The sequence below is a fragment of the Liolophura sinensis genome, chromosome 4, assembly GCF_032854445.1.
Source record: "Liolophura sinensis isolate JHLJ2023 chromosome 4, CUHK_Ljap_v2, whole genome shotgun sequence".
Lineage (NCBI taxonomy): Eukaryota > Metazoa > Mollusca > Polyplacophora > Chitonida > Chitonidae > Liolophura > Liolophura sinensis.
Genome location: NC_088298.1, coordinates 11100051 through 11244229, shown reverse-complemented (window position 1 = coordinate 11244229; position 144179 = coordinate 11100051). Strand labels below are relative to the sequence as shown.

General features: G+C 38.4%; 4 protein-coding genes across 5 annotated transcripts in view; 1 reads left to right on the top strand and 3 right to left on the bottom strand.

Annotated features, from left to right (window-relative positions):
- Window positions 1-10930, bottom strand: part of LOC135464415 (LETM1 domain-containing protein 1-like) — a 16444-nt gene extending 5514 nt beyond the window's left edge. The window contains 8 exon segments of the mRNA XM_064741842.1: window positions 1703-1804; window positions 3216-3402; window positions 4507-4588; window positions 6851-6881; window positions 7883-7974; window positions 7977-7994; window positions 9145-9323; window positions 10824-10930. Of these exon segments, the coding sequence (XP_064597912.1) occupies window positions 1703-1804; window positions 3216-3402; window positions 4507-4588; window positions 6851-6881; window positions 7883-7974; window positions 7977-7994; window positions 9145-9323; window positions 10824-10930 (798 nt within the window).
- Window positions 10931-24422: 13492 nt separating this feature from the next.
- On the bottom strand, window positions 24423-68768 carry LOC135464414 (transmembrane protein 163a-like). Its single transcript, XM_064741841.1, has 9 exons — window positions 68682-68768; window positions 43926-44053; window positions 32320-32442; window positions 31199-31242; window positions 30370-30464; window positions 29453-29549; window positions 27701-27812; window positions 26238-26379; window positions 24423-24501 (listed from the first exon to the last, which is right to left on the bottom strand). Exons 1-9 carry the CDS (start codon window positions 68693-68695, stop codon window positions 24423-24425), a joined length of 834 nt encoding a protein of 277 aa, XP_064597911.1. The 5' UTR covers window positions 68696-68768.
- Window positions 68769-74746: 5978 nt separating this feature from the next.
- Window positions 74747-99540, bottom strand: LOC135464694 (uncharacterized). 2 transcript variants are annotated; one of them, XM_064742191.1, is made up of 8 exons: window positions 99474-99540; window positions 87040-87186; window positions 85985-86026; window positions 85164-85260; window positions 83977-84115; window positions 82551-82635; window positions 81901-81986; window positions 74747-80394 (listed from the first exon to the last, which is right to left on the bottom strand). In XM_064742191.1, the coding sequence occupies exons 1-8, from the start codon at window positions 99490-99492 to the stop codon at window positions 80359-80361; spliced, it is 651 nt and encodes a 216-aa protein (XP_064598261.1). In that variant the 5' UTR covers window positions 99493-99540; the 3' UTR covers window positions 74747-80358. The 2 variants fall into 2 exon arrangements, with proteins under 2 accessions (XP_064598261.1, XP_064598262.1); XM_064742192.1 differs by lacking the exon at window positions 99474-99540 and adding an exon at window positions 96254-96258.
- A 1091-nt stretch (window positions 99541-100631) lies between these two features.
- Window positions 100632-132176, top strand: LOC135464594 (ADAM 17-like protease). The gene is made up of 23 exons (XM_064742036.1): window positions 100632-100767; window positions 102544-102667; window positions 105331-105464; window positions 106139-106242; window positions 106849-106949; window positions 107996-108111; window positions 109116-109243; window positions 110272-110364; window positions 111831-111923; window positions 112888-113026; window positions 113284-113394; window positions 114324-114329; window positions 115832-115950; window positions 116940-117009; window positions 118176-118308; window positions 120557-120658; window positions 122734-122796; window positions 124379-124452; window positions 124923-125038; window positions 126005-126083; window positions 126979-127067; window positions 127824-127877; window positions 131138-132176. The coding sequence occupies exons 1-23, from the start codon at window positions 100710-100712 to the stop codon at window positions 131276-131278; spliced, it is 2247 nt and encodes a 748-aa protein (XP_064598106.1). The 5' UTR covers window positions 100632-100709; the 3' UTR covers window positions 131279-132176.
- Window positions 132177-144179: the final 12003 nt, after the last annotated feature.

Below are 144179 nucleotides of genomic sequence, written 5' to 3'. Positions count from 1 at the left end.
GTATTAAACAAGTGCTATAAAGAAGATAAATTTTCTTTATTTCTTGTCAAATCTGTGGACAATCTTTATCAGTGTCAAAGCAAAGTTTAAGATAGTTTAAACTGTTTTCCTAATTTGTGCAAATATTTTACTGTGTATTAATCTTTCCACAAGAAAATATGGTGAAAAAAAAAACCAGAATAAAAGTTCCCTTTATGCCTGTCTTTTTCCTTTAAGCCTGGTGTGACACCACACACCAACACTTGGCATCAACTGTTACTGACGCTGTACTTTCAAATGCTATTTACATCATTCCACAGCAAAATTGCCACACCTGACGTCATATCTACCTGGTTCAACATCACATAAAAAATATCATATCAAACCAGGAAAATTGTATGGAAACCGCTGAAGATTTTTTGTTTGATGACTCTTCAGTTTTAGGGTAAAATATTGTTATTCATTGACATTCCTTCGAACCATGGTGTCAGATCTGTTCCCTTGGATTTCTATCATATCTTTTTAATATTTCTATGCAGTTTCAGTTGGGACTGGAGCAATACTTTCATATATTTAAATAAATATTAATTATATATTAAATATATATTTAATTTTCTGATAGTCACCCAAGCTGGTATGGGAATGTCTTGACATGTTAACAATCTAAAGGGCCATAACTGAGCTACATTTGATATATTTGTTCATTTATTTATTTCACTGGTGTTTTACGCTGTACTCTAGAATATTTCACTTATACCATGGCAGAGCCCTGGGGGAATCGCCCGACCATCCGCAGGTTGCTAACACACCACCCAACGTGTGGCTGGACAGGAAGCCAGCATGAGCTGGACTTACAGCGAGAGTAGAGCTACATTTGTATGCACATGTGAATCTCAGCCCTTACCAAATGTGCTACGGATAGCCCCTCCAGCTGGTATGGGAATTTCTAGAACTACATTTGCATACACACATAAATCTCCGTCCTTACCAAATGTGCTATGGATAGCCGCTCCAGCCAGTAAGGGAATTTCTAGAGCTACATTTGTATACACACATAAATCTCAGCCCTTACCAAATGTGCTATGGATAGCCACTCCAGCTGGTATGGGAATTTCTAGAGCTACATTTGTATACACACATAAATCTCAGCCCTTACCAAATGTGCTATGGATAGCCGCTCCAGCTGGTAAGGGAATTTCTAGAGCTACATTTGTATACACATATAAATCTCAGCCCTTACCAAATGTGCTATGGATAGTCACTCCAGCTGGTATGGGAATTTCTAGAGCTACATTTGTATACACACATAAATCTCAGTCCTTACCAAATGTGCTATGGATAGCCGCTCCAGCTGGTAAGGGAATTTCTAGAGCTACATTTGTATACAGACATAAATCCCAGCCCTTACCAAATGTGCTATGGATAGCCGCTCCAGCTGGTAAGGGAATTTCCAGAGCTACATTTGTATACACACATAAATCTCAGTCCTTACCCAATGCTGGTAAGGGAATTTCCAGAGCTACATTTGTATACACATACAAATCTCAGCCCATACCAAATGTGCTATGGATAGCCACTCCAGCTGGTAAGGGAATTTCCAGAGCTACATTTGTATACACATATAATTTTCAGCCCTTACCAAATGTGCTATGGATAGCCGCTCCAGCTGGTAAGGGAATTTCCAGAGCTACATTTGTATACACATATAATTTTCAGCCCTTACCAAATGTGCTATGGACAGCCGCTCCAGCTGGTAAGGGAATTTCTCAAAATATGGCTTTATCCTTAGAATATCGTCCACCTTCAGGCTTTCAAATCTTTCCAGCTGAAGAAAACAAAAAACAAAAAAAACCCAAAAAGATGAACAAATCCTTACATTCCAGATTTCCAAACAAGACAACACAAGCAGTCTGGATTAAAGTATAAAAACTAAAAGTGTAAAAGTATAATAAAAATAGCATACGGCAAATCATCATTACAATGACATTCTCAACAAGAGAGAAAATACAAAATTATAATTTTTACAGGTAAAAATATTTCAGAATTCACAATAAGGTAATAGGAAAAAAGACATGACAGAGACTGCTCTGTACATGCATCATTTCAGCGCTATACTAAATATTCTCCATCTGTAAGTCCTGTAGAAATACTATTACTGCATAAATTACTGCTGACTCAACAAATCCTCAACAAATCCTCACTTAGATGTTCTAGCACATTAGAGGAATGTTATTATTGATCCAGGCATGCTACAATTCCTGAGAAGTTCATAGATGCCCCTACCGCAACCAGGGGTCAATTTTACGAATCTGTCGCAATGCTATTTGCCGTAACGACATATATCTACATAATATATTTTCATGAAAGTTAGCCAGAGTTTACAGCTACTTTGTAGAACTGGCACCAGAACAATAGCTTCTAGTCTTAAAAGTCTTACTGAGTTCTACTGATCATACAAAGGCCTTTTGATTTTATTTATTCATTTGATTGATGTTTTATGCCGTTCTCAAGAACATTTCACTTATATGACGGCAGCCAGCACTATGGTGGGTGGGAAACACGGCAGAGCCCGGAGGAAACCCACGACCATTCGCAAGTTGCTAGTAGACCTTCCCACGTACAGCCAGAGAGGAAGCCAGCATGAGCTGGGCTTGAACTCACAGCGACCGCACTGGTGAGAGACTCCTGGGTCATTACTCTGCGCTAGTGCATTAACCAACTGAGCCATGAAGGCCCCCATCAAAGGCCTTTTGATTTATTTATTTATTTATTTGATTGGTGTTTAAGCTGTACTCAAGAATATTTCACTTATACGACGGCGGCCAGCATTATGGTGGGTGGAAACAGGGCACAGCCTGGGGGAAACCCACGACCATCCGCAGGTTGCTGTCAGACCTTCTCACATACGGCCGGAGAGGAAGCCATCATGAGCTGGACTTGAACTCACAGCGACCGCATTGGTGAGAGACTCCTGGGTCATTACTCTTGGCTAGCATGCTAACCAACTGAACCATGAAGCCCTCTATCAAAGGCCTTTTGAGGTTTGTTTGGAACACTGGAAGATATTCTACACAAATGCAAGTTTCAACATGAACAGACACTTTTTATGACATTTATTTGCCACTAAAAATGCTCTTTTGGGACGAAACTGTAGGTCATATACCGTAGATTTTCAAACTGCATCTACATTTATACTTTACTGGTCAAATTTGTTTTAAGGGTTATCTGTGTCTTACTCTTCTAAGTTGTGACTTGAGCAAATCTTTATCCTTTGACCTCTCCACATAACGGCACTGGTTATGAAGATAATCTAAAATGGCAGGAAAATGCTGGATCCTTTTCTTGTGGGCTAATCGGGAAAACTCCGTCTTCTGTTCATCTGTCCAGAAATGAGACGTCAAAAAATATCTTGGGAACAAATATCTGAAATGGAAAAGCAATTTGTTTCATTTATTTTGGGTTTTGTGCTGTACTCAAGAAAACCGTACTTACACGACAGTGTTCAGCATTGTGGTTGGAAAAACAAATAATACAGTGTAAATTCATCCCGTATACTCTAGTACAATACACACTGAATATACTTTATTATTTCATGAGGTGTAATAATAATAAATCCTCATCAGGCAAATGGTTTGCCAAAAACCTGTGGATGGTCCTGGGTTAGAGTCCGGTTTCCTCTCATCATAATGCTGGTCACCGTCGTACGGCGTAAAACATCAATCAAATAAATAAATAGATAAATACATAAATAAATACATAAATACATACATAAATACATACATAAATACATACATAAATACATACATAAATAAATAAATACATAAATAAATAAATAAATAATTAAAGAATCAGGCAAGTGATATAGACCTGATACTCTACTCAATCTACTGAGGTATCATATCTTGGCTCTAGGAGACATAATTTGAGAGACCTATGTGTTTATTATTTAATTCTATAATATTTATAAATCTGATATTGTGTTTACCAAACAGACATCTCATTGTGTAGACCTGGTGTAGCTCAGCATATGCATTTGAGAGATGTGAGTGAGTGATTGGGGTTTAACGTCATACTTAACAATTTTTCAGTCACATGACGACGAAGGAATTCTTAGGATGCATGCAATATGCCTCCTTGTTGCAGGACGGATTTCCACCGCTCTTTTATTTAGTGCTGCGTCACTGAGACGCCTTACCCCCAGGCAAGTAATTTGCCACGCCTGAGCCATTATACTGATACGGGTCAACCAGTCGTTGCACTATCCCCTTCATGCTGAACGCCAAGCGAGCAAGTTACAACTTCCTCTTTTATGGTCATAGGTGTGACCTGATCCAGGATTGACCCTGGATCTCCCGCTCTCAAAGCGGACACTCTACCAACTGTGCTATCAGGGCCGGTTTGAGAGATGTCATAAGCAGACAATACGACCTGCCAATAAAATGTTCAAATTAAGTTTATCTACCTCTAACTGACGCGCTATACGTCAACAGTTTTTGCCACAGTAAAATTCATCTAAAATGTACCCACGCTATGGGAAATAAAGCATATGGGACAAGGGGCAGTGCTGTCACTAGTAACATGGGGGCCATCTTCACCAGTCTCGAGGAGCCTGAAAAGACAAATACATAGACATTTTGAAGATAAGCAACTTCCAATATACACAAGTTTTACAAAGTGCATGCATAAATATCCTTGTGAGAATTACTGCTTGAGCCAGGCTCATACATCAAACAAGTTTACTGAGTGCAACCTCACCGACCCTCAAACAGGGCCCTATTAAAAATGTTAATTTTACTTTTCTCTCAAAGTTAATTTTAAAATACCTGTTTGCTTAACCTGATCAAAAATCCTTTCCCTGTCAACCTGCATTTATTTATATGATTGGTGTCATGTGCTGTATTCAAGAATATTCTGTTGACAAAAAGCTTTACGCTTCAGGTGAAATGCACTACATGGAAAGTACTATTGTGTACATGGCTCATTGTTTTTATTTTTCTTTTCAGTTTGCTCTTGGCCACAATTTTACATAGCCCTTACAATACCCACATTGTCTGGGTTAGTGTGTATTTCCCTTAAACTGCCCACATTGTCTGGGTTAGTGTGTATTTCCCTTACAATACCCACATTGTCTGGGTTAGTGTGTATTTCCTTACAATACCCACATTGTCAGGGTTAGTGTGTATTTCCTTACAATCCCCACACGGTCTGGGTTAGTGTGTTATTTCCTTACACTGCCAACATTGTCTGGGTTAGTGTGTATTTCCTTACAATACCCACATTGTCTGGGTTAGTGTGTATTTCCCTTACAATACCCACCATTGTCTGGGTTAGTGTATATTTCCTTACAATACCCACATTGTCTGGGTTAGTGTGTAAGTTCCCTTACTATACCCACATTGTCTGGGTTAGTGTGTATTTCCTTACAATACCCACATTGTTCGGGTTAGTGTGTATTTCCTTACAATACCCACATTGTCTGGGTTAGTGTGTATTTCCCTTACAATACCCACATTGTCTGGGTTAGTGTGTATTTCCTTACAATACCCACATTGTCTGGGTTAGTGTGTATTTCCTTACAATACCCACATTGTCAGGGTTAGGGTGTATCTGCAACCATTTCTTCAGAAACAACATTTGTATTTGCTGTGCTAAAAGGGAAAACATGGACATGGAAGATCCCAACAACGTCAAACTTGTTACTTGGTTTAAAGTAATAATTAATGCATATTGTGTGCCCGATTTTCCGCAAAATTTAACATTCAGTGATAGAACTAAGCAACAACTAAACAGACAATGGTGATTTCAAAGTGAAGTACAGAGCATTAAAGGAGAAAAAAACATAAAAATGATGCCAACATCAGATGAAAGAGCCCAAAAACTTATTTGCAAATATGATCTTTAATATTTTCTTGTATTTTTTTTTTAAAGAGACAGGGTAATTTGAAAATATTTCTGTATGGTGGGTATTTGGGATCAACTTTTGGTATTTATCGGTGTTGCATAATAATGTTCTAATAAGGATGTGATGCTTGTCTAATAATTTATTTGAATGTGAATTTGTGTTTACATCGAAACAAATGAACTTAACCTAAATTATGATAATATTTATGAACATATTGAAAAATATAAATATGATCCAAATTGAGGTTTAATACATATGTTAGGCTGGTAAGAACAAATTCCAGTGCAAAAATATTTATTAAACCTGTGTTACATCCTCATTTACGACATTATTAAACAAAAAACTATAAATACCAAAAGGTGGTCCCAAATACCCACCATACAAAAATTATTTTCAAGTGTCCTTTTACTCCATAAGGAAAAATCGGAAGAAATATTGAAGACCTCATTTAGGAATAAGTTTTCGCACTCTTTCGTCTGAACTTTATGTCAGTTTTATGTTTTTTTCCACCCTTTAAAGTGAAAGACAGCACCTGACTGATGTTTATGTCCACTGAAAGACTACCATTCAAAGTAATTTAAACCGGCATTAAATATTATTTTAGACTTATTTTCTTTAGATCTTTTTAAACCAGTAAAACTTTAATAGTGAAACTTGGACTTGTCACATCTTCAGCGCATCTCCATTATCGCCAGCAAGGTGATGTCACGTTTACTCTAGCTCTCCAACATCAAAGTTATTTTATGTTTTACACAGTCAAAGCAGTAGCCTAAGGCAGATAAAAGTTGTGGACTTCAGCGATAAAGGTCTAAGTGATAAATAGCTTTCTCGGAAATTGGACATACTAGAAGCATATTTTTTCCACTGCTTGAACTGTTGATACAGTAAGCCTGCTATTTTATCATTCATCATTTATAGTTTAAGTATCCTGTAGATGCACAGCCAGGGAATTCCTGGTTCAGGTCCTACCCTCCGGAGGGGCTCTGCTGATGATTTTGACCTGTTAAATGTTTGCAAAATTACAATAGGATTGTTGAACTAGATTCACGCTCAATTCTGAAACAATTGAAAATAAATCTAGGGACCACTGACGCTGATCTAGGTATTCAGCTGTCACTGAATTTTATGCTTCAGTTTTGTGGCGGTGGCTTCTAAGATGAGAGCAGTGCTGACCTAGTTATCGCGGACATCAGATAAATCACCTCGGCTTGAACATGGCGTTTCAATAATTTTACTGTATTTTGTAAATATAAAATAAATATAAAAATATTATTCTTTGCATGCGAGAAAGAGAAAGGATAAAAATTTAAATTCTTCAATTCTAATGAATTGAGAGAAAATAAAATGATATCATAAGAATTAATTAATTTAAAGCATTGTCCGGTAAGATACCCTCTTCTCTTTCCCATAAGCCTTCGGCATCCCTAATGGATATTTCACTGACTTTGATATTTGTTATTTAGAAACTGACGACTAAACGCTAAAAGGAACAACAAAAAAATGTATTTGTATAATTTGAACAGCATATCTAATTAGGCCTTGGGTCTATGGGGGGGATGAATGCAGTTTGGGCCAAGACGGTATGGCCTGTAAATAATACGCATTTATCCATACAACACTGTGTGAAATGGCTCTTTGACTACACATAACTAAATCTTTGTAAACGATCTCAAAATGATATCTTATGCAGTGGTTCTGTGTTGACTTATGTCACTTTATGGAGTGAATGGGTAAAGGCTACGTCACAGCTTAGGCCGCGCAATCTGATAGCAACGCGTTGGATTGGATAAGATTCTCACGATGTCTGCCTCGATTCACCTCAGCCATTTGTGCAGTATTCTCATTTCGTTATTCAATGAAATCTCATTAAAATAATAAGGTATGGCACTTTTTAGAAAGCTTGAGAATCCTGCTTTCGATAGAAATATGCTTTAGCCAGTGGCTGACTTATCCTTTAACTGCGCTGAAGTATGACTGCAGGAGTAGTCTCCCTTCCCTTACCTGTCTGTATATCTCCAGTTCTTTCCGCGAGAAGGAACTCAGACTTTCTCCTGCCCAGAGTGACGTACTCGTGTTGTAATAAGAGTGGGCATAGACATAAAGTCCCTCATACCTGCATGAATGACAAAAAACTTGTACATGTAAACTGTCTCACTAATAAGAATGAGGACAGATAGGAAATCAAAATCTCTTAAATGTATGAAAGTTTCTGATGATTAAAGGAAAACACAAACTTCTGGGAAAGGATTAGCATCTATTTGGCTTATATTTATTTCACCTACATTTTCAGTTCCTTATTTTTGAAATGGGCCTTTACATGACCAGTAAAAAAAATAAACCTTCACAGTACAAGTTATGCCTCAGGATGATGAAGCTGGCGTAGAATTAAGTCTAAAGGCTTGCTGTATTTCTCTTGAACTTATGTTTGAACTAAAGCGTGTAGTTTCAATTTTGTCATGAATATCAACAAGAACTCTATGTTTAAAACTAAAAATTTCTATTAAGGTAAGTCATAATTTTAACACATTAAATTGTTTTGAAGTTAAGATAAAGCCTGACTTAAGTCTAAGGCAGATTTGTCGTTCTGGCCCCTGGATCACAAAGTCATCTTAGACTTAAGTCAAAATCTCAATATCACTTTAAAATGCAGACATGATTGTGGTGAACCAAGAAAATAGCTGAAATTTACTATCATAGCCCAAAAAGGCCGGGGTCCAGTGGCCGCCTAGGCCCCGGAAGCTAGAAAAATCTGTGGAAAACAGGTAAATTAATCGAAACTGAACAAAGAAAAAGCGGAAAAAAATCATGTCTGAAAATGGTTATTTCTTATGTAACAATGTCAAAATATACATGTTTCTTGACAATGTAAATTGTGGGTAAGCTATTGTAAAACAAATTTCAACTAAAATAACGAAAAGGATAATACCTACATGTAGTTTAATGTTTGAAATTCTGACATTTAAGTCTAAGATCACTTTGTTACCCCAGGGACAGGTGTCCAGTGTTTCCTGTTTCAAGAATGTGACAAAATCCACTTAATTTACCCAAAACTCAAACCAAGCCACAAGACCTCTCTGACTTGAATGATTCTACGATTCTTTCAACTCCATAGCACGATCACATCTACCTCTCTTATGACATCTATTACTTGGAGCTTTAAATATTGTCTTTATTTCATGAGTAAAAAATTTTAATCCTAGAGTTATCGCTAAAATTTCCTTTTAACTTTAAAATCTCTTCACTATCTGACGCACGTTACCCACCTCTAGTAAAAACCTTGTACACTTTGTAGACTTTAGGATATCTTTTACCCAGAATTGTTTCATAGCGATCAACATAACGCATGAATTTGTCCACCACATATTTCTTCAGACGCCCTGGTGGACTGACGTGGTCATGATCAATAGGTGGGCCAGGGACTGAACTCAGACATCTTGCATGTCTGAAATTAAAACAGTGAGTGAGTGAGTGAGTGAGAGATTTATTTATTTGATTGGTGTTTTACGCCGTACTCAAGAATATTTCACTTATACGACGGCGACCAACATTATAGTGGGTGGAAACCTAGTGCTGCTTCACTGAGACACCTTACCAATGGCAAGTAAGCCGCCCTGCCCAAGCCATTATACAATTATACTGATACGGGTCAACCAGTAGTTGCACAATCCCCTTCATGCTGAACGCCAAGCGAGGAAGTCTCAGGTGTGACTCTATACAGAATTGACCCTGGATCTACCGCTCCTGAAGCAGACGCTCTACCAACTGTGCTATCGGAGCCGGTTGAAACAGAAACAGAATCGGTATGGTCATGATCAACTGGTGAGTCAGGGACCGAACTCAGGAAGTCAAAGAGAATCAGTGAAAGGTTTCTTTTTTTTCAATCTTTCTTTGATCATATTTACCATAAAACATCTTCCCAGTACCTTCATGAGGCAGAAATTGTGGCCTTTCGTACTGTAGTTAATTCTACCGCTTTCTTTGGAAAAGGATTTATTATACAAATAATATTTTCACTACTGACAGGTGTATTGAGGCATGCTTTACAATGTGACATCAAAGTCCATGGCTATCTGTAGATGTGTAGGTGATATTATGGGATGGGATAGTCAGGAAACAACGGCTCTGTATCCAGTTAAATCACTAATCTACGTGCTGATGTTTTGATGAATTTTGCCCACATTATGGATATTTCTGACAAATTCACCCAGGAGTGTATACCGTGGAAACCTTCATGGCTATACTAAATCTATTCTAAATCGAGTAGGGTCATATTGTGGTGGTGAGATGGTTGCGGAACGCAGGTCTTTAGGTTAGTATCTTTTATTTGAGCGAAACTTTGTTCAATAATGAGGACAATCGGCCTGGACTTTCGTTGAGTACGAAATTAACATTGTAAGCGTCAAGACTCCAATGATGCTAGGACAGTATAAGAAAAGGAATTGGAGTCTTTCGGGGCAAGTACTAGACTTCGCCATTTCTATAATCAGTCAGCTTTGCTTCCGACCTTGTTTTTCTGTAAACATACGATACTGGTACAAATATCGTTGTATGATCAGGCCAGTTTTATCTATGCAATGGCCTGTGATGCAGTGGACAGTCTCTACTGTTTATGTAGTATGGATTTGGCACAGGTTAGGATGTTAAGTTAAACCCACCCCACCACTGATGACTGGCATGAAACTGACATGTGACATGTGAAAACCTTAATTCACTTTTCCAAAGCAATTTAAAATATATCAAAGGAAATATGACACTGCATTCAAATTTACAATTCAGTCTGACGTAACACTGCTTGAATCGACAAAACAGCGTGGCCTAGGCGTACATGCAACAACAACGAACGCAGCTGCACTGTCAAGTAGGCCTAACCGAGAAGATACACAATGACAAGCACAACTGTCACTGAAAAAATTATCTCAGAGAAGTTTTTTCCTTTCATAACCTGCATGGCCAAATGTTCACCAGGTCCACTCGGAAGACTGTTCGTTGATGGAAAGAATGTCGCACCACAATCTTCACGCCGCCAAACGCTCTCATGGGGAGCGCCATTTTGACCGTATCACTGACTCGCCCAAAGGACTACATTACTCTGAAATATGCTCGAAAACAGCCATACTTGCAAATCACACAAATGTTCATGATCGTATGTTACGTCACAAAAACAACTGAGGGTCGAAACTACAGCTGGTATTGGTCACATCATTCCGCTCACTGATCTGGGACCTCAGGTCAAGTAAAGAAAGTCCCAAACATAAAACACGTGCTCCGAGTTGTCAAACATGCAAAAGCTGCATCCATTGTACTTTTTAGCCAGAGAAATCAACATGTGCCGAACATACATTTGTCTTTCTTAAAGATCCTTCACGGCATTTAGGTCAAGTCCAAAAAAAAGAAAAAAAAAACATGGTTATGGGCTGATGATTGTCTCCACCCACCACCCCGCTCAAGAAAACATTTAGAAAGGCGGAGTGACCTATCCAGCTTGAAATTTGCTACGCAAAAAAAAAATGTTGAATAAGATGTTGAACACCATTACTGTTCTGCATCAAAATATAGGCGTTTAAAAAGCATGCACAGAAACAAAACAGATACACATTTTCAGAGTTATTAAAATACATGTATATTACTTTATTTGATTGTTATTGGAAATTATGGAATAAAGCCTCTTGAACACCTTCTACCAATATGTTATGCATATTTGTACGTCAATGTACAAATGCGAATGTTCGTCAGTAACTCCCGTCTCCTTCATCCATGCAATTGATCGCAATTGTACATTATTGAAAATTTCTTAAGTATGGGCTCCATACTATACAAAAATCACATAAATAAATAAATATTTTCTTTAATATCATATATAATTTCAATGTATTATAATTTTCATATATTCACCATTTTGCTTTTCTTCCACAGTTGTTTACTAACACTTGTCTATGTTTGTTAAGGAAGTGGAGTTTGTACACTTTAAACATGCACGTATATTTCCATTCACATGTACACTGTACTTCAATGGCGTAACCGTGAGCGAGTTACATTCCGTAGGATGGGCAAAACTTTTCATGATCATGAAACTCCTCCCGTGCAACAATTTACATTTCAACATTTTACATGTAAAAAACTTTCTTCGGGGTTGTCGTTTTTAATTTTATCATATTCAAACAAATTAAAATCCTTGTATTTCAGTCAGTCAGACCCAGTGTCGAAATTATATACTTGTTGGAACGGCATATCGAAGAAAAAATTGTGTATATTCATTCCGGAAGTGCCCATAACAATAGATCGCACAGGCTTAAACCCGGACATGACTGGGGAAAAAGCCGAAAATCTTCATGGGTATATTATAGATTGGAGGTATAGTGTCCAGTTGTCATTCAGTTTGTTTATTGGAGTTTTACCCTGGCTGTACTCAAGAATATTTTACTTATATGATTCCCGCTTTAGTAGTATTGTGGAAGGAAACCGGATATAGGGCCCGGGGGAACTGTCAGCTTTGGACGCCAAGAATATTCATGCAAATGGAAGTTATTTTATCAAAAAACGTCCCATGAATATATTAGAACTGGTGGCTCAGTTGGTTAGCGCGCTAGCGCAGCGTAATGACCCAAAAAGCCTCTCACCAATGCGGTCGCTGTGAGTTCAAGTCCAGCTCATGCTGGCTTCCTCTCCGGGGGTAAGTGGGAAGGTCTGTTAGCAACCTGCGGATGGTCGTGGCTCTGCCCGGTTTCCTCCCACCATAATGCTGCCTGTCGTCGCATAAGTGAAATATCCTTGAGTACGGCGTGAAACATCAATGAAATAAATAAATAAATAAATAAATATTAGGACTGAATTTGTTCATGGAAAGAAGTCATCTCTTGATAGAGTCTGAATAGTGTTTTTATATGATTAAGGCGAAAAGTTTTGTGAAAGTGGATCCAGACTGTATTCTTCGCTGGAATTCAGTGGGGCGCTTTTTCGCGTCGCAGTGCTCACTTGGATCGAATTGACCATTTTGGCTTTTGCAATGAGTGAGTAACAAATTACGAATCAAAAGTATCTTTATGGGATTTGTTAGACGTCACTGGTCATGAAATACTCAAAATGCTGCGCTGTCATCACATTTAACACACAATAACATGTCCCCTCCCGGCTTGAGCCGTCATAATGATAATCTATACATGTATAAATTTAGCAATGTCCAATCTCAAAACATAAACGGACATAATTTTGTTGAAAATCGTCCAAAAGACTCATAACTCGAAATTAAGTCTTCAACGTATCAATTACCAACTCCGAATTACTAACCGTTATGGCAAAGGATCCTGCATGTACCAGGTTTGATTCAGCTAAGTACGACAGATATCAGTTTGTCTCCTTTGAAGTAATTTCTTTCTTTGCCGTAACCTGACTGCACAAGAAAGCAATTATTTTCAAATGTGATGACAACGCAGCATTTTGAGTTCGGTAAATTTAGACAAGTGACGTCTAATAAATTGCAATTAACATCGCTGCACTTTGTTGTACCTGATTCTGCTTAAGCCATGGTGCTAGGGGGCGTGTAATTTCCTATTATTTGTACATTTACATGAATAAAACCCCGACTGAGCTAAATGACAAGAGGTCGTATTTCACCGGTTACGTGTGACCCAGCTATCACACTAGCAAGAGATCGTATTTCAACGCTAACGTCTGACCCAGCTACCACACTGGCAAGAGGTCGTATTTCAACGCTAACGTCTGACAATTTGCCAGCTATCACACTGTCGACACTGCTCTGGTATTTTCTCGCTATGCCGCACGTCTTAATTATGTTTACAAGAACAAATTAAGCTATGAAGAAAAAGAAGTAATTATTGCACGAAACTGTTACCTGTCTGCTGCAAAACACAACGATATATAATTATGCCCTCAAGGGCTTACCATCTTGGCTTACCATCTTGCAAGTAAGTGCGGTACTCATTCTGACTTGTGTTAGTCTGCGCACAAAAAGAACGCTTGCTCGCGATAAAAGCGAGCGCGATAAATCAAGCACTTGTAATGTCGTTCAGAATTTGCTTGTGCCGCACAAAAAGCACGCTCGCTTTATCGCGCCTGCGATGTCAAGCGACGCTTGGAAAGCGTAAAGAATCAAAAGTTAATTCTTTATCGCGAGCAAGCGTGTTTTGGTGCCCCCCACGTGTTGTCTAGTCACGATCTGGCAAGTGCAGTGTGTGTTTTCTCTTCTGAAAGTCCGACCAAAATGGATGTGGAGTCTTTGATATCAGCCGTGTTTCGAAAACCTGCAATTTGGGACAAAAGAAGGAAAGACCACGCAAACCGCAACGTTGTGAATCGTGCTTGGAAAGAAATTAGCGAAGAGCTGAAACATGATGTATGTATTTATTCATGGCTGCTTTCATTTATTTGTGCTCCATTGCCTTCTATTCTGTAGTACAAGTCCCCCCCCCCTTCTCTCTCCCTCTCTCTCTCTCTCTCCTCTCTCTCTCTCCTCTCCCTTTTTTCCTTTCATGCCCAATATCTTTCTCATTATTTCCTTGGACCCTTTCGCTCTAGCCAACTCTACTATAAGCTTATTGTAATTTACTAACAAACGAAAATCGAAGACAGATCTACTTTTATATTTACAAGAGCAGCGTCTGGTCAGTTTACAAAAGCTTTTAATGGACTTTGGCCCAGATTGTTCTTTGAAGGTTACATTTTCTTGTTGATAGGCTATTGAATATATTGCAGAGGATATCTACTGAAGTATGCTTTAAAAACATCCCTAACAGTTTTTGAATCATTACATGGCCTCCCAACACGGTCCCAAATTATGCCTTGGTTTTCAACCGAAACTTCGGTGAGGTTTTGCACCATGCCTTCTTTGTCTATTATAGTGTTATGCAGGACACAAACACATTTTACAATGCGATCGGCAAGCAGCACGTCTGTCTCAATTTCTTTGTTTAGCAAACGCCATTTTGCTACCAAAATTCCAAACGCACATTCCACGGTTTTTCTACATCTTGACAATCTCTTGTTGAAGCAGTTTTCATCAAGAGGGAGATTTGTTCCACTGTAGGGTTTCAAAACATGAGTGATTAGTGGGTATGCCTCGTCAGCAATGAACACAAATGGGGCCACGACCTTGGAGTTTGGCAGGGCTGTAGGCTCTGGTATATGCAGTTTTTCTTGTACAAGAGCACGATAAAGGCCCGAGGCTTGAAAAGTACCTCCATCGCTTTGTTTCCCATGTCCGCCAACGTTGATTGTCAGAAATTTGTAATGAGCATCAACAACAGCCTGCAACACTATTGAGAAATATCTTTTGTAGTTATAAAACATGGATCCTGATTTGCTGGGACAACGGATTCGAACATGCTTTCCGTCTATCGCTCCTAAGCAGTTTGGGAAATTCCAAAGATTGTAAAAGTCATCAGAAGCCGATAGGAATGTTTCCCTGGTTGGAGAGGGCATATGCACTGGTTTCAGCTCATCCCATATAGCAGTAACAGTTTCAGACACAACGTGTGCTACAGTGGAGGCACCCACCCGAAAGTTGGAGGCAAGGGTCTTAAAAGATGAACCGGTTGCAAGAAATCTGAAAAAAAGACGTTCATCATATTAGTTGTGTCTCTGAAAGCGACTTTTGAATTGTGATATATATATTTGACTTGCTGGAATGGGGCAATCATTATGACTAAGTTTATGTGAACTTTCATCATTGACAATAATATTGTATGCAAGCACTATATCATAAATAATAATGTACTGTTAATTTTTTTGTTTTCAGAAACTGCACTGAAGAACAAATGGAAGTCCCTTCGAGACTACTTTGCGACAGAATACAATAAAAGGTCTGTGCCAAGATCAGGAGACGCTGCAAGCAATCGCCCACAATCAAAGTGGCAGTTTTTCAATCAGCTTCTCTTTTTGAAAGATATTGTTGCGCCGAGAACTTCATTCGACTCCCTAGATCTGGATAACTTTGAAGGTAATCAACCAAGCCCGGGGATTGCGGATGAGTCTGCAACAGAAGTAGACACCCAGGGCAGCAATGTGGAAAGTCAAGGACCGGACACATTTGACAATCCTACAGCCTTTGAAGCACCAGAGCCTGGGCCGTTCCAGGAGTTTTCTCCGGGGCCTCCGTCGAGTAAACGTACAAACACAAGAGCAGGACCCCCAAAAAAACGCAGTCGAGACAGCTCGGACAGTTACAGGGAACTGATAGATATAGAAGAAAGAAAACTTCAATACTTAAGTCAAAAAAGAAAAAATGCCGAGCAAACAAATGATGCTGACTTCCAATTCCTCAAATCATTATACCCATACATGAAAATGGTCCCTGAGCACCTGAAACTCTGCGTTCGCAATCGAATACAGTCAGTTCTGCAAGAGTTTGTATACCCACCAACAGTACAACAACGTTCACAACCGTACACAAGCCAACCTCAAGATCTGGATGTACAATTGCGAGATAGCACATCGCCAGCATTGTCTTACCAAAGCTATAGCACAGGTTCAACACCTAATAGCATTGATTCCTACACCACTCAGCCAGACTCTCATCATTTCCAGTACTAATTGTTTTCATTATGATCGTTAAGATATCTGTCAACGCCTGAACAAAAGATATTAAGCAGCGTTTTTGTTAATATGTTGTAATCTTTATGTTGGTTTATTTTTTCAGCTGTTATCATTTCTACACCAGGTACATTCATTTAGAGTGCTGAAGACAAAGAGTCATCAAATGATCCTTAATGTTGTTGTACTCAAATTGTATTTTACACAAGATACTTAATATGCCAGTTAGGCGTAAATGATTTTTTTCTCTCTCGCAAGTGGAAAATCATTCTTATTCTTTACGAACAGTGATCTTTTTTAAACATCTATGTTGTTGATTTTATATAATCATTCTATAACTAAGATAGTTTCTGAGTTTGTTGGCTGTTTGCTCTGTTTGTTTATTGTCTTTTGTGAGTAACAACCTTTCTAATCCTATTCTTCTCTCCTAAAAGGTCCTCAACCATAAGTTTAAAACAAACGAGATTTACCTGTTGTAGTTCATTATGGAGACCAATAAACTTTATGATACACGTTTACACAGTCTTAGTTCATTGTGTATGCATGAATATATATTTACAGTTATTACTTCATACTTATATATATAACTGTATATACACATACGTTTTAACTAAGGGTGACTCACCTGAGCGTAATAACTAGACGCTCCTCTGGCAGAATTGGTTGTTGGTGCCAGTTGCACCAGTTCTTTGTTATCTTTGGTTCAATTTTTTCTAAGATATACTTGAATGTCTCTTGGCTCATTCTCAAGTATGACTGGAAACGAGAAGGGCTCCTTTTAAGCAAAGGAAACAAGTGATGATATTCACCTTCCATTCGCCTCCTTTTATTTATCTCATGAACGCCCATTCTTTTGCGTTTTCATAGGATAATTTTCGGCAAAACACTGTCTAGCAACAATAGTTCGTCTTCACTTGAATCCGCCATGGTGCCAAATGACAAAATTCTACCAGTCGCAAGCGCGATTTGCAATCTGTCCATATGTCCACCTCAACGACAAGCAAGCGCTTTCATTACACGTGCTTGCTTTATCGCGCTCGTTTTTATCACGAGCAAGCGTTCTTTTTGTGCGCAGACTTATACTCAACATCGCCATGAATTCTTCAGCATGACAAGTCAATATACAGACATTGTTAACAACGGGCAGGGAAACTACTAAATTTTACGAATATATAATGCTATACGTTTTAAAGTTAGACAGGGGTCTCCGTGGCCGAAGTGGTTAGCGTACACCAGCGCGGCGCAATGACCCAGGAGCCTCTCACTAATGCTGTCGCTGTGAGTTCAAGTCTAGCTCATGCTGGCTTTCTCTCCGGTCATACATGGGAAGGTCTTCTAGCAACCTGTGGATGGTTGTGGGTTTCTCCCGGGCTCTGCCCGGTTTCCACCCACCATAATCCTGGCCGCCGTCGTATAAGTGAAATATTATTGAGTACAGCGTAAAACAACAATCAAATAATTAAATAAATATCAGACAAACTGGGGGAAAAATAATTTCAAGTTACGTCTTGAATCGATTTTGCACAAGTTCGCTCGACTCAAAATTACACGTTAATACACTTGAACAAAACTGTACAAATATAAATGTACAAACATATATAAACTCAAGCGGAGAAAACTTATCTTTTATGGTATCACTTGCACACTTAACCAATTACTATTTTATACTAAACTATGAATTCAGTTGAGTTTAAACCCCATTTAATTCAGGATATTTCACTTACGACACCTGTATATAATCACATTTATAGGAACTTGGAGGAAATCACCGAGTCCTGTATTCAAGAAATTTATCACTCTTCTTATGGCCTTGGTTTCACGAAACATTCAAAGTTTAGCAAATTTGTTTCATAGCCGAGCCGGTAATTTTTTACCCACGCATATGCCCAACATGGAATGCTTCTCGAATGATTAACCACTCGGAACAATTAAGTATGAGGAAGATGTTAAGAAAACACTTTTGTTTGTGCGAGGAACATAACTTGGGAGGTTTCGTGATACAATGCAGGACCAGGTACGGGCGAAATTCATAACGGCTGAAAATGGCTGTGCAAAACTAGTCCAAGGGAATAAAAGCAATTAATTTATTTATTTGATTGGTGTTTTACGCCGTTCTCAAGAAAATTTCACTTATACGACGGCGGCCAGCATTATGGTGGGTGAAAACCGGGCACAGCCCGGGGGGAACCCACCACCATCCGCAGGTTGCTAGTAGACCTTCTCACGTACGGCCGGAGAGGAAGCCAGCATGAGCTTGACTTGAACTCACAGCGACCGCATTGGTGAGAGACTCCTGGGTCATTACGCTGCACTAGCACGCTAACGAACTGAGTAAAAGCAATTAAGGAATTACGTGTATTTTACCCCACAACCAGAGACAGAGACATGTCACCGTAATCCACAATTTCGTTCGACAGATTCACGCATGCAAGAAAGAGGAGTGACCGGAATAAAACACTACCGACCTTCGCCAATTGGCAGACAAAACCTCCAGATTTACAGCAGCATCTGGATTCAAACCTACAACCTTAATTGTTTGGAACCGATATATACCAGGTACCGTGTGGGAGAACAACCAGCTCTTAAACTATATAAACTAGACAGAGCCTTAAAAGAATAACTAACACAAGTATTTGGATAAAATATGTATTTATTTATCTTATACAATATTCGTCCCAGCCAAGAACCAACGTACATCATACTTAAATATTTCCTTTTTTTTTTTTTAACTTCGTCACCCTTAGTAACATTCGCGCTGAGTGACATTCCAACAAAAAAATACGGGAAATTCTTTTTGCGAATATATATTTTACTATGCACGTCTTTTAAAGTAGTTTTTAGTACGTTATAAACTTCCAATTTGACCATTGCATGGTAACATCATTACATTGTTAGTCTTATCATTCATTAGTCCAAACTGTTTATATAGGGCCATGGTCAGGAATTACCTGGCTGTGGGGAAGAACACTTTAGGTCACTGAGCCAACGTGGACCAGTCTCCTTAAAGGAGTTAATAAAGACTGGAAAATGGCAAATTAAATTTTCACCTGAACAATAGGTTATATATTCAAAAAATTCTTTAGCACTTAATGTAGTCATACAGTCGCTATATACACAATCCCAATGTGGGATAAGATGTGTATCTTGTGAACTCTAAAAACTATTCTCTAAAAGTAGACAATTCAAATTAGCTGTTCCAGACATCTTGCTAAAAATCGAAAAATCCAATGTGGAGTCCAAGTCGATCCTCATAATTCCATCTTCGGCCTTTTATTTCTCAGATCTAACTTCATTCTTGAAACTGATGTGTTAAAAACATTATATCAATAAAAGCACAACATGCAGTTCCAACTCCTAATTTAATTTTGATCACAAACTACTCGTTTCACCATGGTGACGTAAATGCAAACACTTTCCCTACATGTTACATTTGTGAACATTCTTAAGATACCACTCCTGTTGACAGAAGCATGCAAATTTGATTTTTATCGCATTTTTAACATAACTATATTTTCAATTTTACACTAAATATATAATTTCTAAATATGACATATCATTCTGTATCACTGTTATGTACTGTGACACATCTCAATAAACAGCTAACATGTAATAATGCACCTATCATTGTGACTTTGCATAACTGTGTCACACAACATCTACACAAAATTTCCAAATTTTTTTCATTAATTTTGTCACAAATTCTACCACAACTTGGACATGATTTTCAACATAAATCCTACACCTTCAATCGTATTCGAATTATAGCTAAAAAATAAGCAATTTTACCACATAAATTGGGGTTTATGAAATATTTTGTAATAAGATAAAAACTTCCTCCCATAAATCTTACCAATACATTGTTAAAATACTTAAATACTCACACTGTATAAAGACTGGAATTCAGGCTCCAAATATTGACTTCAAAAGTAACACGCCGTAGACTTTAACAGTAAAAAGGAGCAAGAGAATACGCAGTAAGAATATTACAATATTTTGTAGCTGAACTGTTTTTGATAACAATAAAGAAATACAAGAACAAAAACTTTAGGATTGTAGAAAACCAAATGATCAAACACCTGAACAAACACACAAAGACAATATTTGTACTGAGTTTCAAACATAAATACATGCAATTTGTGTGTCTATTATTTCTTCTAAAATGGTTTACTTTCTCTGTCTGCAAGGTTCGTTTATTTACTTCAGGATCTGTCGGCAAATAATCTAACCTCCACAGATCAATACTTCTTATACCCAAAACTAAAAGGGCTAGAAACTCAGCTAAAACAATAGACAATAGGCCTATTTATTCATATTCCAAATATTTTAACCTCACTGCATGAATTTCACTCTACACTTGCATTTTAGCTTACACGTAGGCCTGCTTAAAAAATGTTAAAGGAAGGGAGGCAATGTGATAAGTTAACTGCTTTTAAAAAACGTTCTATTTGAAAAACCAGAATAACCTCCCTTGCTTTTCACTATTCCATCTGGGAAATTCCATAAAGTTCCATTTTGCACAATTATGTTTCATTTTGGATTCCATACTGTTTACAGTTTACGCTTAAATTTGCAGCAGAATTCAACTGGTTTAATGCCGGTCAGGTGATAGAGGGTTATATCACATATCGAGCACAGTTTTTAACACCCGATTTACATCTCCAACATTCGATTTTAAGTTTGGGCTTATAATATAACTGTCTCCATATATCTATAATAAACAAGTCTACAATAAAGTTATATAATCGTATTTAAATTTCTTCCATTTTTACTGCAGACTGATATACGTCTATAATTTTTTTTTTTTTTTTTTGTTTCTTTTTTTGGAATGCTATTATAATACAGCAAAAAAAAATGTAGTAATAAACTGGAGACTGGAGAAAAAAGTGCGAAAGAAACAACCAAAAATAATCAAAACAATCTTTTCAACAAAGCAAAGCCTGAATCAACATGACCAAACAGAAACAAAGTTTACAGTTGTCCTTCAGGGAAAATGTTTTACTTTTTTTTCAAACACAAACAGCGAACACAAATATAGAACAAACTTGTCCTCAGAAATTGTAAGCTATAGGGAACTTTAACAAAATCAAACGAACAAACTCAAACCGAAAGTTCACAACATCAAAAAGAAACTTAAGTCATTGGATGAACACATTTTTCCCCATAGTCAGTGAGATGATATAACTGAAAGTTTATGGCTACAAGATTCATTTTCCTGGAAAATTCCACAGCACCCAGTTAAAGGAAACATACAAATAAAGAAAAACAGATAAAAATTTATCTGTGTAAGCTGTGAACAACTTCATTATGAAGTCAAACATTATGCAAAATCACAACAAAAAAAAAAAAAATCAAAATGGAAGTTCAAAAGACTGAATACAAAATTAAGCAACTGGTTGAACACATTTTGACAGTTAATCAGACACCTTAATTGATATTTTTCAGCTAAATATTGATTTTTATACAAAATACACTTTGACCCAGCACAATACACATGTATCTCTCATAAAAAATCTCTTTAAACAAGCACAAAAGTTACAAATTTATAACGAAATAAATAGCCATAAACACAATTTCAAGAACAAATGGCTGCAAAATACTGAAAAGAAATTTGCAAAGAGGTAGTGCTTAAACAGTCAAATGGTTTTCTTCCCTGCACATCAACCCAAGTGGATTTCACAGCCAGTATAACTACAACTGAAAGTTTTGTCGAGACATTTTCCATGTTGAACTTCCATGCATCAGAAGGATAAATAATGTAACAGAATAATATATTACATGTAGCTCAACGAACATGATTTGTCTTTTCATTTATAAAATAACAATTCTTATCTTTTTGTCAAGCCTGCCCAAAATAAGTCACCGGCAATCAATTTCTGGATCACTATTTCTTATCTTTTTGTCAAGCCTGCCCAAAATAAGTCACCGGCAATCAATTTCTGGACCACTATTTCTTATCTTTTTGTCAAGCCTGCCCAAAATAAGTCACCGGCAATCAATTTTTGGACCACTATTCAAAAGCCACGATTTCAATTTATTTTACAACAATTCCTTTTAAGTTTAGAAAATAATTAAGTTTTTTTTTTACTAAATAATTCATATACGCACATCTTTTTATAAAGGTGTCTTAATTCCTGAATCAATCCCAGAATGCACCACCCCATACCCCAGCACCCAAACTCACAACTTCTGTGCAGTATGAATGGCTTGTTGTCATCAGATGACAAATTTCTGAATTAACCAGTTTCAATAGGGGATTGATTCCACAAAGCCAATTGTAACTTAAGTCAAAATTTGGAATACGAACTCAGAGCTTATTTTGGGGTTTTAGAAATTAAAATTTTGCACCCCTCATCAATGTTATCTTAAGGCAAATCTGTCCAATTTTCAACTTCCAGTACCAAATGCTAAGCATCATATCAAGTTTTTCAAATTTGGACTCAGCCTCTGGTCTTTAAAATCCACTAAGAATTATCTACATGTAGCATTATTCCCATTTTAAATCTCATGATTTACAGAAAAGCAAAAACTTCATCAATCTAATAACAGTAACAGGCCAGCTGTATTAGAAATAGGTCTGAAATAAGACAAATGCATGGTACTCCCACCTCTACACCTTTAAAATATTTTAAATTTTGTTGTTTCATGCTCTATGTAAAAGTTCATACAAATGTATTGCTTTTAGATTATAGACCTTTAACCATATAAATGTATTGCTTTTAGATTATAGACCTTTAACCATATAAATGTATTGCTTTTAGATTATAGACCTTTAACCATATAAATGTATTGCTTTTAGATTATAGACCTTTAACCATATAAATGTATTGGCATGCATGGGTTGATGGTCAGGAATAAAGTCTGAAGGCTCTCAAGAAAGTCGGACACTTCAAAATTACGTTGACAAACACCTGTTTTGATGAAATCCGTTGCTTTCTGTTTTTTTAAATTTTAAACCAAGTCTGAAATCAATCAACCAGGGTAAACCGCTCACACAGGGGGACTGTTATAGCCTTACATGTACAGGTGTATATGATGGGGACTGTTATAGCCTGACATGTACAGGTGTATATGGATGGGGACTGATAGCCTTACATGTACAGGTGTATATGGAGGCGGACTGTGATAGCCTTACATGTACAGGTGTATATGGAGGCGGACTGTGATAGCCTTACATGTACAGGTGTATATGGAGGCGGACTGTGATAGCCTTACATGTACAGGAGTATATGGATGGGGACTGATAGCCTTACATGTACAGGTGTATATGGAGGCGGACTGTGATAGCCTTACATGTACAGGTGTATATGGAGGCGGACTGTGATAGCCTTACATGTACAGGTGTATATGGATGGGGACTGTGATAGCCTTACATGTACAGGTGTATATGGAGGCGGACTGTGATAGCCTTACATGTACAGGAGTATATGGATGGGGACTGATAGCCTTACATGTACAGGTGTATATGGAGGCGGACTGTGATAGCCTTACATGTACAGGAGTATATGGATGGGGACTGATAGCCTTACATGTACAGGTGTATATGGAGGCGGACTGTGATAGCCTTACATGTACAGGTGTATATGGAGGCGGACTGTGATAGCCTTACATGTACAGGTGTATATGGAGGCGGACTGTGATAGCCTTACATGTACAGGTGTATATGGATGGGGGACTGTGATAGCCTTACATGTACAGGTGTATATGGATGGGGACTGTGATAGCCTTACATGTACAGGTGTATATGGATGGAGCATGGCTGAGGACTGAGAATCTATAACTGGCCGTGAAGTATCAAGTCCAGGTTTGGGACAGCAATGTACAAACAACTGCTTACGCTCAAAGTATACATGTTTGCAGACGGAATTCGCCATCAGGTACTATCGTCCAGTCACACATTTGTAAATTTAGGCAAGGAGTTCTGTTTAACACAATTCATGCAGCCTATTATAAAGTACTTCAACAGGCTTGACTAGCTGAGGGCATGATGAGTGCACCGTTAATTGCAATTGTTGTCGTACGGTACTTTTAGCTGCACTTCTTCCTCTCCCATGTGTTTTCTTGAGCTGTAAATTACCCTGAAATAAAATGGAAAAGAAAAAATATTAGTCTGATTTCGAAATTTAAAAGAGGGGCCCCCGGGGTTAGTGCGGAGTGATGACCCAGGAGCCTCTCACCAATGTGGTCGCTGTGAATTTATGTCCAGCTCATGCTGGCTTCCTCTCCAGCCATATGTGGGAATGTCTGCCAGCAACCTGCGGATGGCCGTGGGTTTCCCTCGGGCTAAGCCCGGTTTTCTCCTGCCATAATGCTAGCTGCCATTGTATAAGTGAAATATTCTTGAGTACGGCATAAAACACCAATCAAATAAATCAACAAATAAATAAATTTAACTCGTATTTAACAAATTTTAGTCATATGACAACGATAAGTCTTCTTGTAGCAGGGTGAGTCTTATAGCAGGGTGTGTAGCAGGGTGAGTCTTGTAGCAGTGTGTGTAGCAGGATGAGTAGCAGGGTGACTTGTAGCAGGGTCTGTACCAGTGCAAGTTATAGCAGGGTGTGTAGCAGGGTGAGTCTTGTAGCAATGTGTGTAGCAGGGTGAGTCTTGTAGCAGGGTTTGTAGCAGGGTGAGTTTTGTAGAAGGGTGAGTTTTGTAAAAGGGTGAGTCTTGTAGCAGTGTGTGTAGCAGGGTGAGCCTTGTAGCAGGGTGAATATTGTAGCAGGGTGTGTAGCAGGGTGAGTCCATGCCGCTACTGACTTATGGATTTATTTGATTGGTGTTTTGCTCCATACTCAAGAATATTTCATTTATAGGCCAGCTGCCAACATCATGGTGGGAGGAAACCGGGCAGAACCCGGGGAAACCCATGACCATCCGTAGGTTGCTGGGAGACCTTTCCATGTATGACTAGAAAGAATCGAAACAAGCATGAGAAAGACTTAAACTCACAGCGACCACACTGAAACGATGCGGGATCATTGCGCCATGCTGGCATGCTAACCTCCTTGGCCCCGGAGGCCCCCTGATGGCTAATTAGCGGAATGATCAATGTAAACAACCATATCATCACAAGCCGTCACATGCACTTGTCAAGAGACTGTGACTGAACTTATCTGGATGGTGAATATGACAGGCCAATTCTTTGATAGTGAATATGGTGGCCAATTCTATGACGGAGATCAAGTTTTAAGGATAGAGACCGTTCACTTGTGGGCAGTCGGTGATGCCACGTATTGCTGAAGTAACAGTAGTTTTTATTTCCTTACAAATGCAAGATTCGTAAGTCGACATGCTGCCTCTATGTACATGTAAGTAATGTGGATGTTAATGAAGACACAACTCCACATTTTTCTTGTATGAAGTGTTCATTGGCTAACACATTACATCAGTTTGCTCTCTTTTCTGAAAGCCAGGCATCTTCTAACAAAGCATGGAATCCATACATACAAAAATTTATTTATTTATTTATCTGATTGGTGTTTTACGCCATACTCAAAAATATTTCACTTTTACGACAGAGGCCAGCATTATGGTGGGAAGAAACCGGGCAAAGCCTGGGGGAAACCCATGACAATCCACAGGTTACTAACAGACCTTCCCTCTTCCCACATACAGCCAAAGAGGAAGCCAGCATGAGCTGGACTTGAACTCACAGCGACCGCTTTGGTGAAAGACTTCTGGGTCATCACACTGCGCTAGCGCTAACCAAGTGAGCCATTGGGGCCCCTACATACAAATAGTCACTTGTGAAGAGAGTATCTTATACAGTGCGGAAGAAATCCACCACAGACTATTAAAACTAGATGCTCACCAGATTCCGTAGAAAAGGAGCATAGCGGAGCAGACAAGTCCACAGGCTGCATCCAGGTACCAAACCTCTGGATGTTCTGTGAAGATGAGGACACTGATGGCGGTGCTGAAGCCCAGGATGGAGTTGATCACAGAATTGAAACCTGGGATATAACAGGATATATTCATTTATCTGGCTGTTGTTTGATGCCATACTCAAACAAAATTGAAAATCATTCAACTGAGGTGAGTGTTATGGGTGGAAGAAATCTCAGCTGTACAAATAAATTAAGTGTAAAGTACACCAACCTTTGGCAAGATACTGACCAACTTCCCCACATGTGATCTACGGATATGTACAGCATATCGGTGAAAGACTAGTGGTCCTCAACAAATGTATACATCAACCACTTAAGGGCAACAAGTCCATTCAAGTACTGATCTACAATCTCCCTGATCACGGTGAAGTTTAAACCAGCACCTTTAAGAAGTAATATATGCGTCCAAGTGATTGGACAGCAACAGCCTTTAGTCAACTTCTAGTCCATGACATGCTCCTGACACATCATTCCCTGGATGACCCAGAAGCCAGAGATCACACCATCCCCTTAGTAAAAACTAAAGTTCAAGTGCAAAAAAAAAAAATTGTCCTCAATGTGTTATAGCAAAGAATATCTTTGAATAGCGTATGTGTTGGATTTGTAGTTATTCAATTACTCTCAGTATTTCTATAGAGCTTATGTAATGTTTACATAAGCTGACGCAGTGGTACACATGGACTTTCTTCAACATGCCTGAAGAAAACTTAAAAAATGACAAAAAATAAAAGTTCAGACGAAAAAGTGCAAAAAGTTATTCCTAAATGTGGCCTTCAATATTTTTTCCGATTTTTACTTAAGGAGAAAAAGACACTTGAAAATAATTTTTGTATGGTGGGTATTGGGACCACCTTTTGATATTTGTAGTCTTTGTTTAATAATGTCAGAAATGGGGATGTAACACAGGTTTAACAAATATTTTTGCCCTAGAATTTGTTCTTTTCAGCAAACAAATGTATTAAACCTCAAATTGGATCATATTTATATTTTTAACATGTTAATAAATATTATCATAATTTAGGTTAAATTCATTTGTTTCGATATAAACAACAAATCATTCCAATAAATTTAGCAGACAAGCATCACATCCTCATTTAGAACATTATTATGCAACAACGATCAATACCAAAAGTTGGTCAAAAATACAACCATTCAAAAACATTTTCAAATACACTTTTCTCTTGAAAAAACAAAATCCAAAAAAATGTTAAAGATCACATTTGCAAATAAGTTTTGACCCTCCATCTGCTTTTGGCATTATTTTTATACGTGATTTCCAACTTCTGGGACACCTTACACAGCGAAGGCTTGGCAACTTATATACGTATTTGATGTTTGTGTAATTTGTGCTCTGTAATCTCCAACCAAAAGGTTTTGCAAAACTTACCATCAGTTATTATACTGACGCTCTCTAGCTTCCAGCCCAGGTAAAACTTGATGACGGCTAAAGCCGTGCATGCTGCACCATTAACAAAAGAGATTCTCCACAAAAACCCACTCTGAAATGAAAGTAACAACATTTTCGAAATGATACATGTACCATTGACTGACTGGGAGGGAGAGAGAGACAAGTTAACCATGAATCAAAGCATTTCCAAAAATCATCAGGTAGTTCGATCTCTTCAGTTTCAGGGCCATTGGCATACATAATAATATAAATTTAAAGAATATAAATTTTAATCGTAATAAATATTTACAGATAAGAAGTTACACACATACAGATTTCTTGATATACTATTTTTAAAATATGCTGGTTTTCGAGTTTTAACTTTGGTTTTGTTTTACTTTTATCTGATTTTAAACATGTGTGAAATTTTCTGTTTCATTTTTGAGGTTTTGAGGTACCATATCGCAAATCTCAACCGTCATGCGTTTTCACCTTGTTCTCGCCACCATATGGCAGAAATATTGCCGATGTGGCGTAAAGCCATAATCATTCATTCATTCACCTGATTTTAAACATGTGTGAAATTTTCTGTTTCATTTTTGATGTTCTCAGTACCATATCGCAAACCTCAACCGTCATGCGTTTTCACCTTATTCTCGCCACGATATGGCAGAAACATTGCCGATGTGGCGTTAAGCCATAATCACTCATTCATTCATTCATTCGATCTCTTTTATAGAATACATTGGGTCTGGTGCAAAGCTCTGAATGGCACATGTATAAGGAAATGAGTGTGTATGATCTCTCAGGATTTCCAGCCAATTCCAAACCAATGAAGTAAAAAATCACATCATTCTCTTCTGTTACTTTCCAGTGCATGTGTACTGCTTTGCTCTATGATCACTACCACAGAGAAACACTGAGGTATTGCAGAACACAATAAAATCAACAAGAACCAGAAGAATATCAGAAATGAAAAGTGCACGCCTGAATACAACGAAATTTCAGCTTCAACACAATTGGAATAAATCTAGAGAACGTCCAAAGTGGTCAGGAGCTACTGCAGTGACAATTTAGTAAGGACAGACAGCTTTTGGCAGCCTGCTACTTGATCTTTTTGACAACCCTGTTTATATACACTGCTTAGCAGTATTACATGTACCAATTGTATCCATGAATACTTCTTTATCACTATATGATACTTACTATATACATATATTCAGAACTTCATCTCCTAAAATACTTCAAAATGTGCTCAGAAAAAATAATTATTAGAGACCGAGTGAGTGAGAGATTGGGGTTTAACGTCGTCCTTAACAATTTTTCAGTCATATGATGACAAAGGAGTCCTTAGAGTGCATGAAATGCGCCTCCTTGGTGCAGGACGGATTTCCACCGCTCTTTTTTTTAGTGCTGCTTCACGGAGACTCCTTACTGAAGGCAAGTAAGTTGCCCCGCCCGAGCCATTATACTGATACGGGTCAACCAATCATTGCACTATCCCCTTCATGCTGAATGCCAAGCGAGAAAGTCACAACTTCCTCTTATAAGGTCTTAGTTGTGACTAAACCCAGGATTTACCCAGGATCTACCAAAGCGGACAAAATGCTTTAGAAAATACACAGAAAAAATAATTATTAGGTAGAGGCAGTCATGTCGAGTTTCGCACACAGTGTCTTCAGCTGAATGTATTTTGCATTTATGACATTACAGTTTCTAGAAGCTTATATACAGGTATAATTTGATACTCACATCCTCTGGAAAGATACCCTGTGCTATTGACAAAGACGACCGGACAGCTATTGTGACACAGGCTATCAAAAACAACACACCTATCACTGTACAGGCTCTGGGCAAAAAAAAAACAACACAAAACAATTTTTTAAAGAAAGAGATGAAAAGTAATCCTAGCTACAGATTTTGTGTACGGCTGTATTGAGGCAGTGTTGATTTATAATAATCAAAAATATTTCACGTAAATGATGGTGTAATGTTGGCGTTCATGGGTGGAGGACACAGCAGGCCTTGTCAGGTAAAATACCACAACATGTAGTTACCATGCACAACTCAGTCTCAGATTGCTTCGTGGACAGAGAAGGACTCTGATGCAAGGCCACATCAAGCCAGTCAGATATGTCGTTCTTCACAATTTTTTTAATCATATGATGGGGAGTGTGTACATATATTGTGTCACCTTGTGGCAGGGTGAGTCCATGCTGCCTAAGTGCTGCTGCCACTAAGCAAAGGCAACAGACCCTGTCACATTATACTGACACTAGGCCATCTTCCCTTGCTCTATCCTTTTACTGCTGAGTGCCAAGCGTAGCAGCCGAAAGTGCCAAGTGTAGCAGCGGAAAGTACCATTTTTAAAGTCTTTGGTTTGATCCACAGATCTCCCGATTCTGAGACAGATGTTCTAACCATTAGGCCACTAAAGCGCTCCAGACAGATGGGTATAAATCTTAGATGTATTCAATTGTTTCAATTTACAATGGCAGTCATGTTTAATAATGGAGGAAATCAAAGAGCCCACTGTCAATTGGACAGTGGCAATTAAAGTCATGCATGCTTACGCTATTCACTGTTATGGCATCTAATCCTCATTATGTTCTAACTCTCAAAGGGTCAGACTACATGTAAGAGTTTATCTATGTATATATGACACGTACATCCTCTCTCTCCTGGCAGAATACAGAGACCCGCTATTTCCTGTGAATCTCCAGATCACCATGGCTGACGACAACGTGTCCAGGAGAGCATCCAGCTGGAACACAAAGATTATAGCCATGGGATTTAACAAAAGCACTGTTTGTGAATAAAACGGAACAAACCTATAAAGAAACTCACCACATCTTAAAAGAAGACAACAAACCTTGGTTTTGGGCAAACGCCTGAAGAAATTCAACCATGCACACCTCACTTGGTTTCTGACAAACCCCTGAAGAAAGCCAACCATGCACACCTTGCAGGGTTTCTGACATACCCCTGAAGAAAATCAACTATGCACACCCTGCTGGGTTTCTGACAAAACCCTGAAGAAAACCAACCCCACCTTGCTGGGTTTTGGGCAAACTCCTGAAGAAAATCAACATTACCCTTGCTGGGTTTCTGACAAACCCCTGAAGAAAACCAACCACACATCGCTGTGTTTCTGACAAACCCTTGTAGACAACCAACCACACCTTGCTGGGTTTCTGACAAACCCCTGAAAAAAACTGACCACACTTCGCTGGATTTCTGACAAAAGTCTGAACAAAACCAACCCCACCTTGCTGGGTTTCTGACAAGCTTTGGAATGACAAAGGTGGTAAAAACATTTGAATACAAATCTTCAAATTAGAAAGGATCCCGTTTGGGGTATTCAGAATTCTTTACCCAGGGATCATAATCAAAACATACATCACGTCCAGCCTTATTCTCGCCATTGTCGGGGAATTTCAAAAGACAGAGCATGAGATGAAATTATCATAGATTGTTACGAATAAAATAATCGCTTACCCCAAAAGCAAAGGCTGCGGAGCTCTGGTCTGATGCCGAGTAAGCTGCAAAAAGTAAATAATATATACCGAGTAGAACATTTACATATTGTTAAATGATTATGAATCACCCTCATTCTTCAATTTTCAACCGCCTCTGCAACTTATATTTGGAAACATTTTGAGAACTATGGGGAACAGAGAAATAATTCTAAAAAAAGTTTGCATATTTAATGACACAATGTAATGCTAAATGAGCAACGATGTGAACTTGCCAATTAACAACCATGTTAAACAGACAATCATTTTCTTTATTTTTCAAACAAAATTTCAAAAGCCAGAGATATGGTAATCATAAAACAACTGAAGTATGCTAATGGCAAGACTTCAGTCAGCTGGTCTCTGTATCACAAATACAGACAAAAATTCAAAGCAAGCCGTATGAAATTTTGTGACAGTATTTTATGTATTCCACTGATATACAGGTGTGCTATATTTAACTTCAATGTCACACATTTACATTACAGCTCAGGAGATATGTAAATCCTGTAAATAGTGTACAGGTGTACTTTATACCCTGCTTCATCTGTGAACCATACCAACTGATGGTTGAGAAATACAATACTTAGGACATTAGATCAAAGCAATTGTGCACCAAATATGAAGTGTATATGTATGCATATATATATATGCATGCATGTATATATGTATGTATGTATGTATATATGCATGTATGTACGTATGATTGGAGTTTTTATGTTGTACTTTTTTTAATAGTCATACATGTATGACAAGGAGTCATTCAGTGTGTGTGTAGACTGGTATATGTACTGTGTCTTTTTGTTGCGGGGAGAATCCATGCTGCCCCTGAAGTACCATGCAGAAGACACCAAAAATGACACTCCACCCAGTCACATTACACTGACACTGGGGCAATCAGTCCTGTTTCCATGCTCTAACCTCTCAGCAAGGCAGCAACAAGTACCATTTCTGAAGTCTTTGGTAAGACCGGACCTGGGATTGATCCCAGATCTCCTGACTTCAAGACTGACACTTTAACATTTAGGCCACTGAAGCAGTGTCACAAAGAGTGTCTAGGTGCTGCTAGGACAACTTTAGATTCATGTAGCACAACTGACTTACTGACAGCCAAAATGCCTAGCACGAGGGTGACGACGACAGAGATCCATGACACAACAAGGGTGGTGACCTGATAACGGGGGCCTTCTTCTAATGTGAGGCGATGTGCTTTACCCACCAGCTCCGCTAAAACGAAAATTACATCATATATTATTTCATGCCTGTTCACCAATTCTTGACACTTTCCAAGAAATGTCAGGCTAGCCATCATTAAAAGTATGCTTGTTAGACAATATCCTAGCAAGTCATTTCCACAAAGGGCCTTGTCTTTTTCAACTGTTTTGCTGGACTTGAATTCGCAGAATGCCTATTTAATGAGAGGCTCCTGGGTGCCAAGGATTCTGCTGGTGGACTAACCCCAAGGCCTGATAACTTTGCATTGTTTTAATGTGATTGTATATTAAATGTGACGACAACACAGTATTTTGAGGAATTCTAGACCAGTGACATCTAATAAATTACAATTAACATCACTGTATTTTTTTTTTTTTTTTTTTTTTTTTACCTAATTCTGCTTAAACCATAGTGCTAGTGGGTGTGTAGATTGCTACTATTTATGTATTTACATGAACAGTTAGACTAAAACCCTGACTAAGGTAAACTGACCAGTGGTAGTATCTGACCATTCGCCATCTATCACACTGTCGTGTACTGCTCTGGATTTACTGTCTATGCTGTACATCTTTTACAGTATTGTACTAGGATGCTAACTCCTAGACCATGAAAACCCCTATGGTGGGCTTTTGATATTTTCTAAATTATATGTTTTCAAACAGAAAAGGGTATGAAGTATTGTAACAATAATGATATTCTGTAAGTAGTTTTATGAATGTTGCTTTATGTTGCAACGACTGGCATATCAGTAGCACTTCAGTGTCGTAAAGCACAAACTCCACTTTGTGGTGGGATGGGGGCCTCCGTGGCTCAGTTGGTTAGCGCGCTAACGCAGCGTTATGACCCAGCAGTCTCTCACCAATGCGGTGGCTGTGAGTTCAAGTTCAGCTTATGCTGGTTTCCTCTCTGGCTGTACGTGGGAAGGTCTGCCAGCAACCTGCGGATGGTCGTGGGTTTCCCCCCGGGCTCTGCCAGGTTTCCACCCACCATAATGCTGGCCGCCGTCAAAGTGAAATATTCTTGAGTACCGCGTAAAACACCAATCAAATAAAGAAATAAATAAATAAATTGTAGTGGGATGTACACACAAGTATATGTACATCACTCTGGTAAAAGTCACATGGGACTAGTAAAGGTCTACGGACAGGAAAATAAATGAATGAATGAACAAATAAGTTCAATAACAAATAATTCATTAAGCCAAATTTAATTGTGCAAGTAAAAAAGCTACCTGCTTACTAGCCACTAAATAGCCTTACAAGCACTGTCAACTGCTTACTAACCACCAAATTGCCTTACAAGTACTGTTAACTGCTTACTATCCACTAAATGGCCTAACATGAAGTGTCAACTGCTTACTACCCACTAACTGGCCTTACAAGCACTGTTAACTGCTTACTATCCACTAAATGACCTTACAAGCACTGTCAACTGCTTACTATCCACTAAATGACCTTACAAGCAGTGTCAACTGCTTACTAGCCACTAAATGGCCTTACAAGCACTGTCAACTTCTTACTATCCACTAAATGGCCTTACAAGCACTGTCAACTGCTTACTACCCACTAAATGGCCTTACAAGCACTGTCAACTTCTTACTATCTACTAAATGACCTTACAAGCACTGTCAACTGCTTACAAACCACTAACTGGCCTTACAAGCACTGTTAACTGCTTACTATACACTAAATGACCTTACAAGTACTTTCAACTGCTTACTAACAACCAAATTGCCTTACAAGCACTGTCAACTGCTTACTAACCATAAGATGACCTTACAAGTGCTGTCACTAAACACCAGCCCACCCGCCCAGTCCCCCTCAGGAGCAATGGACGTAGACAGGCAGGAATTTCTTCCTTGTAGTTGGGATACTATCAGCATTTATTTATTTACTTATTTGATTTGTGTTTTACTCTGTACTCAAGAATATTTCACATATATGACGGCGGCCAGCATTCTGGTGGGGGGGGGGGGGGGGGAACCCACGACCATCCGCAGGTTGCTGGCAGATCAGAGAGGAAGTCAACATGACGCCAGGGTTATAAAATCAATCAGAAATATAAACTGACACATGTATGTTATCTATGTGTTAAACAAATGTGTTTTGTTACAACGTATGTATTTTAATTTGAAACCTAAGTTCACAAAGTCATTTATTAGATTGCAAACAGCAGGCTTCGTGTGCGTGTCAATTAATATGTAGTGTGGATATACACAACTACCCTATTCTTCTAATATTTAAGACACCTGGTCAGTTCATTTTAGTCAATATACATGTAATTACAGCAGGAATATTTAGTTTCTTTTTTTACCCACATGCTTAGTCCATCTAATGAACAACATATATCTTTACTTTTCCAAAAAAACTGGGAGAGAATTTGAATTCTTTGCTTTCAGCTCTCCTGATATTTGTCCTAAAAATTAGAATTATGGTGAGAACAGTACAGCCTATATCCATGGAGCTGACCATATAACTGAACGCTACCACACTTTAGTTGCCTCTCTGGCTTTCTGACTTGTCTCTCAAAACACGGATCCTTTAATCAGCTGTAGAATGGCAGACAAGACCAAAATGCATGCGCTATCTCAGCAGTGAAACTTGGGAACATGGAACACTGAAATGTTTGCGAGGTTATGATGTGACCTCACATTGAATTATCTGGCCATCTGTCTTTTTTTTTTTCATGGATTTAGCTACAAATGATTTACTTATTTCAATTATTTATTTGCGCTAGCGCAGCGTAATGACCCAGAAGCCTCTCACCAATGCGGTCGCTGTGAGTTCAAGACCAGCTCATGCTGCCTTCCTCTCCGGTCGTACGTGGGAAGGTCTGCCGGCAACCTGCGGATGGTCGTGGGTTTCCCCTGAGCTCTGCCCGGTTTCCACCCACCATAATGCTGGCTGCCGTCATATAAGTGAAATATTCTTGAGTACGGCGTAAAACACCAATCAAAAAAAAAAAAAATTACCTATTTAATTACCTATTTAATTGATATTTTACACTTTGTGTACTCAAGAATATTTCACTTCTACAATGGTGGCCCACATTTTGGTGGGGGTGGGGGTGGGGGTGGGGGGTGGGGGGGGGGGTGGGGGGGGGGGGGGGGAACCAGGCAATTATTTACCAGTTAATCATATTATTGTTTGCATGTACATATTGTTTTATAGCTGAATAAAAATTCTCTGCTCTTCATCTGTCTACAGACAAAAAAAAAACATTAAAAAAGCATAAATATCATATTTCTACATTCACTATTTTCTTTCACTTTTCTCCATGGCAACAGATCATGGTAAAAGCCTGTAAATCAGATGACTCATATTACTGATTACTGGGCTATCCAGTGTCATCAAGATTGTGTGTGTGTGTCGGGGCGGGGGGTGGGGGGGAGGGGGGGAGGTTTTTGTCGCACATTGAACAGCTGCTGAGAGCACTTTACATTTACATCAGAACAGAGGAAATATCGATTGATATGTCCATGAAAATTAAGTGCTTTTATAGAATAAGAGAAGTGACCCTCATATTTAATGAGTATACATTAGGAAATAATTTAATACACGTACACTGTTTACGCCAGATGCCTTGTGAATCTATGTCCATATGTTGTAAAACGACATGACCTGCTCATTCTAGAAGTATTACATGCAAAACTTCACATGCACATTACAAATTAAGAATTTTTTTTCTCTGTAGTGAAATAAAGGAATAATTCAGATTCTAAACAGGCTCAGTTAATTGCTGTTGGTATTTTTGCTAATCCACAGCAAGGAAAACTTTTGACAGCTAAATTTTTGATAATTCATAAATTTATACACATGCTGTAAATCGTTTTCTTGGGAGGGACATCTGGCATCACATTTTTGGTCTTGAATTCAGTGATGACAGGGTGCTGCAGGGTTCTATGCACCCTGAGCTATTATACATATATATTAAGTGCAAATTAAGAAAGCTGTTCTTATTTGATGCTAATTATATGGATACATAATTACATGGATACCAATTATATGATACTAATTTCATGGATACTAATTACATGGATACATAATTATATGGATACATAATTATATGGATACCAATTATATGGATACATAATTATATGATACTAATTACATGGATGCTAATTACATGGATACTACATATTTATCTGATTGTTGTTTAATGACATACTCAAGAATTTTTCACCTTATCTGAAGAAAACTGCAATGTTCTAAGTGAACCCCTAACCTCTGCCAGGTTACAATGCGGGCAACTTAAAATTCCACACTGTCGGATCTTACTAGTGGCAGGCAAGCAGGGAGGCAGTCTCCAATGAACTTCACTGGAAATAGCACTAGTACTGGCGCAGGAAAGCACCAGTTATCAACTTATGCTATCGTTAAGCAAGACTTCAAGAACAATGCCGGCAGTAATGGAACATCTAAATTCCACGTCCCAGGATACTCTCCAGATGTATATGCTGCATTGTGAATAACATAATACGTCACACATGTATTTATACAGTAACACTAAATTTCTATGCACAAGCTTTATTTATTTATTTATTTGATTGATGTTTTACGCTGTACTCAAGAATATTTCACTTATACGACGGCTGCAAGCATTATGGTAGGAGGAAACTGGGCAAAGCCCAAGGGAAACCACAACCATCCGCAGGCTGTTTACAGACCTTCCCATGTACTGCCCGAGCACAGGTTTTAAAACTGATCATATATTGTTGAGGGCTTTTAGCTCATATACACAGTCCATTCTACAACCATGAAACAACATTTTCTGCTTGTCTGATTATAATGTATATTTGTCTCTGCTTTTCAATTTTTGAAGCAACACCTGGTGGGTTTGAATATTGCTGAAGGCTAAGAAGATAAGGGTCCAGGAAACACATACACAGGGTTTATACACCTTACAAACCTTAACGATTTAAAATGCCCATTCCTTTTCCAGACCCCAAATTTATTTACATTATAAAATGATGTTCGTCAAACATTCTCACGAAGACAGCAATGTTTGCATTAAGTAATTTCAAAGCTGTTGGGAAACATCACTCTACCCTGCTGTCTGAAAATTGATCAGGTGATCTATACACCAGCTTCAGACGATGGGACGGACAGGTTACATGAAGTTAGGCAAATTGGGAAAACCTTAGGCCAAGTGAAAACATAATAGATTCAAGTTTTTAAACTGACAAATGATTGTACACTTTACCCCAAATACAACCCAAAAAATTGCTGCCCTTGGAATTTTTGTCCAAAAATCTCGTCTACGGCAATAATCTACTAAAAGACACAGAATGAGAAGTTCTACACACAGTCCACGAGGCAAACCATCAAAGCAAGGTCATAAATTTTACATCTACAAATTTACAGTCTGCCAAACATCATTTGCACGTTTCACTCCATCAGTCAGAATTATGTAACTTGATGGTTCTGACTGGACAAAAATCATCTCTTTCAGACAGTTCATCTGACTTGTCAAAATACAGAGCTTCCTGAATCTGGGATCAAGACAGACGTCTATCTTCACACCAGCCTGAATTAACATCAACTATATTTACCTATTTATTTATTTAATTTATGTTTTACGCCTTACTCAAGAATATTTCACTTATACGACGGCGACCAGAATCATGGTGGGAGGAAACCGAGCAGAACCTGGGGGGAAACCCACGACCATCTGCAAGTTGTTGGCAGACCTCATCTAATATCTAAAAAACCTTGATTCTTTTGTCAGAGTTTATATCCAACCTATAATACATCCAATAATTAATAAGAATGACTACTGGCATGAGTGCATGTACAACAGATACCTGGAAGGCCAGGTCATTTGAGGTCATGCTGACACCAGTACTTATCAACTTTTCCTGCATGCAGCCTATAAATTAGGATTGTTGTAGGAACTAAAGTAATTATCGCCCCGAGTGGTTTCAGCCAAAGATGACCATGATAATGCTACAAATCATTCTCATACACCTCCACTAATTCTCACAACTTGTGGATATTGGCATTTCATGATCATTTTTTGCTTGATATGCCATCCCAAATATTGACCTTTAGCCCTAGTGAAAATATTACAGAGGTTTGAGAAAGGTCGCCGATCCTACACGCATGTCCGGCAGTGACCAGTGTTATATTTCAGAGCTGTATGTGCATGTCTACATATACAGGTTAAACATGTAGTTTAAATCAATCTTAATGTGAGCAAATGAGAAGCGAATAATTTCCTGAAATGCCAAAATACTAAATGTACCCATCCCCTGAATAATTAACATCTTTAGGTATATATATTAGCTGTAATTTTTGTGCGACTGAAAAACGATCTCTCTGAAATAATTCAGACTTATCATTAGTATACCCAATAGGAAATAAGACAGCAAGATTTGAACAAGAGTTCTAAGTTCACAACAGCTGTGCCTTTTATTAACCGCTGTGAAGTACTGTCCAAACAGGTCCTAACCTTAAATCCTCCTGGCATCATGGCCTGATGGTCGGCATACGAATGATGGTCGGCGTATGAATCGGGGACCATACACCCACTGTGAGCCAGCATTGAGCAAATCTGCTGTCACCACTGATGTATCAACTGTCTACCATCTCACATGTATGATGGTCGGCGTATGAATCGGGGACCATACACCCACAGTGAGCCAGCACTGAGCAAATCTGCTGTCACCACTGATGTATCAACCGTCTATCATGGCACATGAATGATGGTCGGTGTATGAATCGGAGACCATACACCCACTGTGAGCCAGCACTGAGCAAATCTGCTGTCACCACTGATGTATCAACCATCTACCATCTCACATGAATGATGGTCGGCACATGAATCGGGGACCATACACCCACAGTGAGCCAGCATTGAGCAAATCTGCTGTCACCATTGGTGTATTTACCATCTATCATGGCACATGTATGATGGTCGGTGTATGAATCGGGGACCATACACCCACTGTGAGCCAGCATTGAGCAAATCTGCTGTCACCACTGATGTATTTACCATCTATCATGGCACATGTATGATGGTCGGTGTATGAATCGGGGACCATACACCCAATGTCTGCCAGCATTGAGCAAATCTGCTGTCACCACTGATGTATTTACCATCTATCATGGCACATGTATGATGGTCGGTGTATGAATCGGGGACCATACACCCACTGTGAGCCAGCATTGAGCAAATCTGCTGTTACCATTGATGTATCTACCGTCTACCATCTCACATGTATGATGGTCCTTATATGAATCGGGGACCATACACCCACAGTGAGCCAGCATTGAGCAAATCTGCTGTCACCACTGATGTATCTACCGTCTACCATCTCACATGAATGATGGTCGGTGTATGAATCGGGGACCATACACCCACAGTGAGCCAGCATTGAGCAAATCTGCCGTCACCATTGGTGTATCAACCATCTACCATCTCACATGTATGATGGTCCTTATATGAATCGGGGACCATACACCCACAGTGAGCCAGCATTGAGCAAATCTGCTGTCACCATTGATGTATCTACCGTCTACCATCTCACATGAATGATGGTCGGTGTATGAATTGGGGACCATACACCCACAGTGAGCCAGCACTGAGCAAATCTGCTGTCACCATTGGTGTATCAACCATCTACCATCTCACATGAATGATGGTCGGTGTATGAATCGGGGACCATACACCCACAGTGAGCCAGCACTGAGCAATTCTGCTGTCACCATTGGTGTATCAACCATCTACCATCTCACATGAATGATGGTCGGTATATGAATCGGGGACCATACACCCACTGTGAGCCAGCATTGAGCAAATCTGCTGTCACCATTGGTGTATCAACCGTCTACCATCTCACATGTATGATGGTCGGTGTATGAATCGGAGACCATACACCCACAGTGAGCCAGCATTGAGCAAATCTGCTGTCACCATTGGTGTATCAACCATCTACCATCTCACATGTATGATGGTCCTTATATGAATCGGGGACCATACACCCACAGTGAGCCAGCATTGAGCAAATCTGCCGTCACCATTGATGTATCTACCGTCTACCATCTCACATGAATGATGGTCGGTGTATGAATCGGAGACCATACACCCACAGTGAGCCAGCATTGAGCAAATCTGCTGTCACCACTGATGTATCAACTGTCTATCATGGCACATGAATGATGGTCGGTGTATGAATCGGGGACAATACACCCACTGTGAGCCAGCACTGAGCAAATCTGCTGTCACCACTGATGTATCAACCGTCTATCATGGCACATGAATGATGGTCAGCGTATGAATCGGGGACCATACACCCACTGTGAGCCAGCACTGAGCAAATCTGCTGTCACCACTGATGTATCAACTGTCTATCATGGCACATGAATGATGGTCAGCGTATGAATCGGGGACCATACACCCACTGTGAGCCAGCACTGAGCAAATCTGCTGTCACCACTGATGTATCAACTGTCTATCATGGCACATGAATGATGGTCAGCGTATGAATCGGGGACCATACACCCACTGTGAGCCAGCATTGAGCAAATCTGCTGTCACCACTGATGTATCAACCGTCTATCGTGGCACATGAATGATGGTCGGTGTATGAATCAGGGACCATACACCCACTGTGAGCCAGCATTGAGCAAATCTGCTGTCACCACTGATGTATCAACTGTCTATCATGGCACATGAATGATGGTCGGTGTATGAATCAGGGACCATACACCCACTGTGAGCCAGCATTGAGCAAATCTGCTGTCACCACTGATGTATCAACTGTCTATCATGGCACATGAATGATGGTCGGTGTATGAATCAGGGACCATACACCCACTGTGAGCCAGCATTGAGCAAATCTGCTGTCACCACTGATGTATCAACTGTCTATCATGGCACATGTATGATGGTCGGTGTATGAATCGGGGACAATACACCCACTGTGAGCCAGCATTGAGCAAATCTGCTGTCACCACTGATGTATCAACCGTCTATCATGGCACATGAATGATGGTCGGCGTATGAATGATGGTCGGTGTATGAATCGGGGACCATACACCCACTGTGAGCCAGCATTGAGCAAATCTGCTGTCACCACTGATGTATCAACTGTCTATCATGGCACATGTATGATGGTCGGTGTATGAATCAGGGACCATACACCCACTGTGAGCCAGCATTGAGCAAATCTGCTGTCACCACTGATGTATCAACTGTCTATCATGGCACATGAATGATGGTCGGTGTATGAATCGGGGACCATACACCCACTGTGAGCCAGCACTGAGCAAATTTGCTGTCACCATTGATGTATCCAATAAAAAATCCGATAAAAATGAAGGCACAATAGTCTATTCTCCAAGTCTTCTACGGACAACATTCATAATGAAATTATGTTAATGTCCCAATACTTAATCTTTACCTTATATCTCAATGAAATGATTACAGTGTTTGTTGAAAACAGGACGTTGGCCTTTTGGCTCTCACCAGTGCAAGCTGATCAGAAAAAGTTTTACATTTGATATTTCACTTCATTACAATTAACTCCATGCCTTAAGGCAAAGAAAACACTAAAATAAAGTATTTATCAGATGAAAGACCATTAAACACAGTCCAGGAAATTAGTTAGATTTATTTGTTCAGAATTTTTCTACCTGATTAAAATGCATTTAGAACATAGAATTCTACAGTGGTCTGTTGGGACCCAGAGGGTATCAGGGAAGTCACAGCAATATTTTTTGACTTTGTTGGTTTGTTTCAAGGTCCATTTGTTGAATGGATTCACAGTATATGAAGATGTATTTTGAATAATGAAATACAGTAATCAGTTTGTGTTAAGTGGTACAAGGCTGAATTGACATTCCTGGTCCCAATATGGTCAGAAAGGCCACCATCGAATCCAAAGTTTAAATGCATTTTACTAGGTCAAAAAATATTCTAAAAAAATAAATCAAACTATTTTCCCGGACAATATTCAATGGTCTTTCATCTGTTCTTTGCCTTTAAAGGGATACTGAATCGTTTCTGATTGGCTAGTGTGAGAGTTAGGCAAGTCCAGGCTATGCCCAGTCTAAGAGGAATTTTTTTGTATGGCAGATTTGTTCAAGAGTGACCATTGCTGGAGGTTTTAGCCCAGGAAACCCTCTCTCCACTGTCAGCCAATCAGCATCTATTCTGTATCCCTTTAACGATATTTGAGTACATGTACTGCATTGTTGTCGAAAACAGAATATGGCGGCCTTTTGATCCCAACCACTCAGACGGACATGTTAGAAATGGCATTTGGAATTTTTTCCTTCTTTTTTTCTTTGGAGTATACAATAATATCGTCGATCACACTTGAACTAGAATCAGAAATGCCGACAGCAAGCTCCCTACAGTGCTTAATTTACCATGGCCTGGTCACGTATAAAACTATCAGCTGAAGACTGATTTATTTATTTGTTTTTTTATTTGATTGGTGTTTTACGCCGTACTCAAGAATATTTCACCTTTATGACGGCGGCCAGCGTTATAGTGCGTGGAAACCGGGCAGAGCCCAGGGGAAATCCACCACCATCCGCAGGTTGCTGCCAGACCTACCCACGTACGGGCTGAAGATTGAGCTCGTGCATCAATCTAAGGTGTTCTACAATACTGGATTCTATCTGCATGTCTACAATAGAATGACTGGTCATGTTTTCTCGTGAGACTTTTTGGATACATGGTATACAGAGGTTAAAGACGCCAAAAATGGATATGATTTCATTCATGCACGGCAGCTAAGTTCAGAAAAGTCAACAATTTTTTAATTACAATATCACAATGAATGTGAATGAATCAATAAAATTTTTATTTAAGGACGGTAGATCTGTCAAAATGAAAAATTTGCTTTTCCCAGAGGCCCTTCATAGCAATACATGAACATTAACCATGTACAAACAGTATATACAATTCCATTTTTTAAAACCTGAAAACAGTCAATAAAGCATCACTATATACATCAGCTGAAATCATAAATAGACATGTGTTACAATGTACTAGTTTAAATTACTTTTCTAAATATTATGACCAAAAAGATGGATGTGACATATAATGGTGCTGTTTTAATTTTCCATCATTCTAAAGCTATTCCATCCGGCTGCAAGTGAGAAGGTCTGTCAACAACCTGCGGATGGTTGCGGATTTCCCCTGGGTACTGCCCGGTTTCCACCTACCATAATGCTGGCCGCCGTCGTATACATGAAATATTCTTGAATACGGCGTAAAACATCAATCAAATAAATAAATAAATAAATTAATAAAGCTGTTTCAAGGATGGCAGCCTACCACTCATTGATATTTTACACCGTACTCAAATATATTTCATTTATACGACATCAGCCAGCACTATGGTGGGAAAAAACCGGGCAGAGCCCAGGGAAACCCACGACCACAAGCAGGTTGCTGGCAAACTAACTATAAGACAAATCATACCTGATACACCCACAAATTCGCATCTAGTGCAACTCAGTTATGGATGTGCTTTGGCCTACCTTTCTCTGTGGAACCCTGTTTTAGACGGTGGAGGGGAAGGCTATTCTTTGTGGCCATGACATCGTTGTTGTTGTTATTACAAGAGTCAGAAAACCCGCAGATAGAAGTCACGTCCTTCAGGGGTACCCTGAAAATAAACCATTTTGATACAGCTTTCATGTACATGAACTGGTATTTGATTGCTGTTTTATTAAAAGTACACAGGTAATTTAATAGCCCAGCCTCAATTTTGCATTCCTGGCTCAATTAGTGATGTTAATTTTGGTAGGTAGAGGTTGTCTTATTTTTTTGTACCGTTACTTTCATGAAGAATGGATTCTATATGGGTAGTATATGTGAAAGTTATTCTAGACACTAATTCTTTCGATTGTTATCGTTTCAATGCCACATTTCAGTTGTAATAAAGGGTGGAGTGTCTGAAGCAAACCTGCCATGCGATATGTTACTAACTAGGCTTTTCCACGCGGACTTATAATGCATACGATATTGGTGAAAGACAAATACATGTTCTTCGATGACTGGGCAAATGGGCACATGAGCGTCAATGCCCACTAATATTCTAACCATGCATGCAAACAGTGACAGCGAGAGATGGATAGCTATTAGCTTCCAAAAAGAGCTGGTTTAATGTTCAATTCAATTTTCAAGTTCAAACATTTGCTGAATGGTGTTATATTGTATAGAAAGATTTAAAATGAAGAAATATATAAGAAAGTTTAAAAGCAAAAAATGCTGATTTTAGTAAAACCTGGGATTAAGACAGACGTCCATCTTAATCCCAGGTAAAACAAAACAGGCTGTATCTAACATGATGAAGCTAACAATCACAGCTGTTATGTACACAATCAAATATTTCCAATCTCTGTAAATATTACTGTCTCATTCCACAGAGGATTTCTTTATCAATGACCCAGGAGCCTCTCACCAATGCGGTCACCATGAGTTCAAGCCCAGTTCATGCTGGTTTCCTCTCTAGCCGTAAGTGGGAAGGTCTGCCAGCAACCTGCGGATGGTCGTGGGTTCCCCCCAGGCCCTGCCCGGTTTCCACCTACCATAATGCTGGTCACTGTCATATAAGTGAAATATTCTTGAGAACGGCGTAAAATACCAATCAAAATAAATAAATTTATCAATCTATTTCAACAAAGCCTGGATTTATAGTGGAAGCTTGTTAAACGGACTTCAAATCATTAAAACACACATCAATGTTTACAAGTATTCTATTTCACCTCAAGTTTGGTTTGTAAAAATGCACTTTCAGAAGCACATAAAAGGTTTTAATATAATACTACTGATTCCAACCCCTTTAGTTTTTCTGATAACAAATTAAACTTCACAAAAAAACTGGCCTAATTAGATGGATAAATCAAACAGATTCAAGCATGCTAAACTTTAGGTGAAGTGCAATATGCACTGCTGAACCATCAAGGCTTTCATAGGCAATACAATGTGTGCAACACTTTAATACATTGTGCAACACCTTAATACCTTATGCAACAACTTGATACATTGTGTGCAACAATTTGTTACATTTTGTGCAAACACTTGACACATTGTGTGCAACAATTTGTTACATTGTGTGCAAAAACTGGATACATTGTGTGCAATAACTTAATACCATGTATAACAGCAAAATGGATTTTGCAAAAATTTTATACCTTGTACATGCTAACAAATTAAACTTCAATTAATGGTTATCAATCTTCATCACACCATGAACATTATAGGCCTGCATATTTACAACCATTTCTTGGGGTTTAATTCTTTTCTATTCAGGAACATTTTCTTCATATATCCCCTCTATATAAGGGAAGAGGAAACTGCATGGGCACTCTAATGAAAATAAATGAAGTGAGTGACAAAATTTTATACTATAAAAGGAACTGATTATACAGAGAAATTGATTCCACACGAGTGTAAAATGCCAAGCTGATAAAATGTGAAAGTTTGTGGCCAATACCAATTGCAACCCTTCAGACCATATACCACCACTGTTTTTTTTTTTCTATCCTATGTCTCTATCCTTTCTGGAGTGGCAAAAGTGCCGTAGGTCCTTCCATGCAAAACTACATGCATGATATAATCACCAACTTATGGTACATGCACCTGTTAAATGAGTTAAAAACACTTACTGCTATACAGCTGTGTCAAAGATACATGTTTACATGCTTAACTGGAAACTCTTGCATAAATATGATTTATATTAAAGCAAAACATCTTTGAATGTCTATACAAATAAATATACTTCAGATTGAAAACTGCTGTAGATTTTGAATACTTTTTTCTTATGGACAGCTCTAAAAAGTACAAGCCTCCAAAATAAAGTAAATATGGACAGGTTCAAATTTTCCAAAAAGGGTGAAACTTTTTTCTCATCCCTGATTGAGGTACCGTAAGATTTGGTACCTGGTATTTTTATTCTGTTTGTGGATCTTTTTTTTTAAATTCACTTACATCAGGGTTAACAACTTAAGGTCTGAAATCACAGTAGAAAAGTGAGCACAAAATTTTAGTTTTAATTTAATTAGATTACCTCTACTGCACACCCAATTTATGATGAGAAGATCAAAACTTATTAAAAACAATCACAACTAGTTTAGCAAGCATTCTGGAAGTAATACACAAGCCCACAGGAGTCGGAGCCAGCAGTCAAAATAATAGCTATATTTCAGAAAAGCACTTCTTCACTTTTTCTCACTTGTCCTTCTAAAATGCATGTATGCACCTAAAAACACTGAAGGTTTTCACTGCCATTTGGCACAAACCATCAGTACAATCATGGTCATTCTGTCAACATCTGTAATAAGCCTCTGATTTTCTCAGGTCAAAAATTTATTTATTTATTTATTTGATTGGTATTTTACGCCCTACTCAAGACTATTTCACTTATATGACAGCGGCCAGCATAATGGTGGGAGGAGGTAAAAAATTAGGTACATTTATGCTTCTATTAATAGTCATTTTGGACGGTGTTTTTAAGGGGCTTCATTATCTTTTTTTTAAAACCATTTTCAAGAAAATTACTTAGTAACCATGATAACCAAGGTCTACAGGTGAAGGAGACTTGGCAGAGACATGGAGGTAACCATGACCAGGTTTACAGGTGAAGGATACTTGGCAGAGACCTGGGAGTAACCATGATCAGGTTTACAGGTAAAAAAATACTTGGCAGAGACTTGGGAGTAACCATGATCAGGTTTACAGGTGAAGGATACTTGGCAGGGACTTGGGGGTAACCATGATCAGGTTTACAGGTGAAGGATACTTGGCAGAGACTTGGAGGTAACCATGATCAGGTTTACAGGTAAAAAAATACTTGGCAGAGACTTGAGAGTAACCATGATCAGGTTTACAGGTGAAGGATACTTGGCAGGGACTTGGGGGTAACCACGATCAGGTTTACAGGTGAAGGATACTTGGCAGAGACTTGGAGGTAACCATGATCAGGTTTGCAGGTGAAGGATACTTGGCAGGGACTTAGGGGTAACCATGATCAGGTTCACAGGTGAAGGATACTTAGCAGAGACATGGAGGTAACCATGGCCAGGTATACAGGTGAAGGATACTTGGCAGAGACTTGGAGGTAACCATGATCAGGTTTACAGGTGAAGGATACTTGGCAGAGACCTGGGAGTAACCATGATCAGGTTTACAGGTAAAAGAAATACTTGGCAGAGACTTGGGAGTAACCATGATCAGGTTTACAGGTGAAGGATACTTGGCAGAGACTTGGGGGTAACCATGATCAGGTTTACAGGTGAAGGATACTTGGCAGAGACTTGGAGGTAACCATGATCAGGTTTACAGGTGAAGGATACTTGGCAGGGACTTAGGGGTAACCATGATCAGGTTTACAGGTGAAGGATACTTGGCAGAGACTTGGGGGTAACCATTATCAGGTTTACAAGTGAAGGATACTTGGCAGAGACTTGGAGGTAACCATGATCAGGTTTACAGGTGAAGGATACTTGGCAGAGACCTGGGAGTAACCATGATCAGGTTTACAGGTGACGGATACTTGGCAGAGACCTGGGAGTAACCATGATCAGGTTTACAGGTGAAGGATACTTGGCAGAGATTTGGAGGTAACCATGATCAGGTTTACAGGTGAAAGATACTTGGCAGAGATTTGGAGGTAACCATGATCAGGTTTACAGGTGAAAGATACTTGGCAGGGACTTGGGGGTAACCATGATCAGGTTTACAGGTGAAGGATACTTGGCAGAGACTTTGAGGTAACCATGATCAGGTTTACAGGTGAAGGATACTTGGCAGAGATTTGGAGGTAACCATGATCAGGTTTACAGGTGAAAGATACTTGGCAGAGACTTGGGAGTAACAATGACCAGGTTTACGGGTGAAGGATACTTGGCAGAGACTTGGGGGTAACCATGATCAGGTTTACAGGTGAAGGATACTTGGCAGAGACTTGGGGGTAACCATGATCAGGTTAACAGGTGAAGGATACTTGGCAGGGACTTGGGAGTAACCGTTCACCGCATCTTCCAAGGCTCCCACCATATCCCTTAACCTAAACCACCAGATAGGCCACAAAAAGCATGCAGGGTCAACACAATCAAGTTACCCATCAAGGTCTATAAATCTTCTAAAAGAGCCCACAATATTTCTTGGCCAGCAAAGGGTACAATAGATGTCCATAGCATTGGTATTAAATGTGATTTAATTAGGTCCCTTATACAATGTGAAATATACAACAGCCAAATCATGCATCTTGTGAGAATGAATTCAACCACAGAAATATCTTACCTGTAATCTGTCTGGGACGCCTGGTGAAGAAACACATCCTCACCTTACAGAATAACCACAGAACTGAATCTGACTACAATTTAACACACCTGAGAATTTAGATCAGAGCCACACCTGTGCATTTTACGTGTACATGTACTTTTAGATGTACATGAACTTTGCTGTCAATCGCACAGTCGTGAACTGCTTGTGTAGAAAATGTCCAAGTATACATATGTGTTTAGAAGAGCCAATCTTTCAAATCTCTGGAATATCCAATTTGACACTGTCCTGCAGGCAAATCATAGGGGGAGGCTCCAGAAGGGGGTCCTCTTAAACAGCTGTTGCATTTCTGTTACGGGGCACAGACTCCAGTACTGTACAATGCCCTAACTCCTCAGCCTTTTCACATATGGAAGGGACACTTTCAGTGCAATTTATGCTCATTTTTCATTTGATTTTGAAGACAGAACTATGTTGGATTGATTGACCAGTTTCCAGGCTACACAGAAAGTATAGTTTTATCAGTCTATACAGAGTATTGCCTTCAGAATATGCTTGTATACACACCCAGAACACATGCAAAAAGGTGAAGAATTACAGCATAACTTGTAAACTGTGTGGGATGTTTGCGGAGCATGTGTTAGAACACATATACCCTGTACACAGCATTTTCATGTTTGCATTTATTTTGCGAATTTTTATCACTGAAATCAGCACAGCTTAAGGTCAACTCCATTTGCAGAAATACAAACTGTTTGCTAATTAAGTATTAACTTTCAGCTTTACATTGTCAATACCGTAATAATTCTGAGAAAAAAAATTACAGCTATTGTTCAGGATTAAAGTCATAAATGCTCAAGAACACAGCCAGTTTAGTTCATAATTAAATTTCCTCGCTTTGAAGCGAAAACGAGCTATCTGATTGGTGAATTTTCTGCATTCATAACTTGATGAACCAATAAAATATGGGGACTATTTTTACTTATACATCAGACCATTCATGAGAAAAACACGCATTTCCCAGCTACCATAGACGGATTTTTTCACACAAAAATTTTTGAAACAGTATTACATCTGATTTACATATGGTAATATATTATAATTCTATACAACACTGTAATTCCTCAACCCTTCTACATGTTTGGAAGGTGCTCATTCAAGCATCTTCTAAGGGCATTATAGTGTGTACTCTGATAAAAATACACTCTTTGAGAAGCCCTGACATTGGCCAATTCAACAAATGCAGTTTTGTCTCCAACATCAACTTAAAAATGTGCACAAATTGCAGTTAAAGCTGCTCTCACATGCGGAAAGGTTGAGAAATTAGGGTACTAAGAGTAAGACCGTTTTGAATACAAACAGATCAAGGTTTTTAGAATATCTACATACCCAACTATTACAGTGGTCCATACACTATACACACAAGAAAACACTTCACTTCAAGCAGGTCTCAATTTTTTAGGATATTTACACATATGCACATGCTTATTAACCACACAGGTAATTCCACACAAGATGTTATATCCAGAGCACAGCTTGTCAGGTGAGTTATTGACAGGTAGAACTTCATTGATTTAAGTCACCTTTGAAATTGTCAAGGCTGTGCTTGTACATAACAGACTTTATACAGACTGTGAACTTGTGGGAGTGTGTGAGACATCTTGATCGCACATGTGCAACATGGTGGGGGAGTATGAGTGCATACTTAGATGTAACTACGTCTTGACTTTACTCTGATACTATAACCCTTCAATGAATTTTCAACTGTTTTAGAATCTGCCTAAATGACAAAATTTTCATGTTGCATGCACCGGCCAACCGACAGTCTCATATCCAAGATTTTTATCCTAGATTTTCGCAAAAAAGCAAGTGATATTAAATAATTTGGGTTATACGTCAACTCTTCAAAATATTGCCCAATTTATCGAACGTGCATATTTACTTTGAGGAACTTCAGGTTGAGCTTGATTGATTTATTTTTATATAGGATAGGTTTTCTCGATGCTGGCTGCTATTATGGCGAGAGGAAACTGGGCAGAGCCTTGAGGAACTGAAACCGACTACCATCCGCAGGTTGCTGCAGACCTTCCGACATACGATCGCAGACAAAACACTGTTTTATCACGAGATCGGTTTATTATAGGAATAAACATCCTTCCTACTCACCCTTTTTTTTTTTTACCATACAGAATATAATGTGAAACAAAGAATTTACTCCACTTGACCCAAGTCGCAATGACTTGGAATGGGTCACTAGAAATGGTTAGACAAGATTTCAGACTGTTGGATGCATGTACTGATGGATGGATGGATGATGGATGGATGATACATGTGTAGATGGACAGACAAATGGACAAAAACATGGCAATAATCCTTAGCCCTAAGGGGCAGAGGAGGAAACTAGATAAAAAAAACAGTGTTTTGTTTTATTTTCAAGACAATCATATTACATGTGTTTTCCACATGATGGAATTCTCTTGACACAGCTAGTGCACAGGCTTTATCGAGCCGTTGATGGAGTCCAGGAACAATGATGGACTTGTAGTTATGTACAGCCGTCTATAAACCAGGCTTTTAGCCATGTCTGTACAACATCTGCAGAATGCCACCATTAAAAATATGTTTGTTAAGAGTAGCCCGGCCAACCTTCAAAAAAATGTCCCAAATGTTTTTATTGGACTTTTGACGAAATTCATTTGTTTCATTCAAACATTGTTAATCTTTTTTTTTTAATCTTTATCTCTTTCATTGGCTGGAAGTGAAGAAAGTTCTCCACTGACCAACTATATTTTCTACAATAGGGTTGTGTTGCCCCTACAAAGAATTTTTCAAGGATGGCCTGGCTAGTATATAAAACAATTTTTTTTTCTGTGCAAAAACATTAGCATTGTGAGACTTTTTTCAAAACTTGACAGCCATATTTTCTACTTATGAGGCACACAAGTTGCTGAAGGTTCATTCTACTAGCTACTTCCATAGTCCATGGGGTCATGGTGACAATATGAGTAAGTGCATGGTTGAGTGTGTGTGGGGCCATTGGGTCATGGTGACAATATGAGTAAGTGCATGGCTGAGTGTGTGTGGGGCTGTTGGGTAATGGTGACAATATGAGTAAGTGCATGGCTAAGTGTGTGGGGCCGTTAGTTCATGGTGACAAAATGAATAAGTGCATGGCTGAGTGTATGGGGGGCCATTGGGTCATGGTGACAAAATGAATAAGTGCATGGCTGAGTGTGTGGGGGGGCCATTGGGTAATGGTGACAATATGAGTAAGTGCACGGCTGAGTGTGTGTGGGGCTGTTTGGTCATGGTGACAAAATGAATAAGTGCATGGCTGAGTGTGTGTGGGGCCGTTGGGTAATGGTGACAATATGAGTAAGTGCACGGCTGAGTGTGTGTGGGGCTGTTGGGTCATGGTGACAATATGAGTAAGTGCATGGCTGAGTGTGTGTCTGGCCATTGGGTCATGGTGACAAAATGAATAAGTGCATGGCTGAGTGTGTGGGGGGCCATTGGGTCATGGTGACAATATGAGTAAGTGCATGGCTGAGTGTGCATGGGGCCATTGGGTCATGGTGACAATATGAATAAGTGCATGGCTGAGTGTGCATGGGGCCATTGGGTCATGGTGACAAAATGAGTAAGTGCATGGCTGAGTGTGTGTGGGGCTGTTGGGTGATGGTGACAATATGAGTAAGTGCATGGCTGAGTGTGTGTGGGGCTGTTGGGTGATGGTGACAATATGAGTAAGTGCATGGCTGAGTGTGTGTGGGGCTGTTGGGTGATGGTGACAATATGAGTAAGTGCATGGCTGAGTGTCTGTGGAGCCATTGGGTGATGGTGACAATATGAATAAGTGCATGGCTGAGTATGTGTGGAGCCGTTGGGTGATGGTAACAATGTGAGTAAGTGCATGGCTGAGTGTGTGTGGGGCCATTGGGTGATGGTGACAATATGAGTAAGTGCATGGCTGAGTATGTGTGGAGCCGTTGGGTAATGGTAACAATATGAGTAAGTGCACGGCTGAGTGTGTGTGGGGCTGTTGGGTGATGGTGACAATATGTGTAAGTGCATGGCTGAGTGTGTGGGGGGGCCATTGGGTCATGGTGACAATATGAGTAAGTGCATGGCTGAGTGTGTGGGGGCCGTTGGGTGATGGTGACAATATGAGTAAGTGCATGGCTGTGTGTGGGGCCATTGGGTCATGGTGACAATATGAGTAAGTGCATGGCTGAGTGTGTGTGGGGCCATTGGGTCATAGTGACAATATGAGTAAGTGCATGGCTGAGTGTGTGTGGGGCCATTGGGTGATGGTGACAATATGAGTAAGTGCATGGCTGAGTGTGTGTGGGGCTGTTGGGTGATGGTGACAATATGAGTAAGTGCATGGCTGAGTGTGTGTGGGGGCCATTGGGTGATGGTGACAATATGAGTAAGTGCATGGCTGAGTGTAATAAGTGCATGGCTCAGTATGTGTGGGGCCGTTGGGTGATGGTGACAATATGAGTAAGTGCATGGCTGAGTGTGTGTGGGGCCGTTGGGTGATGGTGACAATATGAGTAAGTGCATGGCTGAGTAAGTGCATGGCTGAGTGTGTGTGGGGCCATTGGTTGATGGTGACAATATGAGTAACTGCATGGCTGAGTGTGTGTGGGGCCATTGGGTGATGGTGACAATATGAGTAAGTCCATGGCTGAGTGGGTGTGGGACTGTTGGGTAATGGTGACAATATGAGTAAGTGCATGGCTGAGTGGGTGTGGGACTGTTGGGTGATGGTGACAATATGAGTAAGTGCATGGCTGAGTGGGTGTGGGACTGTTGGGTAATGGTGACAATATGAGTAAGTCCATGGCTGAGTGGCACACATTGTACCTTTACAAATAGACAGGCTGCAAATACACATGTGTACGCCTATATACATCATGCACTGGTCGAAATAATGCACAGGTCGAAATAATGCCCATCTACCTCAAAGCAACAGGCAATATCCACGCACGCATGTCTATGTTTGTGAAGCCTGCATATTTACTTGGCTTTCCCATAATCATAATGTTGTAGCAAGACTTCATTATTTTTGGCCAAACCAAGTCAAAACTGTTATAACGTCATTTAGTGGACAAGGCTGTGTCGTCAACGAACCTATCACATTTGTGTTGTCACTTCTGAGACCAAACGTACCTTCAAGGTCAAAGAACACACTTCAGTTATCATAGCAATCGCAAAAGTAGATCTGTAAGAAGCCATTTTCGTTAAGAAAAATGTTATTTCTTTTTTTGCTAGAGTCCCCAGCTATGATGGAACGAACAGCATCAACAAGTGCCAGTCGACCTCAAACTAGAGGACAGTCAGCTTAGAGCAGTGAATCAAGCAAAAAATAAAGTGTCACACCTGACTCGGGAGCCTTTCACCATTGCATTTGGTGCGGGTTGCTGGCCACCATCATATATATTAAATCTTTTTGAGTACAGCGTGAAACAGGGTTAAATAAATAAATAAAGAAAAAATAATAACTTAGTATTTATAGCTCCGGGTCTTCCTATTGCAACTTCAGCACCGCACTGCTAACTTTTATTACTCGAAGACTATGCATGATGTCTCAGGTGTAAAGGGGAGCAACTCCAGGCACACACGTATAGGCCGAAATTAAAACGCACACAGACCGGATGTTTTTCCTCGGTTGTTTCCCTTGAATGGGAAGCGCATGCATACACAAGTACAGATCAACTCCTGCAAGTAAGTTTCGTTTTGACGATTGACTGTGCAGAAGTCCTGGTCCCCACAGAATAATGAACAAAATGGAAATCCTACTGTAACCAAATATTCTTGTAACACGGTACACTGATATTGCATTGCCAAGTGATGTCCAGGAAAAATAATTTCGCCAAAAAGTGACAGTGGAGATTGGTAGTGCTAGCACAGAACACTTGTAAAGAGTGAGGCTGATGGAGACAGGTAGATACCTGTAGGTGACAGGTACAAAAAAATCTACCGGTCACAGGCAGTTTAAAAAAAAAACATTTCTACCCATCATGTGTACATCTACATCATCATGTGTACATTTATCTCATCATGTGTACACTTATATCTCATGTGTACACTTATATCCTCATGCATCAGTCATTGTATCATTTAGGTTTACAAGAAAACCATCAGTTTGAAACGCTCAAAACGACAAAATACAGCAATATACATGCATGTACGTGGGCTTACCGCAATGGTTGGAGAATCGGTCCTAAACAGAACAACAGCTGAACTAAGATATCTGTCAAATGTGTCTGTACAGAGACGGATTTACCAGCTATACACATACAGGTGCCATGTGTTCATCACACGAGTACAACATGGAATGAAGGCATGTACCATGTGCATAAAAATTCAAATATAAAAATGGGGATACATTACTGAAGTGAAGCCAGGGTATGCACACTCTATGAGTTATATAACATCTAGAGCAAAATGCTTTTACGTAAGTACATATATGTTAGACTACACATCAAATGCATGAAACTAATCGGCCCATTCTATATATAGCACAGCATTAGGGTGCCACGCCTACACATCTATAACTTGATCTCACTTTCCAAAAACACAAATAAGGCCTTAAAATGATAGAATTTTTATAACAATGCATCAGTTAAAGAACTTAATCAAACTTCACACAAATCTCTCACATAAGAATAGCCCTATATATTGGCTGAATCATTCAGAATCAAGCAAAACATGCCACTTGAGAAATGCAAAACTTGAGGTGAAATAAACGGCATCATTTGGTAGAGTGATGAACAATGGTTATACAAATAGCCTGAAGGGCCTTAAGCTTAACTTAATAGCACTTACCCCCAACCCTTACCTTAATGGCACTGAAAGCTGGGCAGTCTTTAACAAGTCATTACTTTACAACAACACTGCAAGGATCCTACAGAACAAACTGTAGGCAGAATTCATGTTCTGGTCAGATGACATGGGATTCAATGAAGCAGAAAAGACACTGCTATAATTCCTTGCATGCAAGACAGAATTTGTTCAGGCTTACTACAAGCATAGGTATACAGTCAAACCTGTTGTACATGCATGTGGTCAGTGAAGGGGGAGGAATTAAGTGGCCGTTTAGGGCAGGACTAAAAGTAATATTTTATGAACATTTTTTTTCTTGGGGGGGGGGGTTAATATATAAAAAGGTCACAATTATATCTAAAATCATTTGAACATTTTTATCTATCTTTGGACCATCAAATGTCTGACCCAAATATTTACCACAAGACCGTAATTTGCAACAATAACTGTAAATACCTTTTCATTCGCGGGCATAAAGTTTCGCGGAATTGGTAAGTAGACACATTCGCGGGAATCAACTTTCGTGGATGTAAAAAGAAATTTTTGTTCAACTGGTAAACAAATATCAAACCTCAATACAGAAATGTCAGGTAATAAAACATCTCAAGCATTCAAGTAACAATGTTATCGTTTAAACCTGTTTGCACCTGTAAGATGTGACAAAAATTCTGTACAATACAGTAGCTTGATCAGACAAAGGAAGTTAATCCTCCTAAGCTTTTAATCTATTGAAGACTGTTAATCTTTATAAGATGAAGCCCTTACTTGCGGTGTGAGCAAATATTCCTGTCACTCAGTCCGAGAGACGACGAAGGATTAAATGTGATATAAATAAATCCCACTGTTTAATTCTCATGCACCAGCAGTGAGTGAAACTTGTGACAGATTTGAGTAAATTTCTCAGAAATCATCATTATGAAAAGGAAGTTTGAAGTGCAGTATTAACTTCATACATGTATTAAAACCTTCACCTGGAGCAGTTGCTTTGTGGAACTAAATCTGAGCCAGTTCCGTTGGACTCCCATTAAGCGAAACAACACTATATATTTCTCATACCATGTAATATCCCTGCCGATTTACCCAATATCAAGCTTGTGTACTTATTTTGATATCTGCATTGCCTCATTTGCGTATGTTTTCGGTGTACTGTTCTATCCACGAATGTATAAGCAGCTGATGGTAATATCAACTTGGACTTGTAATGATAGATGATGAAATAAGTGATCCATTCCTGGGGCCAGCCTCACATTTACCTTTCTATTTACATGAATGTGTTAATACTTATCAAGGCAAGCAAACCCTGTCAGCTGACACTTTGGATCTTAATGATCTGGATAACATGTGTTTTGATCCACTGAACTTAAGTGAGTGAGTGCTTGGGGTTTAACGTTTTACTCAACAATTTTTCAGTCATATGACGACGATGGACTTAAGTGTTACACATGCCACCCACACCAGTACTGAGGATAATGATTACGAATTGGCCCACAGGCAGAAAGTATAATATTCTAATTACTACTCGCTTTCATCCTTTATATCTGAATCTATTCAACAAATCCTTGATACCAGCTGCATTTCTTTCCTGCACATAAACGCAAGAAGCGTTAACAAGCACTTTGATGAAATAGTCAGCTTTATTCATAACCTAAATTTTCCCTTCACCGTCCTTGGGTTCTCTGTTAGTTGGGTCTCTGACAGGAACTCATCACTTTCTGAACTGCCTGTAAATAAGTCCTTTTTTTATGTCACAATCCAAACAAGGGTGGAGGCCTTGTTTTTATATGTGAATGACAGGATAAGTAGTTGATACCTCAGAGAAGACTTGAGTAGTATCAAAGAAAATGGTAATTTTGAATGTCTATTTATTAACCGTGTCATAGGTGGAATTAGTTATCTGGTTGGAAATATATATATAGGCGCCCCCGTTACTGATGTCAATATTTTTAATGAACATTTATTGTCTGTTCTCAAAATATGTGGAAATAAAAGGAAAATATGTATTATCATGGGTGACTATAATATAGACCTCTTTAATGCTGATATGCATCACCTAACTAAATCCTTTCTTGAAATAATTGAGATCCTGTTATGTCTTCCCTCAGGTGACCAAACCAACAAGGGTACAATCTCGATCTGCTGCTTTAATTGACAATTTATTTTCTAATATTCATGATTCAAATCTTCTATCAGGAATTTTACTAACGGACTAATCACTTTCCAATTTTTTATATAATAAAATCTGACCAGCATAAATTGATATCAACACAGCAAAACGTAAGCTGTCGTAAGTTTACACCAATAGAAAAGGAATGCTTTTGCCGGCATATTACAGCCACAAACTGGGAAAATATACTAATTAATCAAGACACAAATTCGGCAGTCTCTAACTTTTCGAATCAATTTACTTCCATGTATGACGGAGGTTTTCCAATAACAACCATGACTAAAATTTACCATAATTAAACCTTGGATTTCTCGTGCCTTCCTGGTATCAATCCAAGAGAAAAACAGGCTATACCGACAACAACTTAAACATAGGACAAGTGATAGTGTCAGAAATTTAGAACTTATTGTCATAAAGTTAACAATCTGCTCCGTCTTACAAGGAAACAATATTTTGAACGTCAGTTCAACAAAGTACAAGTCAAAAAAAACACCTGGAAAATTAATAACGAACTACTGTGTTGAAATATAAAAGCAAGCAAGTGGTAAGTTTTCGATACAAATGGTAGTGACATTTGTGGTCAGACCGTGATTGCTGACAACTTTAATGGGTACTTCAGTAGAATAGCAGACGAACAAGTGAGCAACATGGACTCCGCAAATGAACAATGTACAGATTTTCTTGGACAACCATATTGATCAGAATTCGCATGTCTCTCCAAATTTTACTCAATCTGTGATAGGTAAGCTGAAAGGTAACATCTTGCCTGGGTTAAATGGAATACGCACACCCCTCCTGAAGCTAGTGTCAGATGAAATATCTACACCTCTAGCACACACTATCAATGTTACTTCTGGAACTGTTATGAAAATTCTAAAAATCGCTCAAGTCTTGCCTATATATAAATCTGGTCAGACTAATCACACTGAAAATTAAAGAGGTGTTTCTGTCCTGCCTTGTTTCAGCAAAATCCTTGAGAAAACTGTATCACTAATGTTGCTCGAATATCTGGAAGAGGAATCTATAATTAATGAAAATCAGTTTGGTTTCAGAGCCAATCTTTCTACCATTCATGCTGCCTATATAGTCTTAAACTAGTAAATGCGAAAGAGAATAAACAGTACAGTGCCGTAGCATTCTTGGACCTGCCAAAGGCATTTGACATTGTAAACCATGATATCCTTCTTAAACTTTCTCATTATGGTATTCGCAACTGTCCAAATAAAATGGTTTAAAAACCATCTGACAGACAACAATATGTAAAGTTTAATAACGCCCAATTTAACCCAGCTACCATCACTTGCGGTGTCCCACAGGGATCTATTCTTGGCTCAACTTTATTTCTATTCAACATTAATGACATCATTAGGGCATAAAACCTCCTGGAGCTTACTCTATTTGCCGATGACACACGTTGCATTTACTCCAACGAGGATGCAACTCAAGTGATTTCTCTTATAAATGTCAAGTCGGAAAAAATTTACACGCAGCTTCTGGCCGACCGGTTATCTCTGAATATCTCCAAAACCAAATAGATGTCAATATAACCCAATTAAAAAGAAAATAACTGCAATTCCCAGTTTGGTTATCTCTGATAACGAAATTGAGAAAGTTGATAAATTCAAATTTCTAGGTATATTTTTCCATGAGAAACTGACCTGGACTGTTCATATAAGCTACTAATGTTCCAAACAGTCAAGAAATATAGGCCTTATTTCACACATTAAACACTCTGTAAATAAAAAGACCCTCCTAATCCTTTATTACTCACTTATTTATCCATATCTACTATACGGCAATATACTATGGGGAAACACATATCCAACACATCTCAAGCCCTTGTACATAGTTCAAAAAAGGGCAAATTACTTTATCAGGTCACCTTTGCTATACCCAACTGCTTTTTTGCGAACTGAAAATCTTACCCCTTGGCAAACTATCTCTATTTTCTACTCTGTTACAAACTCATATTTACATTTATTCCATAAACACTATTCCTTTAAGTTTAAAGCCCTGTTTAATTGAAAGAGAAATTTTAAAACCGCATCACACATGAGATAGACATAAACCTTCCACAAAACATCGTATAATACAAATAAATCATGTTATTTATTCAGAAGTTTCGGTCCTAGGGAATGGAACAGGCTTCCTTTAACATTAAGATCAGTTTCTTTTAAATCGCACTTTAAATCTTTTCTACTTTCTAAACTGAAATCTTCGGTCTAACATCACACAATTAACGCATAGTTGAGGTAAAATTCATACATATTTAGAAAGAAAAAAAATTATTTAGACACAAACTAAAATGTCAGCCTCACCCCTCCAAAGCTGTTATTTCTTATACATGGGATAGAACTAGCTCAACCTGAGCTTTATTTACACCATGTATAATATCTTTCTAGACTACTGTTATAACGTTGTGTCTGTATTTTGTTTATGTCTTCAAATCCAATGTATATATTTATTATTGCAGAGTTAATAAAAAAAAATCAATCAATCAATCAATCAATCAAAACAGGAATTAATCATTTAGATCCTGGTAAAAAAAAAAAAAAAAAAAAAAAAAAAAAAAATGCCTGGAGATGAAAATGGTGGGGGTCTGGGGGTCTGGGATCTAAATGTTATGGATATAATAATAAAAGGAATGAACACCTACATGTACATGTATTTGTGTCAGCCTAATAATTTTCATGCACTGGGAGTGCAGTCTCATTTTCTAAAAGCAAAGGCATGGTCTTAAACCAATTCATTTTAATTCTGAAACGCTTATTTTTTTTTTCTGTTGAAAATTTCTAGGAAGATAACTAACTCAATGTTGATGGTTTAAGTGTCCAATAGAAGCCTTGATCCACAAAATGAAGCCGTTCGGCTACATACTTTACATATAATGAATGGAAATGTGTACGGAAAGAATGCAATTTCACAGCAGAACAAGACCGAAATGTGCATGGAAAGCACGCCACTTCACAGCAGAATGAGACGGAAATGTGCATGGAAAGCACGCCACTTCACAGCAGAATGAGACGGAAATGTGCATGGAAAGCATGCGACTTCACAGCAGAATGAGACGGAAATGTGCATGGAAAGCACGCCACTTCACAGCAGAATGAGACGGGAATGTGCATGGAAGGCATGCGACTTCACAGCAGAACAAGACCGAAATGTGCATGGAAAGCACGCCACTTCACAGCAGAACGAGAGGGAAATGTGCATGGAAAGCACGCCACTTCACAGCAGAACGAGACGGAAATGTGCATGGAAAGCACGCCACTTCACAGCAGAACGAGACGGAAATGTGCATGGATAGCACGCCACTTCACAGCAGAACGAGACGGAAATGTGCATGGAAAGCACGCCACTTCACAGCAGAACGAGAGGGAAATGTGCATGGAAAGCACGCCACTTCACAGCAGAACGAGACGGAAATGTGCATGGAAAGCACGCCACTTCACAGCAGAATGAGACGGGAATGTGCATGGAAGGCATGCGACTTCACAGCAGAACAAGACCGAAATGTGCATGGAAAGCACGCCACTTCACAGCAGAACGAGAGGGAAATGTGCATGGAAAGCACGCCACTTCACAGCAGAACGAGACGGAAATGTGCATGGAAAGCACGCCACTTCACAGCAGAACGAGACGGAAATGTGCATGGATAGCACGCCACTTCACAGCAGAACGAGACGGAAATGTGCATGGAAAGCACGCCACTTCACAGCAGAACGAGAGGGAAATGTGCATGGAAAGCACGCCACTTCACAGCAGAACGAGACGGAAATGTGCATGGAAAGCACGCCACTTCACAGCAGAATGAGACGGGAATGTGCATGGAAGGCATGCGACTTCACAGCAGAACGAGAGGGAAATGTGCATGGAAAGCATGCGACTTCACAGCAGAACGAGACGGAAATGTGCATGGAAAGCATGCCACTTCACAGCAGAACGAGACGGAAATGTGCATGGAAAGCATGCCACTTCACAGCAGAACGAGACGGAAATGTGCATGGAAAGCATGCCACTTCCCAGCAGAATGAGACGGGAATGTGCATGGAAGGCATGCGACTTCACAGCAGAACGAGACGGAAATGTGCATGGAAAGCATGCCACTTCACAGCAGAACGAGACGGAAATGTGCATGGAAAGCACGCCACTTCACAGCAGAATGAGACGGAAATGTGCATGGATAGCATGCGACTTCACAGCAGAACATACAGCAATGTATGTTTAAAGATATAAAGTGCACTTAGCGTAGTACGATTCATGAAGCGCTCCCCCCCCCCCCCCCAGACAGTTGCCCTTTGTGTACTAAATCTCAAAGTACATATAATCAGTTGTGTAGTTATGCAGAGAATTTTAAACTATGTTTTAAACAAAATTGAACACGGTCATCTTTAACAAATGTTCACACATTTTTTAATCCACGCTCATAAAATTTCACTAAAATCACTCTTAACAGCTTTTCAGCAAAAAGGTGTAAAATGACCTACCAGTACCGAAGATTCGAAAAGTAATGATAATAAAATGTGAATAATTTAACACAGGTTCACAGCCCAAATATGCCAAAGGGTTTGGTCCTAGAATAACAGAAAAGGTAGTTTTGGACTAGGAGTTTTCAATGATCTTTCCACTTGAAGCTTTCTTATTGTTTGGTTTAAACACCCAGCTTACCTTAAGTACTGCCTCCAAATCTTCAACTCTCCTTAAAAAGCTCTATAGGTGTTTCTCCAGTAGTCTATTAAAGTGCTGTGATTATCAAAGCTGGAAGGAGGTCACATGACTTTCGACCAGACAAAGCTCTTGCTGGAGGGCAAGCTTTGTTCTTACAGTATTCCATGGAGACGACGGGGGACACTTACTTAACACACACTTCAATGACCCTTTAATTTTCTCCAACATTTTTACATTGTACTTACACGGGCAATGGCCAGTCTCAAACACTGAAGGGTCCTCAAGCAAGCCTTCCAGCTATAACAAATTGTTGCTTAAGAAACATGAGAAGGGGCCCGGCCTGAGCCTAAAAACACCCAAATTTGTGCCCACCCCCAATTCTGTGGCCCCTAATACTGCCTAATTTGTACAGACGTTTACACTCATGTGCTGCAACGGCTGGCCTTTACCATCCAAAAGTTGATCTACCTGAATAGGTTGGCTACTCTTCTTGATTCCCATATTTTATGTGCAAATATTGCAAAAGTATGAAAATTTTATTATTTGGGATCTCTAACCCTTTTCACAGGTTCAAAAATGTGACAAGTTATTGCTTAAAAACATGAAGTAGGCCAAGTATGCTAATTAAGGGGAATCTTTGAAGGCGCCTCTATAAACGCACAAGGGCTACCAAGAGCCCTAAAAATGATCAAAACATCTTTTACCTGGAATCACAACTAGTTTTGCACTAGTGAGAAAACATTTGTAGATTTAATTCAGATGTTTTGTTCACAGTACAGCCAGCTAGGACATGAAGTTAAGAAAACTAAAATATTATATGTCTGATGTTTTGTGACCAATCCTTCAAAATGGCCCAAAATGAAATTCCTCTTTTGCGTTGTTACAGATCCCAAATTATTTTATTTCTTTTAATATATTTTTTTTTTCATCTAAAATGTCACTCCATTTATAAAGGTGACGGGTGCTCTTCCGAGATATACAATTTCTGAAAATCCGGCCTAAGGATGGCTTTCATTTACTGATACGTGGAGACTGATTGTGACATTGTACCTGTATTCAGTTACCCCATCGGTAATTCCCCGCATACACAATACTTAATATCCAATCCCCTTGTTGCATGGTCTGTCAACAAGCTAAGACACTTATGCACCAATGGTTGTTGCAACCATTGACACTGACCTTTTTTCGACATTTCCTCAGAAAACCTCACTCCAATTCAAAAATAAGATCTGTTTTGAGCTGTTAACCCGGTGATGCCGTCTACCTGACTGACCTAAATTGGTACATCAATCTTGTCCACATCTGTTGAGAATCTGACATGTTGTAAAAATATAGCACAACATAACTTAGTCCAATCTACAGAACAGCTCAGCATGCAAAGGTGGACAAAATTGTTTTGTAAGCTTATGCTTTTAAAATGACAAGAAATTGACGCTGTAACTGCGATGTTTCTTTTTTTTTGTGTATGACCTGAACGTCAAATACATGTGCACTTGTGCCGCACGCGAAAACAATAGCTGCACGTTTGTTAGTAGGGCTCAGAAAGCGAGATATTATGGAATTACCACCCGTATGCATCATGGAATGAGATAAAAATTGTCCAGAAGACCACGAAGCCCTTAGCTAATGTAATTCACTTGACTTTTGCCGATGGCACACGAGTGTTTTCCCGGTTTTTTGTCCCGCCGTGAAAGTAGGCAGAAGGCTCTGTTCCCAAATACATATTTTACTATGAATATCTTCTTGGCTGTGAACTAGACCTTACCCAATTTTAAAAGTTCACTGCCAATTGTTTGGCTAACAATTTCCTCTCCTGCTGCTGAACATAGCCAGCCTTATAGAACTTCGATGGGTATATATATTCGATACCTGTAGAACAAAATACCTGTGAAGGTTTTTCACCCTTATCCAATTGGATACCCGTAAAATATTATCGCCATATTTTGGGGGTGGGTTGGGGGGGGGGGGGTACACTTTACTGAATTGATCACCAGTGTCCTTATGTTTCCATAGGGAGTCAAAATTTTAAATGAATTACTCATTTTGTGAGATCACAGAATTTTCTGTGATCAAATTCTTTTCGCCTACCCTATACCGTAAAAACACACCTAATCTTGCGAAACTGAATTGGTGAGAATTGTGTGGCTCTGATTTACAAACACTGACAAAACTTGGACACAGGTCTATTGGCCTTGCTTCAAGGACAAGTCATTCCAGTTATAGGCCTATATCGGAGGTTCAACACGTAGCCCACTTACATAAATCCTCTAGTTTTTTTTTCTTTGTGAATTAAATTAATTCAGTCATGGATTGGTATATAATGAAGGTGACAAATTGAGACCTTACACCATAATGATGGTCAAAACAGAAGATTTTTGTTCTAAAACTATGTTATCAAAGAATCCCCAACAGGGCCCCTTTTATGTTGGCATCCACCACTCTCATTTCACACCTATCAGAGGCCCCCCACCCACAAGATCCTCTTCTGCTGGCATCAAATAATACCCTTCGAGAGAGCTCAAAATTTAAAAAAATGTTAGTCAGGTGTGTGGACAGATTTTCTCCCTGTCAAAACTCTATGCTAGAGAGCATGTAGCTGGGAATATATTGGTATAATTTCCTGAACTGTTATGGAGATCACCACTGTCAGATACTGAGAAAACTTTGGTGGATAGAAACTGTAACTGTTTACTGATAAATTGTTGTGAAGTGGAAACAATGGTAGGGGCACTTGAAAGTTCAGGTGCATTTCTAAATGGATACAGGAAGTTCACATATGAAGACAAAGCTGATATGTTCCATCCTTTAAACTTCATGCAACACAACACGATTTTGTCTCTCCTCTTCCTCATGTAGAAATGTTCTGGACAGTGTAAATTAGGTCAAAGCTGGTGATCTGAGCTGGGACTCACTTGAAAGCTTACACTCTTGATGTATTGAAGACAGATTAAATATCTGATCCTTCACATCAAGCAAGAATCCCCAAAATCTCACAAAGTTTAATCAAAATTAGGAATTTTAGGAAAATGGAAACAGATTTCTCAGTATGGATTTTATTTTACTAGGACATGAGGTTCCGCTTCACTCCGTCAAATGTAACAGCTGGGCAGGATTTCAGTTATATTTTCACATGTTCACCCCCCTCTGTACAGGACCTAAAAATGCTAGCAGAAACTGTTGACTTAAATTGCGCAGAAGTACTTATAAAAATGTTTAACAAATGTTTACCCGTTAGTTATATGGTAAAGACCTAAGAATATCTATTTTGAGAATTGCCAAATACAATGTAATTTAGCACTATGTTCTGATCAATGTTGAGGATGTTTGTGATCAATCATTTCAACAGGATTCTACAATTGTTCTTCCCTTCCACGCGATTAAAAACACACACACACACACACACACATACACAAAAACCCCGACCCACCAACCTTCTATTGTTATAAAGGGCTTGTAACATCAAACAAACAAATATATGCATCAAAAACCACTCCTGACCATTAATAACATAATATTTACAATAACAAGGCAAGAAGTTTGAAAGCAATTCATTGATTGAAAAAGGTTACTGGCAGACCTTCCAACTTAAAGGATACATGAAACACTTTGGTTTTATTTCTTAATGTGCGGATTATCATGTGTAATAACATACCAGTACAAACAAATTTTTCAACTTTCATTTTGAGGAGTAAAAATTGCATCAAAGTACATTTTTATACCGCCCCCAGCCGTTAGTCCGGGAATGAAGTAGCTTGCTGGGTGACATCAACGTTGATCCCTATTTAAAAAGACCCCTGTGGGCGACAGACAGCTCAGGACACTTCGGGGGTGTTAACCGGGGTCCGAGCCAGATTAACGATAAGGTAATTGACGGAAAATATGCATAATACTGTGGGGTATTTAACAGATTAGAAAATACTCCCAAAATGAAATTTTTTTAGGCATAAATTCCTTGAATTTGTGAATGAAAGAAATTTATATCATATTATATCATACACCTTCAAGTTTTTTGTTTGATTTATTGTTTAGTTTTAATACAGCTTGTTTAGTTTGGGCAGCCAACAGTTTGGGAGCCCAAACGTTTTCCAGAACCAAAGTGACTCTAGAGATGGCCCTGTGCACCATAAGGACTGAGTGTGTTTGTCCAATGGTCAGTCAGGCAGCCTTAGATTTTGATCAAGACTATGGGAATATGATGATATTTGCTATATTCAAACAGCTATAGCTAGATCACCAGGATATGGCTAAATACGGCTAATGTGGGTTTAATTACTAAGCTCTGTTCATTTATCAATATCTAAGCAATCAGCTATCTAGTTAAATTTTTTTAAGTTAAATGCTTTTCATATGCATCTGCTTTTATCTTGAACTAAATACTTTGACATTTGGTTTACCAGAAATAATTCACCCATAATTTCATGAAAATGTTTTTGCACCAGCTACGGTATTTCACCTAAGGTTTGGTAAGTAAAAATAGACTTTCAGAAGCATATAATAGCCCAGCTTAAAATAATACTCGATTCCAATAATGAAGTGTTTCTGACGAGAAATTGATCAAACTTCACAAAAAAAAAAAAAAACTCTTAATAACTGGCCCTTTAAGGTAAATAAATCAGTCAGTCTGAGACTCATGCAGAATGTGTTAATTGAAAAACGCTAACCTTCAGGTGACGCAATTATCAACGTGTCGTGCTAATAAATTAGATGAAATATCATGTGAAATTTTTATGTGATCAACTGTACAACTTTATTTATAGGTATGATTCATATTAAATTCCCCAAAATCTCCCATATCTGTCAACCTTCAGTCTTTACCCACAAAACAGGTAACTTACAACATTGTTACAATATTACAAAAACGAAAAATGTAAGGGGGGGGGGGGGGAATACTTTGTACTTAGTTGAACAACTTATACCTTTGTACATACAACTGTTGGCATGGCAGTGGCAGGTGCAACACTTCCAAGCATTTGGTAACAATTGATGGTTTCACTGTCTACCTGTTGAATGCACATGCAGGAAAAGTCCTTCCAATACTGGCTTTCCAATTGTTCAGAGAACATACACATCCAAACAATAATCACTATTACTGTAATTCTTCAACCTTTTCCCATGTTTGCAAGGTGCTTTTTTTTAAAGCCCATTCTGAGGGCATTATTCTATGTAGAATGAAAACCTTATACTTTTTGTGAAACCCTGAAATTGGCCAACCAAACCAATGTAATCTCCAAAATCAAAAAAATAAAATAATAATAATAATAAAAGCTGCATAAATTGTAGTGTAAGTTGCTCTTTCATGTGTAAAAAGGTTGTGGAATTAGGGTAATTACAATTAAGTCCATTTTTTCTGATTAGTCACTCCATTTGAAATGATTCAGAGTTCCTCTGTGCACACACAATGGCAGGTACAAGTAAAAGCCTGAAAAAAAAATGTTCAAAAACAAACTTACCTGTGGACAAGGAAAGAATGACTTAAGTGCTTAGATGTGGGTGAAACAAGACGATAAGGTGTGTAATTTAGTGTTGGCAACAATTTTTAGAAACTTGATCTCAATTTTTTTTAAATGGATTGACTTCTGACTGGAACTGCAGCATGTTGTCATGCTTATCACAATGTCTACTGCAAGTTATGTAAGAAAATTCAAACTAATCAAAATTTAGTATTTACAATAACTATATATGGCTGGAAGAGACTGAAATGTCGGTTTATTAGACAGGGACACAGAGTTAATCAGAATAAACAGAATGGTATATTCCAGATTTGTTAGTTACCAAAACATGCACCCTGTGTAATTCCTGAAATTCTGACTAAAAATTTTGCAATATTTCTTAGAAAAATGAATCCAGAGAAGTTTGATTTCCAGGTTACTCAACCAGTGAAAATTTCACTTCATTTTTACTTAGTTTTTCCCACATTTACCGGAGGTCTTTTCTTTATACATGTATGTATGAAGAAATGCTTGTACTTTTACAAATAATTATTACTGCTATGTCGCCTGCTTTTGACTTCTAACTGAACAGTTTGGCAACTGTATAAACTAGATTGCTTGTTTTTGTCATTTTCTTAATCAATGTGCCCCTTTTCAGACGTCAAGTCGGTTCTGAAAAGCTCAATCCTCCATGATGAACTGACGCCACTCAACCACGTGTCAAAAACCGGAGTTTAAAATACTAAACTCTTAAAACATCAAACTATGCGTTTGCAGGATTACTAACTACACCTGAAATAATGCAGCCCACGAGGTTGGATCTCTGAAACACTTGCAACTTGAATTGAAATGCATTCATCGGAAATTCAACTTCAAAAAACAGAAACCAAACAACCACAAAATAATCTCACCACAATATGGACATCTTTGATTTCGTAAGTGACAGTTCTTTGTAAAATGTATTTCTTTGCTTTCTCTGAATAATACGTGACGGCGGAAAAGTTGTGCCCCGTTCTGAGTGCCACACACTGCCGACAAGTACTTCAAATGCTCAACTCCCGCGCATTTCGTCATAAAAAAGTTGCCGTAAAAGTTACCTCCCTTTAATAATATTCCCTGCAGAGTATTCTCCTTTGTTTAGCCTAACTGTGTTGTCAGAGACCAACATCGCTACAGAACAGTGTATTATTTGTTTAAGGAAGATTGTGGCTAAATAAACTGACAAAACGTCTAGGTAAAATGGCCAATGTAATACCCAGTGACAATCGAAGATTCAAATCTTCACCTAGTACAACTACCTAACTTAAAAACGAAAAAAATACAATCCATGAAACAATATCTGACCAGGGCTTGATCATGGTGGCAAAAAATCCTTCTATTACAAAGTCAGTAAAAAGTGCTCACTGACAAGTTACGTGTAAGGTGACAAACTTTTCTGAGCCACATTTTATAATGTGTTATATTGGAAGGCACGTGACCTCCAGCGAACGTCTTGTAAGACTACATGAGAGAGTACTACAATATAACAAAAGACTTACATCATAGAGGGTAATACCGGTGCAGCAACGACAGTGTGATAGCTGACAAATGGTCACATGTAACCGGTGAAATACGGCCTGTTGGCAATTTACCCAAGGTAGGGTTTTATTCTGTTTATGCATAAGTAGTAGCATTTTATACGACCCTAGCACCTACCATCGACTATTTCTTGCCAACAAGGCCCTGAAATCATGCGAATCTTACAAATTCTCTGTCCATGAGTGGTACAGAGAGTTGCACGTCCTGTAAGTGCTTAGTGGTTTGATGGCAAGCACATTGACCACTTGGCCAGACTGCTTTAGCTTAACTACTTTAGCTTAACTACCTTAGGGATGTATATGTATGTATATAGGCTATGTGTGTGTGTGTGTGTGTACATGGATATGTATCAACAGTGTACACCACCAGCCTCCAGCCAGTTCACGTTAATGTTGCCTAAAGGATTTAGGTCGGAAGAACTTTCCCCCACCTAAAGTCATACCAACAAATGTTTTCTTTCTTCACTTTTTCATTTATTTATTTCATTGGTGCTTTTACGCCGTATTCACGAATATTTCACTTATACGACGCCGGCCAGCATTATGGTGGGAGGAAACCAGGCAGAGTTCGGGGGAAACCCACGGCCAAGCGCAGGTTGCTAGCAGACCTTCCCACTTACGGCTGGAGAGGAAGCCAGAATGAGCTGGACTTGAACTCACAGCCACCTCATTGGTGAGGGGCGTCTGGGTCATTACCCTGCGTTATCTTCACTTTTTGAAATCTTCTTTTCTCTGTTGTAGGCTATAACTTAATTGTAAAGGGCTAATTTTCACCGAGGTTCTGTTCCGTTTTCTGATACGCATTTTATTTTAATATGAGCGAAACACTCTTTAATACGGCTTAAACCGAAACAAGGCTGATACATAAACTGCCTGAATGTCGCAGAATGTGAAGACAGTAATTGTCAGACAAAAATACATGTATTCGATTTTAATGTGAATCTATTCATGAGTGACACTGATGGTGGCTCACCTGCCAGAAGTTTCTTTTCTTAACGTTCAACAATTGTTCAATTTCAGACAGACCTATGTGGTGCGATGAAATAATACCTGTTAAGGTTCCGTCAGCGAATTATTGAAGTTGAGCTAAATTCGAATAAAATAGCTTGAACTGGCAGGAATGAATGAATGATTACGTCTTAACGCTACATCGGCAATATATCGTGGCGAAGAACTGGCAGGAATAAAACAGAAGAAAATAATCCACAGTACATGATTTCACTCTGTCAATGACGTCATTTCTTGAATACACAAAAGTACCAGGTCTGTTAGTGTACATTGACAATAGGCTATTTTGGGGGCAAAGTATAAGTTCATGTTATTTTTCGTGGAACGTCGGAGTGTGATGTATCTGTTGATTGTCAGATCCATTGCACCAAGCTTCTGATTTATGCACAGTTCTTGAAGATGCCGGGCCCAGACTAACAAACTTCGCAAATCAATTCCTGGTCACTTTCCTGCAAGTCAGACTCTCGTCGCTGCGGTATATATGATGGAGATATATAACTTGTATAGATTGCCGTTTTTCTAGAAAGATTTTCGAGATAAAGATTTTTATAAAGGACCTGGGTATGGTAAGGCGGGGAATAGGCCCCATGCAGTGCAAAAAACTGTGCACCTCAACAAGTGAAACACTCTATAGCTGTGAGTGACAGCTGCTGACACTCTCTTAAGGCTACTTCTTTTTTCAGTTATGTTTTACTCTTCTTTTCCTGTTTTATGGCGAGCATGCTACTTTTAAAGTTCCAAACACGCACTGAAGCGATATATAGATCACAAAATCAAAAAAGAAAAAAAAAATGATAACCGGCATATCTTTTTTTTTTTTTGGCATTGGGCACTGTAGAGTGGGGAAAATCAATGCACCACAAATGAAACTTTCTGAAAAAATTCTTGAGCGCTTAGCTATGCACCAGTCAATCTAATAAACATATAACACAAATGTATAACTTTCAGCCTAGTTTCGCTACGCATAGCTTGTTAATATCAATGATAGCTAAAGGACCACAGGTGCTCTCAACCAGTATTCACATATGATTTTGTTATAGTTTTGCGTGTGATATCATTGCCTAAGAATTATCCATTCTAATCCATGATAACACTTATTTAATCTTCACTCATACTTCACTCATACTTTTCAAGTATGTTTCCGAAGAGAGAAAAAAAAAGAACCACAAAGATATGAAGTCTTCGAGGTGCAACCTTTTCTCCAAAGTGATTTCGTTAGTTGACTATACTATAAAGGATGCTTGAGTGAGTGAGTGCGTGAGTGCTTGGGGTTTAAAGTCGTACTCAACAATTTTTCAGTCATGTGATAACGCAGGAATCCTTAGAGCCTTGTTGCAGGATGGATTTCCACCGCTCTATTATCAAATGTTGCTTCACTGAAACGACTTACCTGAAGGCAAGTAATTCCCATTATACTGATACGGGTCAACCAGTCTTTGAACTGTCCCTTTCATACTGAACGCCAAGCCGGGAAAGTTACAACTTCCTCTTTTAAGGTGTGACTCGACCCAGTATTGATCCTGGATCTACTGCTCCCGAAGCGGGCGCTCTACCAACTGTGCAATCCTGGCCGGTTGAAGGACGCTTGAGAAACTACGACAAAAATACGCATTTTATACGCTTCTTTCAGAGGCATTTAGGAATTGGGATGGTACCGGTATAGATTGACAGAGGCATTACTTATGGATAACAATTCCTGGATTTATTGTGTTGGTGACGTTTCGATGTAGGTTCTTACATCGTTATCAAACCATATGAACATACAGAGATACAAGACAACATATATACAGTAAGAGTGAGTGGTGTCAACAACAGGCCACAATGTAGCATTTTATACGCGCCAAAATATGACAAAACTGATCAAATTATAAAGTTTATGTTTTACATATGAAAACAAACGTTAACCGAAACAAAACTTTGACAGCAAGTAGAAATACACAAATGATAGTTTCGGCCTAAATATTTTTCTGGTTAACGTTGATCTTTATACTGTAAATGAAAAAAGTGCCTCGTTTGAACGAAAAAATGGCGTTTTTGATCGAGAGTGCATTTTTGGAGGGTTATTATTAAGCAACCATATCTTTATGGCCATATATCTTTTATGGGTGTCTCGACCAATTTTTATACGTCTGATTTGGAAATTTACCGAATTGTGCTGGGATTTTGAAAGTTGGACTTTGTTATCGTTCCTGTCTCAGGCCGACTCTCCGCCTTACCGTACCAGGTCCTTTCGTGAAGGTGACCCTGACACTACAGCAAAGTCTTGCTCTTCCAGTAATTTGTCTTCGTTAAACGGATCTACATAAACTGTCTATATTTGACGGCATGTGTGATAAATTAAAGATGCTAACGGAGATTTTTTTGGCAAAAATAATCGATCAGTTAAAATCCAGTCGAATATTTGCTTTTAGTTTAATAGCTATACTATAAGATATCAGCCTCATCTACACGAGTTACAGTTCAAAATCGATAATAAAAATTTCTAAAATTTCTAAAGCGGATATAGGCCTAGGCCTATAATTTTTTTTAAACTTTAGAAATTGTTAGCACTATAAATAGTATATGGGTTGATATTTCTATAATTTCAGGCCGTACTTCGAGCTATCCTTGCTAAATACAGCACAATTTGCTTTGATTGGTGAATGTGAGGTTTACTGCCAAAATCTCCGGTATAGCCTGTTTAAACCACTTACTTTTGAATTCAGAAACTCTTGAATGAGTGCTCCATGAAACGTTATATTGTATATGTTGAACGCTTTCTCTTTCACTGACTTAAACTTAATAGCGTTTACAGGCCTATATAATGGCGAAAACTGTTTCAGTCAAGCGTAAACTGCGCGGTCAGGAGCTGTGCTGTTCTGTCACGCACTTTTTGTCCAGTCCAGCCAATTACTCAAACAGGGTTATCGATTTTAATTATACTATGATATTAACTTTTATGAATTCTTCTGTAATTATATGTGAATGAATGCCCACCCCAAAACACACGACGTGATTATTCCACCATAATTGGGCAAAGGAGATTCAAAATTCTTTTCACAAATCGGCCCAAACTTGCCAATCTGCCCACACTCGCCAAAATTGCCAATCTGCCCACACTCGTCGAACTTGCCAATCTGCCCACATGCCTCAAACTTGTCACTCTGCCCACACTCCTCAAACTTGCCAATCTGTCCACCCTCGTCAGAACGGGCCAACCCAGGCTTTGCTAGTTTGACTATGGATTTAGACGGGGGGACACAGAAGCTTGCCTATGATATGAAACTCAGGCCCACCACATGTAACACCCTGATGTTCAAACTCCTGAATGAAGCACCCATTATTTGAAAGGCGGGTCGCATATACATGTAGGCCTATATCTTTTTTAAATTTTATCACTATAACACAATAAAAAGTACACGAATGCGTCTGATATTTACTGCATGAAAGGCAATAATTCGAGCTGTTTTTGGTAAATACGGAAAATTTGATTTGATTGGAGAATATGGATATTTTGTCAAAAATCTTCGGTAGCCTCTGTAATTTCTTCATTTGCTCGGAGTTTTACGCCGTACTCGAGAATATTTCACTTGCATGCGGGCAACATTCAATATTATGATGTGTCGAAACCGGAGCCCGAGGGAAAACTGAACGACCACCCGCAAATTCCAGGCAGACCTCCCACCTATGATCGGGGGCGAAGACAACATGGTCTTACAGCGATTCATTGGCGAGAGGCTCCTAGGTCGTTCTTTAAAGAGAAAAGATCCAATTATGTCGCCTTCCGATAAATATCAGACTCGTAATTATCTGTTCTATTTTAAAATAACAGCAAAAGTTTGGTTAGATTTGTGCTGATGTTTTGCAAAAAATCTCCTGCACACGCAGCCTCTTTACAGGTTGTCAAATATTCCACAAAATCCATTTCTGACAAGTTAAAATTTAAATGCTTTTCACAATGCCTATAGTTATTTGGTAGTGAGAGATAAAATTTTCACTTAGGCCTAACCTTTAATATGTCTTAACATATTAACGTTTATGAGGTGGTCACAGTTTTATCTCGTAGGATAGCACAAATCACTGCAGAATCAAAGTAAACCACGGACCTATATGGCATGCAAATGACTTGAGAGCAAAGCTCTAGCTCAACTTTCCAAAAGGCTCCGCAGAGGACTACCTACAAATGCTGTTGACCATGTATTTTTCCCGTCAACCTTGAGAACAGGGGTGGCATAGTAATTTCCCCTGCCTAATGCTGGGATTGAACTGCAACGTCCCTTGATTGACAAATCAAAGGCAATTGCACCACTCAGGTACCTGTATATATTGCCACAACCCCGACTCCGGCTTACAGGCAGTATCACAGTCAAGTCCTTAAAACAAGTCAAAAGTCTTAAAGAGTTTCTCTTAAAAGAAGTTTACCTTTATTCTGCTGCAATATACAGCTTGTGTAGAACACGTAACATATGACTGTAACAAAGAACCGAGTGCGCAATAAAATCCTTCTGACAAACAATTCTCTTGGAAGGCTTTGGATAAAGAAAAATACTCCTTTGTTAAAGGAATACTATACATGGTGATGTGAAGTTTTTGTAACCAAGGGAACAATGGTGACTCGTGAAAAGTTCGCTATAGTATTGTTTTTACAACAATTTTGGTACAATTAACAGATGCTTACAAAGTATCTTGAATGGACATTACAGAACCCCGAAGAAAGGAGCAAAAATTAAAGATTCAATATTTGTCAGCAAAAAGTTTTAAACTACCAGTAATACAGTAAGAAGGTCTATTGATCTAATGAGCACTGTAGCAGCTCATGAAAAACATAACTCTTAATTGTTAAAGCACTGTCCACTAAACGAACAGCCAATTAAAAAGCTTAGTTCTAGACACACATTCAGATAATTACATACAGGTACATGTACATAGATATTAGAGTTCCTTTTGAGTCCATGTATCTTGTTAAGCACCATGCAACTGATCTCTTCCTATCCTTGACTACTTTTTCCACATACGGACAGTGTGCAAGTAAATGGTTAAAACTGGCATGCGCGGTTTTATGTGGCCTTTGAACAAAAGGACAAGCTATACACTTTTTTTTGAAGATTTTTCAGGGAGAGGACAAATACCTTACCAGAGAGTCGCTTAACTATTACCGCGGACAATTGTTAAAAATACCAAAATATACACATAATGCATCTAACATATGAGAGTTTGTCCGTGATATTAAGTGTAGAATTGTCAACAATATCTTACCTTTGACATAAATATGGAAGAGTTCTAAGGGCAGAAGCCATAAAAAGTCAGCAACATCGCTCTCACAAAGCACTCTTAATGCTACTCTCGCTTAACTACCACGGCAACCAGTATTACGTCGTCACGGTAATTGCAAGCTCATAACGTTAAGAGTGCTACGTGAAACTGGGCCCAGACCTTGTGATCTATTAACATGTACATTTCTTATTATAATAGACGTATAAACAACAATATATGCCCTGTATGAAAATGTCTACCATCTACAGAAATGAAGAAAACAGAAGAAAGTGTCCCTTATTTTACATGAATACACATATTGCTGCAATTGAATAATAAATATCTACACGAATGTAAACATCTGTATGTACATGAACACGATGTGCAAATATTACACAATACAGCAGATCTGAATACCAATGTATTTATTCCATATTTTCGTAATACACTAATTACTTCCCTTTTCCAGGATTTACCTCCCTTGACAACGGGTATCTGCGTCTTTCATATAGGACAATGCAAAATATTGGCGTTTACTTTGTCAGATTCTCAACAGAAGCAAATTGCAATGATTCAGCAGTAGTTAATCTTACAAGAAGTTTCACAGGTGGATTAGTCAAAGGTGATCACTGTGGTTGTTTTCATTCCATCACACTAGAACTTCCAAATGCAAACGACACTGGGTAACTGAACTGATACATACTGCCGTCAGCGGGGGGTAATCCATGAAAAGGGAAGTAATCTATTTATTACCAAAACACAGAATACATTTACCATTGTGTAAATATTTGGCAACTGTCTACATATAGGTAAGCATTTGAATTAGCCGTATTAAGAACAAGTATGCATGAAGACTATAAAGGCGATACCATTTTATTTTGTGTTTCACGGGTGAGCCAACAGTAAAAATTCCAAAATTTAGATAAAAGTAAAACTGAAAATCAAGATTTTTATTTTGTCCGTTATTGATTTTTGAAAATACTTTTTCTGTTTTTCAGATCGCTGCGATCTTTTTGTCCGTATGTAAATATGCCTTCAGCAAGAAAAAAAATACTCAGACAGTCCACATTTCCCACAATTAAAAAGATTTTTCAGTTTTATTTTTATACCCTCTTCAGACATTGGAAAAGGATTTCTTCTGGCTGTAAAACAACCATTTTAAATTTTTGTGGTCCACAGTGAAATACATATACATGTATGTAAAAGGTTGAGGAATTACTGCGCCATAGTTACAAGCCAGTGTTACATGAGCGCTCATGGCATCAAATAGGGACACCTATCCCTACAAACACGCAACCATATTTAAGTACATTGTTATTAAATTCTACCCTGAATTTCCATAACATACAGCATATAAATATGACCCCCCCCCTCCCCCGCCAATGGGTACAGTAACTTTTCACTTTCACTGAAAACCAAAATGTCCTGACAATTATCAATCTAAATATCAACGTTAATTCCTAAAGCAACACCTCTCCAATTTCTATTGTGGTACTTTCCTGTTGCCCAAAAGAGTTCCTTTCCACACACAAAAAAATACAAAATAAATAAATAAAATTAAGTTACAGAAAAGTTTGTCAATTTCACAAATAATGCATGTTCCATCCACATGTAAATTCCAGGGGAGATAATCCCACCACCAAAGGGTGAAGCATTACACATCATGATAAAATATCCTCCCATAATTCTGGTCCAATAAATATAGGCTTTTCTATGAAAAAAAAATCTGAAATTTACTGACAGGTGTGGTGAAAACATGAGCACCTGAATCTGAACTCCTTTCAGGTCCCAAGATCAAGCAGGCACGTTACGATTTTATAAGTCTGATAGTCTTCACGTGTGATACTAATCCTAACTTTTAATACAGATTTGAACTTAAACGCTAATTTTTACTTTGGTCAAGGAAGCCCAAGACAATTAGTAAAAAGATAAAAATCTTATGGTGATGGAGTCTAGCTTTAGTGCAGTAAACTGTTTTGAAGGTAAGGTTATGTCAAACTTGCCCTAATTCCTCAATCTTTTCGCATTTAAAAGGGCAAATTTCAGTGCAAGTTTAGCACATTTTTAATTTGATTTTAACGACAAAAATTGGATTGGCCAGTTTCAGGGTTACAAATCAGACAACACAGTTTCAGGGTTTTATCAGACAACACAGAATAATGGCGCCATAAAAAGCTTGAATAAACACATTAAAAACAAGCGAAATGGTAGAAGAATTACAGCCCTGTGATCCTGGGGCATAAAGCCCAAACCTGTTGACCAGGTACACTTAACTTGTTTGAGTGGCATTTAAAAGTTGTGATCAAAGTACACTGGACAAGACATTCTCCTGGATATACAACAATCACTTGTCATTCGCTTGATAACGATGTTAGAAACTACATTGAAACATCGTGTTAATAAACCACGAAGTTGTACATCCATAAGAATGCCTTGTCCAAGGCACACATAGCCTCGCTCACCTTAGCCTAAATCCATGGCAATGGCTATGTGGAGCAAGACCCTTTTCACAAAGCGGATCAATATAGCATTATGTGCACGTAACTGCCATGGCAATGTAAAACCTGCTGTAATGGTCGCCATGGACACGCGAAACTCTATGTATGCTTTATGAAATGAGCTTCAGAAATCTGTGAGTTTTATGAAATGGAGTGTATTGTTCAGTTGCTGACAGCTAAGTGCAAATTCAATCATATTTCTAAAACACATGTACCTGAAGCTACATGTGGGTTTATGTTCAGCTAAGTGCACCTTATCAAACCAGTCTTAAGGGCTCAATCCATTTCTGATTTAGTTGATTTTGGAGCTTTTTTTTTTACCCGAATGCCATTTTGCTCTAGTTGATTTCAAAAAGACTCAAAAACTGTAGACACTGACATGTTCAGGCCCCACCGTGTGAAAGCCCGTCTCAAGTAGACGAAAATAAAAACAAGAAAAAATCCAGACAGACAGACAGACAGACATATATACATGCAAGCCAAGTATGCTATCATAAATTATAAATGTTACTTCTATGAAGTATCCACCTTTATCCAACAGTCAATAACTGACTTCTGTTGCATCTCCTATCTATAAATAGTGGCCAACATGTGACCCCTAACAGCCAATAGCTGACCTCTATTATATAATAATCTCCCACCTACATGTTTTACCTGGCAGCCAATAGCAGACCTTTATTAAGTATCCACCTTTATCCGACAGCCAATAGCTGACCTCTATTATATCTTCCACCTATACGTATATCTTGTAGCCAATAGCAGACCTTCATTAAGTATCCACCTTTATCTGACAGCCAATAGCTGGCCTCTATTATATCTCCCACCTATATGTATATCTTGTAGACAATAGCGGACCTTTATTAAGTATCCACCTTTATCTGACAGCCAACAGCTGGCCTCTATTATATCTTCCACCTATGTGTATATCTTGTAGCCAATAGCGGACCTTTATTAAGTATCCACCTTTATCCGACAGCCAATAGCTGACCTCTATTATATCTTCCACCTATACGTATATCTTGTAGCCAATAGCTGGCCTCTATTATATCTCCCACCTATATGTATATCTTGTAGACAATAGCGGACCTTTATTAAGTATCCACCTTTATCTGACAGCCAATAGCTGACCTCTATTATATCTTCCACCTTTATGTATATCTTGTAGACAATAGCAGACGTTTATTAAGTATCCACCTTTATCCGACAGCCAATAGCTGACCTCTATTATATCTTCCACCTATATGTATATCTTGTAGTCAATAGCAGACCTTTATTAAGTATCTACCTTTATCTGACAGCCAATAGCTGGCCTTTATTATGTCTCCCACCTTTATCTAGTAGCCAAAACCTAAACCTTTATTAAGTATCCAACTTTACCTGACCTCTATTTAGCGGCCCCCTTTATTTGACAGCCAATTCCTGACCTTTGAAACAGTTTCCACATTTACTTCCTCAGAAATACAACTGTGCACTAAAGAGAAGCCTGGCCCATTGTTATGCCCCATACATGAATAGGCTAGAGCAAAAAACATGTATTTAATTTTTAATCCCGAAGCCACGCTCCCCTCCCCTCCTCAGCCAAAAAAACAAACAAAAACAACAGTATTCGTTTTCTGTATCCACGTTTCCTCCCATAGCACAGTCTGCTTTGCAGGATCAATTCCCATTGGCTCTCAATCATACTGCCATGAGTGGAGTATGATTCCTGCTTAGTCTGATGCAATATCAGGCCCAATGACTTCGTACAATACACCACGTCCTACTTGTATAGTCCAAATCACATCATGTCAACTGGGCTACAGTCTGACCAATGAAAGGCTTTAACTCAGATCTTTATGCAAATGAGCATGTATCAACCACTTAAAAGACATCAGTGGATTTGTCTGACATAATATAAGGCGTATCACTAAGATGTGTACCATTATACATTGCACTCAACTCTCAGATCTTAACTACCCAAATCAGATAATAAAGGCAGCCTTCATTTGACAAACAAAACTTAAGTTCAGTCTCAAATATACAAATTGAGCTTACATATGTATATGTTAATACAAGATTCAAGGCAATGTTAATACAAGATTCAAGGCATTGTTAAAAATTTGTTGATATTATTGCCAGAGAAGATTAACAGATGTAAATTCTGGCCCATGCAAAGCTGTGAGACATTGAATCTACGATATACATGCGGGTGAAAATGCTAACAAGACGAAAGACCTGAGTTAACTAAAACTTGTTCGTAGATGACGATTCTGCTGAGGCTGGTTAGGTCAGGGCTACTTAGATCGGGTTTTCCTCAGGGTCTCAATGTCCTGGAAATACAATAACATAGAAACAATAAGTGATTCATTAACTTGTGCAGGCCTTGAAAATATTCCATGGCAATGACAATCATTTATACATTAAAAATGGAGGAAACCTGGATGGAATTGGTTCCAAAATGCTGTCACAGTATACACTGCACAATGTATTCCCAGTGTGGCAACGCACATAATGCTTCAGTGGTGTTCTCTTATATGGTCATGGTAACTTTATATAATATGGTGCTAAACAGAGAACAGAGGCACACTGTATATGTAAGCTGCCAAAGATATAGCCAATAGGATACATTGAAAGATACATGAAAAAGGACTCTAAAACAAAGATTATTATGTCAGAAAAGTTTTCCCAAGATTTTTAATTTGGTAATAATTTTTCATAGCTTCTAATTTTAACCCCATTAGGAAGTTCAAAACCAAACTTTTCATGTATTCATTAAAGTAATAGCCCTACAAACTTAAATATACCTGTTGAACATATATGGCATTTGAGCACTTTTTCTATTCTTAAATGTAGCATAGCCTAGCGTCAGCTCCATGTACATGCACATACACAAACACTTTGGAAACACATACCAGGGGCCTCTTGCACAAAGCAATTGTAGGCTGACTGTAAGTACCATGGGGACATATGATTTTAACACGTGTTGCCATGGTAGTCACGATCAACTTAGCCTGCAATCGCCTTGTGCAAGTGGCCCCTGACAAATAACCAGTGGAAATTTAAGGTGTTTATCAGTCAACGAACCACAGAACACTAATGCCCTGACCAGAATACATCTTTACTGCTCACAAATGTTATGTTTGTCTCAATATATATATATATATATTTTTTTTTGTTTGCATAAAGTATATGTAGGTATATAAAACTTTCACCATATTCACTGTCTGGTGTTTTGCTTTTAAACCTGTCAGTCATTATACCCTTTTGCCCTTGCACCAGATCTCTCCTCCTCAGTGGAGGTCAGCTTGTAAAACCCTATTGTCACCTGGTTACACATCATTGACTTGATAATAGTAAGCTTTTGATTGTACTGATATAACTCCACACTCAACGACAGATAATGGTTTTACCACTGAAATGTTATAAAATAACACACTTTACTGCAGTATCCGGAATCCTGTGGGACATAGTTCACCTGAGCCTGAGTCTATCTAATAATGTGCAAATCTCCCCACTGAAGCATCATGCCAAAGACATCATACATGAAACCCCACCCAGTCACATTATATTGAAACCAGGTCAATCAGTCGTGTTTCCCTGCTCAAACCTCTTGGTGCAGAATACCAAACGATACAGCCACAGGCACCATTTTAAAGTCTTTGGTACGATCAAACCCAACCCGGGTTTGATCCCGGGTCTCCCAACTTCAAGGCAGATGCTCCAACGATTAGGTCACCGAAGCTGTCACACCCCTGTGGCTCAGTTTTTGGGTAAAATTTACTGGTATGTGGAGTAGCAAGACGAGAGTAATTCAGAAATGGACATTATGGGATTACCTCGGCTAGTATGTCCTTGAGCTGTTTGTAGGCACTTTCAAGATCGTCATTAACAATGATGTGATCGTAAGACCCGGGCTGCTCAGCTACAAAACAGGAAGTAGACATGTACATGTGGAATGTGTGACGCAAATAATGGCAATTGGGAAAATTCCACTGGCCTTGGACCAACACACCAGTGTTAACTCTTAGCCCTAGTCTCCTACAGTAAAGACATGTATACGCCATCATTATTGAACTTTTCTGTTTCCTACTCCCAAAAAAAAACTTATACATACTCTGAAAAAAACCATATTCAGGGACATAAATGCATATATGTTTTACATACATATACTGCATATACTGTCAGTATAATACATTAAGAATAAAAAAAAAAAAAAGAAAAAAAGACTGGCTGGGCATAGGTCTTGGAGCTAAATTTCTTTAGCAACAATGAATGTGCAACACAGAGTAACTCAAAGCACTGGGGACAGTATTTAGAAGTTTATACAACCAACTCATCAAGAGAATTGATCGACAAGCTAATACATAATGCAGTGTGACATCTCTGACATGTTAGACTGAATAAGTTTGACCTGTGATACACCAAATTGTAAAGCATAAATAGAAATGACTTCACAATAGAGGGAAAAAAAGAAAAAAGAACGGACCAAAGTCGAGCGCTTCCTGCGCAGAGGCTAGTCTCTTCTTCAAACTGTCTTCCGTCTCGGTTCCACGACCTTCTAGCCTTTGAGCCTGGAACACAGAAAATGTATGTCCTAGTTTTATTAGGAAAAAAAAAATTTGGTGATGCTACCAAAGGGCTTGCCTGAGAGGAGACACATAATAGCAGAACTTCAACTCAATACATAAAGTACTGAATGCTTCTGGTACAACACAACCTCAAAAAGTTATTCTACAAGCTGTAGTGTTTTATTTTAACAGATTATTAGAATAGATAGTAGATTTTAATAGTGTACAGCACTTGCTGAGCTAGATAAATGTACACAATACATTACAACTGTTAAGATTTTGGGTTTGCTTTGCTTTTGCAGCGTCACACCACACGATACACTACTCTACACGTATGTAGTCTGCACTAGAAGCATTACCAGTACCTCTGACATCACTCACACACATCTACAAGTACATGTACCTCAGAAGAATCGAAATCTGTGGACAAGTGTTTCCATATTGGGAGGTTTCACATAGATGTATCTGGCATTCAAACTTTACCAGTGTTTCCATATTGGGAGGTTTTAGAAAAATCTATCTGGCATTCCAAACCTTAACAGTGTTTCCATATTGAGAATTTTACAAAAATGTATCTGACATTCAAACCTTACCAGCGTTTCCATATTGGGGGGTTTCACACAGATGTATCTGGCATTCAAACCTTACCAGTGTTTCCATATTGCGAGATTTTACCATACTAGGAGGTTTTACCATATTGGGAGGTTTTACAAAGATTTATCTGGCATTCAAACCATACAGGTGTTTCCATATTGGGAGGTTTTACAAAAATCAATCTGGCATTCAGATCTTATGAGATTTTCCATATTGGGAGGTTTTACAAAGATTTATCTGGCATTCAAACCTTACTAGTGTTTCCATATTGGGAGGTTTTACAAAAATCTGTCTGGCATTCAGACATTACCAGAGTTTCCATATTGGGAGGTTTTACAAAGATTTATCTGGCATTCAAACCTTACTAGTGTTTCCATATTGGGAGGTTTTACAAAAATCTGTCTGGCATTCAGACATTACCAGAGTTTCCATATTGGGAGGTTTTACAAAGATTTATCTGGCATTCAAACCTTACTAGTGTTTCCATATTGGGAGGTTTTACAAAAATCTGTCTGGCATTCAGACATTACCAGAGTTTCCATATTGGGAGGTTTTACAAAGATGTATCTGGCATTCAAACCTCACTAGTGTTTCCATAATGGGAGGTTTTACAAAGATTTATCTGGCATTCAGACCTTATGAGAGTTTCCATATTGGGAGGTTTTACAAAAATCTATCTGGCATTCAGACCTTGCGAGAGTTTCCATATTAGGAGGTTTTACAAAGATGTATCTGGCATTCAGACCTTACCAGAGTTTCCATATTGGGGGGTTTTACAAAGATGTATCTGGCATTCAGATCTGTCTTCTTGATACTCTTCACACCATTAATCTCCACATCTAGGATACAGATACGGCCTGTTTGCTGGATATCCTTGACCGATTGCTTGCTGCAAAATACACACATATACTGACTCCTTGCTACAAAATACACACATATATTAACTCCTGCTAACAACTAAAATACAAACACTTACAACATTACACATTATTTTGCCAAAAAAAAAGTGTATGTTGAATCTATAGTGCAAAACTTTATCCACAATTTTCAATGTTTGCTGCAAGTGCAAAAGACCGAACTGTTCAGCATATTTATTTTATTTTTTACATTTATAAAAAAATTTAACACACAGTGTTTTAGATCTTACATGTACTTTACAATATACCGTATTTTAACTAAAGTTTCTCAACATGTCTCTTAACTTGTGGTATAATTTTTGAACTTATTTTTAACCTTAAGCACTACTTTTCAATTTTGTCATAAAATCTAAGTGACACGTTATCAAGATTCGTTTGCAATGGAATGTGAAAGATTACTGTGTGAACAATATTTATTAATTTATAAATCTGATTGGTGTATTCCGTCGAACTCAAGAATATTTTACTTATACGATGGCTGCCAGCATTATGGTGGGAGGAAACAAGGGCACAGCCTGGGGTAAACCTACGACCATCCACAGGTTGCTGGCAGACCTTCCCACATACAGCTGGATACGAAGCCAGCATCAGCTGGGCTTGAACTCACAGTGACCACACAGGTGAGAGGCTCCTGGGTTATTGCGCTGCACTGGCTTGCTTACCACCTCGGTTACGGAGGCCCCAAACAGTATTTGCATACTGCCAATCTAGTGTGCTGTTTGAATGGAAAGAGTTCTCAGAGAAATTCTCATCATAACATTAAACTGTACATGATTCCTGAGAAGTCTGATGACTTAGTTTGATTGTTTAAGACGTACAGAAGTGAAAATTTTCAGACACTCATCCTATGTCGTCACACATTCCCTGAGAACTATAACTCACTCTAGAATGATGAATTAGTTTGATCGTTTGAGAAGTACAGACACTCATTTTATGTCGTCACACATTCCATGAGAACTGTAACGCATTCTCAAATGATGATTCAGTTTGATCGTTTGAGAAGTGAAAATCTTGTCTTACCTCGTCCCATACATATTCCCTGAGAATTCAGCATGTTCCAAAAAGTCATTTTTTTTAATTATCTCCTTGAATTCTTCCTTCGTAACAAAATGGTAAGCTGTCAACAAAAAACATAGATAATGTACCATCTGGGGACACCTACGTTCTACCCGGACAATAGGAAACCGGTAAGCTATACTAAATACCAGTCCATTTATAAACTTTATTCTCAAGACGAAACAGGCCTGCAATAAACCACTGCCTAAGCATTCAAAGTGAGTCTTATTGAATAGAAGAGTTTTTAATTCAAACTCTTTTGTCGTTAAAAAAAATATAAAAACAGTCCAGACCTACTGTATCAAGTGACTTGTCAACAATCTGTCGATCTTTGTTGACAGTTTACCATTCTCTGGTCACATCCTGTTCCAGAGGCATAAATGACACCTCTCACATCCTGTTCCAGAGGCATAAATGACACCTCTCACATCCTATTTCAGAGGCATAAACGACACCTCTATCTCCTTGTTTAAGTTCAGCTCCTCAATTTTCTCCACTGTTTTTTTGTGAAACATGTTTTCACATGCCCACTTGATAGTAAATGTGATCAAAAACAATTACTTAATATTTTTCACAGGAAATATAAGCAACAAATGAAAATAGTCCAGTGCGCAATCACACATTCATGTAATAGTTACATGTATATGTAAAATGGTTGTTGGAACAGTTATAGTGAAACAATGTCAACTGAGTGATGATGATTGAGAAATGGAACGTGTTACAATGGTCTGTGTTTGATCAAAGAAGTGACGATCAAAGTCACAATATGACTCTTCCATACATACCTTTGCCATTTTCTTCTCCTTTCCTCGGCTGCCTGGTTGTGTCTGCCGGATAAAACATCAAAAAACAAACAGTATGAAATTGAAATACAAAAGGCGAAGTTTTTATCTTAATGAACATAACGGTGTACTGGCAGCATTTGGATCCATCCTTAAAACAGTCATACTTTGTATTTTTATGAAATCCTGAAAACCAATTAACCTATAAATAGATTTTCTTGGCTTATATAAGTGACAACAAAATACATGTATAAATCACATTACTTTTCAACAAAAATCTGTTACATGCATTTTAAAGCTCTAAATCAGGTGCATTAGAATGCATGTTTTCATTGACAGAAAAAACAAAGCTTGTCTACAGTTTTATTCACTTTTACAGTGTCGTCTTTAACATCAATTAACTTTGTTCCTCTGGTGATGTGCATAATAACTACACATCGTTTATATAATGCTAATCGTTGGTCAGTGCGCTAGCGCAGCGTAATGACCCAGGAGTCACTCGCCAATGCGGTCGCTTTGAGTTTAAGTCCAGCTCTTGCTGGCTTCCTCTCCGGAATGCGGATGGTTGTAGGTTTCCCCCGGGCTCTGCCCGGCTTCCACCCACCATAATGCTGGCTGCCGTCGTAGAAGTGAAATATTCTTGAGTACGTCGTAAAAGACAAAACAAATAAATAAATAAATATAATGCTACTCCCCAGGGCGGGGAAGCATACACTTTAGTGCCTCAAAAAACAAAGGTATTACTATAATTCTTCAATCATTTCGCATCTTTGCAAGACGTTTATTCAAGCATATCCTGAATACATTATTCTATGTTCAACCAATGTGGTTTTGTCTCCAAAATTAAACTAAAAATGTGCAGAAGTTTTGTTTTTTCATATGCGACAAGGTTGAGGAATTAGAATAGCAACCTTATACCACTGCTGGTTCAAACCAGACATGCACAATATCATATTTACTGACATGAGATGCTGAAGGCAAAACAAATCGTCAAACTCTTTATTATATTTATGCCTAGACACAATGAGTACATGTACATAGCAAACAGCTCTACTAACGGGAGACGCTGAAGGCAAAACAATCCTCAAACTCCTTGAAGAGTCGCGCGAGAAGTGTGCTTTTTCCACCTCCCGAGGGGCCGCTGATGACGACTGGTTTTATACTGGCAGCCATTGCGCTGAAGAGACGGTGACACAAACTCAGCCCTGAAACAAAAAACAAACGACAGAAAAGATCAGGATAGGGGTTCTTCCTGTATACATATACTGTACAAGCAGTCAAGATTATTTATTTATTTTTTTTTATTTGATTGGTGTTTTACGCCGTACTCAAGAATATTTCACTTATACAACAGTGGCCAGCATTATGGTGGGAGGAAACCGGAGAGAGCCCGGGGGAACTCACAACCATCCGCAGGTTGATGACAGACCTTCCCGTGTACAGCCGGAGAGGAAGCCAGCATGAGCTGGACTTGAACTCACAGCGAACACATTGGTGAGAGACTCCTGGGTCATTACACTGTGCTAGCGTGACAATAGCGTGACAAGCAGTCAAGAGAACTATACATATGTACAGGTATGACATTTTACTTTACACAAAGATATAGAACGTCAAATATAATACATACATGTAAGCACTTTTTCTGCATGATACATGTGCTCAGTTTTGTTTAAAGCGTGAACTTAACTACAAAAAAAATCCAAACATTTTTTAGTTTTTATTCTTCAAATTATCACAGTGTGAAAGTTCAAGAAAATCTTGAATCCTGGATTTAAAATCTCCCAAATTCCTTTGCACAACCCAATTATTTAGGCGCGCTGGAACAAATACATACCTTATTACATACACGCACACAATTTATAAAACATGCAAAATTTACATGACCAAGAAGAAAAACTGGAGCGGTGTGTACTCTGAGGTATTCTAATAGTACCAAAAAAAGCTCAAGATATATGCACATCTCATGTTTGGACGATTTTCACTGATTTACATTGTACATGACTAAGAATAAAAACTGGAGCAGTGTTTACTCTTAGGTACTCTAATAGTGCCCAAAAAAGCTGAAGATATATGCACATCTCATGTCTGGACAATTTCCATTGATTTACATTGAAATACAGTAACGTGTGAAAACAGAGCTTGCAACATTACCTAATTGATGAGTAAATTGTGGCCTAATAACAGAAAGATTTTAACACATTCAAAATCACTTGAAAATGACTTTAAAATGCAATTTAAATAAATATGTTCATGACACCAGATGAGCCTCATTTGATGAAAAATTTCCTTGGACACAGAGGCTGGGCTACATTCAAAAATTTTTCCGATCTTTATTTGAATTTCAGAAAAAAGCAACAACCCCAAACCAAAGACAATGAAAGAAAAAAATAAATCAAAAAGAAAATCAATAAATACAAGAAGTACACAGTAGCTTACAATGATTTCATATTGGAAAAAGTGTAACATTAATTTATGAATGTGTTTTCAAATACGAAATTAATTTAAGGCTGAACATCAATGAAAATTTAATGCTGAAAATTATTTCGACATCTATGGAGTTTTGCTATTTGATTTTTTGAAGTCCCTTTAAAGGACACAATAAGACCACGGAGTGGACAGAAAGACCAGTGAGAAACTATCCGACAGCATGTGCATATAATTTGCTGTATGTTCATGAAACCATATCGATCAGTTCTCGTTATCTAAGGTGTGATAAGCCTATCTCCCACACCTTGTCAAGACTACATGCAATGCACTGATTAAGCCTTGGGGCACAACAGCTGTCATGACAGAATCGAATGTTCAACGTGCTGATAAGCCTGGACAAATATTCATCACAGGTAGATGTACCTTTTAAATGTTTCAGGTCTTTACTGTGGACGCCATTGTTAAAAGCTTGAGCTGATATTAACATATTTTTACCCTGGGGGAGTAAATATAAGTACACTTGTGTGTATGCATATGTGTAGCACTATCAAAATGAAATATAATCACTGGTGATCAATACGTGTTGCTAAAATGTGCTTTTCTTGTCTGCTAGCCTGTCACAATTAACGCAGATGATGCGGTAACAGATGATATCTGCGGTGTGTTTGCTCTGAACACAATGGTGATACCGATATGGGCGGCAGGCTGACAAGGAACATGGTGTATATCTGACACACAGTGTACATGTAGATGTGTAGGTGTTGCAGATGTAGAACTGGATGTATTAAACACATTCGGGGGAAAAAAGGAACATTAAAATAAAATGAGGAAGAGAAGCAGGGCTTGCCCAAACATATGCAAACTCATAGAAAATTATACGCGTACACGTATATATATAGATCCACATAATTTGTTCATTTATTTTGGTTGGTAGTTAATGCCATAAACAGGAATATTGCATTTCTCTGACAGCGACTAGCATTTTGGTAGGAGAAAACAGGGAAGTGCCCCAGGGGAAATCCACGACCATCCACAGGTTGCTTGAAGACAGTTCCAATACTAATGCACGACCAGTGAGGCTCATCAGAAGCCAGCATGACATGGAGTTGAACTCACACAAACTGCACACAAATTGGTGAGAGGCTCCTGCGTCATTGTGCTAGCACACTACAATGTAAGTGCTTGGCCATGGAGGCCCCCTAGATCTATTTACATGTATTTATTTAATTTGTGTTTTACGCTGTACTCAAGAATATTTCACTCATACAACAGGGTCCAGCATTATGGTGGTAGGAAACCAGGCAGATCCCTAGGGGAAACCAGGCAGATCCTGGAGGAAACCCACAACCATTAGCACGCTGCTGACAGACCCTAGATGCATATAATAAACATACATCACATAATCACTCAGGAATACATTGCTCTGTTATAGTCCTGCATACAGATTTACCTGTATACATAACTATTTATTTATTTATTTTACTTATTTGATTGGTGTTTTACGCCATACTCAAGAATATTTCAGTTATATTATGCATTATGGTGGGAGGGAACTGGGCAGTGCCCGGGGGAAACCCACAACCAACCGCAGGTTGCTGCCAGTCCTTCCCACATATGGCCGTATACCTAACTATGACGTACATTATTAAACCATTCACTGGAATATTTTTCACTCAAGAATTACACGTATCAAACACCAATTAGTACTGTTTACATGCAAAACGAACAAGCATAGCATACAGCCTATTTCTTCGAATTTTAGGGTGACCTTTTCTGCTCATTTTAGAAAATATATATGTAATTGTAGCAGGAATATTGAGTTTCTTTTTTCTCACATGGTTAGACCATCGAATGAACAACATACTCATATCTTTATTTTTTTTTCTCACATGGTTAGAGCATCCAATGAACAACATTCTCACATCTTTACTTTTCTAAAAGGCTAGTAAAGAAATATTCCTCTTTCAACATTACTAATATAAGTCCAAAAAATCTGGAGAATTGGGGTAGTGTATTATATTTCACCTGAAGTTAAACAATCTGCTTGACTCTGATGGATTCTTCCACCTCTATGACCACCTCAGAGCTTTTTAAATTTTTTATCGGACGAATTTATGTGTTGGTATCCGAAGTATCATTTTAAGGCCTTAATGTGCTTCTTAACGCACATTTTTACCATACTGTGACGTACAGTAAATTCATAGTCTATATGTAATTACCAAAGTGGGAAGGTCTGGTAGCAACCTGCAGATGGTCGTGGGTTTTCCCCGGGTTTTGCCCGGTTTCCTCCTACCATAATGCTGGCCGCCGTTGTATAAGTGAAATATTCTTGAGTACGGCGTAAAACACCAATCAAATAAATAAATAAATAAATATATGTAATAAAACTATTCTCAGCCTTTGCTATGAATGTATGCATTTTTATGTTGGGCATCATCATCGTCGTCGTCATCATCATTGTCATCATCATCATCATCGTCAGTCAAGCAGAAAATGTACACATTCACGCAGAAAAACAAGCCTCAGTTAAAATCAATATACCCCCCCCCCCAGGAACTCTGGGAAGGAAACTTCGGAATTCTGATTGTGCAAGGTTGTTATGTACATGAAATTGAAACAAAAGAGAACAATTAATGCTTCACATTAACAAATACATTATTTTACAGATCATTACATGTACGTATATGTATATAAGTAAAAATACACTGTAAGTAGAAATGTTGATGTATAAGCACAATCAATCAATGGTCTGCCTTTCTGATAGAACTTGAACATGTCTGAACAGATTTTATGAATGTTGCAGAGGAGAGAATGGATTATCTGGCAAGGATGATACATGGATTAAGATCCCAGAAATGCTCAACCTTCTAATCAATACTTAGGCAAGTTGAAACATGTCTAACTTACAATGTTCATGTACAGGTGCAGGTAGCTTCAGTACAACCTGAACTTTAGATATCCTTGATTTATTCCCTGTTCACTCAAGCGTGACCATAGGTATGGAGGATTTAAACCCAAGATCGTATACCTCCTCTGTCAGCCAATCCGCATCAATTCACGCATGGCAACTACCAATCAAAATAATCTGACCGACCGCAACTGCTAGAAAAAACATTGCATGCATCCATTTAGATTGTTGATAATGCCATATTACTAGACATGTTAGCCCGTCAAGTGAACATAATTATTTATACGAGGACGGCCAGCATTATGGTGGGAGGAAATCGGGCAGAGCACGGAGGAAACCCATGACAATCCGCAGGCTGCTGCCAGACCTTCCTACATGAACATATTTGAATGTGAACATGTTGGGCAATTGAGTGATACAGTACCATGCACACCAAATACCTTTCCATTCAATCTTACTCACTTCATGAGGTTAATTTCGCGGGCAAAAAAGGGTGGCATCAAGAAAAATCAAATTTTCTGATGAACCGATTTTGTATTTTGACCACATGTATGTGTTGACTGGCATTTGCAGTTGGTCACAGTACATGCATTTTGATTGACAGTAGCCATAGGTCCATTTATTCCGTACGTGCCCTTGTGAATATTCACGGGGATGATGTCTGATGAACAAGTCTGAAAGAGAAGCGTGCTGCACTCTCATCGAACTATGAACTAAATGAATCATTTATTTACTTGATTGAACAGAGTTGAATGCCATTAAAAATAGACGCACATGGATAACCCTGAATCACAGCCTGTATGCCATGGAAGTGGCAGATGCACGTAGGAGTAATCTGCACCGCAGGACTGTTGATTACGTCAGGTATGTAGGTGAATATGTGAGCTATTAGCACATTTAGCTCTTGTGTCAGGATTGTGAAGGTAGAGGACTGTGATATCATACCTCACATTCAATGGCCAGGACAACAAATAGGGAAGTTCCTATTTTACACCTTCTGATTGTTAACACCTGACTAACAGTGGAGCTTGTGCACCCAATCTGTTAGAATCCACCATGATTCACACAAATTTTAAACACTCTACATACAATGTCATTCATTCTTAAACAATATAGTAACACAAGCCCACAGTTTCATTTATTTATTCAATTGATGTTCGTGCTAAAGAAGACAAAATCATCTGTAGGTTAAGGAAGCCAGATCTCACAGCGACTGCGTACTGTTGAGATGTTCCTGGGTCCATGTGCTGCACTGGCATGCTAGCCATCTTAGCCACGGAGGCTCCCATGCCCTCTGTACATTCATGCTAGGAGATGATGAATATCATATACATTTATATCATGTGTAATTTGACTGATGTTTTAAGTTGTCCAAAAGAAGGTTTTACTTCTATGACAGCTGTTAACTTCAAGATTGGCTGAGGAAACTGGAATGCCCTAGGCATTATTAAAACCACAGACCTCTAAACTCACTGACATTTGCCAGGTACATGTACAAACGTGCTGCCTTCAAGCTGCAGTCGCACCATAGAGAGTTACATTCAAGCAAAGGGTTCTCAAAGGCTGATTGGCCTAAAGCAAGGATAACCCTTGAGGTTAATGAGCCAGGAAGGTCAATGTTCACAATGGCAAATTTAACATACAGCTGTACATGTAGAAAATTACATATCTGTGCACATTTCGCACTGAGGCCATCACTGAAAATATGTTCGTTGGGCATATACATTTCCAAGGCTCCCAAAAAAGATTCCTACACTTTCAGTTTATACTGAGCTATTGACAAATTTTTAATTTTTTAAATTAATCTTCTCTCCATGATAAAGTCCCTACCCTTTTCATTAGCAAAGATAAAAGAATAAAATCCCTACCGATCCACTCCCACAATTTTTTTTAAGTTGGGTTACAAGCAACAAACAATTTTTAGGGGATGGCCTAATGATTGCTATGAAAACTTTGAATTTAACATATTGGAAACAGGTGAGAAACATATCCATAAAAGAGGGTGTGTTCACAAAATCACAGGCGCCATAAATCAAACATATTAATGTTTGGAGAAAAAATATTAGATTAGTCAACTGTTTCACATACTGCACAAAAAAAAAAGGAAAATGTTATTACATCAGCCATGCATGCATAAGTATTAAGATAACAATAATTAACATAACTGAACACTGTATTTAAGAAGTTTTTCCTGTATTCATCACCCGTATGTGTTTCTCACAAACCGTTTTACGTGGACTGTAACGCCCAAGTGTGCAAAATGACAGCATTCACAAAGGTTTTGAAAATTAAAACCAAATACGTGCAAAAATAAACTGTTTAACTAAATCTACATGTATGCATATGTGCGTGCCGCATACATTTCCTAGCAGAAAGACTGGATTCTGTTGGATCATGCAATGTGCATGTACATACATGTACTTGTATGTGAAGTGTATCTTTATATTTACATGTGGTGTTCACAACTTCCAAATTTTGGCTCGGTACTAATGAACACAGAAACCATACTAAATGCTATTCTGAGAAGAAAACCACTTACAGAAAAAAAAATAAACTCACCTTAACAAGCAAACCCAAAAAATTATCAAGTGAAGAAAACTCAACTCATCAGACTCGGGGCAACTGCTCGACTGAAGTGGCAGTGGAACTGCACGAGCTGAGGGAGGGAACAACTGTTGTCATGGAAACTAATTATCAGATGTTACAAGTGGATGAGCGAGAAGGGGAGATGTTGATGGATAGACGGGTGAGGGCGAAGGGCAGGTTTCACGCAGCCTTACCTGTCCAATAATTACAGGTATGACATTTTAATCTTCATTCGCTATTTCATCTTTGAAGGGGGGGGGGGGGGGGGGGCTGGGGGTGATTTTATGCATAATTCACATGGGCAATTAATAAGTCAAACATGGCAGGGAAAGCCTTTCCAAAGTTTAATCTGCTGATGAACTAATTACCATGGCAACCAGACACTCTGGCACGGTAGGAATTGATCATCACTTGGTTGACTGCTGAGAAGACTTCGTATACCCGTAGGCTCATTCAAAAGCAATTCCATATGTTGAAGATGAGAGTTAAATGTATCTGTCGTTGCCTTGGTAATTGGCTTGTATGGTACATGTAGACATATATACATATAGCCGTCACTGATCAGAAGAAGACATCTGCAGCTAATAGCAGATCAATAGCCAGATCTCCTGATTTATTGATAATATAGATGTATGATAGGCCGATGAAATCTGTCATTAACAGCACAGATCCGGCTATTTCCAAAGACCTCCTCCATGTCAATCATCTAGGCATTAGCACAGCACTGTAAAGGCAAGCCTCTAAATTGCCAAATGTCACATTTGTATATACCTGTCAGAATACCTGTACATATCCCACATAATCCCACCACATGAATAATCAAAACAGCTTGGTAATATACACATTTATACAAATGCACTGTACATGTACCTGTGTAGTGTGTTCTAAGCAACTGTGTTAAATGTCTAGCTTCTTACTCCTGTATTATTATACTTGGCCTATATAGGTGGGGGTGGGGTGGGTTGGGGGTGGGGGGTTCTCCGTAGCTTCATATTCTGAAGTACAGCGTAAAACACCAATTAAAATGAATAAATAACATGTATGTTTCTTTTGCAAATTAAACAATACCTGTATCTATCCATAGTTATCACTCACTGTTTTGAGCCTTTCTCCAGAAATTTCATACAGTTTATACAATTTCATTTCAAAACAAACAAAAAACTCCAAACCAATCTATCCTAATTTTCCATATAGTAATGGGTTACATGAAACAAACACGTTTTCAAGGATGGCCTCAATTCAATAAGACGTCCATGATGTAATATGTAAGTGAGTGCTTGGAGTTTAACGTCGTACTTAACAATTTTTTAGTCATATGACGACGATGTAATATGTATGTGAAGAATGTTGTGACAGTAACACGATGGACAAATCATGCCAATTTTATTTATTTATTTACTGTTTATGGCAACCAAATACTAATAGTTTTTTTATTTTATATACATGCACCATGGGGCACAGTTTTATGGGTGGAAGAAATGGGAGTAAACCAACAACCTTTGGCAAATTACTGGCAAACTTTCTGAGCAAGTCAGACAGCAGACCCTTTGACACAATGACACACTGACAATGACATATGAATGCCATTAAAATATCTAGATGCACATCTCATGAATATGCATACTTACATAACCTGTCACTTTGAAGGTTATAAGAATTCATATGAAACTAACTTATAAAATGCAGACACAAAGTCGGGAATTTTCCATTAAGTCGTCTTCATCACGATGCATTTTATGGAAATTTGTTTCATCTTTATTTCTTTCGTATTAATTCTCTAGAAACGACTTACTTGAACCACTTACACGTATACAAATATAACTTACAGAATCTATTTTTGACACATTGATGGATACTGGTATTAATAGCACACATGTACCTGAGTGGATTATTCTAAGGTTACTGTTACCCTACAGGTAAAATGTATACACATAAATATAAACTTAGAACAGAAACCTAGGTGCAGCTATGTGTCTCATCTCAATTCTAGTAACCATGGCAACAAAAGTGAAAAACTACTGAGGCAAACAACAGCGATATATCTAGAACAACACAGATAAAAAAAAAAGATTACATATGAGAGAGAGAAAAGCAATATAGGGCTCAAAACAAGGTGCAAACAAATTTAAATTAGAAAGGAGATAAATTATATATATTATCTTTAGAAAAGGCCATGCAATTTTGTGGAACTCAGAACATTCTGTGGTTTACTAATTGTTGTGTTGGTATAGTCATAAACAAGAAAAATAAAAGTCTCGTCTAGGTGGTTTAAAATTCACAGCAAGTGAGGAGGGGGGGGGGGGGTATTTGGAACAACAACTTCATGTACACACAACGTCATGGCAACTTACCCAGCATCATGGCTTTACTGGGATAGCAAAACAAAAGATTTCAAGAATGAAGTACAATTATACAAGTATATCCTGTCATAGTCATAAATGGCACATGGACACGGAAGTATACACTGAAAGCATTATCAAACATGCACAGGTGTACAAGTATGTTAATTCTTCCACAAACACATTAAAACCTTTGTCCATTTACAAATTATTAGATGTCATGTGCATATAGTTAAAAAGCAAGCTTATCACTATGATATTTACGGCATAGAAGAAAAGTAGAGTGAATAGATTTGATCTTGTTGTTTCTGACCAAGAGTGACTTTTCTTCACATTTTTCTCTCTATGTTGTATTTATAGTTAGCCAGAAAAAAACAGATGGCCTTATTTATTTATTTGACTGTTTCAGGTTTCCGGGGGAAGAAAGCCCGAGTGACCGAAGTAAACCACAAACCTTTACCAGGTACTTTATACAAACCTGTTGAATTTAACAAAGCAGCAAGAGCAGGATTTGAACCTTCAACCTCATTGTTCAAGGAAAAGCTAGTGCAGGGAACCAGAGCATTAGTCAAGAGTGCTAGCGAGGCCCACATCAATAACTTTTTAGGTTTTTCATTTCATTAGTGTTTAACACTGAACTCAAGAGTTTTTCATTTATATGCATGATGATGGTAAAGAGACATTGTAGGAAAGGTAACAAGGAGTAAATATGCCCATTCTTCACCGTGCACATGACAAATGCCTGACACAAAACAGAAGATGAACAAGCAGCAGTTGGATTTGAACCCGCAGCCTTATAAGTGAATAGCTTCTACAGTAAAGGCCAACAAGGCTTCACAATAAATTTACAACAATGTTAATAAAGACACATCCTATAGCCAAATGGTCCAGACTTCTCATATTTATTTATTTGACTGTTTCTTTAATTGATTTATTTCTTTAATGCATACTCAAGAAAATCTCACTTCTATAACGATCAGAAACCGGCAGACCCCAGGGGGGGGACCCACAACCATCCACAGGTTGCTGACAGACCTTCCCATGTACAGCCGGAGAGGAAGCCAGCATCAACTGGACTTGAACTTGACAGTGACAGCAATGGTGGGAGGCTCCTGGGTCATTCCTGATGCTAAGAACATGAGCATGTACATGTACATCAGCCACGATATTAATTACTGAGTCAACCAATCCCGATTTCTCAATATTAACCTGTTTATAGTATATCAACCCATCAGTACAGGTTTCCAAGTATGTACATGTATGTGTATACTTTAAATATCAATCCATGCTACACTCATATAACAACAGAAAATGACTGGACAATTCAGGCCAAGCATAGTCAATAACAGTCCATTTATTGCATGTGTAGCATAGGGGAGATTCCCCTGGCCTCAGACGTCCTTACTACATGTGGTCAACCCTTCAATCCTATTTATATGTACATGTAGGCCTGACTGTCCGTTTAACATGTCTCTAGAGGACTAATTATATAGAATATCTAACAACACAAAGTATACTTTGTAATAACTGGTTATCATCATAAAATGATAAATAAAAGTTACTGCAAGTGACAACAGATGATTCTTATAATCTTTCATATAATCATTCTGAGATTGTGTGATAAAGACTTCTTATATATGTACATGTCGTGTTCAATGAATTTTTTTTCTTATTTTTGGCTCACTGAGATACTATCAAATTCCCTATTCAATGTTTAAAAACACTTGACGCACGGTGCAGCACTTATCCATACCATCCATGAACGCTTATATTATCACCTGACCCCTCAACATTAAGCTCATTGAAGTTTATTTAGTAAAAATCCATTCGAAAACAACATGCTGTAACTGTTAAATTCAACTGGCTGAGGCAAAAATGAACTACATCATAGCTTAAATGATGAGCCGTGCAGAAATCCATTACAGTCAAACTGACTGGTCAATAATAAAAGTAGCCTCACCACGTGCAATTGCTTTCTTAGTTTAGCATTTTTCTACTGTCACATTTTCATTGATTTTGATTGATTTGTCCACTTTATATGACCCCTTAGAAGTTTTTTGGTGAAGTTTGACTAATTTCTCAACAGAAAAACTCAAGTGTTGGCATCAGAAGTATGATTTTAAGGTCTTTCCCTGCATACCAAGCTTTTGGTGAAATACAGCATTGATGTGATTGAGCAGATGTAAGTGAGTCTGAGATGCCCTATGCAATACAACTGCAAGTTGATGTGTACAGATTTTGTCAGAGGTTAAGAATGGTGGAGTATTTTTTAAGCCATCTCAATCATTCAGTTTAGAGGTTATAAAATAAAATACTGCACCTATGTTAAACTAGACCAAAATGGGACACATACCCCACTCAGGCTTTCTCTGTCAGCAAATCACTAATTAGAACACTGAACTGTGAACGTTCCTCTCTGTATCATCACAAACAGCAGTCCTTGTATCTTACAAGTTGAGATAACTTCAAAGCTACATAGCACAAAACTACCCATCCATGACCTTCAAAACGTAAACATCAATTCTGTAAAATACTATTTTTCTTCTGGTGATGTGGGAGAGTGGGCGGATTTGTTTTTTTTTCTTTGCCTGAGAAGGCTATTTAAATTATACTTAATGTCAGTCCTTTGAATGTTTGGGGATCTGATATAGTCAACGGCCACATTGACCTTTAACTACAACTTCCAAATCCAGTTGGATTTGCGTTCACAATGCATTGCAAGTCCTATCCCTCGCAAGTCTTTTCATAAAAGACATATTATCTTCATTCCACAACAGAAAATGGCATGTCCTAGGGTCTTAGAGTCGACTTAAAGGCCCACTTCATTTCGCAATGTACGTTGCAGAATGGACTGGAATCGAATGATTGAACACTGAGCCTGAGGCAGGTAGGGCCTAAATATCATAAATTGCCAAAAATATAAACCTCCACGTTTAATTTAATTTAATTGAACTATTAACGAGACGTAAGGTATAACTGGAAATATTTTCCATAACAATCTGTTTCAGAGATGTGCAAAACAAGAAAGGGAGTTTGAGTTTTTCGGGGCTAGGAAAATGACAAGTGTGAAGTGAATTGTGTTGTTGTTGCACCATTGCGTTCTTCATGAGACACCGCTTTACGACTGACAAAAGCTATGCCCGTGTGCATTTGAGCATTCAGAATTTATGCAGTATATAAGTGCATGACGTTACCTCCACCCACATAAAAAACAAAATAATTGTAATCTTACCTATTTTTATATATCTCATACACAGCGTCTATTCGCAACAACACGTTGTTGCTGCTGTCAAGCCTACTTTATGGCTGTCGTAATGCACTGATCCTGTTGTCGCTAGCTGACTGGCTATTGTTAAATGTGAGGGCGATGATGTCACGTGCAACCATTCTATTGGGATGCAATGATCCTTTTCATATACAAACTCTCATAAAGTTTATCTGCGACAAATGAAACAAAGTAAATAATAAATAGAAATAATAAAATAGATAAGCCAATAAAACTCAAACAAATTTGGAAAAGCTACGTGCCACCCAAAACATACAAATATTTTTTCTTAAAAGTGCGAGTACAGATATATACACATACATGTGCGTCACAATGATAACTTTATATGCATACATTATGCATAAATAATATTATAATTTTTTTTGAATAACTGCCATCAACTACCGGTGTATTATAAGTTTACAATCCCATTATATGTATTTAAACAGAAGTGGTATGATGTAAACTTCAAGGGCTAGTTTCACAAAGCGGCGTAGAATTGTTTTATTGTACATTTGACCAGCGATATTTTCTACATCATTATTACCGCACCGTTGTCCTATATATGTGCGATTATCATACATCTTTATGAAACTGGTCCCAGGTTGATACATTCACACGGAGCCAACACCTTTTGTTTTTCAATGTCAAGACTACCTCAATCATATAATTAACTACTGGTTATGTGTTCATTAACATATAAAATACAAACACATCATCACCTTAATACAATGCGCTGACAGAGAAAATAATAATTTTATAATTACGTAAAATAATGTAATAAAGCTCATAGGAATGTACATGTACAAATGGCTTTTTATGTCTAACCAGCTCAACCATTAACATATAAACATGCTTCATCGCATTAGGTAAATACTTGTGCAGCCCTGTTTCTGGCAATCAAGGCCAACGGACTCCATTGTTAGAAGAATGTATTATCAGCTTATGTCACTTTCTATATATGCACATTAAATAAGGCTATGCTATGTAAACATCATCACCGGGGTACTTTCTCTTTCACTAATAGAATCAGCCAATCACACGGCATGAAAATTCTTGCAGATTTGTTGATTGGACAAGGATCGATACGATCCGCTTTACGGCAAATATTCAACCGGTCTGTTTTGAGTTACTTTAGCAGTGACCAAGTCTTAAATTTTGTCTCATTTTATGTTTACCTGACGGACCAAGATCATTCTTATCATGAAGAAGATATTTGTGCTTTTGTTGTGTTCGTTTTTAGAAGTGTTTCAGGCATGGGGTAAGTTGTAATTCGTCTGTAATCGAACGAATTCTTGTTGCTACGTAGTTTTTTTGGGATATGTTCTCCCCAGTTGAAAGGAGTTTCCGGGTTTTAAAGGCTTGGTATATAAGCAATAAAAGCAGAATAACAGAAGAACAAATTTATTGCATGTTAAATTCTCTACTGTGCTGCACATGCACATATAGCCCACATAGTATGGTGCTGGGTTGTCTGTGTGAACTCCGCCATTTTATTTGAAAGTGCTTGATATCTGTTGAACATTAAGGTCATGATAACTTGCAATGCTCCAGTGCAGATATATAGTTGAATATCCCATGTATTCCATATGTATTTGGCGTGATAAGTAAAACTGTTTGGAGTGGAAATAAACAATTTCATGAAGGCTAGCGGAAATATTTTAAATAAAGCACGGCACATTTATCTGTCATAAATGTACATGGCCTACACTATATGTATAAACTAGTTTGGTAAGATGATGTCTGTTAATTTTTATCAGAAGTCTGTTAGTGTCTGCAGTTGTGTTAATGTACCCTATGTACACGGCCAAAGTATATGATAATTTTGTTGAAATTAAATAGATATGGAAACAGATTTATTGAACAGTAGTTGCGGAATATAACCCTGAAATCGACAAACACGAAGTGTTGGGAGAGTTACGGGGAATAACTGCTTCTAATGTGTCAGATCAACGGTAATCCACATTTACCGCATCTTCACATGCACATTAATTCTTCCCCGATGTAAATCGATGTCAACCGAGTAGTCCCCGTAATCAGCTAAAGTGTTCTGTGTCTCACCGAATGAGAAACAGTGGCACAAATTCACAAAATAAATATATTTTCACACACTACACCGGCCACAGTGGGCGTAGTGGCTGAAAATGTATTTGTTTTGTGAATTTGTGCGGTTGTCATGGATCCTTTTTGTTTCGACGAGACTCATAACAGACCACTTGATTATGGGAACCACACATTTGACATAGATTTACGTGAGGGAAGATTTAATGCATGTGTGAAGATGTGCTAAAATTTGGCTTACCATCAATTCGACACATAAGCAGCAGTTATTCCGCAACTAACTGAACAGAAAAGGAAAATTAGTGGTAGATATTACATCGACTTTGTGACCTGCGCTACGTAACATGCCTAAGTGTCGCTGTGAGTATATTATGAAGACTGTCTGTAAATATGGTTAATTTGGACGTATTTGACCAGCTCAGTAAACACAGCAATTGTGATCATTGGTGTAGTCACCCCTGGATTCAAACAGTGAATCAAGTGCTTAATCTATATATATATATATATATATATATATATATATATATATATATATATATATCTGCAGCTGCTGGGCGTATAATGCTTCTTTTTCTTTTCTATTTCTAAAGGTCATTTTAAGATTGAAAGTCCATATACTATGTATTTAGGCTGTGAATATTATTGAAATCATACCATCCATAAACCAGAGTGCCATTATATCATTTATTCTTTGTAACACTAGCTCTATAGAGCTATTCAAACACCAATCAAATAAATAAGCAATTCTTGGATAGGAAAGTTTCAAGATCCTCGGAGGCTTTGGTGTCAACGGGCAGTTGGCCGTGGTCTCTCATGTAATTGTACATGAATTTGCTGGGAATTAGATTAATAGGCACTGGAATTACACTTAAAACAGTCAAAAGAAAAAAATCAGTGGTGAAAAACAAAAGAAAGAAATTAAATTACCCAAGAGCTAACTATTTATATGCACATGTTTTGATTGTTTCATTTTCAGGGGACTTGAGTAAAAGTTTGAAATATTATGAGACGTTCAAAGATCTGCACGTCCATAGCATATCCAAGAGAAGTTTAGATCAAGAATCAACGATTAAAGACGTCCGCTTTACAACCTTAGGAAAGTAAGTGATTTTAGATAATCTTTAGTATTACATGTAGGTCTGGGTTAAATACCAAGTTCAGTCATACTTAGACTTAATTTAAAGTGAAAAACAGCACCTGACTAATGTTTATTTCCTCTGAAAGACTACCATTCATAGTATCAAAAACCAGCATTAAACTTTTTTTTTTAGGTTTTTTTCAGCACAGTAAAATTTTAGTGAAACTTGACACATCTTCAACACGTCTCCATTATCGAGAGCAAGGTGATGTTACGTTTACTTTAGCTTGCTAACGTCAAAGTTATTTTCTGTTAAATACAGTCAAAGCAGTAGCGTAAGGCAGATAAAAGTTGTGGTGGTAAAGGTCCAAGTGATAAATAGCTTTCTCGGAAATTAGACGTACTAGAAGCATATTTTACCAGTTCATTTCTTCCACTGCTTGAAACGTTGATTCAGTAAGCCTGCTATATCATTTACAGTTCAAGTAGCCTGCAGATGCACGGCCAGTGTATCCCTGGTTCAGGTTGTAGCTTCTGGAGGAGTTGTGCTGGGGATTTTGACCCCTATTAAATGTTTACATAATTACAATAGGATTGTTGTACAACTAGATTCATACTCAATTCTGAAACAATTGAAAATAAATCTAGGTACCGCTGACGCTGATCTAGGTATTCAGCTGTCACTGAATTTTATGCTTCAGTTTTGTGGTGGTAGCCTCTAAGATGAGAGCAGTGCTGACCTAGCTATCGCGGACATCAGATGAATCACCTCGGCTTGAACACAGCGTTTCAATAATTTTACTGCATATTATGAAAGAAAACAGGAAAAAAAAATCATCCCTTGTATGTAATAAAGACAAAGAAGCAAAATTTAAATTCTTCAGTTATTATAAACTTAGAGAAAAAAAATTATATCATAAGATTGAATTGAATTGAAAGCATTGTCCGTTGAGATGCTGTGTTCTCATCCCCATCAACCTTCGGCATCCCTAAATGAATTTTTCACTGACTCTGATAGAAACCTGCCGACTAAGTGGTCAAATGAACGACAAAAAATGTATTTGTATAATTTGAACAGCGTGTCTAAGTAGGCTCTCTGTCTACTGGGGAGATGAATGCGGTTGAGCCGTGATGGTATGCTACTCTCTGACATAATTTGTCATACTGTCATTGAATATTACGGCTTGTAAATCAACTGATTTTACATCTGTGGTGTTCCATAAGTCATATAGACCTGTCCTACAACACTGTGTGAAATGGCCCTTCAGTTACACGTAAATAAATTGTTGTAAATGATCTTAAAATGATGTGTTATGCAGTAGTTTTGTATCATCATATGTCACTTCATGGAGTGAATGGGTAAAGGTTGCGTCACAGCTTAGGCCGTGCAATCTGATAGCAACGTGTTTGATTGGATAAAATTCTCAAGATGTCTGCCTCGATTCACACCTGCCATTTGTGTAGTATTGACATTTTACTCTACATGTTATTTGGTGAAATCTCATTAAAATAATAAAGTATGATACTTTTTAGAAAACTTTAGAATCCTGCTATTGATTGAAATATGTTGTAGCCAGGTGCTGTCTTGTCCTTTAAACTCTTAACCTTTATGACTACCTCATGTCGTAAACAGCACATTAAGCGGAGTTAAGGCCAAATACTGTTGGCCTGGTGTCAGTATAAAGTAACCATGGTAACTGGATGGGGTGTTGTATCTTGTGGTGTATCTGGTGTTGTGTCTGGTGTCTTCAGCATGGCTTCCCAGTGAGGCAGCACTGTGAACATGAGAAATGTCAGGTTTGCGATGGGCTGGCTTCAAGGAGACAGTCATCATATAACCAAAAACTGGCTGAAAATAAAATTAAACTCCCTTCATCAAAAAAATGAAATTGTTGCACAAGCAAAATACTCAGTTTATTTAACTTAGAACGCTGATATTTAGCTGAATCATCAGTCATGCCAGTTTTATACATGTACAGTGTAGTAGTGGCCTGTTTGGTGATGGATTCTAGGATCCATGCAGTCAAGAGATATGTCATCATGGAAAATGAGCTTGAAGCACATTCTTAAATGTCAAATGGGCTCTAGGTGTCTGTATATGATGTACAGACATGTATTTCTGCATGAGCATTTGGAAGTTTGTATTCTGTTGTGCTGGCAGAGTGGTGTAGAGTGTCACAGTTCGGAATAACTAGCCATTGATCAGTGTTCAGACTATTGCATCTGGACAACTGTGATGTGTGTTGGATTCACTGAACTTTTGTTAATTATTTCCTATTTCAAATTTCCAAGCTACCCACATTACTTAAAAAATATAACAGTGTTATTTACATGTCAGTTTTGTTATGTACCAAACACTTGGCCGGTCACTGTGAGTTCAAGTTCAGCTCATGATGGCTTCCTCTCTGACCGTAAGTGAGAAGGTCTGCCAGCAACCTGCGGATGGTCGTGGGATTCACCCAGGCTCTGCCCGGTTTCCTCCCACCATAATGCTGGCTGCCGTCGTATAAGTGAAATATTCTTGAGTACGACGTAAAACAACAATCAAATAAATAAATAAATTAATAAACACTTGGCACCTGTATAAATACATTAACTATTTGGTTCAGGACATTGTCCTTGTCCAGCAGATTATTTCCAGTCTTTTTGCCGTAGTTCAAATGCTAATTTAACACTATTTTACAGGGACTTTCGGTTGATTCTGCAGCAAAGAAAGCATCTTTTGTCTCGTAACTTCAAAGCAGTGGTTCAAAGGGAAGATGGCACAGAAGAAAATTTTGCTGTAGATCAAGGATTGATCCTCACTGGACATGTATTTGGTAAGCTGCCATAACTTCATTTTTGTATTTAAGTTCAGTTATAGAGGCAGATAAATGTCATGTCACTCTGCCTTGCAAACAAACCTCAAGCATCTCTCTAAGATCAATAGAACTTTTAAAGTCTGAAAAAGAAAAACTTAGTTATGGGCAGAATTTTCACGTCATTACAGCATTTTGGAAAGGCTGCTGCAGATTTCCTCTTTGGACATCTACGGTATGTAGTCCATTGGATGAGGTCCACATGTAAGAGCGTGACAACAATAAATGTTTTAATCTGGACTGTAGTTTGAACTCCATCCAGTACAATTCTAAATGTCATTGTTTATTTATTTATTTATTTATTTAATTACAATTTTACGCTTATTCTTAAGAATATATTTTACATACGTGAAAACCCACTACCATTTACAGGTTGCTGCCGGATCTTCCAACGTACAATCAGACAGGAAGCGAATGTGTTTGTTAGCACAAAAACTGTTTGTGTGCTATGCCTTAGTCTTGAATCTAAATTCTTCCTCATTTTATTTTATGTCAAGACTTATTTTCAGATCCTAAAGTCAGATCCTAAAGTATTAGATCTGAAAAGCTCTAATAATGTGTGATATGGGACTAAAGTATGTCTTTGGCAGAATCAGTAATTTATTACATGCACACACGTTTTTCTGTGTCTCCAGGAGAGGCCGTTTCTGATGTCTCAGCATATTTTGATTTCACTGATGATTACTCCCAAGTGATCAGCGCCCACATCCAAATGCCAGATGAAACCTACATCATCGAGGTACAGTGTGCAGAGAGTATTTCATTGAAAATTCTAATTAATTTGTAGATGTATTTATTTATTTGATTGGTGTGTTTTACGCCTCGCTCAAGAATATTTCACTTATACGACGGCAGCCAGCATTATGTTGGGAGGAAACAGGGCAGAGCCCTGGGGAAATCCACGACCATCTGCAGGCTGCTGACAGACCTTCCCATTTACGTCCGGAGAGGAAGCCAGCATGAGCTGGACTTGAACTCACAGCGACTGCATTAGTGAGAGGCTCCTGGGTCATTACGCTACGCTAGTTCTCCTAATTTTTTTTTTGTGGGCTACTGTGTTACATCGTCTGCTGTATAAAACTGCCCCATGAATGTTGGAGACTGATTAGCATTGGCACATGTAGCGGCTGCCAACCACAATGGTGTCCCACATTAGGTAATGCAAAAAATTTTGCTAAATTTTTGAAAATTTTACATGGGTTTTTGTTTGATGAAGGGATAATAGCATAGGCAAAATTTTTTGGCTATATTTTGACATGGTTTTCAAAGCAGAAACTCTCCTCATGCAGCTTTTCCTCTCAAAGTCCAGAAGTTACGTGTGATTTTTAATGTTTTTATTTTGCAGCCATCTGCAGGCCACTTGGAGGAGTCCGATAACTACACAATGATAGCTTATCGGGGCTCGGATATGCTGTACAGTTTCAAGAAATCACACGAACATGATGGGTAAGATTACTACAGTGTATGGGTGTTACACCTGCGATATTATCGAGTTTTACACCGTACTCAATAATATTTCACTTACATGCATACGATGGCGGGAAGCATACAGTGGGGGAAAACCAGGCTTGTTTAGACCCACTGCCATGGCAGACCTTCCCATGTAGGACCAAAGAGGAAGCCAGCATGGGCTGGTCACTGTGCTGTGCCAGCAAGATAACCACTTGACCACGGAGGCCGCTGTACAAAATTGTACTGCCTTTATATCAGGATCTCACATTCAGAATAGATTCATGAAATGTTATGAATATGGTAGTCATGAGAACAAACAACAACAGTATTATCATTAATAGGGATTACACTTTCTGAGTATAGCACAGATTCTAGTGCTAAAAATTGGCTGAGACCACTATGGGTTTCGAACCAGTGTCCTCAGAGTCAGGCACCAAATCGCCAGCAGTACATGTTAACCGTCTAGACCACTCCACCAACAAATTATAGTTTTGACACACCAAGTTGTTTAATCCACCTTTTTTGCTGTTTAGTTTGATCATTCTCATGTCAAATTTATTTACTGTAATAAGCAGGGCATCTGTGTTGAGTGTGCATTACCGAGATTTCTTCATGGACAGATAAACAAACTCATGTGGCAAAAGTAAAAAATATTGTGATCCTCTTCAATCACACACAATTCAGCAAATTTTATCTGTGTGACACCTGAGAGTTTTACTTGGATTTAAGCATACTATATTTAAGACAAAAACTTAGACAAATATTCTGTAAGACTTCCCGTACGTTAGACGCAACGTGATCTCCTTTATACATGTAGCAGTAGATGGTGTGGGTGAAGAAAACTGTCCTTGTAATGTTATAGAATAGGAAAATGCCTATTTTTGAGTGGTTATCAGCAATAATGTATTCGTGGGATTTGTATAGTTTGCTGCTAGTCAGATAGCCTGAGTATAACAGTTATATAGCCTTCTCTATAAGCATGACTATTAGATTCTTTTATTTTTTTCCAGAAGGTTTCTATTTTATTTGTTTGTTCACAGGAAGTTCTGTCAGTTTCTGAGGCCTGAGGGTGGTGTGGTTATCCAGGATGAGGGCCCAGAGCTGGTTGATGTTGTAGAAGCTGGACCAGCGTATCATTTCTCCACCAATCATTCAAGTACGTTATTTTAATGTCAGTGATCAGTGGTCAGTACTGTGAATGAGTTATCTCCCCTTTACTGCTCTTGGTTCAGCTTGGGCAAAAAAACTTAGCAGTCCAGAAAATTCAGGGGCTGTCCAGAAAATGCAGGTAACACGTTTACAAAACCTATCTTAATCATGCCAAAAGGTAAACGTTTTGATTTATTATTTATACATAGGTGAAATGTCATGATTTTTTTCACTGATAAAAGTGATATTTCACTGCTAAATGAGATACCACTTTTGTTATTATGCACCCAGACGCCATGACATCAAAAAAGAAACATTTTGTTTGTGACATTCCAATCAGAGCAGAGCCGAATGACGTCTTGATAGTCCAGTCACATTTAACATTTCTGCATCACACAACCAGACACAATGTCATGCAAGACGTCATGTGCGTCATGCTCTATTCGCAAGTCTATGAAGGCCTACAGCTAAAAAAATTGCCTAAACTTGATCAAATACACAAAATTATGATGTTATCAAAATATATGCAATAAATAGAGTATTGCACAGTGAAGGTCTCGTGGATTATCATTTTCACTTCTCAATATTTAAAATATTCAACCTCCACTGTACAATATCCTCCATTGATTCCACCTAATTTTGCAATACAGAATTCTGTATTGAATCCTTGAAAATCTGATCAGCTTCTGTAATTCTTCAATCTTTTTGTTCGCATGTTTGCAAAATGTTTATTGAAGCATGTTCTGAAGGCATTATTCTGTGTAGCCTGATAATATTACACTTTTTGTGAAGCCTTGAAATTGGCCAATCCAACCGATGTAGTTTTGTCTCCAAAATGTAATTATAAATATGCATGGATTGCATGGAAAGTTGCTCTTTCATCTGCGAAATGTTCTAGGAATTGGGGTAATGCACGACCAGATTTTGTATGAAACATCCTTTATCGAAGGGAAGTTTTACAATTGTAACAACATACAAATTTGATGTTTCACTCAAGATACTATGTTTCAGGTAAGAGTCGTTTCAAACGACAGACGTTTACACCTTTGAAGGAAACGTGCCCACTGCTAGTGGTAGCTGATTACAAATTTCACATCCATATTGGAAAAGGGAAGGTTGAGAGAACTGCATCGTACATGGCAAGTTCTTAAGTTAGCATTACACACAGACAGTTCATTGATTTATTTAGTTATTTGGTGTTTTACGCCGTACTCAAGAATATTTCACTTATACGACGGCGGCCAGCATTATGGTGGGTGGAAACCGGGCACAGCTTATGGGAAACCCACGACCATCTGCAGGTTGCTGGCAGACCTTCTCAGGTACGGCCGGAGAGGAAGCCAGCATGAGATGGACTTGAACTCACAGCGACAGCATTGGTGAGAGACTCCCGGGTCATTACGCTGCGTTAGCGCGCTAACCAACTGAGCCACGGAGGCCCCCACACGCAGACGGGATGATTTTACGTGTATGTGTGGCTGTGGATTGTAGTATGCATTTTTAGGATTCCACACTCAGTTTTCTCGTCTTTTGTACTGAATATGATGCCGTCGCTGTGAGTTCAAGTCCAACTCATGTTGGCTTCCGCTCTGCATGAAAGGCCTGTCAGCAATATGGTCGTGGATTTCCCCCCAACCTGTGTCCGGTTTCCTCCCACCATAATGCTAGCCCCTGTCGTATAAGTAAAATACATACTTTTTGTGTTCTGTTTTGTTTTTTTCACTGCAGATTTTCTTTGGCAGAAACATATTGTATATTACTTTGTTTTGTGGTGTGTTTCTTCAGATCCTTAATGTACATTAATGGTTGTTGTCATCAGATATGTCACTGGTTTCAATTTACATAATGTTTACTAAAACTCTTTATGATCAGGACGCCTGTCGGTGTATTGAACTCTGATGAACTTAAACAAGATAAAGACTTCTCTGCGTTTCCATCAGAATCTTTTCGACCATATGTGGGGAGACAATGCATATTTCATAGATCACTACATGGAATGACGGATTTTACCCAATACTCTGTCGCATTCTCCCGATATAACTCATATGCATCCAGATGTACCATACACGTATATGAAGTGCATGACTTCTGTTCTGATTGCTTAGTTATAATTGCACAGAGATGCATTTACGTTTCTGTTACGATTCAAATGATTGAATTGTTTCAGATAGGTGTGATTGACCGAGTGGACAAGTTGTACAGAAGTACTGTGTGGGACCAGACGGATGGGTTCTCTGGAGTGGGATTTGAAATCAAAGAGGTATGAGTGTGAACCAGCGTCTTAAGTGCTCTGGGGAGCAAACTGTGACGGAATGGATGAAGATACCATGCTGGAGAATGATAGGAAATTTTCAGATTTACCAATTCAGTCTGAATTGTCTGTATTTTGCCTCCAATAGCTGGTATCGTGCATTTTTCTGCTTTTTTTATTCAATAATCATATTTTTGAGTAGCTCAAATTTGACAGGAATAAAGTGAGGAAGCAGGACTGGTTGGCCCGGTGTCATGTCTTGTGTCTTCGGCATGATACCTCAGGAGCAGCAGCACTTTGATGGCATGGACTGAAGTTATTATACTGTATTTTACCTAAAATTTAGCATTTTTCGGCTTTGACATTTACCTTAGTTTTGATTGATCTATCCACCTTAAAGAGCCACCTAAAAGTTCCTTGTGAAGTTTGATTAATTTTTTATCTGAAATATGTAAGATTTGGCATCAAAAGTATCATTTTAAGGCCTTCATGTGCTTCGAAAAGGGAATTTGTACACACTAACTTTAGGTGAAATATAGTATGCATGAGTGAGTGAGTGAGAGCTTGGAGTTTAACGTCGTATTTAACAGTTTTTCATTCATATCACGACGACAGTGCGCATGAAAATTCGTTAACAGTGACTGTTAGTGTATGAATATAGAGGCTGTCCATTGAAGTTCGTGCAAATGCTTACTTCTTATTCCGTTCTCGGTGAAAGGAATTGTTACATCACAGAAAGGTTGAACGATCTTCATGTTGATGAAACTGGATGTCGGGTAGTCGTAGCTGCAACAGTAATGATTATGATTGGTCAAATGCGTGTTCATGAGTGATGTATGTGTCTGAAGCAAGGTGTCAAGTGCCAAAAAAATGGCCAAGCGGTTGTAAAAGCTACCTGCTTTTCAGTGACTGGGTCACATGAGATTGTGGGCTCAATCCTGTACTCAGACAGGCAAGGTTTTAGATTTCCCTGCGTGCATGGACCTTGAAAGCAGTAAGGTTTGGATGGTGTCTTTTTGTGTTGTCTTATATGAAGCTCCTGGGAGACCACTTGTCATCTACCCACAGGCCTGCTCTGAATTACCTCCCTTGGTACATGACAGCAACAATGACGTAATGTGAAATTAGTTTTTGAGGCATGAAACTGCGAGAAGTCGGACCTCGTCTAATGCAGGCAACAGAGCCTTTGGGAATCACAGAAATGTCAAGAGATCTTAAATAAGTAAATGCCAGTAACCTGCGGATGGTCGTGGGTTTCCCCCGGGCTCTGCCCAGTTTCTTCCCACCATGATGCTGGGCGCCATGGTATAAGTGAAATATTCTTGAGTACGACACCAATCAAGTAAATAAATAAATAAAGTAAATGAGCAGACCAGGTGTCTCTCCCCCCCCTCTAAAAAAATGGGGTAGATATTCATGTGCTATTTTTATCATTGATAACAACATTTTCTTCTTTTGTTTGTCTGTATTCTCAGATTAAGATTCATGAAGGGTACACATCAGTATCTGGTCAAGATCTCCACTACAACATGAAGAAAGATGACTGGGACACAAAAACTTTACTTGAGGTATGTTATTTTGTGATATGGTCATGTTTTGTTAACAAATGTCTGTAGAGGTCCCTTTTCTACTACTCCATACATGTATATCTCTGCAAAGCCAGTCCTTTCAATGAAAGGTGAGCGATAGCTCTCGCTAGTGCCCACACACGCCCAAAAAGTTTTAGGCGACCAAATCGCAAATAAAATTATCCTTTATTGCCATTAAAATATCTCCTGTGTGTCTTGCCGTTTGCTCCACAATTGTTGTCACTGAACATGATATTACATGTTATGTGTACATTGTATTTGTTTACGTACAACTCGGTTTGGGTATCTTTGTATTGTGGTGAGCGGGGGAAGGTCTTTTAGCAACATGTGGATGGTTGTGGGTTTCAGCCGGGCTCTGTTCGGTTTAATCCCACCATAATGCCGCTATCGTATAAGTGAAATATTCTTGAGCAAGGCGTAAAACACCAATGAAATAAATAAATAAATAAATAGTGTGGTGAGTGTTTACACGAAAGGTAGAATTACAGGAAACATTTTTAAATTTTACATCTGTTTCAATGTATTTTACAGCTGCAGTTCTTAATGCCTTCACATGGTTTCTGAATAATTTGGAAGTTTGTTAAAACTTTTGGTTTTGTCAGGTTGTATTCGTAATACATGCACCAGGGTATTCTGAATGCAAGCAGTTGTAGATCTCAGTGAATAAGCAACATGTCTTTAATTTAAATACTCTATTTAACCTAAAATTTTGCCCCATAAGTGCATTTTGGAGGTATTTATTTCATTGTTGTTTTATGCTGGTTTTAGAGACAAATAATAGTCATGAAATATTATACAAAATTACACAACTCTGAAAACCAGGCAAAGTGAATGACGTAGACAATGTGGAAATCTTAAGTAATATACAGTCTACAGTAGCAGTAATCCTATCAGGAGTTACATGTATATGTGTTTTGACTGCTGCTGGATTTTCATGTTGTAGGTGTTTAGTCGGATGCCCAGTTACCGTGGTTACTGCCTCGCTCACCTGTTTACTCACCAAGCTTTTAGTGGGGGTGTATTGGGCCTTGCATACATAGCCTCTCCCAGGACAAATTCTGTTGGGGGTATCTGCTCACCCTGTAAGCAAATTAAAATATTCATAAATATTCGTCCCAAAAAGGGCATTTTGAGTGGCAAGTGAAAGGCATAAAATGATACCTGCATTCCTGAAACTTATATCTTCCCAATAAGATACCTGTTTTTACCTTCTAAACAATTTCAAAACTCCTTTGAGAAGACAAGAAAGGAAAAACAAACAGTATTTAAGGTGGTTTAAAGATTTAACTGTCAGTGTACCAGTAGTCTACATGTCAACATATTACTTGTTTTTTCACAGTGTACTTCAAGGACGGGTACCGAATGAGCCTGAATACAGGCTGGAGCAGCTCACTAAACACCTACGGCAACAAGATCCTGTCTCAAGAGGCTCAGCTTGTCACAGCACATGGTCAGCGGGCTCGCAGATTTCTACCACTGATTTAACTGTTCATTTATTTATTAGTCCCCAACCAGACTATAAGTTTACCTCTCACTGACTATAAGTTTACTTCTCATTTGTAAGTCCGTCAAAAAAAACTTTTCCAGACTGTTTTTTGAGAAGAGTTTGTCCTATGGAAATGAAAATCAGTACATGGCTTCACTATGACAAGTTAGAGAATGTTCAATGTTGAATTTTGATTTTCGGTCAAATTATTGCCATTCTTGTCCTTTATTAACTCTGATCTTTTTTAACTTGTTTTTCAAAACTCTTAGCTATTCTGTATTAAAATTTTGTCCATGCCTTAATTCATCAAGACAAGTCAAAGATCCAGCTTGAGTTGTGGATCATTACATCTGTTTTCCTCCCAAAGACTTATGGCTGTTTGTGTCCAGCTTTGCTATTCATTTGTCCAGGTATACATCTGTAGCCGTTGTTTGAAATAAAAATACCCCCCAAAAATTAAATAAATGCCATCAAATACAAATAGATTAATACAGAATTATAGCAATGGCAAACACAGGTGAATTAACACTGCCTTTAATAAGCTTGAATGAGGGCCCTCCCTGGCCAAGGTTGTTAACATGCCAGCACGTCGCAATGACCCAGGAGCCTACAACCAATACGTTCACTGTGAGTTCAAATCCAGCTTATGGTGGCTTTCTCTCTGGCTGTACTTGGGAAGTTTGTTAGCAACCTGCAGATGGTTGTGGGTTTCCCCTAGGCTCTGCCAGGTTTCCTCCCACTATAATGCTGACCGCTGATGTATAAGTGAAATATCCTTGAGAACAGCATGAAACAAATATCCATCAAATAAATAAATAAGCTCGAATGTATAACCAGATATCTATATTTTTCTCTCTGTTTCATATCCACGGTTCCTGCTGTGTTTCTTATAGAATTGGGTAAGTACAGTATGAATATTTAGTTCATATATTGTGAGATATTTCATACTTCATGTATTTACTGTCTTTATCACCTTTCAAGTGACACATTTTGCTTCATACTTGTTGATGTGTCGATGTCATTAAGAGTTTTTGTGGAAGCATGATTAATTTATTAACAAAAAAACAGAACTGATGGCGTTAAATGACTAATATCATTTTTAAGGCTGTTATATGCTTCTGAAAGTACATTATTACATGCCAAACTTTTGGTGAAATACAGTAATTTAGCTCTTTGTTTTTTAGACGGATCAGACATTTTCAAGAGCACTTACTCTGCATAGTCCTAAATCCTCATCAAAGTTGACGATGTAAAGTAGAATTTTAGATGTAGTTTGAAAACCTAAGTTTTTTGAAAGCTAAAATGTATTGCTCAGACCAGGGCACATATGTGAATTATAAACATATCCAGTGCAGATCAGATAGTATTCTTCTGATATGCCAGGACATGCAGTGAAGTAGAGGTGTTAGGTGTTGGGGATTTAGGGCAAGGTGCCCCAGTATTTTATTGACGCCAGTGATGCGGCAGTTTTAATATCAGCCATAAATTGCTACTTATGAGATGCAAATATTCAGCGCATCTGTGGAGGCTCCTGCACGGTTACTGTCATATCGAAATGCCCCATCTGGCCTCACACCACATTTAGTTTTTCATTTACTTTCGTATTAATAATTGGCATCACAACTCTAAATCCCTAAATCCCTGAGCCCCGAGAGTTCTGAACCTGATAATCCTTGTCGCTTGAGACAGCTTACGGAGTCAAATTCCTGTTAGGGACTGACCGATGAAATTTCCGATCACAAAATGATCGGAGCACTAATCAGAGTCAAACCCACCCACAAAATGACCAGAGAGCTAATCAGAGTCAAACCCACCCACAAAATGACCAGAGAGCTAATCAGAGTCAAACCCACCCACAAAATGACCAGAGAGCTAATCAGAGTCAAACCCACCCACAAAATGACCAGAGAGCTAATCAGAGTCAAACCCACCCACAAAATGACCAGAGAGCTAATCAGAGTCAAACCCACCCACAAAATGACCAGAGAGCTAATCAGAGTCAAACCCACCCACAAAATGACCAGAGAGCTAATCAGAGTCAAACCCACCCACAGAATGATCGGATAGCTAATCAAAGTCAAACCGACCCCGTAAGAGACCTTTCACTACTTTTGCACAATATTCATTCACCTCCATTTCCTGAAAAACATGCACAAATTTATACCTGGAATTAAATTTTGAAGTCTCTGCTTGGTCATTAGGTGTTCTCCACATGGTCTTGTACTGATTCAGCACTTGCGATGCAGCAGCATTTGAATGTCCAGCTGCATGCACAAGACAGTACCTTGGTTATACATGTATGACAAAAAAAAAAATGAATAAAAAATGTCTTCTTAATCTCAGTATTCACATGATTATCTCGAAATGTAACCAGTCAATTTATGAGTCTATTTGTCTTTAGGTCACAATTTTGGTAGTGAGCATGACACAGACACAGCCCAGTGCGCTCCTTCAGCAAAGGACGGTGGGAAATATCTCATGTACCCCTATGCAGTCAGTGGCTATGAGGCCAACAACAACGTGAGTTGGAACTCGGGATTGCAGCCTTAAAAAATTAGTCTAAGAAATAAATATTAAATATCAAGTTGAATGATAATATTTATTTAGTTTTTGTTGTACCCTAATTCTTCAACCTTTCCAACCACCACTGAGACCAGTATTTGAAACATTTCGAGAGAACTGTGGGGTGTAGAGAAAAAATTTTAGCTGTTTTATGAAGCTTGCATCTTTAGTGACACAAAAAAATCTTTTTTAGCATTATTTTTATAATAATTGAATGCATAAAGTTTATTGTAAAAGGTGCTTTGATTGGTTGAAAAGGTTGAAGATCTGGCAGGTCTGACTGAAACCAGCAGATGGTCGTGGGTTTACCCCTGGCTCTACAGGGTTTCCTCCCACCATAATGCTGGCTGTCGACGTATAAGTGAAATATTCTTGAGTATGGCATAAAAAAACCGATCAAAAAAATATAAATGTATAGGAAGGCCATCTTTCGGACAGTAGGGAACCCCTCTGACAGTATCTCGGGTCTAAGCTCTCAAATGGATTGTTTATTCCTGCCTTTGTGATGATGTTTTATGAGCGAACTTTATATTAGACATCTAATTTTTATTTGCCCCAAATTTTTTAATTACAGAAGACCGCTTGGGCTAATTGTTGTCATTTGAAACCAATTTTTGCTTAAAAAAGGAAGAGGCAGTTTAAATTCCGAAAGTGAAAGCGCAGCATTCTAGTATCAATTTCTAAATTATCGTGGACCAAACCCTCTTACATGTACTAATATGTCTCTTCATCTAATATAGATACCTTTTTGTCTTGCTACTCCAATTCCTCAGCCTTTTTTGCATATGAAAGAGCAACTTTGAGTGCAATTTTTTACCTGTATATTTAATCTCATGAGAAATGCTTTTTTCAATGTGACTTTTTTTGCTTGTTTTTTTGCTTTTTGAAGTGGGGTGGAAATAAAAACAGAAGTTTTACACTTACACGGGCCTTGCTTCATTTTGCAGAAATTCTCCACTTGCAGCAAAGGCTATATCAACAATGTTCTGAGGTTTAAGGCTGGTGGTTGTTTCCAAGGTAAACTGATAATAAAAATACAGACATGACTTATGATGACAGTACTGATTATAATGATGACTAAAGTATTTGGGGTCTTTTTCTCAGTATTGCAGTGAACTTGTCACAAAGACCTGAGACTGATGTTGTTTTTTTGCTGTAAAAAAATTTGATAATATCACACTCTGCCCAGGAACGGTTAAATCTAGAAATTTTAGAAACTTATTGAAAACATCATTTGCTTCCTTAAAATGAAACTTCAGTGTTGATGTCAAAAATTTTATGATTTTATGAAGCCCATCTTCTATCTTCATGTATAAATTTTTGCAACAATCCCAAGTTTTGACATTCTTATAAATTTCACTACGAACATTCAGTTTTACAGCCTTTGCTTGTACGTGAAGTTACACACTCAGTTTGCTTTTGGTTATGAGCAGTACTGTACTTGAGGTCGCTGACTTCAAATATGAACTTGTCATTATTGAATATTTGTAAGTTTGGTTCAAGGATTCAAACAGGGAAGCTGTCCTGGAAATTAAAAATACAGGGTGGAGGAAAAGTCTGGCAGTTTACTATATAGCAATTTAGAGTTTAAAACAAATGCTCTAACTGACTTCCACCTCTCTCAAAACACATTCTTACTCGGAAGACGCATGACACATTTCTAAGCATAGAGTTATTCCCCCTTATGGTTTCCAGTTCTTGTGTGACGTTATCTTTTAGTGCTTGTAATGTTCTTGGTTTGTTAGCATAAACCACTGATACAATAGCACAAGTTCTACTCTTTCTGGAATTGTTAGCTTTTCTGGCATGGGTAACAATCTGAAAGATAATAAATAAAATAAATAAAATTAATAAAATTATACACGATACTTAAATGATCAAAATTACGTTAAAAATAAATGAAAACCAGTTCTGTAGTAAATTGCCCATGGGTCCAGACTTTTGCTCCACCCTGTATATTTGTATAAATGTGGAGATGTTGTCATAGGATACAAAAAAGGTAAAAAACACAGTAAAAATGCATCATTTTCTTATGTAATGTTGAAGTGTGTGTGGTACTACCTTTTGGTGTTTTATGAGCACAGATACACTGAAAAGTGTGATGTGCTGCAGGAGAAAAATAAGGGGATGGGAATTGGTTTTACGAATTTACACATATTTTTTTAAAATGTGTTGTTTTGCAGTGAAGTCTGATGCATTCTGTGGAAATGGGATCGTGGAGCCAGGCGAAGACTGTGATGCTGGGTTTAAGGGGAGAGGGGGAGAGGATCCTTGTTGTGCCTCAGACTGTCACTTCAAGGAACCCGCAGTGTGCAGGTGAGGACTACGATGGTGGGTTTAGGGGGAGAGGGGATGAGGATCTAGGGGGAAAGGATCCTTGTTGTGCCTCAGACTGTCACTTCAAGGAGCCCGCAGTGTGCAGGTGAGGACTACGATGGTGGGTTTAGGGGGAGAGGGGAGAGGATCCTTGTTGTGCCTCAGACTGTCACTTCAAGGAACCCTTAGTGTGCAGGTGAGGACTACGATGGTGGGTGTAGGGGGAGAGGGGAGAGGATCCTTGTTGTGCCTCAGACTGTCACTTCAAGGAACCCGCAGTGTGCAGGTGAGGACTACGATGGTGGGTTTAGGAGGAGAGGGGATGAGGATCTAGGGGGAAAGGATCCTTGTTGTGCCTCAGACTGTCACTTCAAGGAGCCCGCAGTGTGCAGGTGAGGACTATGATGGTGGGTTTAGGGGAAGAGGGGGAGACGATCCTTGTTGTGCCTCAGACTGTCACTTCAAGGAACCCGCAGTGTGCAGGTGAGGACTACGATGGTGGGTTTAGGAGGAGAGGGAATGAGGATCTAGGGGGAAAGGATCCTTGTTGTGCCTCAGACTGTCACTTCAAGGAGCCCGCAGTGTGCAGGTGAGGACTACGATGGTGGGTTTAGGGGAAGAGGGGGAGACGATCCTTGTTGTGCCTCAGACTGTCACTTCAAGGAACCCGCAGTGTGCAGGTGAGGACTACGATGGTGGGTTTAGGAGGAGAGGGGATGAGGATCCTTGTTGTGCCTCAGACTGTCACTTCAAGGAACCTGCAGTGTGCAGATGAGGGCTGTGATGGTGGGTTTAGGGGGAGAGGGGAGAGGATCCTTGTTGTGCCTCAGACTGTCACTTCAAGGAGCCCGCAGTGTGCAGGTGAGGACTATGATGGTGGGTTTAGGGGAAGAGGGGGAGACGATCCTTGTTGTGCCTCAGACTGTCACTTCAAGGAACCCGCAGTGTGCAGGTGAGGACTACGATGGTGGGTTTAGGAGGAGAGGGGATGAGGATCTAGGGGGAAAGGATCCTTGTTGTGCCTCAGACTGTCACTTCAAGGAGCCCGCAGTGTGCAGGTGAGGACTACGATGGTGGGTTTAGGGGAAGAGGGGGAGACGATCCTTGTTGTGCCTCAGACTGTCACTTCAAGGAACCCGCAGTGTGCAGGTGAGGATTATGATGGTGGGTGTAGGGGGAGAGGGGATGAGGATCCTTGTTGTGCCTCAGACTGTCACTTCAAGGAACCTGCAGTGTGCAGATGAGGGCTGTGATGGTGGGTTTAGGGGGAGAGGGGAGAGGATCCTTGTTGTGCCTCAGACTGTCACTTCAAGGAACCCTTAGTGTGCAGATGAGGGCTGTGATGGTGGGTTTAGGGGAAGAGGGGGAGAGGATGCTTGTTGTGCCTCAGACTGTCACTTCAAGGAACCCACAGTGTGCAGGTGAGGATTATGATGGTGGGTTTAGGGGAAGAGGGGGAGAGGATCCTTGTTGTGCCTCAGACTGTCACTTCAAGGAACCTGCAGTGTGCAGATGAGGGCTGTGATGGTGGGTTTAGGGGAAGAGGGGGAGAAGATCCTTGTTGTGTTTCAGACTGTCACTTCAAGGAACCTGCAGTGTGCAGATGAGGGCTGTGATGGTGGGTTTAGGGGAAGAGGGGGAGAAGATCCTTGTTGTGTCTCAGACTGCCACTTCAAGGAACCCTTAGTGTGCAGGTGAGGACTACGATGCTGGGTTTAGTGGGAGAGGGGAGAGGATCCTTGTTGTGCCTCAGACTGTCACTTCAAGGAGCCCGCAGTGTGCAGATGAGGGCTGTGATGGTGGGTTTAGGGGAAGAGGGGGAGAAGATCCTTGTTGTGTCTCAGACTGTCACTTCAAGGAACCCGCAGTGTGCAGGTGAGGACTACGATGCTGGGTGTAGGGGGAGAGGGGAGAGGATCCTTGTTGTGCCTCAGACTGTCACTTCAAGGAACCCGCAGTGTGCAGGTGAGGACTATGATGGTGGGTTTAGCGGGAGAGGGGAGACGATCCTTGTTGTGCCTCACACTGTCACTTAAGGGAAATCACCGTACGCAGGTGAGGACTATGATGCTAGTGTGTGGGAAAGTCTTTCAGCTAACAAGGAGATGGTCATGGGCTTCTCCAGATTTCCTCTCACTACTTGTTGGTCACCCTTTTATAAGTGAAATATTCCTAAGGACAGTGTAAAACACGAACCAAATAAGGAAGTAAATAAATACTAATACAAGTTTGTTGTCCCAATTTTCAGTGATGCCAACCAGCCGTGTTGTCTAAACTGTCAAGCTGCTCCGGCCACTGTGGTTTGTGAGGAATCAAACGTGAACTCCTGCATCGGAGAGGCCATGTGCACGTATCCTTGTCACACAGCTACAACAACAACAACTCAGTGTATACCTTAATTCCTCAGCTTATTCCCAAATTCTATATCATAACCTTCAGTCTGATGTATGGACCCTTTCACCTAGAGTTTAGAGACAAAACCACATTGGTTAAGTTGACCATACAGTTTCAAGGCTTCATAAAATATAATTTCATCAGAGTCTACACAAAACATTGCCCTCTGAATTTGCTTGAATAATGCATAAGAAGTTGAGGAGCTACCCTAATATTAAGGGTGTAAGAACATAGTGAATTTGTTTGTGGAGCAATAGGAGAGTCATTGACAACTTGGCTATAATGTGTTCAGATTATAGCTTTGACCATGAAGGGGATAAAAAGCCCTCTGTCCAAGTCCCAAAAGTGTGGGCCAAAAGTCCCAAAAGTGTGGGCCTAAAGTCCTGAAAGTGTGGGCCAACACACATAGCATTCATGATATTGCATGTACATAATAATGCTATAGTAACCAGTAGTGAAGACGTAATATTGACATGGTAGGTCCTGTTTAAGTGCACTGTAATAGCACTAAAGGGTGCTTCATGCATGATAGAATTAGTACCACCAATTATTTTTTTTTTTTTAAATTTATTCAACCTAGTATTAAAAATGTGTTTGAAAGTTTGCGATCTACAGTGGCCTTTTCTGACAATATTTGGACAGGTGACGTCACATCAGTGATTTTGTCACTTAAGTCACTGCTACATGTATATTTCATCATCAAAAATGCCTATACACATAGATCTATGAATAGATATAGATCTTGCAACAAGCAGTTCTTAAGCAAATGTACTGGTGTGACATCACTGATACACTCTGATTTACTGTTCTATCGGTTTTACAAAAATAAATCTAACTTGTTTCCTGGAGAGTTTCATCTGACATATACTTCATTTTAGTGGTTTCTTTGCCTTTAAGTCTGTCTTAATCCCAGGTTAAAGTATTTGTAATATTTGGCAGTCACAGTCAATTCAGCAAATTCTTGTGGAATTTACGTGAGCCTTTTTAAAACCAGAAAATTTCTGTGCACTTTCACATAGTTTCAGGTTAAAACTGTGAAAAGTAAGGTCGGAACACTTACTTAATACACGAGTAGTGTAACTCTGCAAAACTGGATCCCAGGTGGTGGTTTTTGGATTTCAGACTTCTCCAACTAACGAACTTCGGGTAGACATGGGTGTCACGACATGAGTGTGAAAACATGTACTTGTAACTCTGATTCTTTGTGTGGCACATGGTGGATTGTGTCATAGCGTATTTTGCTCCATATCCGTTCAGTTAAGTCGTATTTTACGCAGGTAGCTTGCCCAAAATGAACTCTTTTGCGGCAGATGTGGAGAAGAGTCTGCGATGACAAAAGGATGAAAATTTTCAAAAAAAAAAAAAATAGAAACTGGATAATGCAGCAATGTGATCTAATCATATGATGTTTTTTTTTTTGGTCAGGGTGGGGGGTGGGGGGTAAGTGTTCAAATACAGTATACAACTACCATTGACAGTTGTAGATGCAGGCATTGCTTTTTTTTAAGAATTTGGTGCGAAGGTGTGCCAGAAACCTGTGGGCTGTGCTGACCATCGTATAAGTTACACCAATCAATAATAAATATTTAAATATTTGAAGAAATCATGTGAAAAAAAATATTCCCTAAATTTTGTAAATTTTAGGACAGATATTAGTAGCGCTGAAAGCAAAGAATTCCATTTCTCCACCAGTTTTTTGAAAAGTAAAGATAGGAATATATGGGTTCATTAGATGAACTAACCATGCGAAAAAAAACGGATACTAAATATTCCTTCTAAAATTATGTGTATATTGGTTAAAACAAGCAGACTGACCAGGTGTCCCAAAAATTAAGGGTAAGGCCTCGTTAGAAAGTGTTTTCCATTGTAATTCCTGAATCAGTTACACACTTGCAACAAAGAAAAATAGAACATAAAAAATGACTGAGCTGAATCCTGAGCTGTCTAGTATTGTAGGGCATTGGCAGAAATAGTCATGTGCTTTTGTCAGGTCTGTGCTGAGAGTTATCTCCCTTGATCAGTTACTCACAGAGGGACCAGCTTTCAATGCCCCAAACCTCCTCCTGTTGATGACTTCACCGAATGCATTGAAAGGTATGATATATTCTATATTTGATGATTTGTGTAAACATTAAATGTCAGCATAAACTGCACTGATATAAAACAAGAAATGTTTGAATATACATGGATTTTCTTAGAGGTACACAAACACATACAAGTATATTGGTTAAAGTCAGGGCCATATCTAGAGTCATTTTGGTTCTGGAAAACGTTTGGGCTTCCAAACTGTTGGCTGCCCAAGCTAAACAAGCTGTATTATAAAAAACTAACAAGTAAATTAAACAAAAATATGTAGGTTTATCATTAAAAACTTAAGTTTTCATATAAATTTCTTTCATTCACAGACATAAAAGCTCTCAGAAAGCATTATCTTGGTTTGCATTTTTAAAATTTCTTTATACACAGTCACAGTGTCACCATTAAAGTTTGGCATCAGAACCTGTAATGTTTTCTTGATATGGCCCCTGTAAAGGGATACAAAATAAACTCTGATTGGCTGACAGTGGATGTAAGACTTTGTTTTGGTTGATAGTAGATCACAGGTGGAAAAGACTGTCATGATCTTGCCAGAGAAACTAGGTGCAAAAGTAACTTGTTGATTACTTTGTTGAACTTCTATTAAGTAAATAAATATATGTGACTTTTTGTAATCTGAAATATTAGAGGTCAACTGCAATGCTACCAAGTTTTGCAAGAATCATTCAAAACTGGCTTTTCTTTTGTTTTTGCCTAAGATTGTGGAAGTTGTCCGAGGGAAAATAATGCATTAAGTATTTTTAATATAAATCTTTGCAGTAGGGGAGTTTTGAGTTCAAAATCTTTTATCGTGAAGGTAGAAAAAGTTCATCTGTACGTCATCATGTGACCATCCAAAAATGTTAGGCAACTATTGACCAGATTGACAGTAACATTGGTATCTGAAAAAAGTGTCATTAAAGTAATGTAAAACAGACAAATGATAGATTGAGAATCTGAACATTTGTGAACTTGAAAAAGGGAAAGGGGTGTCATTTGTGCTTCTGGAAAAGAGTGGGACAGGTGACCAGTAAATTAATGTCAACAAAGGTTGCCTAACATTTTTCACATCATGTAACAGAGTTGGACTTTTTTTACTTCTGATGACAAAAGAGTTCCAGCATTGTGATATGATTCATGTTTAAGAAATGTAACAGTTTTTGTGATGATGTTGATGATAGTCAGATGAATGTGTCAGGTCCACTTTTAGGTTGCAATGTTCCAAATCTGAGCAGAACAAACCATGACATTACATTGACCAGGCTGTGTAGACATATTTTAGACATATTTGTACAATTTATTTCTGATGACGTATAAGGTATAAATTGCATACACAACCTATACAAGATGTAGTAGAAATATGTAACACGTTCATTTAATTATAATCACTTTGAATTGCAAATCAGAAACCTTTGTGGTTCATAAAAGGACTAGCCTGTTTGTTTTGTGGTTCATAGAAGGACCAGCATGTGTGTTTTGTGGTTCATAGAAGGACCAGCATGTGTTTTGTAGTTCATAGAAGGACTAGCGTGTGTGTTATGTGGTTCATAGAAGGACTATCATGTGTGTTTTGTATTAAAGACTTTTTGACCATTTTCAGGGGCAGCTGCAAGGGAGGCAAATGTATTTCCTTCTGTGAGGCCAAACAGAAAATTTCCTGTTTGTGTGACAGTGGTAAGGCAACTAAAATCTGTTCCATATTCCTGTCATTTTACTTCTTGACAAAATGAGCTAAAATTTTGCCCATTTTGCACTTGATGCCTGATTCTGAGATTCTGTTTTCGTCTTAGGAAGGTGTTTTTTGGTTTGTTTTCAAGGTGGGATGATATCTTACCGTACTGAACAAAAGTAATTTCCCTCTCCAAAAATACAAATACAAAGTCCAAAGCTATACTCTCTATTGCTCTTTCCTTTACTACGTCACAATTCTCGGTGTATGTTTACTCATAAAACACAAGCACTGTAATGTCACAGAAGAAAACAATGTTTTATGCTGCAGTTTGGACTGTTTTGTATAGCCCATCCACGAGTCTCCCATCTCTGCAAATGTAGGTTGATCAAAACATACACATTTTTAGCTTTCTACCCACAGAATCCATCGTCCGTGTCACTGACTCACTAAAGTACTGTGTATTTTGTTTCAGTGGCTGATTCCTGCAAAGTCTGCTGTAAAGATCACAGTGAAGCTGACTGTGTTGTGTACGACCAGACATTCTTACTGACGGACGGACGGCCTTGTGTACAGGGTTTCTGTCTTGATGTAAGTCTATAGTCCAGTCAGCCTGCAGGGGTATCATACGGTGTATCCTTACAAATCAAACTTAATCTAAGGGGTAAATGTGACACTGCATATTAGAAGTACTGAACTACAAGTCCTATGCAAATTATGTTCTGGGGCGGCACTTCCATCATTCCTAAATCAGGGCTTTTAAGGATCCAAAACTCCATCCATTTGGACTAAATGAATAGGGGAGTTTTGAGTTGGAACTCTTTTGTTGTCAAAGGTAAAAACAGTCGTACTGTGTTATCTTAATGGTGGAAAATGTTGGGCAACCTTTTGTTGAAATTAATTTACTGATCACCTGGCTCAGCCTTTTCTGGGCACACAACTGTTCAGATTCTCAATTTTCTCTATCATTCGTCAACTCAAAATTACTTTTTATGACACTTTTTTCAGGCCCCCGTGTTTGTAGTGAATGTGATCAAAAATAGTTGCCTAAGGTTTTTGACACTGGTCACATGATATAGTTGGACTTTTTCTACCTTCAATGATTAAAGAGTTCAAACTGCAAACTTCCCTCTTCATTGGTACAAGTGGTATGTACATGTGTAATTACACGGCAGTACATATGTGTGGTATGACAGTGGCAGACTTGAAGCTGATAATTTTCTGCCATCTCATATGACAGCACTTTGCTTCTCATGGCGGAATTGCGACTCAGACCACACTCAGACTGTACCAGAGATTTTGGGCAAGAAGTCGTTCAGCACAAATCCAATCAAATTTTTGTTATTATTTTAGAATAGTCCAAATAATTGCCTTCTTTAAAATATCAGCCCTGTCTATTTAAATAATTACCGGTTACAAAACACCAGCCTTGTCTGTTCATGTGTAAGTTTTTTTTTTTGTTTTTTTTTTTTTGCAAAAATATGTGGTATACCCTCTCTAAGGAAAAATTTTCTTGAATTTTTCACGAACTAATCAGTATGTTTTGATTTTATATAGGGAGTATGCAAGAAGACCAATGAAGATTTTATATTCCGGGTCTGGGACATCATTGACAAGATTACAGTGGACTCTTTTGGTGAGCTAGTTAAACTTAGTTATTTTCACTTCTTACTAGTAATTCTGCTTGTTAAAGGGATACCGAATCAGCGCTGATTGGTTGACAGTGGGGATTGGGTTTTCTGGGGTAAACGTTACAGCGCTTGAATGAATCTGCCATGCCTAAAATTCAGTTTAGGGTGGGCATATCTCACAACAGCCAATCAGAATTGATTCTTTATCTTGTAGTGGATTTTGCAAGTGCAAGTTAATAATGGTTTTATATAATTGTCACACCCAAATACCCAAGTGGGTGTGACAATTGTTTGTACAAAGGAACACTGGGAAGAGTTGAACCCTTTTCAGTTGTATATGTGAAGGTGTAACTTTCTGAGAGGAAAAAAGCGTAAACAAATGGCTTGTTGAACTCTTAGACAGCAATAACCCTCACACACGATTAGACAAAGAAACACAAATAGGATTTAGATAAATTCAAAATGGGTACATATAATCGAACAATTTAATATGAACAGCACAATTTATATACAATATTCAAATCAGTGTTAACAACATCAGCGTATAAGTTCTTGGGGAGATTACAGTTTATATGTATTGTTCTTAAATGACTGTTTATTTTGATTGTTTACTGCTCGGGAGATATCTGTTTTGGGGAAGCACATAAATACCTTAAATGATAATTTTGATGCCAACACTTGCATTTTTCTGCTAATAAATTAATCCAACTCTTAAAGTGACCTTATGAGGTGGATGACTCAGTCAAAATGAAGCAGAAATTGTGTCACTTAAGAAAAACTAAACATCGCTGAAATACAGTACAGGTAATTATTACAGGTGTATATACATGTAGGTGAGACCATGCATGGCCTGCTGAGTATTTTGTTGTCATAGCCAATGGAAATTGTTTGATGTTTTAGTGCAATTCATGAGGTCTAACGTGGTCGGCACAGTTCTGATTCTCTCACTTATAATTTGGATCCCAGGGAGCTGTATAATCAGTTGTGTGGTAAGTTACATTTTAACACAGTCCCCAGGGAATTGTATAGTCAGTTGTGTGGTAAGTTACATTGTTAACACAGTCCCCAGGGAGTTGTATAATCAGTTGTGTGGTAAGTTACATTGTTAACACAGTCCCCAGGGAGTTGTATAATCAGTTGTGTGGTAAGTTACATTGTCAACACAGTCCCCAGGGAATTGTATAATCAGTTGTGTGGTAAATTACAATGTCAACACAGTTCTCAGGGAGTTGTATAATCAGTTATGTGGTAAGTTATATTGTCAACACAGTTCTCAGGGAGTTGTATAATCAGTGGTCTGGTAAGTTACATTGTCAACACAGTTCTCAGGGAGCTGTCTAAGCAGCTGTGTGGGCTTTCTTGCCTTTGCTAAGTCGTCTCACTGAAACAGCATTAGATAAAGAGAGGTGGAAATCCACCCTGCAACAAAGAGGTAAACATTACGTGCACTCTAAAGATTTCCTTTGTCGTCATATGATTGGAAAATTGCTAAGTACGACGTTAAACCCCTTGCACTCACTCACGCACTCAGTTCTCAAGGACCTGTATGATCAGTTGTGCTGTAAGTTATGTTGTCAACGTTAAAATTCTATGAGAGACGACTTAAAACTGTTTTAGTAGTAGTTTTCTTCAAACAGATCAGAATATATGAATGAATAGGAATAAATTTTAGGAAGTAAGAATGCAGAATGGCTTTTGAATCAAGACTGGCGTACAAATGGCTTTTTTGTATATGTTAAATGTAGGATCGTCGACGTGAAAAGAAAGAAAAGGAGAGGCTAGAGTGGCTCAATAGCAGGGTAAGTCTTGTTATTATGGATGATTTCAGATAAATATCCCCATTTTAATGAAAGATTGTTTTTCATTGTGGGAAGCGATGAATCTGTGAACATCTCTCTTCTGCCACTATTTTATCACCAAACTTAAAATTGAAAGTGATTAAGAGAAAGGTATCTTGATTATTCTGTTTGAAATCTGCTGATGAAACAATGATTTTGGCTTAACAAGACTTCAAAACCCTGACAGCGATGCGTAGTGAACAAATCAATGACAAGAACATAACATTTCAGAAAAGGGTGCCACGATCAGTGGTGTGTGTGCGGAAGGAGCGCATCAAAGAGAACGAAGTGCAGGTTATGCGATCTGGATTAGATACCACCCACAAATTCGTGTCTGTGGCGCCCCCCAAATATACTCCCTTAAAGCGACGAGTGAATGGTAACATGCCTGATTGATGGTACACTTGTTATTGAACACTGTTTGATGTGGGCACTGTGCAGAGGGTAAAGGTGTAGAAAATGACATTCATTTCGTGAAGGTGGACCACATGTATATATGAAGATGAAGGTGATAATTCAAAGTTAGATTGCTATCATTTAGGGTTATTGAAATCAGGGAAATTTTTTATATGGGTACAGGTCGTCAAACTGAATAAAACCCCATCAGCTGTAAAACTGAAGATGACTCACAGGTACTTGTACGTGCTGTCAGGCTTAAGATGAGCCATAGATAGATATGTTTTTTTAATGTGATTGACAGATACATGAAGTGAAAGCTCAAGTGACTCACAGATAGATGAGCTGAAGATGACTTACTGATAGTGACGTTTTAAAGTGACACACAGATACATGTAGTCAGTCTGAGTGTTAAGTCAAACTAAAGTTGACTTTATACAGATAGTGAAGTTTAAAATTATTCACAGATGGTGAAGGTGGAGTTGACTTATATATATAGTGAAGCTAGAGTTTGACTCAGTAAAGCTAGAGTTGACTCGCACATAGTGAAGCTGGAGTTGATTCACACAGTGAGACTAGAGTTGACTCACAGTTAATCAAGATAGAGTTTGACTCATTGAAGCTGGAGTAGAGTCACACATAGTGAAGGGTGAAGTTGACTCACAGTTAGTGAAGCTAGAGTTGACTCACAGATGGTGAAGCTGGAGTTCTCTCACAGATAGTGCAGCTGATTTGACTCACAAATAGTGAAGCTGAAGTGGACTCACAGATGGTCAAGCTGGAGTTGACTCACAGATAGTCAAGCTGGAGTTGACTCAAAAATATTAAAGTTCATATTTGCCTGCGCAAAAAAGTAGACAGGATTTAATAAAGTTCTCTACTTGTTATTTTCATTGCATGTTTTGCAGTGGCTCATGAGCCTAGTGAAGGATTGAAACATAGACTAAAACCACAGCCTAATGCAGGGTAAATGTGAGGCATTCTGGAGCAGTATTTACTTGTGAACATATAGCAATATTTACCTGTGATCATATAGCAGTGTTTACATGTGATCATATAGCAATATTTACAAGTGATCATATAGCAATATTTACATGTGATCATATAGCAATATTTACAGGTGATCATATAGGCAGTATTTCTCCTACATGGCTGTCTAAAGTAGGTCCAGGCAAACTCTGTGAAAACGATTCTGAGTAAAGCCATGCTATGAAAAAAATGGATTAATTTTAATATTTTGTTAGTATTCTTGCATGCGAGATGTACTGGCGAAAATATCTTAGTTAATTTTTGTTTATATAAAACACTTTATTTCACCTTTCACTTTCAGTTATTGTTATGGTAACATCATTTTTTTGTCATATCGCATGCATTTGATGGGATGTTTCTGCACTTGGGGGGAGGAGCTGTGTCTGCATGTCATGGATTGATGTCAGTTTTTGTTTGTCTCTCACTGTTCATTTTCAGAAAAAAACATGCCAAAAAAGTCACAGGTGATTGGGTCGTTCATATCCGTGTAGCTGTATTTACAGAATATGTAGTCAAAGATGGCATACGTGTAGAATCTCTCTCCTATCAGGCCTAGTGTATTGAAAACTCAACCAAGCCTCTGATTTTCAAAACTCTCAACCATGTGACATGAAGCCTTTCCTATATATTTTATGAATGGATAGATTTGAGCATCTATATGGACTCGGCCGATTTTACAGTGTAGTATCTCTTCATCATGTATGTGCATGTCATAGATGTTCTGATGTAGACGCATTGCTGTGTACATACACTATATAAATTTTCTATATGGATGGATGGTTTGGGTGAATTTTGACACCCGGTCTCTTTTATTAAATCACAACACACATTGGATGTCTAATGCATCTCTCTTTCTCCATATTTTAGTGGGTTTAGCTATTAATCCAAATTCTAAAACTCTGAACTGAATTATCATCTGTAAAACACAATAGTCTCTAGGTGTCTGCTCTCAGCAGTCATAGATCTGAACTCATTTGTACATACATGTCGTATATATGTTAACATGTTTAATTCTTAATCAACCCAAGGGGCCTCCGTGGCCATAGTGGTTAGCGTGCTAGAATGACGCAATGAGAGAAGCGTCTCACCAGTGTGGTCGCTGTGAGTTCGAGTCCTGCGGACTCTCCGGACATACCTGGGAAGGTCTGCCAGCAACTTGCGGATGGTCGCAAGTATCCCCTGGGCTCTGCCGGTTTCCTCCCACTATAATCCTGGCTGCCATCGGATAAGTTAAATGTTATTGAGAAGGGTGTAAAACTCCAATCAAACAGATAATCAGCCTGAGTCATAAAAGTTTTATATGCAACCATGTGTAATGTTTGTACAGTGGTGGTTAAAATCATTCTAAAAAACTGATATAGTTTCAAAATTCATTAAAATCCCAGGCCTTTAGAAGAAGGATCCATGTGCATGGAAATGATACCTCATCCTTCTGCAGATATAGTGCTAATTCCTTGTTGCATAGCTCCTTGGTGCATAGCTCCTTATTGCATAGCTCCTTATTGCATAGCTCCTTATGGTGATGTCATTTAAACGAAATTAAAGAACATTGTTTCATGTGTAATAAGGTACATTTCCTTCAGGACTGGGTAACTCATTTTGTCTGATTCTTAAGAGTTGTATTGATTTTTAAACAGTTTTAGCACATAAAGAAATGTTTTATGACCTTTCTTGTAGTTTGCCGGAAAAACATGCCCTTTTTAATTTGCCGGAAAAAATGCACTTTGTACAGGCAAAAGTTCAAGTGAAATACAGTACTAAATGTATAAGTGATTGTTAATTTGCACTTGTTTCAGAATCGAATTCTGCTACGACCAGAAGATAGGTTATTCCAAGGACATCACATTAAAGACGTGCACAATGTGAAACTTCCGCGACCCAAGGGTAGTATTGTGCGAGAAACAAAGCAGCGGGGATCCAGAGACACGCCCTTATAAATTACATCAGGACAGCTTCACCATGTGGGAACACTGCATCGTAGTGAAATTAAAAAAAAACATGGGTGATTTTAGATTTTTTTTTTTTTGATATGAATTTTTAGACTTTTGATGTATGTAAGTGTGTATATGTATGCATACTTTGCCTCTCTTAATGTTTTACACTTTGAGAAAATTTTTAAAATATTTGAACTTAGACTAATATTAAAATAATATATAAATTATAATAAGTAATTATGTTGCTATGACGCTGATGTAAAATACATTCCCGTGATGAAATGCTATCATTCCTAAACAGGCAGATGTTTCACGGTTATACTGTACTTGTACATACCCCTCGTGTCTTGTCCCTTCTGCATAAAAAAGAATAAAATTAAAAAAAAAATAAATGAAAATAAATAACCTACAAGTTTTGGGTGCAATTTATATTTGGAGAGTATCACTTTGATAGTTTTTTTTTTTTAATTAACAAATTAATATGAATGTTTTCAGGTCTTATTGTCAGATACGTAGAATCATAGTATGGTCATGTAGTACTAATTTATTGATGTCACTAATTTGCCACCTGCAGCAGATATACCTCCCCATTTTCGCATATGAAACAGCAGTGTAATTTATGCGCTTTTAAAATTTGTTTTTTTGTAAGAAAAGTGCATTGGTTGGATTGACCATTTTCAGGGCTTCGCAAAAAGTATAACTTTATCAGTCAACACAGAATGATGCCTGCAGAATATGTTTGGATAGGATAAACACCTTGCAAACATGCCAAAAGGTTGAAGAATTACAGTACAACATATGGTTAATGACTGCAGAGTTTGGCCAGTAGCTATGTGAACTCATTTATCATGTTAACATATAGAGATAATGAGGTACAAATTCTCCTGATATTAATTGCTAATTAGATAACTTAATTAATTCACTGAGATTAAGTATTTGTAGACGGATCTTTCAAATTTCATGAGCAATGATTTATGTCTAATGATGCAGTCTTTTTTTTATCTCGTGTGCAGATGGCTGGCTATTAATAAATGTACAATAAATAATAAATCTGATACAAGACAGCTTGGCAAAAAATGTGAGCTTCATTAAAAAAAAAAGATAACATTGTAGCTTTATTATATGACTGGCGTAGAGTGTGAAATATTTGGAATCAATTTACAGAGTATACTGTATATTTATTAACCTTTGAAAAACGCGACGGTTTGGATTGAATTTTTTGCGAACAAAAATGTTTCGTCACCAGTGGTACAACAGTTGGTGTCTGATTTATTGAAATGAGATGAATTTTGAACCTCAAAAAGTTGTTCTTGCAAGTCTGATTTGTACTATATGCACTTTTACACTTGTACCCTGAATGACGTAAAATTTCGTACGTGACTAAGTTGCTTTATTTTCCAGATTCTGGGAGTTCTAATGATTTTAGAAAGGTGCTCTGAGAGGCGTTTGGAAGGTAGGATGATATCCTACCAGGAATATGTAAATTTTATCACCAGAAGTAATGTCTTTGCCGGCAAAAATGCTCTTTTGCACTCGAATTTTTAGGTCATTTAGGGCGCCTGATGTATAACATGGTGCTCTGGTTTGTTGTGTACTGTGTGCAAGTTTGATTTGGTTTAAATCACATGTATGGGTCTTGGCAAAGAAGAGTATTTTCTGGTGAAATCATAATTAAACTATTGTGACTCTTCAACCTTTTCAACCTCTAAGACAATTTTTTCCATGGAATTTATGCATACGATTATTATCAAAAAGACGGACAAAATGATTTGTTTGCGTCACTAAAGATGCTGACTTTATAAAACTGTGCAAAGAATTTCTGTTCACCTCATAGTTCTCTCAGAATGTTTCAAAGTATTGGTTTGTTAAGGTTGAAGAATTAGGGCAAAGAATTTCCGCAAAATTCTGCCGTGCCCCAGTTACCTGTAGGAAATACCGCATTGTTTGCTAGGCATGTGGGAACACTGGCAGGGTAAAGAGCAGAAAACTATTGGCTTGTAGGAATACTGGCAGGGTATTTGATAAGATTTTTAGAGTCAAAGTATTATTTTATATAAGTATTGATCTCTCTCACATTGTCATTTTTGTGAGGCTATATGTCAGGGAAAAAGGAAACCTTTTAATGAATATATGATACTTAAAGAAAGTCCATGTTTTGCCCAGTCGCTGGTTAAATGTGTAGAAAGCTCTGGCTACAATTATAGAAACCTCTGGCTACATGTATGGAAACCTTTTGTATGTTTATATTTTAAACAGATGCCCTAATATGACCAAAAATGTTGACCCTGACAGAATTCTTACTGATTCTGAGAATTTTGTTGATTTTTAGAGAGGTGTTTTGAGGTTTGTTTGGAAGGTAGGGTGACACTCTACTGTTAAAATGTTTCAGCACTATGAATGGTATATTACAGAATTTATTTGCCTATAAAGCCGCAATTTTTGGTTGAAATTGTAGGTCATGTATTTGATTTATTTATTTGGTTGGTGTTTAACACCATACTCAAAAATATTTTGGCACTATGGTGTTAGGAAACCGGGTAGTAAACCCAGGGAGAGGAAACACACGACCATCTGCTGACCAGTTTGCGGACATGCCTCCCCACGTAGGGCCGGAGAGGAAGCCAGCATGAGCTGGACTTGAACTCAGAGCAACCGCATTGATGAGAGGCTCCTGGGTCATTATGCTGCACTAACGCACTAACCAACTGAGCCACGGAGGCCCCCTGTAGGTCATTCGATTTGATGGTATATTAATGTGCCAGCTAGTGTACTGACTGTATATGTACCAGCATATGAATCTGTTTATGTATACAGTGGTTGTATACTTGGAACTCTCCTGCTTTTATTTACACATCAGAAAAGTAGTCCCATTTCTAACACCACATGCAAGTTGTACTAGTAGGCTGATATTTTACTGGAAGGAAGTAAAGTTTCAGCCCCAAAAGTATTATTTTTTGATATTTACATGTATATGCCTCTAAAAATACGCTTTTGGGCAGAATTTGTGCTCATTTACAGTAGTATGTGTTAGTCGTGGTTTTAATAATTACATGTAAAATGTCTTCAAGCTGATGTAGATACCCTTTTTGTTTTGACCAAATTTTGTATCCTTCATTTTTCAACATCACCCCATTATATATAGATACGTACGTGTATTTGTATTTTGTCAATTTTGGGAGAGCAAAAGTTTTCAAATATAATGATAAATGTTTTTTTAACTGATTCAGAAAAAAAGAAATGAACATGTGTTTATGAAAAAGATGTGGCCTATTGCTGAATATCTGAAAATATCATCAAAAATACAGCTGTTCAAAGCCACATTGCACCACTAGCATCTTGCTTGTGGTACTGGAGTTCAAATCCAGGTGTTTCCATTTTTAGCATGTGTGTAACCTTCCCAAGGCAAGCCTGGTTTCTATCCTGACCTTATCCTAGTTGGAATTGTTTCCACTTCTGTTGTATAAACATATACGTGTATCTTATCATAATTGTGTTGGTTCAGATCTCATTGATTACTTCACTCGTCATGCCCATGTAAATACACACACTTGTTAACCACATTTTTACCACGCTATTTTGTAAGAGTATTTTTAAGGCTCTGTATTATGGACATTTAATTGTGTACATGTATTTGTGTACATTTCCATTTCAGTCTGTATATTTTTTGAAGCACAATATACTTGTTTATCCAATTTATACAGTGTTTCTGTCGAACCTTTCATGTTTTTTTTTTTTTTTTTTGTTTGTTTGTTTGTGATCTCCCTTTTGAGAAACGCCCCCCCCCCCCCGATGCATACTAATTTCCGATGTGATCATTGGAAGTTTGTACCCCATGTAGGCGAATGATCAAACGTTAGATATACCGATCCACGTGTAAACACTAGCAGCATAAATTGATGGACTGAGCCGGCTCCAAAGCCTTTTTCGGCAAATCCACGCTAGTGTTACAGTGATTGTACGTGATATATATACCTTCTGGTTTGAGAGGATGAGGGAATGTATGATTCAACTTCACGCGGACGAAACAGCAATGGTGTGCCGAACGCCAAACGTCATTTGTTAAGCGCATGTTGGTCGCATTGAGCCTATTCGTTATTCACGTAAACCGGCGAGAGGCCGACATTTTTTAAAATTGCAGTAATACAAATAGAATACACATATCCGAGTATTTTTTTTATCATATTTGTTGTACACATGGATAAAACACGTTTGTTGTACACATGGACGTAAAACACCAATCAAATAAGTAATAAAATACTGCGTTTTGTCTAAATTTACTTTACCAAATCAAATTATATCGTATGAGATTAGCCTGCCTTTAGGTCGCTTTTCTAATGCAACTGTTATCGAATTGTATGTTTTCTTAAAACACAAATGTTGAGCTGTCATCATTTTATGTTAATATTATTGATTCCATATATTAAATGCACTGTGGCCTAAACCCAAATACTGACATTGTCATTGTCGCTTGAAATAACGCACAAGTTGTGTTAAATTGAGCTCGAACAAACGATATCAGAAAGGGTGCCCACTATTTCGAGACCCAGGGGCCACCCCACTTGTTTAACCATTATTCATCCTACGCTTATTTCAATAGTTTCACGGCAAATGTAAGATTACAACATTTTTTAGCATTTTTGTGAAACGTTTTGTTGAATTTTTCACACTTTGGAAAGTGGTAATGCATATATATATATATATATATATATATATATATATATATATATATATATATATATATATATATATATATGCTTTCCCTCCACTTAGGTCAGAATGTTGGTTTTTATATTATAGTTACAGAACCCAGTTGTTATAGTGGTGTAATACTGGTGTAATTGTGGTGTAATACTGGTATTAAGACATATTTTGTACTTTTAGCCAAACTCAGCAGCCAAAGCAGTCAAAAAGTCAAATCAAAACTAAAGTCAAATTAAAATATCATCGGATTTACGTCATATTTAATATTTTAATTACGCAATTATTATTTTTATTTTTTGGTTATATACCGAATTGAAGACTTGGTTTAAAGTTCAATCTGGTACATTTAAGGTTAAAAATGGTGTTGAACAACTGGGTCCAGGCCTGTGTAACAGTTTTATTACATGTAATAATTAATGCATGCATGTCTAATTATCCTTACAAATACCATGGGAAAAATATAGCGGATATATTTTGTGATCATAACTTCATACATATAAATGATATTCAGAAAAAAAGTTTATCAATGAATCTTGCTAATGAAGTAGTCAGCCGTGACAGATGACCAGTTCAAAGGAGGAATTCACCGGGATAGTTATTAGTATGTAATGAGTACTTACTACCAACCATCGCGCAAAGCAACCGCCCTCATATAGAGTTACATCATTTTTATAGGTCATTTCTGCGTGGTAAAGTAAAATATTCTTGAGCACGGTGTGAAACACCAATCAAATAAATAAATATATCATTTCTGACGGCGAAAAAAATGTACACAAAAGCATGCGGAGGAAATAAATGTAGTGCATGTATAAGATTACACATACGGAATTCAAGCAATTCAAAGCAAGTTTGCATCCAAATTTAAAAGTGCACATTTCAATCAATTCAAAGCCAATTTGCCACCAAATTTTGAAAAGTGTACAATTCAGTTATAATTCAGTAATTACTCTGTCTCTTACTTTAGAAAGTGGCCTGTCTTTTCCACCAGCAACAAATATAGTCGGAAAACAAAATGGTAGTCAGGGTCTGTTATTTTAAACAGCCACAAGGTTGCGCCTGTAAGTTACCATGGTGACGTACTAGTATGCCTGTTACGCAAGGCGAAGGTTATGGCTATACCTTGTAAACGGTCCGTAAGCTATGAGGGTGGACGTTGGTAATGTCATAGAGCATGCTGCACAGGTGGGTTTTATCTTTTTTGATCTACTGATTGCGAGTTTAGTACACAAAGATAGTAGGGAAAAAGCAGTGACATTTTTTTTCTTTTAGGTTGTCGAGCGATATGGCATTCATCATTGGGGTCACCGAAATACATTTTTTTTTGTCTGATAAACATTTAAAATTTGTCCATTCTTGAGTGGGGCGTAGAAAACCAATGGAATAAGTAAGTAAATAAATAAATAAATTGTCTCTAAACACAAAGTTGTCATTCCATTCCAAAACCCTCCACACAACTAAACTACATTTCAGACATTTCCAATATATTTTCACTTCACGTTATAACTTGGCTATTAAAACTGTGAATATCATCGAATGAGAAGTATCAAATGAAAAATGAGGATAATCGAACTATTTTGTTGTATAATGTAAGTGCAAAATGCCTTTAAACCTGTGTATTTTGAAGAGAAATACGATGAAAACTGCTGATGAATTAGGCAACAGATCCTCAAACATCCCTAAATACATTTGACAACGTGCAGTGTATGACATTAGTTTTCCTTTTTTTTTCTTTTGTGGCATATCGCGTACCGATATGTCAGAATCAATGCTTGTCATGTCAACGGTAGATTCACTAAGAATCAACACTGAAGCTACATATTAAAGCTGTCACGGAGCATGCCTATGACTTAACACCTTTCATACGTGAAACGTTAATAGGTGCAGACAGCGAAACTTTACTTGGCATAATGGCTCATCGAATGTGATCATGTATTAAAGGAAAACAAAACAAAAGTGATGCCAAACTAATATCAAAGAGCGTGAAATCATATTTGCAAGTAAGGTTTTTCATATTTTTAAATTTTTTCTTCCAGGAAAAAAGGGGATTTGAAATTATTTTTGTATGGTGGGTATTTGGGACCACAATTTGTGATATAATAATGTCTAATAATGTTCTAAATAAGGGTCTGATGCTTGTCTAATAAATTTATTTGAGTGTAAATTTCTGAATGATAGTCTGAATTATAATAATATTTATGAATATATTAAAAATATAAATATGATCAAAATCCAGTCTGAGCACATTTGTTGGCTAAAAAGATCAAATTCTAGTGCAAATTCATTTAATAAACGTGTTACAACCTCATTTATAACATTATTACACGAAGGCTGTATATGCTAAGAGGTGGTCCCAAATAACCACCGTACAAAAATATTTGCAAGTGTCTTTAAAGAAATGGAAATCGAAAACAAAATGAAGACCACATTTTCAACTAACTTTTTCCACTCTTTCATCTGAACTTTATGTAATTTTTATATTTTCTCCAGTTTTAGAAAAATAATCACATAATCTTTCAGTGATCACCACAGTTAGAAACAGATGAACTAAAAACATCTTTGGAGCATAATTTATGTCTCTGTCTTATTCACACATAGGGGGCCTCCGTGGCTCAGTCGGTTAGCGCGCTAGCGCAGCGTAATGACCCAGAAGCCTCTCACCAATGCGGTCGCTGTGAGTTCAAGTCCAGCTCGTGCTGGCTTCCTCTCCGGCCGTAAGTGGGAAGGTCGGACAGCAACCTGCGGATGGTCGTGGGTTTCCCCCGGGCTCTGCCCGGTTTCCTCCCACCATAATGCTGGCCGCCGTCGTATAAGTGAAATATTCTTGAGTATGGCGTAAAACACCAATCAAATAAATAAATCAACTATCGCTCGGTGCTGTAAGTTCAATTATAACGGCGACCTCGGCAGTCCCGCGTTCCCAGCAAACACGCAGAGGACATGTATTTTAGGAACGCTTTTTGAATTACTTTGATTTGACTTTTAAGTAATTGCTTATTTTCATAATTCACAATCTATGTATATTTGTTATATTTGGAAACTTATTTAATACAAAGCTTTGCTAAATACAGGCTAAACCGATCAGCTAGATTGAAATCCGCACATGTTAACTCTGAGGTACGAGCCTCAGCGCTAAGTATGAGAGTACTGGATTGTTGCGATGAATGTATAGCTTTGATGGCCGGTGTAAATATTTCATTTCTTTTTTCCCCCAATTTATGAAAATATGCTTGTGACTGTGTGAACCAACGTTGAAACTTCGAAATAGTTCCCAAGACTTTGAAATGATATTATATTCATCCAGATAATTTTGATTCACATGAATATATTCCCATTCTGGTGGGAATTCCCTATAGGAAAAGACTATAAATTGTCAAAAATCTACTGTTTACTCTTATAAGTCTTCCGATGAATCAAGAAGCATGACTCACAGCAAAGTAATTGTGCTTTAGACTCAGATACGTGTTTCCGGCTTTTCATACCTCATTACTGCACCACCGGGGAACGACTTCCTAATATCACACCTCATTACTGCACCACCGAGGAACGACTTCCTAATATCACACCTCATTACTGCACCACCGGGGAACGACTTCTTAATATCACACCTCATTACTGCACCACCGGGGAACGACTTCCTAATATCACACCTCATTACTGCACCACCGGGGAACGACTTCCTAATATCACACCTCATTACTGAACCACCGGGGAACGACTTCTTAATATCACACTTCACTCCCGCACCACCGGGGAACGACTTCTTAATATCACACCTCATTACTGCCCCCCCCCCCCCCCCCACACACACACACGCCGCTGAACGACTTCCTAATATTACATTTCATTACGGCACCACCGCGGAACGACTTCCTAGTGTCACGTCACACCTCATTACTGCACCACCGGGGAATGACTTCCTAATATCACACTTCACTACCGCACCACCGGGGAACAACTTCCTAATATCACACCTCATTACTGCACCACCAGGGAACGACTTCCCATCTAGTGGTGCAAAGGGTCGGTCCTTTGAAAAGATACAAATTAATGCAAAGATCATGCCATGTGACTCTTCCTAATTTCTTCAAATTGGTTGAGCGAAATTTGTTGTTACTTTCTTGCAATAATAAAACAACAGAATTTAAGTACTCTATCAGGGTAGTCACGTGAGTTTGTCTTATATGCATATTGCCAAGGGGCGTATGTCAGTTATCATTTTGAGTCCTCGTGCGGTACCCGTGGAGAAAAGAATAAGACCATAGCTCTATAGGTAAGAGATCGATCCTGGGTCAGGACATACCCGAGACTATATACACTTGTTGCTATCTCGCTTGGGGGCTCAGCACTCGGTGGTTAGAGCAGGAAAACAGGACTGGTTGACCCAGTGCCAGTACAATATGACTGGGTGGGGTGTCGATCATGTCTGGACGGTGTCTTCGTCATGATAGTTTTCAGCTTCGGTAGTACTTTGGCAGCATGGTCTCAGCCTGCCTCAAGAAGGCACAATATATGTACGCACACCTAACTCCACGCCGTCATATGACTGAAACATTGTTAAATATTAACGTAAATAACATTAAATAAAGTAAAAACCCTAAACATACATACATACATACATTTATTTATTTATTTGATTGGTGTTTTACGCCGTACTCAAGAATATTTCACTTATACGACGGCGGCCAGCATTATGGTGGGTGGAAACCGGGCACAGCCCGGGGGAAACCCACGACCATCCGCAGGTTGCTGTCAGACCTTCCCACTTACGGCCGGAGAGGAAGCCAGCATGACTCACAGCGACTGTATTGGTGAGAGGCTCCTGGGTCATTACGCTGCGCTAGCGCGCTAACTGACTGAGCCACGGAGGCCCCTACATACATACATACATACATACATACATACATACATACATACATACATACATACATACATACATACATACATACATACATACATACATACATGTATGTATGTATGTATGTATGTATGTATGTATGTATGTATGTATGTACGTCTAGGCAAGCTGGAGCTAAAAGCAACTATAACCGAGAGCTATAACGTCTGGGCCCGGTGAACGGAATATGTATTTCCATGACGTTGAAAACATACAGGCTAATTTTGTCGTCGATGCCGGCTATGCGTACAATGGTTTTGTGTGTGAAAATATACTTGAACAATTGAAAATATTTCAATTATTTAGCAACATTGCTGGTGACGCTGTTGTTAAAAGAGAAGGCAACAAATACATGTATATTTTAACCTTGGGTATTTCTGAACGAGGGATGGAATACTATTTTTTGTGGCGTGCATGGGGATTTAAAATCAGTTTTTAATCTTCAAATCTGAAGGGGACATTGGAAGATCCCGGAAACACCATGAGGCCTAACTTTTATCTCGCAAAATCAAGTGATATCACAGCGGAAACGTGCACATTTTTAAATCATAGGCGAAATTCACAGGTGACAGGTTAAAACTGACAACATCGCGGTCTATCTAGCTTGTAACACGTCATAAAACTCAAAGGCACGCTTCCTATACACTGGGTGGGATACTCTTGCAATACACATTGAACACTGTCCAGGAAAATAGTTTCGTTTATTGTGTTAGAAGTTTCTAGCGCAGCGTAATGGCCCAGGAGTCTCTCACCAATGCTTTCGCTGTGAGTTCATGTCCAGTTCATGCTGGCTTCCTCTCCGATCGTACGTGGGAAGGTCTGCAGCAACCTGCGGATGGTCGTGGGTTTCCCCCGGGCTCTGCCCGGTTTCCACCCACCATAATGCTGGCCGCCGTCGTATAAGTGAAATATTCTTGAGTACTGTGTAAAACACAAATCAAATAAATAAACAAATAAATAAATTTTAGAAGTTTCCAACGAGTAAAATGGTTTTAAAAATTCATATTCTATGGTGGCAGATAAAGTTGTTCAAATATGAAACAAGACTTTTGTTGTACAAGGACACAAGTGTCTTTTGTATGCAGACTCTCTAGCTTTGGGTCATTTCTGAAAACTATCAATCGGAAGAGCAGAGATGTTGAACGCTCTGGCTAAGCAAAGTGTTATATTCATTAAAGATACCGATCTGCTCGCGAGATTTATCTCCTGTGGTCATGCGCAACCCATTGGGAATTCCGAGATGTTACACAGGTGCACCTGTTCCTTAAATAATTAAACAGGATGAAAGCATACTTTCCACGAGTACCTCATGTATGAATGAAGTCTAAAAATAGTGACCCCAATTGAGAAGTGACCATTCAGAAAACACTGGGGTGGAATGATTGAAATCATATTCATTCTCACTGATGGTAACGTAAGATTTTGTCAACGATCGTCAAATGTGTAAAAAAAAAAATGTTGAAAAACTAATCTCTTTGATCGAACACTTACGCGAAATGTGATCACAGAGATATAACGATGGTATTTCAGTCTGGTATTTCTTTCATGATCAACACTTCCATTGTATTCCTTTTGTTAAAAATTAAGTCTTTCTAAACTGTCTGTTTTATATATTCGTTATCTAGGCTGACATCTTTCCTCACTTGGTCACATATCCTGTGGTGTGCATATAAAAGCTGGACTTGTTAAAAGATACAGCAGTGGACTTTAGTCTGTCAAAATCTTCCTACTGTCTTTATCAAGGGGCCGAAGACTCCGAAATTCCAAGGTAAGTAACGTTAGAGGAAAAATGTACTCTCTTTCGACTGAAACCTCACATATATAACTTTAATAATGTTAAATCTAACCTTTTTTGCAGTGGTGAAGGAATGAAAGCGTATTAGGCTTATAATGTTATAGATTAACAATTTTTATTGTGAACTATGAGTTTAACACTTCACAAAATTTTTAGAAATTGTAGTATTGTAGTGAAATTAACACTTTTTTGTGTTGTGTTTGCTAAAAAAAATGGTAATCCAACATTATAACATACAAACAAACATCACGCCGCGTAACATTTCCTACCTGCTGTTATATGTATAGGTAAGGCTGAAATTTTATATATCAATAAAATGCTTTGAACAGTTGTTTGTCTTACCTTACAAGGCACACACAGGCTATATATCCACGAGGACGAGTTTTGGGACAGTACAATCCTGGCTGTTGTGTAGAGAACACATGAAGCTCGTTGAATCAGGTGTTAAAAATATCAAATGCTCAAATCATTTTCCCCATTTGTTGTCTTTTTTTCAGCGCAAACATGACGAAAAAGGTTTTTGTTCTTCTTGTCTGTCTGGTGTTGGCCGTTCCTAATGTCAAAGGTAAGTCTGAACTTTGTACATCTGAACTTGTTGTTTTTGTTCTAGGTAAACAAATACATCTGAAAAAGAGGGCCTCTCTAATTTTATGTACCCTAAAATAGCAGATTCCATTTGATCTTGAAGTAAATCTGACTTCATATCATGGCAATATCCATGAAAAATAAGGGCCCTTTGGGCGCACTAAAACGGAGCCGTAAAAGTGACAGGGTAAAAAAAAATTTTGGTACAGAAAAAAATTATATGCTGAAAAAAAAATTTGGGAGAGAAAATTTTTTTGAACCCCCGATTTTGTTCGGGGCCCTGACGTTGATATGCTTTAGTTGGTGAACCAACAGCGTTCGTTCGAACGTAGGCCCTTAGGTAGCTCTACTGGTAGTTTCTAAGTTATGAAAGGGTCAGGCACCGCTTTCAATATACCATAGTGTAAGCAGAAGGTATGCTGTATGCTTGTATTTGTAAGAATACGGCATACCTTATACCTATCATATACGCCCACGTCATTTTGTCTTACGCATTTGGTCTGGGAACCGCTGCGTATTAAGGGTCTTTTAACAGTAAACAGTAAAAGAAGAGTTTGATTTTCCTTTATAACTTTAACAATTTCTGCTGAAAACTGTCTGTTGGCATTACAAAAAATATATTTTGCTTGTTCCTTCCACGTTTCAGTGAGAAACAGCTTATAGGTTAAAAACCATTGTCCAAAAAAAATTCAGTTACTTCTGTCCACCAGTTACTTGTGAACACCAGTTACTTGTGCCCACCAGTACATCTGTCCATCAGTTACTTTTGCCCTCAGTTACGTCTGCCCCCTGTTTAGTTTTGTCCCATAAGTTACTTCTGCCCCAATAGTTACTTTTGCCCACGAGTCACATCTGGTGTTCAGTTACGTCTTCCCACCACTCATGTCTGCCAGTAAGTTTCTTTTGCCCTATAATGGGATACCTTATCT

Excerpts from the sequence above, each read along its gene's own strand:
- LOC135464414 (XM_064741841.1), bottom strand. Across the intron at positions 26,380-27,700 it reads CGTCAGTATAATAACTGATG|GTTTCAATTCTGTGATCAAC; the intron begins GTAAGTTTTGCA and ends GTTATATCCCAG. Across the intron at positions 24,502-26,237 it reads CTCCTTTTCTACGGAATCTG|GGTAATTTACAGCTCAAGAA; the intron begins GTGAGCATCTAG and ends ATTTTATTTCAG.
- LOC135464694 (XM_064742191.1), bottom strand. Across the intron at positions 85,261-85,984 it reads AGGAGAAGAAAATGGCAAAG|CTTACCATTTTGTTACGAAG; the intron begins GTATGTATGGAA and ends TTTTGTTGACAG. Across the intron at positions 84,116-85,163 it reads GGGAATATGTATGGGACGAG|CAAGCAATCGGTCAAGGATA; the intron begins GTAAGACAAGAT and ends TGTATTTTGCAG.
- LOC135464594 (XM_064742036.1), top strand. The coding sequence starts at position 100,710 with ATGAAGAAGATATTTGTGCTTTTGTTGTGTTCGTTTTTAGAAGTGTTT. Across the intron at positions 111,924-112,887 it reads ACACAAAAACTTTACTTGAG|GTGTTTAGTCGGATGCCCAG; the intron begins GTATGTTATTTT and ends TTCATGTTGTAG. Across the intron at positions 122,797-124,378 it reads TTCACCGAATGCATTGAAAG|GGGCAGCTGCAAGGGAGGCA; the intron begins GTATGATATATT and ends GACCATTTTCAG.